This window comes from Micrasema longulum, unplaced genomic scaffold (genome assembly GCF_059751315.1).
Source record: "Micrasema longulum isolate JH-2025_06_02 unplaced genomic scaffold, ASM5975131v1 h1tg000065l, whole genome shotgun sequence".
Classification (NCBI taxonomy): Eukaryota; Metazoa; Arthropoda; class Insecta; order Trichoptera; family Brachycentridae; genus Micrasema; species Micrasema longulum.
Window position 1 is genome coordinate 78,445 of NW_028277272.1, and position 144,179 is coordinate 222,623.

The 144,179-nt window shown below is 32.7% G+C and overlaps 2 protein-coding genes across 2 annotated transcripts; one reads left to right on the forward strand and one right to left on the reverse strand.

Moving 5' to 3' along the window:
* Positions 1-39,810: 39,810 nt before the first annotated feature.
* On the forward strand, positions 39,811-70,851 carry LOC148285087 (phospholipid-transporting ATPase VD-like; the record flags this gene model as incomplete). The annotated part of the gene is made up of 13 exons (XM_088230406.1): positions 39,811-40,015; positions 52,120-52,312; positions 52,918-53,071; positions 55,376-55,535; positions 57,480-58,966; positions 59,057-59,294; positions 61,176-61,266; positions 62,148-62,299; positions 65,221-65,344; positions 66,406-66,668; positions 67,373-67,560; positions 69,061-69,204; positions 70,451-70,851. Coding segments are annotated over 13 exons (3,454 nt in total), but the record flags the coding sequence as incomplete, so codon positions are not given.
* A 12,809-nt stretch (positions 70,852-83,660) lies between these two features.
* On the reverse strand, positions 83,661-100,221 carry Syt12 (Synaptotagmin 12). Its single transcript, XM_088230419.1, has 10 exons — positions 100,100-100,221; positions 98,624-99,020; positions 98,308-98,525; positions 88,393-88,581; positions 88,158-88,318; positions 87,432-88,082; positions 86,802-86,931; positions 85,655-85,858; positions 84,194-84,319; positions 83,661-84,010 (listed from the first exon to the last, which is right to left on the reverse strand). Exons 4-10 carry the CDS (start codon positions 88,567-88,569, stop codon positions 83,693-83,695), a joined length of 1,767 nt encoding a protein of 588 aa, XP_088086545.1. The 5' UTR covers positions 88,570-88,581; positions 98,308-98,525; positions 98,624-99,020; positions 100,100-100,221; the 3' UTR covers positions 83,661-83,692.
* Positions 100,222-144,179: the final 43,958 nt, after the last annotated feature.

The window sequence follows — 144,179 nt, forward strand, 5'->3', positions numbered from 1 at the left end:
ACGCCCTTTGAAATAAATATTTCACATCAACCCTGTCGGGAATCGAACACGAGACCCCTTGCATGGTAGGCAAACGCGCTGACCATAACACCACGGGGCCGACATGAATGCCGAATTGCCGAACGAAATGCTGAACTTAATCACTTTGAATTTGACCAATTTAATGTATATGATTCGCTAGATCACTTTAACCGACCTAACTTTGGGTTATTATTAAAAAAGTAGGTAAACAATCGTCGGGTTTTTTTTTCATAAAATTTCTCAATAACAATACTTATTTGCAATGAAACAGACAATTTTTTTAAACAATAGAATCATTTATGACCCTATTTTATATCGTTTGCAGGTCAAGTCAGTTTCTTCGGAATATTGTAGGTATGTTCATACGAAATTTAACGAAAATCGTTTGTGTCAATTCGTCGCTTGGCGAATTGAATATTTGATGAACAAAATTTATTTCAGCAGTAATACGAGTATCAACGTATTGAGATACTAATGAATATGTTTTCTTCCGGTTATATGGTTATAATTTTTCTTCTACTTTCTACTACGTCACTCCTACATCATACGTTAGTGTTGCGTGATATTCACTACCTATGCATAATGTATCTCAGCGGTGCGGAGTAAGAAATGTTATTTTTATTAAAAATTATTTTATATTTAATTCTGTGTTTGGACGGAAGAATAAAGTTCTATGTGTAAAATTAACCAGAACCCTGGACGGTTACTTTCAAGTAAAAATCTTGAAGATAAAATCGAGTGTGTTCGCCTGCCATGCTTTGAGGCTCTGGGTTCTATTCCTGGCAGGGATAGTAAAACATTGGTAAAACCAATATTTAAAAATGCCGTTCTGGAATGAACATGCCAACAGAATGGCGGAAGACAGACTTACACGTATCGCGCTTCAAGCGAACTCCTAAGAAAGAAGACCCCAGGCAGACCCCTACTCGAAAAAGTGGCGCGATAGCTCAGTGGAAAGATGGCCAAGTATATGCCATTTTTTTTAATCAATTTTGAAGGAGAGTAATTTTTTTGGTGGGCTCTGAAAAATTTGAATTTTAGTTTACATGCCTTATTCTAGTGTATAGATAGATAGATAGATGAATTCAACATTTGTTTCTCCAGGATTGTTTTTAACATAGCGTGTTTACACAAAATGCTGAAAAATTTCTTTTTTTTGGCCTGACTTACCTGAAATATATCATTTAGTCATCTAGAACTAAGACGGCAAAATAAGATATGTTTGACATACCATATTTAGCCATCTTTCAACAGACATGACATACCATCTTTAGAAATACAGTAATGGTTGACAAAAAAAGATATGTTTGACTTATCATATTATGCTATTATGATCTGAAAAGAGGCCACAAGACCTTTGAAACAGATTCGGGTAAGTGGGTAAGGGCCTTCAATATCATATTATGTCATACAAAAGAAAGATAGCGAAACAAGATGTTTTTGACGTATCATAAATTGTTAACAACTAATCCATTTCTAAAGATGGTATGTCGCGCCTGTTGTAATGTAATATTTGTTGAAATTTGCTATCTTTGCAAATATAAAAATGGATATATTATTTTTCTCAATATATTCAATTAAGTGACACGGCCTTTAATTTCTAACCCTATTAATCGAAGACATATCATAATTTGCCGGATCGTAGATCTCATCGAGACAAATCCGGTAATATGTTATATTTGCCATCGTTTTATTTATTTATTTAAACACTTTATGTACATATACAGTTTATATTATATACATATCCATAAGGACGGGCATATTGCCCTAAGCCAAATTTCTGGAGAGAAGGAAAATCAGTTGTATATGAACATATTGTCGGTGTATTATAATATTTTCATCATAAAATAAAACATTAATGTAGGTACATATACAAATTTTTCAAGAAATATAAAAATTGACTAAATATCTACACTAAACTATGAGGAAAGGAGGTGGCAAAGAGGGAAGAAAAGAGAGAGGAGAAAGGAAAAACACAAATATTCAGGAATTGACCACGTGATTTGAATGTAAATAAACAAAGGGCGTCTCTGACATTGGTGGGTACATTATTCCACAACCGAGCAGCTACTACTGTGAAAAAGGAAGCAAAAAAATTAGAGTGGTGAATGGGTTCTCTCGTTACTAGAACGAAAAGATAGCCCATGCTGTAATAAAGGTTGATAAAGCCCCCTCAGATAAACAGGGGAAGTGGGATTATTTAAAATATTGTGAAGAAGTGATAGACTGTGAATGTTTTTTCTATGCCGTTACTTCTATATCGTTCCACTAAACTGGCAGTCGACGTCCCAAGAGGAAACAGCGACACGGACAGATCCGTAGCATATGATAAAGAAGAAGATGAATATTTAATATCGTTCTTCCCATGAATTGAACCCGGGACGTAAAACGTGTAACATCATGCGTTGGCCGACTGTTTCCTGTTAGTATTTCTAATTTTGGTGAAACGTGTACACATACACACACGCGTCATACCATTTACTGTATACGTACATGCTAGTAATAACACAACACCAACACACGCATGAATTATTTTTGTCCAGATTTCCTTTCATCGGATTAAAAAATAGCCACTTTTAGCGCTCACTAATACGACCGTATTATGTGTTCGCCGTAAAAGAAAGTAACAAGACCATTTTTTGCCATACACGTTTTTCAAATATGTGTATAATGGATAAAGTGTGTAGATTATTTTTGAAAAGACGTAAAAATAATTGGTAAAATATTATTTCTATAAAAATGGATGTTTTAAAAAATAAAATCTTCTGTAAAAATACAAACTTTCCAAAGATTTTTTGTTAAAGGTTTCGCCTACTTAAGAGAATAGGTGGTATCAGAGAAATTTGATGAATAGGCATTTGGGAAAAATACAACTGCGCGTCGTACTGATTATACCTAACTAAAACAAAAAAATCCAGGTTTCGTTTCCCCTTTTCCGTACCCCAAAACTGAACCGATTTTTTTTTTAAAGAAAGAATATAAGAATGAAATTTTCTGTGTCGGTACCTTTTCTGTTTTTCAAAATTAATTATTGCATTTCGACAGCAGATAAATCTGGGCACTTTTTTGGGTTTTTGAATAATCTTAGCTCCTGTAAGTAAAAATTATCAAAAAAAAAGATAGAGACACGCTAATAGAAAATATTTATAGTGTGTACTATAATTCAGGGAGAAAATACGGGAATACGTTTGTATATACTTAATTTAAAATTAATAGTTGAATTACCCCTCTATTATATTTAACCTTTTTTATTTTGTTAAAAATCACTCAAAACGTGTAAATCACAGAACATATATCCGTTCTGCTGTCAAAGGAATAGTGTTCCTAAACCGGTTGACATAATTGCATAAGTCGTGCAGATAGCAGCCAGCAATAGAAAAGTGAAACTGAGATAATAGCACTTATGTTAAAAATGACAAAATAATCAAACCTACACAAAAGTTGAAATGGTTTTTACTTCGACAAATGATAAATATTGCAAACTTTTGTTTTTTAGGACACAAAAATAATTGAATTTTGTATTTGACCAGTTTTAATGATTTTTAAAGTCTGGCTGACATCACAACCTAAAATATTAATTTCGCAGAAAACAGCAAGATTCAATTCAATTAATTTATTTTAAACATATATTCAATACCAACATATTATAAAACAGAAAAAAATACATGAAAGAGACTCATGTCAAAGTTGTAGGAGAATCCTGCTCCGGAAAACCCCTTCGGATACATGGAGCAGATCAATATTTAGATCGATGTTGTTCAGCATAGCGATAGCACTCCCAACAGGCATAACCATAGGCAGGTTGGTCCCGTATATTGGAATATGAAACAATCTATGCTGACGCTGTCTTGGGTAATTATCAGGAACATAAAAACCAATGCTCGTCATAATCTTAGAATTATCGATCATACCGCGCAGCAATCGATAAAAATATGTAGTAAAATACACATTTCTTCTAGTCTCTAAAATGTTGTTTCCAAGCATACCCTGGAGAAACTCGGTCGGGTAGAACCAAGGATAATACCCACACTCTCTCATGTAGAGATATCTCAGAAACTTCTTTTGGATTTTCTCTATCATAAGAGAGTACTTCAGTTCATGTGGCCCCCAAATCATCGAGCCACTTTCGAGTCTACTTCGCACAAAGGAGTTGTAAAGAATTCTCAGTACGCGGGTATTTTCGAAAACTCTGGCAGTGCGCAGAACAAATCCTAACATCTTCAATGCATTACCACCGATTGTCTCTATGCGTTCATGAAATGTCAGGGTGCTCACAAATCTAACGCCCAGATCCATTCGATGTTCGTATCATATTCTGGTCATTCATTTTGTAGCGAAAAAATAGAGTTTTGGGCCCTGGTGAAGGACGATTTATTTATTTATTTTTATTTAGGACGAAGAAAAATTTAAAATTGAATGCTATCTCATTCAAACTTTGAATGTATGAGGTGACATTATGCGTTAAAACAAATGTTTTTATCACAGGCATTTTTTAGTTAATGAATTAATAAAATTTAAATACTTACGTATTTATCAACTTAAATTTATTTAAGAGAACTAGACAAAAATCAGGTTATGGTTCTGTGGCTAGCCACAGATGTAGATTGTAGACACTAGTGTTTCGGACTCACGGATTAAAGGTCCGTGGTTCGAATCCCACTCTACCCCAACTTGATTCCAATTTTCTAATAGTGAGTTATTTTTAATTTATTTATTTACAATTTTAAAAAACCCGTTAGGGTTACATTAGAAATTTAATATTGTCAAGTCATTTTATGTCTCGTCTAGTCTAGTTAGTTCAGTCATCATGTGCTTTTTCAGATTGATTTTAAATTTGTCTCCAGTAAAAGTTTTCAAGTAGTAAGGTTGTAGTGTTTAAGTCCATTATGTAGTATTTTTGACTGTCCTGTGTTTGTCTTTGCTTTTTCAATATGATAGTGTTGTTGTTGTCTGGTGTTATATTTGTGTATGTCAGCATTTTTGACTAATATTATGTCGTCGTCTTGTATGTTTCCCAGTGTTATTTTGTGCACAATTTTTAAGGTCTCAATTTTAGTCAAGTAGTTTATGTCAAACTGGTGTGTTTTTTTGTACAGTTCAGTCGTAGAGGTCAGGTAGGGTAGGTTGTATGTTAGTTTAAGAATTTTATTTTGTTGTCTTTGTATTCTTGTTATGTCTGTCTTGTTGCCAGTTCCCCAGAAGGCGATCATGTAACTCAATTTTCTTTTGACGTAGGCTTCGTACATCATATTTTTTTCCTTTCTCGGCATAAAATCTTTAATTTTGTAGAAGAGGCTATGTAGTGATGCCATTACTTTAGTGAGTCCGTCTATGTGTTTTGTCCATTTTAATTGTCTGTCCATTGTGAGTCCTAGGTAAGTCACATGTTCTAGTTCTTTAAGAGTTTCGTTGTTTATTTTTATGTTCATGTTATGGTTCTTCTTTTGTGTTTCGAAATGTATTATATTGCATTTCTTGGCATTTAGTGTTAAGAAGTTTTTGTTTGTCCATTCTAATAGTTTTTGCACGTCGTCGTCGTCATTTACCTACAACTCGTTGAGATTGGCCCTCAAAATGAAATATTTGGGCAAATCATAAGAACGCAAATATTTCATTAAAAAAAAAGATTTATGGGGGCATTAATCTTCCCATCAGCATCTATACCGTAAGATTTTTCTGTAGAGAAAGTGATTAATACAGTTTTTGGTATAAACGCGGTCTGGCTGTTTTGGCAGAACAAAGAATTTACGTAACGGTACCGACAAAACCAATATCTCATTTTTTCAACAACACAAGTATGAACTGGCTTCTTTCTGCATACTACGTTTAATTGTTGGTTGGTTTTTATTATTTATTAATGAGGAAGTTCAGTGGTTTTTTTTATTTTTTATTTATTTGTTAATGGACTATTAAACTAAGCCAAATTTTTAAATATGGTATTATCAGCACTATGATTATTTAAAGTTTTGTATTTCTGAAATAACTCTGCGTGTGACGTCAGAGGTTCTCTTTCGCTTACTTTCGATCAGTTTTTCCCAACGGCCCCATTCACGGCAAACAAACCGGAAATCTTCCATAACTCTCTTATCATTGGTTGATACATATTTTGTTTAAAGTATTTTGTTTTTATTAAATATTTTTTTCGTACATTTTAAGGAAAATTTGCTGTACAATTTAATGCACAAATTTTTACCGCACGCAAGAAAACATTTATTGGGCCTAATTTCCCGTAGGACTGAAGTTGAAACTGAAAATTACAATTTTCATGCTTTAAATATAAAATTTAGATTTGAAAAAACTTTATATTCCTCGTCTTCCTGCCCTCAGTGAAGACCATTGGGTACCGTGTGTTGGTATTTGATATACCAATTTCGCAAACATTGCGTGGCTCTCAAAATTGAAAAAAGGAAATAGCAAATTACGGTATGGATGCGATCATTTATATGCGAAAAGATGAAATGAAAGTAACAATTTTAGAATTGAAATGCCGTCTATTACGCGCTTGTAACGTGTCTATTTAATTATAAGTCTATTTGTTTCCCTATTAGATGTCAAAAAGATAAAAATTGTGCTTTATGTATTGTAAAATATATTTTTAGAAGTTGTGATCATTAAATACATATTATATTAATCCAATTTGACTAAGGACTTATGAATTATAGGTATATACTTTCATTTACGCACATGCCTGCAAACGTGGCTTAAAATACTTAAACAATCTTAAAAAGAAAAATCAGCGTAGGTTAATTCTTATTTTATACACAAAACTGTATACATATTTTTTCTCATAATTACATTAAAAGTGTAATTAAAGGTTGTTTTTTACTTTTAAATTCTTTCGTGATTTTTTTTTAAACTTCTTCTTTCAGTAGAAATATTTAAGGTTATCAAAATGATTGATTATGAAAATTTCATATAATATAAACACAATCGTAAAATTAGTTAAACCATTGTTCGTTTAACATATTACAACAGATATGAAGAACATTTTAAAGAAGGCAATATAGTAGTCTAGGCATCTACAGGGCTTATGACCTGTCATTGGCTGGTTTATGTGGCTACTTTACAAACTGTAACATTCAATATATTATATGATATTCTATTATATATATATATATATATATATTCCCTTCTCTAAAATGTTCTTCATGTGTGTTGTAGCAGCTCTCTAGGGGGTTGAATCCAGTCCTTGTCTACAAAACTTTGGACAAACTCGAAATATTGTTGATGAATCCACCTGGTCCAAGAAGAAGTATAAAAATTGAAAAATATTTTCAGGCGTTGCCTAGTATGTAGGTGAAATAATTCAATCAGATGAATCTCACCCGCAACAAAAAAGATTTCAGCTCTGTAACTTAAAAAAAGTCAATAAGAGTCGAAGGGATATACATGTTCAAATACAGGCAGAATGGTGAATGTTACACAGTGTGTAAAGTGGCCACTTACACCAGCTAATGACAGGTCATGAGGTCATGACAGGCCCTATGGATGCTTGGACTTCTATATTCCCTTCTGTAAAATGTTCTGCATGTCTGTTTTTTTTTATTTAATTTTTTTTATAAAGGAGTTTTTATTATTTACCTTGCTTATAAAATATACAAGGTTTTTATTTCAAAAGTGGATTTTTCTGAAATTAAATTTCTTTAAATTTATCTAAACTGTTGGGATCAGGAGGGATATACTAATGTGGGCCAACCAGGAACTTCTCAGCATTTACTCATGTGGAGAGGAAACCACTTAAAACTCTTCAGGAGAAGCCGGCCTGTTGACAGTTGTCAACCGGCCTTCCGTTCTACTAGAAGATAGTTCGGCATTTTAATCCCAACTTTGGTTTATTTTACCAATTGCCTGCACTATATTGACCATGCATGGTACTACCTCTCGTGTGAGTTCTTTATTACCCATCACCGATGGGATGTCGCAAAGATTTTCACCCAGGCTTCTGCATCGCGCCTCCAGCTGCTGCTTTGAAAGCTGAAAAAGGGGCAATGAATCAACATGTCTGTTGTAATATGTTACTATTTTGTCATTTTTTACTACTAAAAGTGATGTTAATTTTTTCTTTAATATTACTTTTGTTGGTCTTGGGCAACAATTTTTTTGTCTAAAAATAAAAATTTGCGTTTTTATCGTTCAATTTTTAGGGCCATTTTCAACGAGTTGTCAATAACTCACTGTCGATATGTGAGTCAAGTTGTGGTAAAGCTGGGTGCAAACCTCGGGCCTTTTAATGGTTAGTTCATGACTGCCGCGGGACCACAACCCGATTTATTTGCCTTTAATGAAAGAGCTTACATATGTGTATATTGTATATCGCGTATAGAACCGCTAAAACTGGCCCGTACTCGCATGTAAAATGAACCTTTGGGCCGCACCACTTGTATATACTGTCCCGGTACACGTGTACGCCTGATAAAAGCTCAAATGGCATTGATTTAATGTTCGATTTTGTGTCTACGCTAACCTATCCGCGAAGAATAAATATTGACCATAGCATGTGTCTAGTTTCCTAACATAACATTATCGTATCACAAAATAGTCTTCTTATCAACCCATTCTACGTATTATATCGTAACCCAAAAATCGTCGATTTTGAATGTACAGGTAAACGTCGTTTTACGCCGAGGTTCAGTCCTGAAAAACACCAGCGTAAAAAAAATTGGCGTAAAATGAACACAAATATAATGGAAGATATTAGGTTAGGTTCCGTGTCAAAATTCTAAGAACAATCTATCATGTTTATTTAATACTATTCCTATATATATTTTAAATAAGTTATAAATGTATATAAAAAATATAGTTTAAATTCGTTTACAAAATAAATAATAATCTCTTGATATAAATAATGAATTTTTTTTAAAAAAATGCTAGCCCTCCAGTTCGTCGGTACTAAATTAAATTCTCACACTTTTTTGAAAAAAACATCTAATTTTATTTGCTTTAATTGTTGCTTCCTTTCTTGCAGAATTATAGCATAAACTACAAATATTTTAATATTATTTTAATGTTAATAATAATAAAATAAAAACATAATCAACCTTTTTATTTTTCTCAAAAACAAAACAAAAACTAACTCGGAAACAATTTAGCACACACAATTGGCTGCTCGCGTACACTGTAATAGAATAAAACAACGTGTAAAAGTGTGGGTGTTTTCACACTAGAATATTTCATAGTCCCTGGACTGGTACCTTAAGCGTAAGACTACTTATCTTATCTTTATGTAACAAAAATGATCGAGATACGCTGCGATTGGTATACCAATGCAGTGCCCTATGCACCATTATATGCGGAAAGGGGTTGATGATGAGTGCTTCTTACGATTTCCGCTTGCTTTCCAAATCATAGAATCACAATCGATTCTCAATTATTTAAAAAAACGTTATTTCAAACAAAATCTTAGTCATCACCCCGTGAATTCCTTTGCCACACAAACGGGGTTGTCGGTTACAATTCCTATTAAGTTTACAATAAATAAATACGATTTCCTTCGAGGCTGGGTTTTCTGTGGTAAAAGTCACTGCTGTTATTATACAGTTCCATGCATTTTTTATTCATATCATCTTCCGCTAAATTTTATTCATGTTTCAGTACACATTTGACACTGAAAGAATTTTCTTAATGTTTCTATTACTTCGGTCAATATCTACGGTATCTTATCAAAAAAAGATAATAAACCCAAATTGCAAACCAAAAAATATTTTTACTTGAAATATATGTCAAAATACTTTTTTAAAATAATTATTTTTTCAAACATATTAAAAAAAAAAAATGGCAATGATTTTGCGCAAATTTCCGAAAGCGGGGATTTAAAGTCTCCCACGCTGATAAACTTGATAGTTGCATTCAGTGTTAATATTTTTACTACTACTACCATCCCGCCATTTCCCCGTAGGATTTCATCATTCGTAAAACCCTGTCTTTCATTGATTTCCCACACATTCATCTGAAAAATCACATTTGGCCGTGTTCATTTGGCTTTCATCAATCCTCTGCCGGTTCCATGTTTTACTTCCATACATAAATGTTGGGACTAAAACTCCACTGTGCACTGCCACTTTAGTTTCGATTGACATATTTTTATTAGCAATTACTGTGCTTAGTGCGCCGTTCATTTTGTTGCCCGCGTTCACTTTCCTTTCAACGTCTTTTTCTACTCTTCCATTTCTCTAAAACATGCTTTCCAGATACACAAATTCTTCTACTTATCCAACTTGTTAATATTTGTAATTTATTTATTTATCTTGTTTTTACATAGACAATGTCAATTTTCTTTTAATTATTATTTTCCAAAGGTAACACTGGTGTTATTCCAGAGTCAATGCACTGATAAGGTAATCAATAAATAATCTTTTGACCATTATTTGTTCTTTGAAGTGCACTTAACTCGCACACTTGTTTTATTATCTTGACACTTACGGTGTTATGAAATGGCGTGCTTAATGCGATGAGTGATTAAGTTTTCATATGACAGTTCGATAAACAAAGAAACTTGTAAAAAAAAACTACTTACGCTTAAGTACTTTCAGGAAAAATATTATTTGCAATAGTAAATTTACTATTTGTCTTTTTCTTAACTCGTCGGCATTAACTTTTTTATGTTTTTAAAGAAACTAGATTATAAACAGACATTATTATAATAAAATTATTATTTTCATGTCGTACACGAGTATCTATCAATCAGCGTTAACAGTAATATAAAACTGCTGAATAAATGTCTTTATTATATTTTTTTTTTCTTTATTAAGGCCTTTTACCAAAACTTGATAACATCGGCCAAAAACGAGTTACATTAACTTACAATAAACATAAGAACAACATAAACAGAAAGAAATAACAATATAGATACAAACAATAGACAACAAAAATATAAGTACAAGAATAACATCAAAATATTAATTGTAATAATGGACAAATAACTTTCCTACTGCCGACAGAAATGCCTACAGAAATGTGCCTACTGCCGACTGCGACACGGTACAAATTACTAGTACATAAACATAATTATTCTTTCCTACAAAACTAGAAATGTGCCTACTGCTGACTGTGACACGGTACAAATTACTAGTACATAAACACATACATTTCTCTATAAAACACACATTTTCCCTGAAGATGGCTCCTGCAATGGTAGCCGAAACGTCGGATCAAATCCAACATACACGGTATCATCCAAAAAAGATACATACTATTGATAACAGTGACCGTGAAAACCTTCGCACCTATTTAGCTGAAAATTGGTCCCAAAATTGGAATCTTTGTGTATATCTTAATCTTGTAAATGGGGGTCAGTGCTGACAGATTCTCGTAAATTAGCTCTCGCCCTCCTAGCCTAGGCCTTTAAAGAGGAGGACGAGTGTTCTCATTTTGCTAAATTTCCTTCTCCAGGCCCAAATCCCTAAAAAAACGGGCTAATCCTTAAGATAGGAGGCGAGTGTTCTCACATCCTCTGGTTTAATCAATCATTGAGGATGCGTTTTTTTTTATATTAAGCATTGCATTTACATATTGAGTCATAATCGGCAGAACAACGTAAGCGATATTTTTGGCGAATTGCGTTTTTTACGGAAAAGTGTTCCTTATTGCCCTCTGCACAAGTGTTAAAAACATTATAGCTCTATAAAATTCACCTGCTAAATTTAAGGATATTTATTTTATTTATTAAAAGAAAACAAAAAAAAAATACAATATTTACAAATAAACCAACATTAACGTCCAATTCCAGTTTTCTATGTATTACTCCGCATCATTCCACTCTTGAAAAAAAAATATTCTGACATACCTATTATTTTTAAGCTAAGCAAAACAACGTAACCGATGACAATTTAGGGGGTTACTCTAGCTTACACCACTGTCAGAGTTATAGGCAAAACATCGTTACCGCCACTATCTTAAAAGCGAAAGGTATTTAAACAATTTGGCTGTCATTTCAGTATTGGCAGTAACCAACCATTATAAATCCTATTTACCGAATTATTATAAAAAATATACATGAAACAAAAAAAAAACCTTCTCTTTGTCGCTTACGTTGTTCTATCGATTATAGCTCGATATAATGTGTATAGGATTTGTGTATATTATTAAAATGCAAATATTGCTTAAAAATAACTTTGTATTTTTTACAGCAGGTATTGCTTTGTTGTTGTACTATTTATTGTATGATTTATGAGTGCCTTTATTTACTTGAAATTTATCAATGCACTCCGTGTAGTAAAGATAGTATAATTATTTTATCGTGACGGAATTATAACTTTTACAACTTTTGAACGTGTTGTAAACGCTAATCAAATCAAAACCATTTAATATTCTTCTTTTTTATTTTCACATAAATAACTTCACTTTGTTAAAAATATTTTGATTGTATTGTATGTCCAAATCTTCCAGAAATTAATGACGGGATTTTATCTTCTAGGGAGTTTCTCAAGATGCTCCTAGATTGCTGTTATATATATATTTATTTTATAAAAATTTGTTATTAGCATAGAATTGATAGTGCTGCGTTTAAAATCGATTCAAAAGGTTTTATTCTTTACACTTTTACGAAACGACGATATAATTTAGCTCTTAACACATCCATACTTAAATATTTAAGTTCATACTTAAACTATGCCAACTCAACTTTTTACCAGCGTTTTAAAGAGCTGATTATCTCTAGTTTTTTAGAAATTTAGTTCATAATGAATATGTATCGCCACCAAAGTACTATTTCGACGCCACCTAAGAAAACTATTTTACCAATGCTGATGGCAGTTTTTGTTACGAAGTATCTAAAAGTTTGTTATTTTATTTTTAATTGAATCGGCATTCACTTCGTAACACTTTATTTTAAATTATTATGAAAATGAAACTTTGTTATCAGTGTTACACAATTTTATTATTTTACAAGAACAGAACTATAGTTTCGGGAGAGCTCTCCTCCCATCGACGGGTGATATAAAACTAATATAATAAACACAAAATATTGTTCACAATGTCATCGAATCTAAACAAAAAATAAACAGATTAATCAGTGAAACTTAGAGCAGGGGGGTTTTATTCTTATCTAAGGTGTTGTCATATAAATGGATGGTTATCTTAAGTACAGATATGAAAACATGGACAGAACATTAAGTCGAATTTATTTCTTAAAATTTAGCACATAAGTGGAAGTTGCTATAAGTAAGTCTAAGATTTAATGTGTGGGAAGACATCGCTCGGCTAAGAGAGTGTTAACAGACGCGGGTCTAAGAGGTGAGTGCGGTGAGGGTGTTTGCAAAGGGAACATAGTCAATAAAGGCGAGGGGTGGTTGAATGTGTGATTATTAATTAGGTTGTTTTCAGATTTTAAATTTTTGTGAATTTCTATAATTTCTGAATTATTCATATTACTGCCTTTGTTATTTACTTGGTTCGGGAGTTTTAGGGTGTGATTATGAAATGAGTGGTTACTGTCTATTATATGATTCGCGAATTCCGAGAAATTATTATTGGTCAGGCAACGGCGGTGTTCGTTTAGCCTAGTTTTAATATTTCGCGCTGTTTGTCCAATATAGACTTTTTTGCATTCGCATGATATCTGGTAAATGCCACTCTTGTTTAGCAGCTCTGTTTTTGACTTAGAATTAAATAGTGATTTGGCAATATTATTATTAGTGTAAAAAGCGGGTTTTATAGCTGTGGGAAAGTGATTACTTATTTTTCTAGACAGAGGTCCAATGTATATAATTCTACGCCAGGTTGGTGGGTTGTTGTATATATCACCACCGCTAGAATATAAAAACGTTTGACTCAATTTGTTATTTTGTTTGCGTTTTAGCATTTTATCAATTATATTGGGGTCATACTGATTGTTATGGGCAATAAGTTTAATAACGTTTAGTTCAGTTTGGAAGTTGGAGGGACTCAGTGGGATATTGATCAAATTAAACTCAGCATGGTTCCCAGCACTACATACTACAAAAATGAATAGAAATGTGCCTACTGCCGACTGCGACACGGTACAAATTACTAGTACTCAAACACACACTTTCTTCTACAAAACACTCAGTTTACCCTGAAGATGACTCCTGCAACGGTAGTCGAAATGTCGGAACAAACCCAACACACATGGTATCACCCAAAAAAGAAACATATTGAGAATTTATTATTTTTACGCTTTTTTGTGAATTTTTAGAACTTAAAAACCGTGTCTCGTAGTTGATTATATATTAATGTAAATATTCGTCATAAATCAAGTGCTGTCGTATGTCAGACGTCAGCACAATATTGTGTACTACACGGGGCAGTAGGTATAACAGGCCAGTAGTCAGTACTAGATTTATTCCACCTCAATTAGTGTAATGGGTTTTGACTTAGAACTCGTGGTCCGACATTACGCTGACATTTCCAATAATTGCCCCAGAACTGATCGCCACAGCTAACCTATTAGTAATGATAATACTCACGTGATTTGGTCCCTTGTCCACGTGATACTGTGTGAGGTTTTTATTTTACCTAATAAGGGAGGAAATTCATTTTCAAAAAAATAAAAATGTACGGAAATTTCGATATTATACAACTATTTGAAATTGTTGAGCATATTTTTTATCCGCATGGAGAGTGAAGTAATGCGTTGTTTTAATATTTATTCTAATGTTTGTAAGTTTTGTTTGCGAATTAGTTTATAGCTGATTTAATGAACTTAAAAATTCAATATTGGTGTGTATAAAGCAAATATCGAATGCATATCAAAGTTTCTTTCGAATATTTTGTAAAAGTGATAACTCGTATAAATGTTTAAAAGTGTTTTGCCTCGTCACGTAAACCATCGCCGCCTTGGCCACATGTTTGTTTTATTAATCGTAGTTGTAATTTTCGTCGTAATTTTTACACCCCTCAATCAAATCTGTAATAGGGAAATATCACATACTACGAATACCGATAAAAAGTGAAAATAAAAATATGTAAAAAAAAATCATTGTGTTTTCAAAATCAATATGGATATTGTGGAAACATGTTTTCAATCATAATTTTTAAAATAAAGTTGTTAAAAAATGTGTCTCAACAAAAACACGGCATGTTTGGCCTTGACAGATGTGACGTCAAGATTCGTGACGACGTTCCGATTAAATTTAAACAGTCTCAAACAAAAGTAAAAATTTAACCGAAGCGTTTGAGCAGGAATTAAAAAATATTTTTTGCTACTTATAAAAAAAATTTTTTTTTGCTCAACAGTATTATTTATTTAAAATAGTAAAAAAAGTGATCTTTTCCTATTTTATATTAATCATTATAAATAAATATGTATTTTATCTATGTTTGAAAATATTTTGCTTTTTCATATTTATGTATATATTTAAAAAATATTTTTGGTTGCTTATGTGTATTTACTTGTTACGATTGTTATAGTTTAGCAATTTTATCATTTTTACCGTGCATTTTTTAAATTCATATTTATGTTCAATGTTTATTATGTTAAAAACAATTTATGCCATTTATGTAAAAATAAATAATAAATGTATTTAAATTTTTCAATGAATGTATTGAATTACTTTAAAGCGTTGATTATTCTATGAAAACAATAAATTATAACAGTTAACATTTTTGTTACCTTACCTTTCATTTGTAAAATTGTTGCTAACATAGTTTGTAGATTCTTTGATTTGAATATCATCGAATTATCTTTGTATCAAGTTGTATACTCTACCAATGTCTAATCAATTCAGTTTTTATAGTGTTTTTCTATCATTTTATTATCTTGTCTGATTTCGGGCTAACTACTGTAATTGGTTTCTTATAGCGACACGTTTTTATGGCCTTTAAACGCTCAATATAAAATTAAACGTGTTTTTAAAATTTATGCACATTTATTATTAATTTACGAAATTAAACCTCTGCTTGTTTTTTTATTTATGTATATATATATGTACACTATATTTAATAATAAAAATAATGTGACCTCCCTGGGGTTTCCCGTGCCGACGACACTTAACAATATACTTTTTTGAAATAACAATTGAAGATCAACAAAGAAGACTAACTTAAAAATCAAAGATAATTAACAAATATTCAGACAGTTTTAAAAACAAGGTATTTTATTATAGTTTATTTTATTTGGGAAATCAACAGTTCTCAATACATATTTATAGTAAACAAACAGATATAGTGTATAAACTCAGAACTAATAACAGATTTCCACAAAGAAAATATATTACATATTAAGTAAATACATATTAGTTTATACATATAAAAATGTTATTTTCATGTACTCGTAAATATTTTTCAACAATCGAAAAATTAAAAAATAACAGTAATTTCATTTAAATTATTTATTGACAATTCTTGATGGGATTCCATTGTAATGATGTAATAACTTATATTTACATATAAGTTATTAGTTTAATAGCCCATTAGAGGGTGAAATCGCCAATTGGTCAAAATAAATAAGTGGAAGTGTAACAAGTATTTTTTAAACTAATAACTTATATGTAAATATAAGTTATTACATCATTAAAAACAGTAAGTTATTATAAATTGGGCGGGATTAGGACAATGATGCTTGAAGAGAGAGAGATATAAAACAGTATTGACGTTCTTAATTTTTATCCACTCGAGAAATGGGAATCAAGTTGTGGTAGAGATGTGTTTGACCCTTAGACCTTTGATCTGCGAGTCCACAATACTACCTCGGGACCACAACCCGGATCGTTTTTAAATTAAATTTTGTGTTTTGACACTTATAGATTTCACAAACAGACAGGGTAAATGTGAGTTTTAATCGAGTTACTCACATCAAACCCATTCTGTACCACTAGATCTATCCTTCAACACATCAAGCTCTTCCTTAAAACTACATTTTTACAATATAATTACTTACTTTTTAAATATACTTTTAATTGAAACAAGTTTTTAGAACCACAGTACTTAGGTATAATGACAATATTACTTTGCAGTTCCTACTTGGAAGACTAGGAAATCCAAAATGATTTATCGTAGAAATAAACGAACAAATAATTTAATTTAGACATATGGTTTGCTATACGTGGTTCTTAAACATGTGTATTTTTATGTGTATACCAATGCAGTGTCCTATGCACCATTAGGTGCGAAGAGGGAAAAATGATGACGATGCTACGTGGTTCTGTTTGTGGAGATTGCAATCTGTTGAACTCTAAAAATAACAGAATTAAGAATAGTCCAGAAGGAGCGTAGATCATATTTGAATACATCGGACTGTGTCCTATAATCCCCCCACTATACCTCACTTTCGCCGCGCGCATTCGTGATGTCGCCGCGTAATGTTGCACGATGGGAAAAAATATAATTATAACACAAATGTAAGGTAAAAAATAGCAATCTGTTAATTTCTCTCAAATTTTATTGTGCTCGCGAAAATATTGATTAACACAACATAGTAGATAAGTAAAGGGTCATTTAATAAGAGTAATTAAATTAATGAACTTTAAACTTAAAATATGAAACAAATTTTATTTTACATTAAACGGATATTTTTATATCATGTTAAATAATATTTGATGTTTTAAAGATAATTTTGGTCTAATTTCCACGATAGAGATCCGAGATCCAATTTTCATTAGTTCTCTTTTTAGATGAGCAAAGTAGGGTAAAAAAAATTACTACCCTGGCAACACTAACGAAATGTTCATTTTGTTTCTTCGACAATCTGACAGATGGAAAAATAGATCAATTCTTAAGTAATGCATTTGCTACATACACATTCATTTGCTAATTACACATGAAATGTGATTGCATCTTGTTTCTTTAAGATCCTGGCAGTATTTCTTCACTTTAAAAGGACACAACACGGCATAGTTGAATTCAAATCAAGCGTTGCGTACTGAGCGACGTCTACAAAGAAACTATTGGATCAAAACGTAAACCTTCTAATTTATCAGTAGTTTAGTCGCCTTCTATTTGATGTGCGTATGCGGTTTTTGGACTATTCTTAATTCTATGAAAAATAACACGCACGCTTCATTAATGCATTACATTTACGTACTAAAATTTGTATATTTTTCTATCGCTTTTGGAGTATCTTGATTTACAATATAGGCGCTTCAAATTGCCAAAACAAAGCTGTAAATTTACATTATGCATTTCGAGTGATCAATTGCTTGTTACAACTTGCTCGTGAAAGTAATTATTACATAAAGCAGAAGTAACTGTACTTACAGCTGCTGTCGGCTGCAAATTATTGCTTGTATATAATTACATTACACACACTCGCTATGGGCCATCATACGTACAATATTAAATTTAGCCAAAAATGTAACTACACTACAATGTACCTACTGAAATGATTAATTCGGTAGTTTTAATTTTAGCTTGCGAAGCGAAATTTTACTAATAAATGTTAGTTAAATATCGTTTCTAACTGTATTTTTTCCAAAATTAAATAGTCTGTAGCTGACGCAACCGGATTAAAAAATCTGCTTTAACGCTTATAGACCGAATCCGCAATTAAGAAATATGACGAACTGTGGCACCGACGTTGTGCGATAGAGCAGGGCAAGAATAAGATTCTGGAGAGAGCATGTCAACATAATGGACAACTCCAGAATCCCTTACATTGCACCTAATGAAATACCACCGGTCATCGTCTTCCTGGAAGACCGCCCAAAAATGGAGGAACTGCTGCCCAAGAACAAATCTAGACGAAGAGGAAGGAATAACCTTTACAAAATTGAGGTCTAATCTATTCAGTTTCAATGTCAAGATAGAAATTTAAAAAAAGCAACTTGCTATAGTTGTAAAGTTTATAACTAAGATGATTTTTTAAATACCCTTTATATTTAATCATGAATTGTATTTTCAATCCGCCCGTTACGGAAAATCTTGACATTATTACAGTAAAATGCGAATTATTAACATGTTTCAGTACACGTTGTCGAACTTTTAAATACGGTTTTTCAGGGCCGGACCACGAAACTTCAAAGAAACCTTCCTCATGGTAAGCTTAAAAAATCCTAATAATTTTTTTCCAAAAGTCATTTAAAAAAAAATGTAATCGCAAAATATAGTAAATCCTTAATTTCTCTGACAAGCAGTCCCTCCACAAACCCCTACCCCTCTCCTACCCAGCCGCTTCCCTTTTCCGCGTCTGGTGCATATCGCTTCGTTGGTCGAATACGTTTTTATCGCAATTTTTTTTGTCGGGGAGGGGTAGGGGTTTGCGGAAGGGATGCCAGTCCGCAAAATTAAAGATTTACTCCATTTTAAGATCTTAAAATAATAAAAAATTGAAAAATAAAATTAGGATTTTTCAAAGCTTACCATGAGGAATGTTCCTCTGAAGTTTCGCGGTCTGGCCCTAAAATATCGTGTATAGGTAATAATATTAAATGTATACATATATAGTTTTCTATAAAATGTGTGTTTGAAGCACTAACTTTGTGGTTATTCATTATAATAAAATAAATATAAAACAACTTTGTTTTTAACCACTTATTTTCGATGCAATATTTAGTAGCTAATCACTGTTAAAATAAAATAGGATAGAATTCATTAGTTAATTATACATCTTGATAAAAAAAAACTTGTGTAGCTTTGAAACCGGTCTGTAGAAAAAAACTGAAAATAAGTGGTTAAAAATAAAGTTGTTTTATGATAATTTTATAAAAATTCAGGCTCGCGTCCCGTAGTTCTGAAATACAAACTGCCGACGAACGGTCAGCAGTGGACGTCCAGGACGTCGAGATCCTGATGCCTTGTAAAGTAGGCAAGTGTGGTTAAAGCTCTCAGGAGGCATCCGAGATTCTTCTGAGACACCTATTCCTTTCTGCCCTAGGGAGGTGCCACGATTCGCATCCGTAAAGGAGAATAGTGTGGTGCAGGCGTTGAATATCACGATACTGTCTTAAAACGTTTTTGATTCTGTAAAATCAAAAACAGTGAACAGTAGCGGTTTTGCATTTTTATCCCTCGTCATATGCTCCACAATACTCTACATCTAATTAAGATACGAGTGGAAATAAATTATTGGAAAAATCAGTGCTTTTGATCAATTAAATGTCAATATCATTCATGAATAATTCAATTAGAATTGTATTTTATACGCGATGCAAGGGCGATCGCAATATCATGATTTTCTTCAAGATCACGAGACGGTCTCCTAAAATGGTTTGACATGCACTTTACGACATCAAAGTATAATTTTGCTATTCGAAAATTATGTTGAAATTATTTAAGTATTCCTGGTATAGAAAAATGAAACAATTTACTGTAGGTGTGTTCATAAATACACATTATAATAAAAACAATCAAATAATGTGATCAAATAATACCTTTATTGAATTCAGGTGCCACAGCGAGCTGTCATATCAAATACAAAGAATATGTTTTACCGCCAATCTAACACACTTCCTAAAATAATTCGATTTTTTTTTTAAAAATTGAAATGAATTAATTTGTTTTTTTTTCTTTTTATGGTCATGTCATACCATATTTATTTGCCGTAAACTTTTTAATAATTAAAAAAGGAATGGCCCACGCCCAGGCACTGAAGTCTTTGTGGGCATTTTTTCCAATTTATGAATTAGCTTAATTTTAAGATGTATTTATCTAAAGTGTATTTTTGTAATTATATTTATATGTAAATAATATATGTAATGAAAAATAATAACAAAACAAAAACACCATTTCACATTTGACTCCACTTGATATCCTCTAACCAAATTTATCTACATTGACAGTATTTTTCTTTCTCGAAAGCATTTCAAAATCTGTTGAATTTGTCTGGCATTTAAACTGTTAAAATCGATCCCGAATGAGATCGGATACAAGTGGCGTACGGTTTAAACTGCCCGCCCATTGGCCCATTTTACACGTATCGTTCAAATCCACATGGCACGGTAAAATTCGGATGGGTCAACATCTATTCAAATCATTCGCATTTTTAAAAAAAATGTTCAGCGGCTACTTTCAGGTAAAAATCCAGCAAAAGAAAAATGAGATGAGATTAGTCCTCGTCATTTTGTACTATTGCGTTTGCCTGGCATAAAATATTATTTTTTTTGGGATTACAACGGTAATACGGCGAATATAGGTACATGATGTACAAACGAAACAACACAAAATGAAACCAATAACAGATACCCACAAAAATACTCAATACGAGAGGGGGTGGATGGGTGAGGGTCTGTGTGTGTATGAGAGGGTGTATTAGAGTGTGTGAAAGTGGGTAACGGTGTGTGTATAAGTAATAATTTTGTCTTTATAAATTGGAGTGCATAAGTTAGTATTTGGAAACATTATAAAATTGCAAAATTAAGACATCGTAAGAATATTTGTTAAATTGAGTAGTGTTCGCAAACGACCATAAACAATGTGAAATATTATCAAAGACCTAAAGACTTGCATTAAGTATTATTTTAAAGCTCGCGTTTTTAAACTCATTTAATTACAATCGAAAGGGTTAATAGAATGACCATTTTAATCTAGCGATACGCACAAGTGGAGAGTTCTGGGCGTTGTTTGTACGAACGGATGGTACATGGAATAAACAGTTAGATGTGTGACGAGTAAAAATAATACAGTAAATATAAATACGCACTATGTTATTTAATCGTGCAGTGTGCATTTTTACGATTGTATTAAGTGGGCCATTAGCCGGAGGAGTGTTCCAGATTCCGTGATGCAGCAGGACCAGTAGACCGGAATAACCCACTACACGCTCGATAAAAATAAAACAATATTGCACACTTGGAACATTAATACCCGAACATCGTGAACTTAAACACTTGAAAGTCCAACGAGGAAGTTCAGGCCTACGGGAAATTGCGTATAAAAAATGTATTCTTACGCGCGGTAAAAATTAAAGCATTCAATTTCACGGCGAAGTTTCTTGAATATTATTTATGTCCCGAATTGAGTTGTTGTAACTCCTGGGAATGTAATTCAACGTATTATACTTGTAAAATACTTTGTGTTATATGATTTATAAATAAAAAAAAATATAAAAAATCTTCTATAGGTCTCAGATCATAGATTAATTCACATGAACCAGTGACGTCATTCAAAGTACGTTTTTATTAAAATATTTTTAAATTATTTTTTCCGTACATTTTCAAGAAACAATTTGTTTCTTTAATTTTTACCCCGCGCAAGAAAACATTTTTTGTATCCAATTTCCCGTAGGGCTGAATTTCCACATTGTATTTTTGTAAAAGGCCTCATTAAAAAAATAAAAAATGTCTATCAAACACCGTTAAAAAAATAGTACGGCGGGTTATTCGTTATTGTTTTAGTTAGGTCAGTAAATAACACGAACGTGTGGAGTAATGTGTATGTTACTTATCTTGTTATTTTTTATCTTTCACTATCAACGAACACGTAATACGTGTCACTTGTATATTTTACGACTGCACTATATTACCTGTTTCCGCCATTTCTCCATACATGTTTACCCACTAAACTCACATACATCACCAACTTCATTTTTTCTGTTCATTGTCACTTTTAAATAAACATGTATTTCTGGGCTTAATTTTTTTTTTTTTTCATACATATACACATACAGGTAAACGTCGTTTTGCGCCGGTTCGATTTACGCCGATTTACAATTACGCCGGTTGGTGCCGGCGTGGGATTCCGCGGTTAGGCCGACTCCAGACGACAGTAGGTGCCGCGATTCTAATACCAGACACACTTTTACACGTTGTTTTATTATATTGTAATGGTCACCCTACCCTCCCCCTCCCTTTTTCCTCCTTTTCCGATTGTTAATCCTTTTGAAATATTAGCTTCATAAGTCATTAACCCTCGGTGGTGGCGTAGTGAAGCATGTGTCTAACCTGCATGTCGATTTTATATTTTTGCAAATCTACTATGGTGAAGGTGTGTAGTGGTATTTGCATGTTGGTGTAGTGTTGTCCTGATGAAGAGACGGGTTACGTCTCGAAACCGGTAGACAGATAAGTCGGTGAGTGGTTTTATACAAATTTTATTAACATAATATTAAAATGTTGGACAACAAAGTTGATGCTTTAAATATTAATAATATAAAATCATACATATTATTAAATTGTGTTACACCAAAAGGATGTGTTTTTGTATATTTGTATGAGAGTAAGTGTAGATGTGTGTTTATGTGTATTAATGTGGGAGTAAGTATTCAGGAGTGTGCATCATTAAATAGTAAGTGGAATCGTATCGCAGCCAGAAATAATGAGACTTCATTTATTTTCAAGTAAATTAAGGGGTATGTAAAATATTTATATTTAAAAAAACATTATAGTTAGAGCAAGAACGATAGAGGAAAGGGTGTTGTGTGTTAGTGCTACAGACTGGCTGATGAAATAAATACTTATTTCTTGTCACGCGAAAGAGGACATTAAGATTAATTTTGGAAAATAGGTTAAAAGAGTCTACTTTATTATTTAAATAGCATAATTCAGATACAGTGCGTCTATTTTCAAGGGTAAAAATTCAATTTTGTTTGGCAGATTGGCTGTAAGTACAAAGCGTTTTATTGTTTTTATAATCTAGGTATTTAAAAAAAATTCGTTGAACATTTTCAATCCTTTCTATGTTTGTTATGTATTGTGGGCTCCACACAACGGATGCAAACTCAAATTACTGCGTACAAAAGTTATGTATAAAGTTTTTAATGTATATGATTTTTTAAAAGCTTTGGAAATTCTTAAAATGAAGCCCAGCATTTGGTAAGCTTTTTCAACAATAGAATTTATATGAGACCCGAACAGCAATCTATTATCAAGAATAACTCCTAAGTCTCTAATCTCGCGACATCGTGATATGGAATTATCTTTGATCGAATAATTGTGCGTAAAAAAAATTGTACTTTTAGTAAATGTCATTGAATAACATTTTGCGGTTTTGCGGTACAATTGATTTTTATTACAGTAATCAAATAGATGATCAAGATCTTCTTGGATATTTACACAGTGAGATATATCATTGACAGTGGCAAAGATCTTGGCATCGTCGGCAAAAAAAACATCTGAACAACACGCTTAGTGGTATACAAATCTATGCAATATCTCGCAGCAGTCTCCTGCAATGTTCTCTTCCCTTAGACAAAATTCAAACTTGTACACTCTTTCTGAAAATGGCTTTCGTTTTAGAGAACTTTATATGTTCATCCGGGACATTGAACACTCTTGGGGCAACAAAAGAGAAATTCCTCTGAGCAAAAGTCGTACGTGTTTTTAGTTCAAATTAAAGGAAAACTTCGTATGAGCATTCTGTAGGGATCTACTCTTGTAATTGCTTGGTCAAAAATGTGTTCAACACTCTTTTTAAAAAAAGTTGTCTAATGTCCAGCAAGCAATGTAATTGAAAGCAAAAAACACCTTGTTTTTGTTAATTTATTGCGACAGAGAAGAAATTTTTTTTCGAGAAGTCTATGCATTTACAGGAGTTATGTACTGTCATTGACTGGCTTATGTTGCCAATTTACACACTGTGTAACATTCACCATTCTGCCTATGTTTAAACATTCACATTTCCTCAACTCTTCCACCTGTTGGCTTTTGTGAAGGAGCCTTTGTTGATTTGGATAAGATTCATCTTGCTGAAATATTTCACCTACTAAGCAACGCCGAAAATTATTTCAATTACCAAATTAAAATATAATTTTTAAATTCGACAAATCTTCATAATTTTTACAAAACGAAAAGGCCACTTTAACCAACCAATGACAGGTCATAAGCCCTGTAAATGCCTAGACTTCCATATTCCCGTCTCCATCTCTGTTGTAATTTGTCAAATGTTTAAACCCCTAAACTACTGATTGAATTATTATTGTTACTTCAAATTTTAAACCTCTTATTGTCAGTTGCACAAAAAAGGTAAATTTAAAAGTGTTTTATGATAAACAATTGTTGCGTTTTCGTTACAATAGACGAATAGACAATGCGACTTGTATGAAAAAAGTAGGATAAAATAACATTAAAAAAAAAAAATAACTAAAAGTTTTTTGTGCTGTAACTGAGCCGTAATGCCACATAAATATTTAAATTAACTGACTCAAAATAATGCAAAACAAATAGCCTTCATATGTGTATTGAAAAGTATAAGTATAATTACATAATGTATAATGCTGTCGAAATGCGATCCCACAGGCGAATGTGTTATAACGATGCATGATAGATGCACAAATGTCGAGATTCATGATCCGTGTAAGGCTGGGATATGCATTATCGACAGAATCAAGAAAGTGGTGCTGCGTTGGTTTGGACATGTAGAGCGAATGGACAGCGAAAGAACGGCTAAAAGGATCTACGATGCAAATGTTGATGGATGTAGAAAACGAGGAAGAACGAGAAAGACATGGCACGATCAAGCCCATCAAATACTTGAAGTTGGACATGTCAAAAGTAGAAAAAATCGGCGTGCGAGCATGAGAAGATGAAGCGAGGTATGTATGCAAAGATAGAGTGATATGGCGTTCTATCCTCTCTGCCCACCCCTACGGGGAAACGGCGTGATGGTTTGTTGTTGTTGTACTGTATATATTATGTTCACTATAGCCCTTACGGGGCACTGCAGATAAAACAAACACCTTGCTAGAATGAACCTTTCCGAAACTTCTAGATGTAGGTTCTGCTGTGCAGATGAGGAAACACCCATACACATTCTATGTGAATGTGATGCTTTACATCATAAAATAAGCCTTGTTCTCGGGGGACCACTGGTTAAACCTGAGGATGCTAAAGAGCTCAAATCGCCCGATACTTTACGGATCTGGGCTTGGAGGGGGAGATTTAGCAAAATGTAAACTTTCACCTTCCACACAGTAGTCAGGCCTTTTATAGACCTGGGCATGGAGGGCGAGAACTATTTACGGGGACCCGTCACAGATCTTTACAGGTCGCAGTGACGTCATGAGCTTGCATAGCACTGACCCCCACCACTAAGAATAAGAAAGTTCACTATTCGCATTAATAATAAATAATTATATGTGTCGAAAAGTAAAACGATTACTGTCAGTGAAAAATATTTTTTAAATTCAAATTTGGTAAAAAATGTAATTTTTATTACAATATTTGAGTTTGTCCAAATGTTTGTAGACAAAGACTGGATTTCACCCCCTCGGGAGTCATTAAGCCCTGTAAATGCCTAGACTTCCATATTCCCTTGTTTAAGGTATTCTCCATCCCTGTTGTAATTTGTTATTTTTTTTTTTTAATTATAATTTTAAAAAACCCTCGAGGATTATACAAACACATCAAGTCATGTCATGTCTCGTCTTGTTAGTGTAGTCATTATTATAATTATGGATAACTTATATAGCTACATTTTGGTAATATAATAATTTTGAATCGGGTTGTGGTCCCGTAGCTAGCTAGTGTTAAGGGACCCAAGGATCAAAGGTCCGAGGTTCGCACCCACTTAACCTCATCACGTTTCCCATCCTCTAATAGTGAGTTATTTACAACTCGTTGAAAATGGCCCCAGTATTGAAATATTTTGGTAAATCATTAGAACGGAAATATTTATTTTAAAAACCCCTCAAGGGCGCTGTGCAAGTGATTAATGAATGCCACAATGAATATTGTGTCCTTGCGGTGTTAGAGTACACATATCCTACAAAAATACAAGCATATAAACGATTTTCTTTAGGAACCTACCCTTACTAATTCAGTGTGTCCCATTTTTCAGAACAACCTTCCTTATACGAGTATTATAGTAAATAAGCCACGGCAAACAGTACAAACTATTCCGTCACATGTATTATTCAGGTTTGGTTTGTCAATGAACATGTCCGCCCGAATTTACCATCACGAAAGGATGAATAAATGATCTACCACCCCCTCTGTACCGCCCTCCCTTGTACCGCCGCCCCTTGTACCGCGATTCAGTGTCATACAACCTTATATCATTGTATTCCAAAATCACATACGAGTATCAAATGCTGGAATATAACGCTCAATAAAAAAATAAATGGGGACCTGTCTGTCTTTGACAAAAAATATCAATATTTAATGGAACAATCGGGTTATCTAAGGGTTATTTACTACATAACATATATATATGTTAAAAAACGATTTTTTTTTTACAAAAACATGCAGTCAACAATGATTAAATTACATAATAAATATATGGTTTAAAGGCAGACCCAGCGAAGTTTCTAAATAAAAATCATACATATATAATCATGGAACCTTTTTTAATGTGTGCGCGCGTATATATATGCAAAATGGTGTGTTTGTATGTATTTGTGTGAGAGTAAGTGTTAAGCCTGTAGTCTGGTAAAACGAACGCAAAATTAGGAAATCATACGATTTTGTCATTTGAAAACGATTTTTTTTTAATTGCGCAATAATAAAAAATAAAAAAAACATAAATTAGATAAAAACAATATTTTTAAAGGTATTTTTGTTAAAAAATATGCATGAAAGTTTTATGTAACTTAAATATAATTACTTTTAGACCGGCAGATTACGCCATTTCAAGTTTAGACTAAACTTATGTAGCTGGGATCTCAATAAAAACTTAGGTATTGAAAAAAAATTTTATTGTAATAATTTAAAGATAACAAGTTAAACATGAAAGTGGCTGAAGCCAAATTTTATTTTTTTAATTTTGAACAGACATACAAGCATTTTAAATCACATACATTTTTGTGAAATTTTATTTTATTTCCACGTAAAATTATGCCTTCGGTAATACTTAAAAAAAATAAATTATTGAAATATTTAGTAGAAACCTTTTTTTATAGAATTATATTCTCTTTTTTTTTTTTAAAGAAGATAATTCTAGTTTTAATATTTAATTTATAACAACATCTTATTTACGTTTTTATGACCTGCATACCTGCCTGCCTTTACCGAAAACGAAAACGTTCGTTTTACCAGACGACAGTATTAAGGGCCCTGAATTCAATGGGAAGTTAACATTTATCTTTAATTTTATCTACAAAGTAAAATTAAGTCTGTATGAAAATCAGAATATGCATACAAGTTTTTCTTTTAAACATGTTCAATTATAGGTTACCGACGAAGGTGCTTTAAATTTTCATGCAAATATACTTATTTTCGTACACACATATCGGTTTGTTCTTTATAGACAGTCGAAGATACTTCTGTTAACTTCCCATTGTAATCGAGGCTCAGGTGTATGTAAGCGGTTGCATCATCAAAAAGCAAGTGGAAGTGTATCGCAGCCAGATGAATGAGTTTCAATTTATGAATAATTTAAGGGCTTGTTAAATATATCAATAGATGAAAAAAAAAATTTTTGAAGAAGACCGATACAGGAAAGAGTGTTGTGCATGTGCAGTGCTATATACTGACAGATGGAATAAATGTTATTTGTTAATATTATCTTCGACATCAAGATATTTACTCAGGTTCATTTGACAACTAATAATTTTATAAATATTAAGTCTAAACATAAGTTGTGTCCGTTTTTTTATTTTATTTAATGAGCACCAAAATTAAAACAAAATGGTGAAGGTCATTTGAAAGAAAATTTTCACGTTTGCTTTTACGTTACATATTGTATTTTATTTGATTATAAGACTTCAAAATGGAATGTCAAGTAGACGGATGTAAACATTTTCAACACTTCTACACCCCCTTCTGTTTTCGTTCAATCAAAGTAGAAAACAGATAAGGAGAATAGATTATTGACTAATTAGTTGTAAAATAATAAAGGAGAATACATTATTGATTAATTTGTAGTAATTTATCATCTTGTTCTCTTTATTTGGATAAGAACGGACACAACTGAAATCCAGCCTGTTTACAAACATTTGGACATACTCAAAATATTGTTAATTAAACTAACTGGTATAAGAAGTTAAAAAATTGGAAAATTATTTTCAGGCGTTGCCTAGTAGGTGAATTGGTTCAGACGAATGAATCTCACCCACATTATAAAGGTTTCAGCTCTTTTACTTCACAGAAGTCAAAAGATGGAAAAGTTGAGGAAAGGTGGATGTTTAAACATGGGCAGAATGGTGAATGTTACTCTTTGTTGCAATAAATTAAGACTAATATTAACACCGATATTTAATGATTTAGATTAAATTATCACTAAAGCTTCTTGGTTTACTTAAACTTTGATTTAATTTGGACCGACGAGCGCCAGTTGTAATCATATTTATGTTGTCTGTCCCTTAATAAAATACTTTTGTTATCTTCTTATACTCAAACCTTGTAACAAAAACAAATATTATATAAGTTTAAAATGTTCTAAACAATTTACCAGTCCTGAAGATGCCTTCATGGCGTAATGGTCAGTGCGTTTGCCTACCGTGTGAGAGGTCTCGGGTTCGATTCCCGACATGGTTGATAAAATATTTATTTTAAAGGGTGTTTTCACACTAGAATACTTCATAGTACCTGGACTGGTACCAGAAGCGTAAGACTGATCATCTTACCTCGATGTAACCAAAATGATCAAGATTCGCTGCGATTGGTGTACCAATGCAGTGCCCTTTGCACCATTAGGTGGGGAAAAGGATTGATGATGATGATGAATATGCCTTCTTAGGCGAAAACGCTCGAAAAAGCAAACACAATATCAATTTTTTCGAAGCGATTGAAAGATAAAATGTATATATTTTTCATACATAGATAACGTCCGGTTTAAAGAATTACCTGTGATAATCCAGTGTTAACGATACTTAATTCTCAGCGAATTATTCTTATTTTTTTCGTTGTGATTAATTACGTTTTATTGTAAAATCGTATTTTGTATTCTGTTTTTTTTTTGCGTATTTTATAAATGTGGTGTTCTAATATAATTGTGGATATGAAAAAATATATATAAATAATATGTTTTCTTCTATTTTTTTTTCAAATCAATGTTTGATTTAGAACATTTTTTAAAGATATTAAAAGGAGATATAGGATAGTCCTTTAAAAAACGTATAGAAATTGTAAAACGTAGGAAAACATCCATAAATATACAAAAACAACAACAACATACCATCACGCCGTATCTCCGTAAGGGTAGGCAGAGATGATAGAACGCAATATCGCTCTGTCTTTGCATACATATCTCGCTTTTTCTACATTCATACATCTTCTCATGCACGCGCGCCGATTATTCCGACTTAAGACATGTCCAATTGTCCATCTTCAAATATTTGTTGGATTCGGTCATGCCTTGTCTTTCTCGGTCCCTAATATCTGCATCCATTGACATTCGCATCGTATATATTTTTAGCCGCTCTTTCACTGTCCATTCGCTCTACATGTCCTAACCAACGCAGTGCACCTTTCTTGATTTTGTCAATATTGCTTATCTCAGCCTTCCATAATTTACGGGTCTAGACATTATTTATAATTAATTAATTTTATGGTGTAAAAATACTAACATCGCTGTTTTTTCTTTAACCATACACGGTGAATTTGTTGTTTTTTTATTTTATTATTTTTATTGCACCACAACAGGCCAGGAGGTCCAATTACAGTGGTAAATTACATTACAGAACAACCAGGCTTGAGAAAAATCACATTTCAATTTTTCTGTTCTCACCGGGAATCGAACCCGGAACCTTCCGTGCGTGAGTCTAGCGTCTTGACCACTACACCACGGAGGCCGCCGTATCACGTATCAATCGATCTTGTTTAAACTCATTAAACTGTTTTTTTGGTGTTGTTATTGACTTCGAAAGGGTTCTCGGTGATTTGTAGGGTTTTTAAATTGTGTAACAAGGGCGGGGGTGGCTTCCGTTTAGGTCAATTGGTTTTTTTGCCTTGGCCCACTTACCTACGCAGGTATTTTTATTATGTATTCACACAAAAGTATCAATCACAGAGTGAAAAATAATGAAAGCGTGAAAGTGGTGAATGATAAATAGGTTTATAACATACTAGTAACTTGTTTGCGTTATTTTCTACTATGTCAGGTCTATACATAGATGATTCGTTGTAGAATTATTTAAAGAAAAATAAATAATAACTTATTAGCGCATATGCCAAAATTATTATTTTTTATTATGTATACGGCCTAAGCCAATTTTACCAGTTTCACGAAGAAACATAAATACAAGAAACTGAACAAAAAGAACATAAAACTATGTAGCAAAGACAAAAAAGGGCGAAACAATAATGGTTTTTAATTTAATTTAATTTTGTTTATTTAGAAAAACAACAGCTACACAAAAAAATATACACAACATTATAAAAAAAAATAATAATAAAGCCACATCAGTTTTCCACATAAATACAATTATACGAATCCAGTCCGGTTAGATATTAAAATATCAATACGCGTAGAAGTGCATGTGCGCGAGTTTTTGTGTGTGAGGATGCGTGGGTAAGTGAGTGGAGTGTGGTTTTGGTAGGTATGTGAATAGGTATGTGTGCAAATATGGTATTACAGTATATTCATAAAAACGAAAGACATATAAGACTTCAAGCTTACTCATGCTAATCCATCTCCATCGCACACTGTTTTAGTGGCGAAGAGATCTACGAAAAGCCGGAAGATCTATCCCAAAGAATTCCAAGTCGTGTGACGAATTGACTTATCTACACATTCTGGACATTGGGGCATAAAAACAAAAAAAATTATAAAGCTTATACAAACACAGCGTTATTTCCACTGTGGCATCTTTCAAATCGGCTTGAGCTATTTTAGTTAAATATTTACCACTCGCCGAATTTCCCTCTTCTGAGAAGCGACTTGTTTATTTACCAATCGCGTTATGAACTTTTCAATTGAGCTCTTTCGTATATCAACCAACAGGGTGACGTATGAATTATGTATGTGCGGAGGCCTGTGTACTGTTATTGGTGAAGTTTGGATTTCGCCAATAGAAGATAAACTAATATTGATTGAGCGGAGGCCCGCCGCGGGCAGATCTAATAACGAAGCACTACGTCCGAAATGCTAAGTGCCAATCTAATATCAATTTTAAATAGACGTCCCATGTACCCAACTGAAGTGATACTTGATGTAACAAAGTATTATTTGCCTTCAAAACGTTTATTTGAAAACGCATCATCATCATCATCATTCCCTTTCCGCACCTAATGGTGCAAAGGGCACAGCATTGGTACACCAATCGCAGCGTATCTTGATCATTTTTGTAACATAATGGTTAGATTATTAGTCTTGCCCTTCAGGTACCAGTCCAGGGACTGTGAAATGTTCTGGTGTGAAAAAACACCCTTTTAAATAAATATTTAGTATCAACTATCAACCATGTCGGGAATCGAACCCGAGACCTCTTGAATGGTAGGCATACGCGCTGACCACTACACCACGAGGCCGGCAAAATTGAATTTTTGATTGAAATTAAACTGTTTTTTTCGTGCTTTTTATACCAACATGCTAAATTAAAAATTATTTGCAAAAAAAAATTGGCATGGCTATATAACGTTAAATTCTAATAAATATTTAGCATGTTGTGTAAAAATAAGTAAGAATTAAATTTGTTGCAATAGAGAGGGAAAACATTTTTGAGAAGGGAAAAAAGGAGTCTAGGCATTTACAGGGCTTGTGACCTGTCATTGTCTGGTTGAAGTGGCCACTTTACACACTGTGTAACATTCACCATTCTGCCTATGTTTGAACTTCCACATTTCCTCAACTCTTCCATCTGTTGATTTTTGTGAAGTAAAAGAGCTGAAACCTGAAATTTAAATATGAACAACTCCCTAGGGAGAAAATTCAGCCAGTCTGCAAGCATTTGGACATACTCAAAACATTTTTGAAGATTTATTAATTTTATTAGGATATTAAAAACTTATTTTAAAGAAAACTTTATCCTAGGATAGATCAATCTTAAAAATCGACGCCCTTTCGCAATATCAAACGAGTGTTTCAAGTTTCAGGTACCCAAGCTGTTATATTATGTATATAATTTTGAATCGAGTTGTGGTCCCGTGGCTAGTGTTGCGGACTCACAGATCAGATTTCCGAGGTTCGAGCCCCACTCTACCATAACTCTGTTCCCATTTTCTAATAGTGAATTATTCACAACTCCTTGGAAATGGCCTCACTAAATTGAAATATTTGAGCAAAAATGTATTTTTTTTACAGAAAAGGGTATACACACTTCTTTGTTAAAAATATATTTATTTAATGAAAATATCATCAATAAGCTTAGTGACGAATGGGAGGATGGCATTGAACTTTTTTTATTAAAAAAAATATAAGGAAACATTTTCCCCGAAATACAACCTGAGGAATTTTCAGCAATACATTTGTATTATTGTTATAATTATTATATTGTCATTGACGTAATAAACATTGTTTTTTTTCATAGATAATAACAATCAATCAATAATATATAATTACCATAAGAATGAGCAAGCAAACAATACTAATTCGTTTTTTGTTTATTCAAATGTTTTTCTCTTTGTTCGTAAAATTAGTAATTGAATATCGCGTAATGCGCTTATTGCAAACGTCAGTATGATTCCAACAAAAAAATAAAAATACTAATTTAATTAGTGTTATTGCAATTCTGGATTCTAAGGCCCAGGCTCGAATTTTTCGACTTCCACTACCGAAATAAAATAATAATTATAAAAACCAGTATGCTATTAGGCAGTCAAAATAAAACACCCACTTTTCACATCAATAATTCAACTAATGTAATTATCACGCTTTGGCTAAATATGATGTCCTTTCCACTAAGGGAAAATGTCAAGAGTTTATTGACAATATCATCAGATATTTTCATTAAAAATAAAGACAATTTGAACAAGCTGTGTGACATCTACAACAAAATCTAATAATATAAAAATCAAGGTTCTGTTGATTGTGCCTTTGAATCTTTTTTTCTGTTTTTTGTATAATATTATCCAATAAAAATCTATGCATTGAAAGCCTCCACCAGGGGCAAACCGTGTATAGAAGTGATTATGCGCAGCTTACCATTATATTTGACTAACCATAATAATGTTTTACTGTGACTTTATTTAAAGAAAAACAAATAAATAATTACTATTTATTTTAAATCATTTCCACCATTTGTATTTTATCTTAATATAAATATTAATAAAGCGGTGCGGTGAGCCAAGAAACTAGCCGATTATTCCAGCTCATTTTTTCATACAAATAACTATACTTTATTTTGAATGCCCTATGCTAGGGTTTCCTAGGACAGCGGTGCCCGTATCTTAACGGCCGTAGTGAACGGTGATGCGACGGCTGTCCACCGCATCACCGTTTACTACGGCCGTTAAGATACGGGCACCGCTGTCCTAGGAAACCCTAGCTTTAACCCCAGTGTGGGTTTTTTCTCCTAGATTAAACTTGCGGATTACACAAATTATTTGAAGATTCTTGATTTGGAAAACAGTATTTCGATCATTTTTTCTTAGGGGGTATTTATCTTTGGGGTGGTACTTTTGACATAAGACTATAATTACTTTCAGGCATCATATTGCAGGACATATGGCGCTTGAAGCGGCCGTTTTTAGCACTATTAATTTCTAGAACAATTCGGCCAGTTGACATTTCAATTGAATACCTAATATCAACTGAATTCATAGTGCTATTTTTTTAATTATTTTTTTAATGAGTTATGTATTAAAGTAACGGATAATATATCTATGTTATATAATATATCATGAAGTTACGTCGTTTGAGTTGATTTAACGGATGAGAGTTGTTGTATCACACAGAACCACAGAAAAATATCAATTTATCGTATATATTATGTACCTTCTATGTAGGTACAAATATATGATATTTTTTATAGCTTACCTGCAAATAAAATCACCATTCGCCACTGGCCTCCACCCACTTACCCGGATCCGGTTTAGAAGTCTTGAGGCCTCTTTTCAGATTCGCACATTACAAAAACATTTTTTTAAAATTAATGTTCTTTGTTTAAAAAAGATTTGCGTTTTCTTATCATTTACATTTACCATTTATATTACCGTCAGGGTATCTCAGAATATATAATTAGTTTGCCTGTCACCCTCAATCTTATTTTTAGTTAGTTATCCCAAGCTAATGTTAGTTCATTAGCTTGTTAGTAAACCGGAAGAAACAATTCCGACTGGGAGAACCAGAGCCGTCACCACCTCCCTCCGGCCATTCTGTAACGGTTCGTATAGAGCAACCTTTTCACATTATTTTGCCTGATTCAAAGACAACCTGATTTAGACTTCAATCAGGGTCAAAAGCAAAAACGCCAAAGATTATTGACTACCCTATAATATAGTTACAGAACAGGTTCTCAGCCGGGGTGGGGTTTATTATCGATTTATTAAAGGAAATATATGATGGACTATTTTTTTATAGTCGTGCTTCATGACACAACTATGGTCCAAAGTAAAAAAAATATATTTATAAGTTACGCACGGATTAACAAAACTCTTTAAAATCAATTTTCGGTTATCCAGCGTGTAATATCAGCAAAACATAATCTTTGTAAATACTTTATTTTAGACGCTGTAACAAAATCTCAATAAAGTAGCGTACTTTTGGGCCATAGTTGTGTGAAATTACGTCTTCTAAAATATAAAGTTTTCCTAAAAACAGCAGTCACGGACAGTGGTGTTTTGCTTCTAACCCTCCTTACATCATCTTTCTCTTCGTCGAGCAAATACGGAGAAGTTCCTATAAAGGGCCTCATCCGAAATTCCCCCTCCTTTCCCAATACTACTCAGATAAAGATAGCCAGGAAACAAAATCCACTTGCGATATATAAACCTTGTAAATTATAAGCAATATTTTCTTACTTGAATATTTTTTTTTTTTTTTAAACCATATTATTTGTTTTTGTTGAGTTTTTTTTCTGTCTTCTTAATAATACTTTTCAAAGCATCAAAAACAAAATAATATATGTTCATTATTTTATACGTATACCCTTTTATTTGATTATTAATTGAAACTAATGTCTGAGCACCCGATGACATACTATTATTTTATATGAACATATTACAACAGAGATGAAGAACACCTTAGAGAAGGTAATATAGAAGTCTAGGCATCTACAGGGCTTCTGACCTGTCAATGGCCACTTTACACACTGTGTAGCATTCACCATTCTAATTTGGTAATGTATCCAAAATTAAACAAGTTTATTGGATTGTAATTCTACTTTATTTTTTTATAAAATATACAAAGGGTATATTGTGACGCGTTTCGTCTTGTCAGGACATTTTCAAACAAACTAACTTAAATATTTACAAAGTTTCCTTATATACTAAAAATAATTGCTATTTTATGTTTGTGGATTTTTATACAAACCAAAATAAGTAGAGTAATTAAAATTCAATTAGGGTATACTGAGTATATTAGAGGAATATTTTGGTTATATTGGGGAAAAACCTTCCATTATTTAGAAACATTTGTAAGGGTATGACTTTAAAATTAATGTGATAATTATAAAAATATTGATTTCATTTATACAGATTTATTTTGAAAATTATTGTTGAAATTCTACATTGGTGTTTTACACAGGTTTCATTCATGTTTAATGTCAACTAAGGTAAAATACATTAAGATTTTATAATATTATTTTATTTATATAATATTATTTTAAAAACATTCACCATTCTGCCCATATTTTAACATTAAAATTCCTTCAATTCTCTCATCTGTTGATGTTTGTGAAGTTGAAGAGCTGAAACCTTTATATATGCTTATTATTTATATTATTATTTTATAGTCTATCGAAACAAAATATGTTTTAATACTTTGTTTTCTTTATAATGTATTAATATTGTAATAATGTGTGTAATTTATTGAATAAAGACTATGAAAAAAAAATGTTTCATTAAACTGCAACTCCCATTTAAAAAATATAAAAAATGAAAACGTATTGCTCAGAATAGAGAAATACGAATGATTCTGTATACGTACTCGTATGCACCGCATAGTTATTATGGTGAACATTTTTGTAATGGTTTAGCTAGATTTTAGTTAATATTTTATATAAATATTTCAGACTTCTTGGGCAGTAATTTTAATCCATGTAGTAAATATTTTATTCACTATCGTATAAAGGTCATCTAACACAAAATACCCAGAAATCTTTACGTTCAAATATTGCCGATAATGACTTATGAATCGACGATAAATAATAATAGTCATTTTAGTTTCCCCCCAAATTCTCCCCAGAAAAATTATTTCGATAATGGAAGCCCCGTTTACAGTCAATATTGGAATTATCAAGCTTTGAATTCTTGATTTTGTTACGATTAATGGAAAAGTTACAAACAAACAAACAAACCATCACGCCGTTTCCCCGTGAGGGTAGGCAGAGAGGATAGAACACCACAACACTCTATCTTTGCATACAGATCTCGCTTCCTCTACATTCATACATCTTCTCATGCACGCGCGCCGATTATTCCGACTTTTGACATGTCCATCTTTAAGTATTTGTTGGATTTGGTCATGCCATGTCTTTCTCGGTCTTCCTCTATTTCTGCATCCATCAACATTCGCATTGTAAATATTCTTAGCCGTTCTCTCGCTGTCCATTCGTTCTATGAACCAGCGCAGAGCTCCTTTCTTGATTTTGTCGATAATGCTTGTCTCAGCCTTACATAATGTACGGATCTCAACATTTGTGCATCTATCGTACATAGTTTTACCACACATTCGCCTGAGAGATCGCATTTCGAGAGCATTCAGCCTACTTTCATCCCTGTTTTTCCAAGTCCATACTTCGCTCCCATACATCAGGGACGGGACCAGAACTCCGTTGTGAACTCAATTTTGCCTCTTGTGACAAGCATTTATTTGCCAAGGTCGATTTAAGTGCACCGTTCACTCTGTTCCCGGCACTCACCCTCCTTTCAATATCTTTCTCAGTCATTCCATCCCTAGTGAACATACTTCCCAACTTTTCCATACTTTGCTGTACTTTTTTTAAATTTTTTGTTTTTTTATTGAATTTTTTTTTTATTTTTACAAAATACATTTTTGAAATACAAAATAGGTAAATATACAGAACATCTTATATATAACGTTTCTACCTCTCTAATAAAGTAGATACTTGTGTTTAGAGAGGGAGTTCGTTTCACATTTTTTTATATTTTTTTATAAACAAAGTAAATTAAAACAAAGTAAATTAAAATTAAAATTAAAAATAAACAAGGTAAATTAAAAAAAAAAAAATAAACATTCTTTGGTATGGAGTCTAGGAAGGGGTGAGTCTTAAATGTTTTTTAATTTTAGTTTTAAAAGTTTGATAATACTTACTTACTTTTGTTTTGTAAATGACCCCGAGATAGTTACCCCTATAGTTTTGAAATATTATTTAAGAACGCCCTATCCATATGACCAACAACTGCTTTAGATTTTATTAATTTAGTTTTTATTTCTTTTTATCATATGCATACTGTCATAAATTTATTATTGTTTTTTGCTGCCAATTTTATTAGATTGTGTTTGGTATAAATCAATTTTACATGTAATAAAATATATTGATACGTACGAGACAGTTGATTTTTGTGGTTGATAGAGTTTTTTTTCTTTCAAAGCTTATTTAATAAGTACTGTTCAAGAAATATACATAAAATATATATGATAAATGTAGATGAGTATTATCGTGTATTTATATTTTCGTTTCATAAATATTTAAATTTATTAATATTTAGCGTATTTTATCCGATACGAAACTTCAGCTAGAGTTATCACACTTAACTCTTAAAAGACTGTGGTAAATAATCCCTTTGCGCACGGTGATGTAACATTGTGTTACCACTAGTAACGACGGAATATTCTCAAGTTCAGACATTTGAAAAAAAAACAAGGAGTCATACTGTTTAATAATTCATTTTCCATCATTTATGCGAATAAACATATAATTTAGTACTGTTATAGCAAAACAAATTAAAAATCACAAATACGCCGCTCATGTTACGCGCGTGCGTCCCCCATCACTGTCATCAACTGACTGAAGACTGAATCTGTACTAGACAACACCCGCCGCAGAACAGCGTCTCTGTCTTCCTTGTTCTGATTTCTATCTTCGTGCTCTCTCTCATATAAGGTATCTGTATAGATGTGTTGCTGAATTAGCGGACATTCATTCTTTGCGTAGCAAGGATAAATATTTTTTGTATTAACATCCAGCATAGTTATACAAATTTTACTTTCCAAATCCGGTGTGAAAATGTCCATTTGAAGATTACTAAAAATACGAATTTATCATTTAAAAAAATAAGAGAGATATATCAGGTCTTGTGTCCTATGTCGACTAGCGTGACATCACAGCCACACAACAGTTAAAACGGTGTTTTATTATGTGTACAATACAAAACAATGTATATATATTTGATTGAAGTTGCATTTATAACATTCATTCAATGCGGACTACAGCTTATCTTAAAATAGTTTTACTGAAATTATTCATACAATGAACAATATTAATAATAATAAACGTAACCAACTAGATATTTACTTTCACCTAATTCAAGCAATTTTATACAAAGTTCTTTAAGGTTAGTGAAACTGCGAAGTAGCCCCGATCATAGTTTTCACGGTCTGATGCTGTGCAGGTCTTACACATCCGACATCATCGGTTTATTCGATGACGCAGTATTTACCAAAAAATAGAGAGCTAAATGGTTATTTTATGGACTATGACGTCATATGCATAAGAAAATTTATCGAGTGTAATAAAAAATCTTAAATGATCTACTTAATTGATTATGACCTCTATAAAGTTTCAGCTACAAAAAATAGGTACATTTTTTATCGAGAAATAACAGGTTATTTCTCTATACTCCCTGAAAATGTCCGGATTTCCAAAGCTTTCTTCAAAAAATATAGTTTTCCGTTAAAATATTGTCATCTTTCTTGATAAAATTTCTTGAGAGCTGATGAATCCAGTAATTTTCTGCATAGTTTTGGCCATCTCAAAATGTTGTTGACGAAAAGTAATTATTTACATATATATTTTTTTCTTTACAGCTCAATAGACCGGTATAAGAAGGTTCTGTGGAAGGAAGTGCGCGTGGGAGATCTCGTCCACCTTTCCAACAATGAAGTGGTTCCTGCAGACCTCGTGTTACTGCGTTCCTCGGACCCCTCGGGACTGTGCTACTTGGACACTTGCAACTTGGATGGAGAGTCCAACCTTAAGCCTCGCCAGGTCGTCACCGGCTTCCAGGATAAGGTAGAGATCTATTAAGTGTAATTATAAATATGTTGAGTTGCTTTGGAGTACTTTTTCCAACGAACCCAATAAAAACAAAAATGAAAAGGTCAAGATTTCAAAATTGTATTATTTGGCGAATTAAATGATAAGGAATGGAATTATTTTGCGAATTAAATGATGACAAGGAATGGAATTATTTTGGGAATTAAATGATGACAAGGAATGAAATTATTTAACACGGACACAGTAATGGAGTTGTATGGGAAGTAAAGGTTAGGGGATTCGTGGAAAGATATTTAATAATGTTGCAGACCATAGAATTATAATAGTCTAGATATCGCGTTCGCACACAACTTAGTTGTTTTACATTTTGTCCATTTATTAAAATTGTAGATGTCGTTTAGTACGCAACTGCCGATTTAAATTCAACTTCGCCGTGTTTTGTTGTTTTTAAGTGTCAAAATACTGCTGGGATTAAAAGAGAATAGGGTGGGATCACATTTCACGTGTAAGTAGCGAATTCACAAATAATGTTATTTAAGAATTCGATTATTTTACCGTCTGTCAGATTATTAAATAAAACAAGGCGGACATTTTGTTAGTATTGCTAGGGTTATCGAATTGTTACTGGCTTTCTTAATTAATTACTTAATTACTAAAAGCTTATTTAATGTTTTTTTAACGTTTGCCTAGTAAAAAACACGTACTCTTACTAGGCTAACGTTAAAAAACGTTACTTAACTAATCCTACTTAATCCACTAGTTTTTTTTCCGTGTTCATTGCAATTTACTTCGCGACTCTCCTATTGATTTAAGTAAATTAAATTCCTCGTTGCATTCATTCCGCGTGTCTGCTATGGCTGGATTGTTATCGTCAAAACTGAAACTGACCCAGGGTCTCACGTTCTTTGGCGAGGTTTCATTATTTAGCCGAACCATGCGGCGGCGTCCTTGTTGCACGGTGGTCAGTAACTACTAGATCATCAGCAGCACGAACTGTCCAGCTGCCTCATTCTGGACAGATTCGATTGTTTTATACTGTATTCACAGTTCACATACCACCTTTATGATTTATTGCACGACACCGGAATAGCGCAGCGCACCAACCTTCGTGATTTCAGTTTTGTTCTTTTATACTGCTCCCGTTTGGCCGAGTGACAGTATGTATGCATATCAGCGGTTCCTAAAAGGTGCTCCGCGGAACCCCGGGAGAGTTAGGGCTTATTGTCGTAGAAAACAGGCAGTCGATGTCGGGTTAAAAAATTCCGCCCGCACGTACAGAATCCATCGAAAATCAGACCTAACCCAGTGGCTTATTGAATTAGGAAGAAAAGAAACTGAAAGCTTATTAAACTACATTGCAAGGTAAGTTATATTAATAGGAATGTTATCAGCCTTCTATAACGAGCGTCTTGAGGATGCGGCGGTGGACCTGGCTTGGACACGTGCTGCGCATGCCTCAGGAGAACCTAAACCCAAGTTGCCTCTTCTTTAAACCTGCGGGCTCACGCCGTCCTGGAAGGCCGTCAATGACGATCTTTAGACTTTATTCGTCGGAGTTAAGGGGCGCTGGATTGACGTGGGAAGAGGCAAAAATGCTGGCTGGCGATAGGGTCTCCTGGAGGCAACTGGTGATGTCCACATGCTCCACTTAGGAGCGGATGTGGAAAAGAAGAATATTATCCACAACAATTTAAACACTCTACAATACAATACAAGAAGGATAAAATTTATATATACATGTGTATGAAAGGGTGTGTATGTTTATGTGTATGTATATGTATGAATATATATATGTATACATACATATATGTATGTATATATGCGTGTGTATGTAGGTGTAATGTATGAATGTGTATGAATGTTTATTTGCACACGTGTGTGTGTATATGCATGGAGATATATAAATAAACATATATGTTAGTCTGCCTTAGCACGGATCTTTTCCTACTAGGCATTACTTTATAATATATATATTTTTTAATATATTTAAAAATTAAAAAAAAACTGTGTCTGAGTATGAGAATTTGATTGATATTGAGAGTTCATCCTCTCTAAAACTTCGAATCAGCTTATTCAAACTGGAATGAATTTTAGGCTGGACTTAAAGATGAATACCCCGCAGTCGTTGAGAAGGCTATCATGGTTCTGATTCCGTTTGTATTGACTTTCCGATGAGAGACTAGCTTTTCAGCTACACTACACTAAAAACAAGTTCAGAACTAGACTGGATGCCGCTCCAGATCTCCGTATTCAGTATTCAATTGTCGGACTTTAAACCTAATTCTAGTGCTATTATAAGTAAAACTTTGAAAATAATCACTCGAATCACATAAAATACGTGCAGTAAAGATTTTTAATTCAAAATGGGTCTTAAAAATATATATTTTTCCAATTTCGTTTTTACTGTCAATATGGGGTTCCGCCAAAAAAGGTAGATCAATTAGGGTTCCACAGCCAAAAAAATTTAAGAACCGCTGATGTATACTATACTTCAGTTCAATTGTTGGACAAGTTTTTATAATGATGTAACTAAAGTACGATTCGTGCGGCTTTAAATTTTTGTATTTATATTTATCAGGTCGCCATTTTTTCCCTAAAATAAGAAATTATCCACATTTATTTTGCTGTGTGAAAATTCATTTCGCGTTTACTAGATAGCCCTTTTATAATAAACATACATTGGGTTCAGCATTTATCAAACACCTAGCCGTTTAATAGTACTTGAGATTCCGATTACATCTAATATTAATGTCTTATAAAACGAAACAATACGGACCAAAATGGACACCAAGTAGTTGGAATAATAGGCATCATCCCTCTGTAACTACACTCGTGCATCTACTATCTTCCAGGAATTATCAAGAAGCCAGTAGGCCGCATGGCGGCGGTATCTACCTACTATCTACAAATGCTACTCTTCGTACATCTTCCTTGTTACAACAGTACTTTATATATTTCGTTTTTTATTGTTTACTTCTTGGCATGAACACTTGACAAATTTACTAATGTTTACGTTTATTTTCGTAAATTTATTGATATCGTTTTAAGTTGCTAAAATTCCACTCGTCCATGAGCTTTGTAGTTGCACGACGATTTGTAAACTAGCTTCTACATGTAAATATTATCAACTATAAAACATCTAAGTTTTGTGAATGGGATTTCGAATTCCAACCGTCCATACGCTTAGTATAATTCGCTTTAAAAATAAACCCAAGATCTTTAATTTGGTAATTGCGTGGTAAAACTACATTGTTCATGTTGTACGGAAATAATACCGTTACATCCTTGTCGGTTTGATTAAAAGCATCCACAACATAGCCGAATCCGTTTTAAAGACTAAATGTCTTTCTTCGTATTCTCTCATACAAGCATTCATTTTATTTTCATTACGAATTGATTTTATTTCTTCCTCTTTTAACCAAATTCAGTAAGGAAAGCCGCGTACAAATATTTACATTCACAACTTTCAGTGTTTCTTTTGACTGTCGCCGTAAACACCTTCATCGTCTTCATGGTAAGGACAAGGGATCACCCAGTTCAAACCCCTTATATGTCGACAGCGATAGGAAATGTTAGTATCTACTCTTTGGAGCAACAGAACGCCCCACATGGCCGGTCACCGGCGGCGCACCCAAAAGCAGCAGACTTACCCGAATACTACTGTCTGCAAACCAACTTTTGCCACCACTCATGCCTACTCAAACTGTGATTATTGAAGAATTTTCTTGTTATACCATGTATATTTTCGATTACATCGAAATAATTTCAGCACAAATATTATTTTATGTAGAATTATATGAAATTATAGCTTGTCAAGAGTTTTTTTTTTAAAGAAATATTTGCGTTCTTATGATTTACCCAAATATTTAATTTTGAGGGCCATTTTCAACGAGTTGTAAATAACTCACTATTGGAAAATAGGAATCAAGTTGGGGTAGAGTAGGATTCGAACCACGGACCTTTGGTCCGTGAGTCCGAGACACTAGCCACAGGACCACAACCCGATAAGTTAATGAAAACATTTCAATTGAAGGTTTCCGACGAAGATACTTAAAGTTTCTAATAAATGTTCGTTTAAGTACTACGTAAACTTACGTAAACCTTGACAAAGAAGCTTGTTTGCTTTGAAACCGGTCGGTGAAAAAAAAAATTAGTGGTTAAAAACAAAGTTGTTTTATTTATTTTATTATAATGAATAACCACAAAGTTAGTGCTTCAAATATAAACTTTATAGAAGATAAATCTGTTAACTTCCTAATGTAATCGGGCATCATATTTACTATCCAAGGTAACATGTTATATTTTTTTTCCTGAAAAATTAAATAGAACTATGTTGTCAACGGTAGATTTATTAGGTTTGAGCAGATTGGCCGCATCGCGTTGTGTTAAGGGGGGTTGAGGCTATCGGATTCCGTGACCGTGCGATATTTCAGGGGCCCACGTGTTGATCGCACGTGGCGGCCCTTACAGTCAGCCGTGAATAATGGAGGCCCCGGTAATTGGCTATCGAATGTGGGTTTTACTAAATCGGGGGCGAGTCACGCGATAGGACTGGCTGTGGGCGGAGGGCGTTTATCTGCACGGGGCAAGTTATTGCACATTTTATTACCCCGCATTTTGTAAATCACCCCCCAATAATACAATTCGTATAAATACACATGTTTTTTCATGTTTACTTAGCTTACTTAATCCATGCCCAATCCCTAGGTGGAGCATATGGTATCTACGGAATCTCTCGAGGCCTTTCGGTCTGTGGCCAACTCCCGTGTTCGCGCCCCGTTGTTCAGACGTGAACTACCTCTTTCGGGAGGCATCCGTAATATATGGCCTAGCCAGCCGTATCGCCTCCGCTTGATGAGGTTGCTGCGTCCGTTGTTTTATTTCCACATTCCTTACGCACATTCAATCTTCCTCCGAGGCACCTTTTCTCCAAAACTCGATAGTTTGCTGTTTTGGGCTCTAGTGAGGTGCCACGATTCGCATCCGTAGAGAAAACGACCAGAAGCTACGCAGGCATTGTATAGGCGATATTTAGTTTTCACCGAATAAATTTTTAGTCTCCAGACAGCTTTCGTACTGTTAAATATTGTTGAGTACCTTCGGCACGGCAACCCCAGTGAGATTATTTATTATTTATTTACTAAAAGAAAGCAACATCAATTATAACAAATAATCTAAAATTTTAGGCCAATTATAGTTTTCTATACACTAAATTCAATGATAAAAAATAATAATAAAAGAAAATGTTTTTTGTGTTTTCGGACTTTAAAATCCTTTCGCCGGCGGCTCCATTCGGAGTAACCCCAGATCAGCTTTCCCTCCTTTCTTCTTTCGAACAAGAGAAAATAATTACAATATTTAAAAAAAAGAACTGAAGAAATATCTTCTAGATACTTTATAGTGCCTGTTTATAAATAAATCTGTAAAATATAAATAAACCTGTCATAAAAAAAAAACGTGTCCCACCGAAAAGTCTTTAGACTTAGTGGGTAACAAATTCTTATATGTATTTTTAAATTATAAAATAAACACTGCTCTGCAGCACTGAAACTGAAGTGTACAAAAAAAATAAATATTAGGTAGGTACAGTTAGATTAAATTATAATTTATATTTTTAATTGAGGTTCTAGCATTTTCTTTAAATTTGTTTAGAGAGAGGAAATATATATCTTTTTATATATCTATTTTAGTAAAAAATGTGTTGTAATTATTTAGAATTCTGGGAAAAGATGCATTCTTATTATTATTCGTGCTTGAAATACCAACATGAAACGATTGTTTATAATGTGAAAAAATGCATTAATGCGGCGCCTGCTAATCCTGGCCGCATTTCCATCTCTTTTTGAATGTTGTCGTTTTCCGTTACGTGCACTCCCAACTATTTAAAACTCTCGACCCCTTCGACGACTTGGCCTGACAATGCCGAGGATGTTGATTCATGTTTACTAATGTATAATTTCTGAAAACCAGATAATCATATTAGCAGTGGGGTCATTTGGTATTTGCTGCTGAAACAAATATGCTCACTGTGACTAAACACAAATTTGTTTGAGTCTGTCATGAATTGTTTACCATGTGCATTATTATGTAACCACAACTCACGAATTCCGTTTAGTTGTTATTTTTTCTTATACCATACATAATTATTACAAAATGAAGTTGATCAATAGTAATACAATAATAATCACTGTATTTTTTTCCAACGATTGAAGACAAAATTTAAATAATTTAAAATGCTCGTGTTTGTTCAATTTATTATTTATTTATTTATTTACGGACATTGTCCATTTATTCAATTCAATTTGACATGTTATTCTTTAAAACCAAGTCTTTATTTATTTATTTGACACTTTATATACATATACAATAAATATATTATTTTGACATGTTATCCTTTAAAACTAAGTCTTTATTTATTTATTTGACACTTTATATACATATACAATAAATATACATATAAGGGCGGGCATATTGCCTAAAGGCAATTTCTTCCTACCTACCCAAAATACATGAGAATCAATAATTATAATTAAGTAATTATATTTTATCAACAATATTTTGGGTTTGTTTTGTTTTTAGACATGGACTGGATTCAACTCCTTATGAAGCTGTTAATTAATATCAACATATTACAACAGAGATGAAGAACATTTTAGAGAAGGTAATATAGAAGTCTAGGCATCTTCGAAGCTTATGACCTGTCATTGGCTGGTTTAAGTGGCCACTTTACACACCGTGTAACATTCACCTTTCTGCCCATATTTGAACATCTGTATTCCTGCAATTCTTTCATCTGTTCATGTTTTTGAAGTTAAAGAGCCGAAATCTTTATTTATTTATGTTGATAAATCCACCTGGTCCATGAAGAAGTATAAAAATTAAAAAATACAAATTTCAGGCGTTGCCTAGTATGTCGGTGATATAATTCAATCAGATGGATCTCACCCGCACAAATAAAAGTTTCGGTTCAAACTTCAAAAAATCAACAGATGAAATAATTGCAGGATTATAGATGTTCAAATATGGGCAGCGTGCTGAATGTTACACAGTGTGTAAAGTGGCAACTTAAATCAGCCATTGACTGACAGGTCATAGGCCCTGTAGATTCCTAGATTTCTATATTACCCTCTCTAAAATGTTCTTCATCTTTGTTCTAATATGTTAATTATATTTTAGTTGTATAAAACTTTTGAGTATATTTTTCAATATAAATACCTATTTTTTCAATAAATAATATTGTTTTTATCTAATGCATGATTACCTATTTTTTTTAATTGCGCAATTTGAAAGAAAAAAACGCGTTCTGAAATGGCTAAATCGTTTGATTTCTTATGGATGAGACTTATGGACTTAAGTATGAAAATTGCATAAGAGGTAAAAATAAAAGATATTTTTCCCGAGTTTTTATGTCGTCTAGATATGGTTCATTATTCCTGTTGACGTTTCGGACAGCATTGCAACATTGCCGATGTTAATAATTAAAAACAAAAAAAAAGTATTTTCTTAGTCGAATTAAACCCTGTTTTAGAATGAAACACATTTTCTAAATGCGAAAATATCTCAATCTCCATCTTCATTTGTAATTATTTATTTTTTATCAATATTCCTACAGAGATGAGGTAGAATTTTTTTCAAATTCAGGATTATCGATATTCGAGCGTTTACAGGGCTTACGACCTGTCATTGGCTGGGTTGAGTGGCCACTTTACGTTTTTTAACAACATTCCCCATTCCGCTTATTAGCGAATATCGACATTGGCATCATTTTGATTCCTGTATATATCCTATTAAATGAGAAAGCATTCACTAGCGTGTTGGAGCACCATCTATGTATTGATATTGAAGTTAAGTATTTTTAATTAGCATATTACGATTTTAATTAGCGTAATATGCTAATTAAAAATACTTAACTTCAATATCAATACATATATGGTGCTCCAACACGCTAGTGAATGCTTTCTCATTTAATAGGATATATACAGGAATCAAAATGATGCCAATGTCGATATTCGCTAATAAGCGGAATGGGGAATGTTGTTAAAAAACGTAAAGTGGCCACTCAACCCAGCCAATGACAGGTCGTAAGCCCTGTAAACGCTCGAATATCGATAATCCTGAATTTGAAAAAAATTCTACCTCATCTCTGTAGGAATATTGATAAAAAATATATACCTACTCCCCCTCGGGAGAAATCCAGATTTGTGTATGTACAAAAAAATACACATACCAAAAAATAATGTAATTATTTATTTTAATTTTTTTGTGATAAGTGATAAAACAGAGTATTAAAAAAATAAAGCATAATTACATAGCAATGGAATAAATATTAAAAGTAAAAATAGTAAACAAAAAATCCCACAAAGGCATGGCCTGTTCGTGGGTATACAAGAAAATGTTAATGAATTTTTGCTCCTATAATAAATAATGGACAGTTATAATATTTTTGTGTAACATAAGAAAGAAAAAATAAAATATTCTGTAAAATATAATTTGGTATTTTTTATTATTATTAAAGGGCAACAAAATAAATCATAGAAAAAAAGAGTTCATATCTTTAGTTTGAATCCAGGATAGTGCATGTTTTTTAAAAGAAGGAACATTTTGAAAGTTTGTAATCAATGTAATAATGTAATAAATGTTTGTAATATCAGTAAAAAAAGAATTTAAAAATTCAAAAGACTTTTACGATACGAAACATCTAGAATTTCCTTTCTACTAATAAAGTAACAAAGGCTTCTCGTACATTCATTTGTGACGTGCGCCATTATCATTTGATTACTCCATCAGCCAAATATATTTATTTTCGGACTCCGAATATATTACTTTACCCTGGACCAGACAGATTTCCTTTAGCTGGACCGGATATTCAAATTACCCTGTTTCTCTCAGATTTTGTCGGAAACAGGCGAAATGCCCATCTTCCTCTTTAGACCCCCGCTGATTTCGTTCAGTTGCCAATCCTGCGTTTAAATAAGAGACACTGTCATGCTAATTCTCCGTTTTATGTTAAACTGAAGTTTATTGGTCAAATGTGAAAATACCGTAAAAATATCAATCCCGATTGTGATAAAGGTCATACATAAATCCTTCTTTATCTTTCATTTGTAAATACCCCTTAAATCTAACCGAATTGATATATAATATTATATGTTTGTCATTATTCAAATGTCACTGGTTTTTTTGCTTTTACAAATAAAGGGCACATGATATAAAGGATGAATGTCAAAAAGGAAGTTTTGAGATTGAACGTTTTTTAGTTTTCAAGCACCTCGGATATTAAAATAAACGTATTAATATATTGGAACCTGTTAAAACCTGTCGGCCTCGTGGTGTAGTGGTCAGCGCGTTTGCCTACCACGCAAGAGGTCTCGGGTTCGATTTCCGACATGGTTGACATGAAATATTTATTTAAAAATGTGTTTTTACACTTGAATATTTCATAGTACCTGGTACCTGAAACGTAAAACTGATCATCTTACTTTCATGTAACAAAATGATTAAGATATACTGTGATTGGTTCACCAATGCTGTGTCCTATGTACCGTTAGGTGCGGAAAGGAAATGATTATGATGACGTTTAAAGTATTAAAAATAGCCTGTAATGTTTTATATCATCGAAAATGGTTTTTATTGATATTTAATCGATTTATTTCCAGTATTTAGACATCCACCCTTTAATGAGGAAGTTCAGTGTCTTTTTAATTTTTTTTTATTTGTTAAAAGACTATTAAACTAAGCCAAATTTAAAAAAAAATACTTATCGTAATATCAGCGCTATGTTTTTTTTAAGATTTGTATTTCTGAAATAACTCCGCGTGTGACGTCAGAGGTTGTTCTCTGTTAGTTCTTCCCATTGGTTCGTTTACGGTAAGCCAACCGGACATCCTTCCCAACTCTCGCATCATTAGTTGGTTCGTATGAACCAGTGGCGTCAATCAAAGTAGTGCGTTTTTATTAAAATATTTTTTATTATTTTTTCGTACATTTTCAAGAAACTTTAGCGTACAATTTAATGCTCTAATTTTTACCGCGCGCAAGAAAACATTTTTTGTATCCAATTTCCCGTAGGGCTGAAGTTCCTCATTATCTTGGAAAGTAGAGTGAAATTTGATTGAACTGAAATGTAGATCAAGTGAACGGCCGTCAGATGCCATCATTGCTTTAAAACACGTAAAAATTGTCATCCATTCTTTAAATCCTGCTCCCTTCAAATATAAAATCCCCTCAAAGCGTACGAGGGTACATAATATACATTATTAGCTTTTTCTACATTTAAACATCTTGTCATACATGCCCTACGGTTGTGTCTGCTTTTGGAATGACCAGACTTAAGATTTTGGTTTATTTGATAATGCCACGTCTTTCACGGTCGCCCTCGGCCTACTTTACCATTCATTCTCGCTATCCATATATATCTGTTTTACCATTCTTTCGTCATCCACCCGTTCTGCATGACCAAACCACCTCAGTGACCGTCTCTTAATCTTATCAGTTACACCTGTCTCAGATTTGCACTCTGCCTGATTTCATCTTTCGTAACCCTGTCATAGATAGATCACCAACTCATTCGTCGCAAGAGATCGCGTTTTGCATTTTGGCCTCGCTCACTCGCTTTCATCCTTCCTCTGTCAGTTCCATGTTTCACTTCCATGCTGTTGAATTGGGACTAAAACCTCGCTGCGCTCTGCCAGTCTATTGTAGCTTCGATCAACACATTTTTATTAGCTCTGAGCTCGCTTCATAAATATTTTTTCATATTTTTTTTAATTGATCGCTTTCGGAAGTTTGTATTCACAAAACATTAAAGAACTTTGAAATAAATTAGAAATGTAAACTCTTTCATGGATGTGTTTATTGTTTACTGAATTTCCGAACGTGTTTAACAGGTCGTTATTGAATATAGAGGTTTTTTAACGTTTATTTTTAATATAAACAGACGCTCTGCGAAATTGAATGGTTCTCAACAAAATGTTGGTTGTAATTTTTTAATGACGATAATTCTGTTTCGGTGGTAGGTAATATAAAATACAATTATCTTCCCACGATCGAGGGTATCAAATTTTTATTATTCTCATTCTACGCAGTTACTCTTCTGTACGGGAGTTCAGTGCTACGAAAAATTGGACATTAATAATGTTTTTTTACATGCGGTAAAAATTGGAGCATTTAATTGTACGGCAAAGCAAAAGTCTCTAAAATGTACGGAAAAAAACATTTAAATGAACTACTTTAAATGACGTCACATCATCATCATTACCTTTCCGCACCTAATGGTGCATAGGGCACTGCATTAGTAAACCAATTGCAGCGTATCTTGATCATTTTTGTTACATGAAGGTAAGATGATCAGTATTACGCTTCAGGTACCAGTCCAGGGACTATTAAATATTCTAATGTAAAAACACATTTTAAATAAATATTTCATATCAACCATGAGGGGAATCGAATCCGAGACCTCTTGCATGGTAGGCAAACCCGCTGTCCATTACACGGCGAGGCCGACGTGATGACGTCATAACGTCGCAAGTTCGGCGGCCTCCGTGGTGTAGTGGTCAAGACGCTTGACTCACGCACGGAAGGTTCCGGGTTCGATTCCCGGTGAGAACACAAAAATTAAAAATGTAATTTTTCTCAAGCCTGGTTGTTCTGTGATGTAATTCACCACTGTAATTGGGCCTCCTGGCCTGTTGTGGTGCAAAAAAAATAATGAAATGAAATGAAATGAAAAAGTTCTTCTAAATCAATTGAGGGAGTGTTGTGATAGATTTCCAATTTCCGGGTAGCTGACTCACCAATCAGGACAACTCACCGAAGAGAACTAGTGACGTCACGCGCGGAGTAATAAAAAAATTATAAAATTTTAAACAATCTTAGCGATGATCATACTATACACAAAAATAAATGTCTAAATGTTGATAGTCTATTAAAAAATATATAATTTTGTTTTCGACATTGAACTTCTGCATTAGACCCACGTAAAACACGCTTTTTCTATTTTCTATGTTTGATGAGTGTGAAGATGTCGGTCACGGTGAAATCCAGCCACTCATGAAAATTCTGAATGAAAAGTGGTTGAAACCAACAAACATGCTTAACTTATGATTACATATTTTTTTTAGCAATCGACTTTCACCGCTGGCAAGTTCGTCAGTGTTGTGGAGGTGGACGCTCCTTCCACCAAGATATACCGCTTCCATGGAGCAGTCCTTCACCCCGAGGGGCGTAGAGTTCCCTTGTCCTCGGACAACCTCCTGCTAAGGGAGTGCCGAGTCAAGAACACCGACTATGTTGAAGGAATCGTGGTTTACGCAGGTAAATATTGTTTTTTTTAATGAAATTTTCGATTGCTTTATTTGATACGTTTATGTACATTAGAAAATATATATTTCAAGGCATATATAAAACGAGAAAAATTAACAATGGACTTTGAGGGGTACAACCACGAATAGTATCAGTACTCTTAAAGATACCTCAGAAATTTCTTCTAAACCATCTCCAGCATTAGAAGAAAAGAAAAGAAAGATGCATTGCTAGTTCGCGAGGCTTTCTTAAATGAATATTTTTTAAATCAATTAATAATAATAGTGCCTTGATATTTAAAACAAACAGAAAAATAATTTTGGTGTGCGTTGGTTTGATTTTGTAGGAAACAAAGAAAAAAAAATGAACCGAAACTTCCAGTAACAACCGTCATCAAATGGAGGTGATATGGTTGATTGGGTATAATATACTGTGGATGCCTTCTAAGACCCTTAAACACTCGTGCCCACTTTACAAGGCATCAAATTCTCGACCTCGTTTACTTGTAAAACGACAACAATAAAACATTTAGCCGAAAGAAACGAAGAATTTAGAAACGAAAATACATTTAACAAGATCACATTATCTTTTCATTGATACTTACAAATATTTTTTAGGACACGAAACAAAAGCGATGCTCAATAACGGTGGTCCTCGCTACAAACGATCTCGGTTGGAGAGGCAGATGAACACCGACGTTATATGGTGTGTCCTGATGCTGCTAGTGATGTGCTGTGCTGGGGCAGTTGGCTGCAAGTTGTGGCTTGACAGGTTTGTCTTACATTGGAAATTCTGCATAGAACCATAAGTGCTTTTTTTATCCCGATAGAACTTTCAATTGATAATACTGGGTTTCGTCAAACTAATGGTGACACTTTTTTTTTTCGCATTTGTTTTCTGTAACAATACTCAAATTAATAATGGAACGCTTTACACTCGAACACCACTCGCAAATTGTGTATATTTACTTTAACAATCAACGTATGCGTCTTTGTGAGACCCTGAACTTATTGTGTGACAAGTTTGGTGACAACATAATTACCAGGAATGGTCCTGTTAATTGGCCTCCATGATCCTGTGATTTGGCGCCATAGGATTATGTCCTATGGGGCTAAGTTTAGTCCACGGTCTTTGAAACGAATCAACAACTCTTGAAGCCAATATGGATATAACGTAAAAAGTGGAAAAAAATTGCGCCAAGAGAATGTGCTATGTAACTTCTAGTCGTTGAGAACATTCCTCTGATAGATTATCAAAAAATAAATGCGTATTTTAAATATTTTTTGCTTGTTGTATTACGCTTAAAAAAACACCTGATGTAAAAAATAAATATAGAAAGTATGGTGTATGTACCGTAAAATTCTAACTATCCGGATTAATGAGTTCTGGACGTTATCTGGATAATTTGATTAACCATTCAATTAAAGCAATGTTTTTAAAGAAAACACTATCTCACTTTTATTGCTTTTGAAATAATATACAGGGAATTGGAATTACATTAAAAACACACTTAAATATGCCCAGCAAAGTTAATTGTCCTTTTTTGTTTGTTATTTTAACATCTCCATTATTTTTTTATTTCCTGATAACCATCTGGATATTTAGCAATTGACTGGAGTTTGGATAAACGGAGTTCTGCTGTATATAGTTTCAAGTAGAATGGTTTTCCCATACGCGTTTAACATGGATTCCATCCAGTATTATTTTTTACACAATATATATTATAAATATCGGAACACAATGGGAATAAATATATATTATTTGATTTTCATTACATCATATTTTTCAAGTAAAGTGAACATTATTTAGTACACAATTCGTTTTCATAAAATATTTTTAAAAGTAGTGGTTAGCATGTTTTGCAAATTTATGCTAATATATATTTCAATAGAGATAGATAATCTGTTTGTGAAGAGGAGAATACGGAAGTCTAGGTAATTACAGGGTTTATTTATTTCTCAACGGAGACAGTCCAATTCTACATAAAATAGTAAAACATAAATTAGAACAAAAAAAAATAGCAAAGATATGTATGCAAGACAAAACATAACTAATAAATATATGGTAGGTAACATATTTATTTTATTTTATAAAAAAATATGATGTATTTCAAATTTATTTTTCAAATACTGTCTACCTCAGAACAGGTATTTACTATACCTAGTGAGAACAGACAGTGCCCAATATGTTTGCCTATTTAATTTTATTTTTATTTAGCTTATTGGTATGTTTTTAACCTTCTTTACTGTTTTGCAAACATATCATAATAATACAATGCTTTACAATAAACACCGATTTATTAGGCACTGAACTGAACTGAACTGACAAACATATGCATAAGGGCGGGCACATAGACTTAAGGAAATTTCTTCGTGTCGTCCAATTTATTATAGTCTTGCATTCAAATCGTCGTAATATTTAAATAAAATAATAAATGCTTAGCAAACTAGTTGTAAATATTTATATTTTCTGTCCCCTGTTAAAATACTTATTTGATCTTCTTATCTCCAAAATATGTTAAGAATAGTATAAAAGCTGTAAACGTTGTAAACAATTCACCAGTCTTGAAGATGCCTACTTAGGCGAAAGCACTCGTTGGTCAAAATAATAAAAAAGTAAAACTAAACCAGAAGTTTCATTAATAACTTCATTTATTATTGTATCAAAATCATATTTAAATGCATCATAATTCCTGACTCGTCCATTTGTAGCATTCATAGAGGAAGACACAAATATGTGTTTTAGTGTTTAATTAAAACATGATGATTTTGAAGTTACCTAGTTGTAGTATTATAATAGTCACAATATTATAATAGAGCAGAAATTAACACGACGTTAATTATGATCTGTCATTGGTTGGTTTAAGTGATCACTTTACACACAGTAACATTCACCTTTCTGCCTATATTTCTTCAATTCTAAAATCGAAATTTGTCCCGTGTTTCAGCTTCATTGTCAATCTAATAGTACATTTTTTTCCCCTAGAAACATGAATAAATTTTTAGTCATCAGAATAGTTCACCGAAACTTTCAACATTTACAGTATATTTATAATATGCCTATTGTTGATTCCAGGCAAGCTCCGGCACCTCCCAGCGCAACACAACAAGGGCCCCGCGCTGCCCTAGGGCTCCCACAGTCCCCCCGCCGCCCGCTTCCCCCCTACATCCCCTATGCCTGGGATCCTGCCTATGAAGGACTGCTTAGTTTCTGGACCTTCATCATTATCCTTCAGGTACGTTACTCACTTGTCATATTTGTGCTATTGCCCTTTTTAAGATGCAAATTTATAAAGTTAAGTGGCACCCCTTTAGTGCGATGGTCAGGATACTTGATTTTCGGAGGGGGTTCTGGGTTTGATTCCCGGAAATGCAACAAGTATCAAATGTGATTTTTCTCAAATTGAGTGTCCTGTAATGTAATTCTCACTTGTATCGGGCTTCTTGGGCTGCAATTACATACGCTATCTTCGTCAGTACATACGGAGACAGCATGTATAACTTTCCTGCTATCTCTACCTACCTCAGTATGCTCTACCGACCCGTCGATACGTGTTTTTATTTTGCCATCTCAAACGTCATATGATCAACCATCCAACCAATTCAACCAATAAGTGTCGCCGAAACTTTGCTCTGTTTTCAATGCTTAATTAAAATAAAAGTATTTCTCTTTCATATTTTAAATAGGCTTTTGTGGTAAAAAGTAGCCACTTCAAAACAATGAAAAAATGTAATAAATCGCAATTAAAGCAAAAAGTGCTTTTGACAGTTACTAAGACGGTATAGTCAACTTTTGTACTATCTCTATCTACCTACGTATTACAAAGCCGGTTTTATCGATATCTCGATACATGCTCTCAGGGAGATAGGAAAAACGTGGAAAAAATATAATAATTTTATTTATTTTTCATACTGGCAATATTTTTACCAAATCTCAAAGTCATGTGGTCTCAAACGCATGCGCTATAATTACTTCGAGTTTTCGAACTGAATTTCTAGATGCTACTGTATGTTAATACACCAGTACCTAGCCGTTTGGTTTGAAATCTGACATTTATGCCAGAATTAATTTGCCCTTTAAAATTTAGTGTATCTCCGTGATCGCTCGGGAGAATTTATCTTTAACTACGGCATCATAATTTTATTTTATTTATTTTATTTTATTTATTTGAATAACCAACAGCTATAATTATATCATATTTATATAACAAAACTAATAACAAATAAGCCAATTACAGGTTTTCACAAGTAGCATCACAGTAATTTAAAAAAGATTCTCGAACATAAAATGAATAGTAATTAAATGTAAATTTAAAAGAAAAGAAAAAAAATACTACGATAATGAAGGTGTTACTTTAGTGCGTAAATATGTGTTCCGTGGCGTATGCGTCCCCATGGTACATACTGATGTACCTATCTAAACCTTGAAGATAGAGGGTCGGTAGTGTATCTTCGTAATCGCTTGGGAGAATTTATTTACATTTTTTTTTTCGCACCACAACAGGCCAGGAGGCCTAATTACAGTGGTGAATTACATCACAGAGCACCCAGGCTTGAGAAAAATCACATTTTAATTTTTGTGTTCTCACCGGGAATCGAACCCGGAACCTTCCGTGCGTGAATCAAGCGCCTTGACCACTACACCACGGAGGCCGCCTATCTTCAACTATGCCTGGAGGTTAAGGTATGACGTTCTTAACTTTCGATTTTAAATATTAAAATATACATCATGATGAAACCCCCGAACAGTTAAATCCTAGTTCTTATCTGGAACCCTGGGCTAGTGTTTTCGACTCGATGTCAGTTTTTAGGTAAAAATCCTAATTAAAGAAATCGAGTGATGATAAGTCCGCCTCGTTGTGTAGTGGTTGACGCGTTCGCCTACTATTCTTAAATACGTGGGTTCGATTCCTGGCAGGGTGGACGGGAAATATTGATTTCAAAGGCTGTTTGGACTGCAATATTTCATTGTTTCTTTGTTCCTGAAGCTTAAGATTAATCACTTTGCTTTTGTGTGACAAATAATGACTTATCTGCAAAAATTTTGACATATTCAAAATGCCGCTGACTAAAACTGTGTATAATGTTAACAAATCTTGTAGTTTCCTTGTTACCCTATCATTATTTATCATCATTAATGAAGCAATAACTGATTAATCTACTGTTATTCAAATTTCCAGGTCATGATACCGCTATCTCTCTATGTCACTATAGAGATGACTAAAATAGTGCAAATATACCACATACACAACAATGTCGATCTTTATGACCCGACTACCGACAAGAGGATAGAATGTCGAGCTCTGAACATCACAGAGGAGCTTGGACAAATAGAATATATTTTCAGTGATAAAACGGGGACATTGACTGAAAACAAAATGGTGTTTAGGAGATGCGCTATTAATGGAGTCGATTATAATCATTCTTCTCCGGAAAGAACACAACACCCGATGGGGTCTCCGGTTAACGCTTCGGAGCCTGCTACTCCCATCACTGCTAACCCTCAACTGGCGGAGGAGCTCGCCACGGAAAATGTCACCGATGGTAGTCACGCTCAACGAGTTCGCGAGTTTCTCCAAGTTCTGGCAGTGTGTAACACTGTGGTAGTCAGTCACAAACCGCATCATGACAACATGGATGCCAGTGGAGTTGTAGAGACACCCCCCAATACTCGCGTACCTAAGTTCATAGTGAATGGCACCAAGATAAAAAATAAACAAACCCCATTAAGCACTGAGAAATATTCGAGACTCGCGGAGTCGAGATCTGTTACTCCATCCCCTCCTCCGTCTACTCTTCCTTCTCCCCGTTCCCAATCCGCTCTTCCTCCGATCCCGCATTCCCCTCCCGATAGACCGAGATTTCTTCAAATTCCTTCCTTGCAAATATTCAATCGCGATAGGAATGCGGAAAACGGTAAAAGCTCTCTCAATTCTTCCGTTATCTCTGACTTCACGCCAGAATCGAAGCCAATTTTCGAAGCTGAAAGTCCGGATGAGTTGGCTCTTGTGGAGGCGGCTTGCGCTTACGGCTGCAGATTAGAAAAAAGATCTCCTCGCGAAGTTATCATCAGTCTGAATCACGAGTTCATGTCTATTCCCATTTTAAATATCCTCTCGTTCGACGCCACGAGAAAATGTATGTCCATCGTATTGAGAATGCCGAATTCCTCTCAAGTGACAATTTATTGCAAAGGAGCCGATTCGACATTACTGGACGCTCTCGCTCCTTCTCCGGAAGGTTCTGCCGAGAGAGCGGCACTCATGAGAACGCAGCAGCAGCTGGACGCTTACGGAAGACAAGGTCTTCGTACGTTGGTCATCGCCAAGCGAGTAATATCCATAGAAGAATACGACGAGTGGGCGGAAGAGTTGAGAAATGCGGAACTCAGTGTTGAAAATCGCGAAAAAAAAATTAGGGAGTGTTACGGAAAACTAGAAAATAATTTTATCTTATTGGGTGCTACCGGGATCGAGGATCGCCTGCAAGAGGGAGTGCCGCAAACCATCGCTGCACTTATAGAGGCTGGTATTGTCGTCTGGGTGCTGACTGGAGACAAACCGGAGACAGCAATCAATGTGGCGTACTCCGCCAAGCTTTTTCCACCTCAAGTAGAATTATTGAAACTGATGGCGAGGAGTAAATCTCAAGCCGAGTCTACCATTAAGTTAGTATTTTTCTTTGGGTTTCATATTTTCTTTCATAGAAATGGGTTTGTTGGCTGTGTGTCGTACTTATTACATGTCTTTTCTTCTAGATGTTATTTAGACAGCATGGACAACATTGGCGTGAGTGAAGATGGCAACAGTATAGTGATAAGTCCCATACCCTCCAGGTCTAGCAAAGGACGTGCGCTAGTCGTGGATGGGAAAACATTGACTTTTATATTAGACAAGAGGTCCAACCTTACGGGACCTTTCCTAGAACTGACTCGGCGGTGTATATCTGTACTTTGCTGCAGAGCAACTCCACTGCAGAAGGCTTATATTGTCAAGGTAATTGACATAATATATATATAAATAAAAAATAATGTTTAGTTTTATTTATTTATTTTTATTTATTTATTATCATTATATTACATACACAAAATTATAATTTTTGTAAAGTTGCTTTGACTGTCTAACTAGGGCTATTTACCCCGTTCTAAAACAGTCAAAAAAATATAAAAAACAGTAATCAATTTATAGAAACAGTTATAAAGATACAGGACAAAGTGAAAAACAAAGTAAAAAATGGAGTAAAAACATGGTAAAAATTGTAGTAAAAACATAGTAAAATTGTAGTAAAAACATAGTAAAATTGTAGTAAAAACATAGTAAAAATGTAGTAAAAACAAAGTAAAAAATGTAGTAAAAAAAAACGTAGCAAAAAAAATAAATTATAAAAACAAAGTAATAAATGCAGTGAAAACATAAAAACAGAATACATAGTAAGAAACATATTTAAAGTCATAATAAAAAAATGAATGTATGTTGTATAGCAAAAAGCATATTTAAAGAAAGAAAAAAAAAACAGGATATTAAAAAATAAAGTAAAAGATGTAATAAAAATTTAAAAAAATAAATACATAGTTAAAACAAGTTAAAAAGTCATGAGGATCTTAAAAATTAAATCAGTAAAAAAAATCAGTATAATACCACATTTGTAGCTCAGTGTTTATTTCTTCCCGTAGTATTTATGTTCAATATATTATTCAATTAAGACAATGATTGTCTCGATCATTAATCAAAGCATTTATCATATAAGCAAAGACAAACACAGGACAGTCAAAAATACTACATAATGGACTTAAACACTACAACGACCTACCTTACTACTTGAAAACTTTTAATGGAGACAAATTTAAAATCAATCTGAAAAAGCACATGATGACTGAACTAACTAGACTAGACGAGACATAAAATGACTAGACAATATTAAATTTCTAATGTAACCCTAACGGGTTTTTTAAAATTGTAAATAAATAAAAAAAAAAAAAAATAAGAAATATTGTTATTAGACCTTGTTATGTCAAAACTTTTAATACTCGATTATGTTTATTAAGTAATATTCATTCTGGGCAATCAAGGAACTGAATCATATTTAATACACTTATATATAAATATTTATTTGTAATATATCACCTTTTCAAAAAATAATTTCCCTGGCTGTCAATTTATACTATTTTGATTAATGATTCAACAGGAAAAATGAACATTTTATCCCTTCTGCTATAATGTAATTGGATATTCTATTTTTTTTTTTATTAATAAATTTCATAAAAGGTAGATGTTTTCTTAAAATTCTATACATATCTACTTTTACACATCTAGTAAATGTTATCACTGTAACTCTCCAAAAAAAGAGACTAACTCTTGTGCTCGGAGAGTGACTTGCACTGTTGTAGTTGTTTATTTATATGAATTTATATAATTTTAAATACGAGTACATGAGAAATAAAAAACATAGGATGTATAAAGAAAAAACATAAAAGAATAATACATTCATACTAATTAAAATTTAATGTAGTTTTTACATGTGTTCAAAAAATTTCTTTAGATTTACTTTAAATTTATTTATTGAAATATTATTTTTAATAGTTTTTAGTTCATTGGGAAGATTATTATAATTTTGTACACCTTTGAAGACAAAGCTATTTTGACCATGACTTGTGTGGAATTTAGGAATTTTAATATTATTTGGTTTGGAATAATTCTTCTAATGACTTAAGCTAAACTTCAAAATAAAGTCACATCCGATTTTTATTTGTATAATGAGTGTGACATATTTAGATAAAAAAAGTTATTTGCTGTGGTTCGACTTAAAAAATAATAGGTTTGATTTTATACTAAAAATTAGAATGGCCATTAAATTTATATTGTTTTCAATGTTTATAGGTTGTGAAAGAAGAAATGGGTGTTACTACTTTAGCTATAGGAGATGGTGCTAACGACGTATCCATGATACAGACAGCGGATGTTGGAATAGGTGATTATTTATCAATGATTTTTATTGTACAAATAGTTTTAAAAATAAATATATACTACATATTATTTCATGCATTGTATAATTTAAATTGTATAGACCGCTGAGTGCAATTAATTTTGCGAACACTTCTGGCAGTGAGTGACATGGTTTCGAGACCGTACGTTGTTACTGGCAGAACACAAGACTTTGCCCTTCAGATTGTTTGGGATTTCCTTATTTCCAAAAGCTGCTCGACTTAACTTGATTTGTCTAAGCAGTTCCGCAGATTGATTTCATTTTTCCAATTCGATTTTGTGCCCATGGTAAGTGTACTCGTCAACAGCACCGCGGTCTATGGAATGAGGAGATAAGACGCCGTACAAAGGTGACTGATATCGCAGAAAGAGTGGGAAGACAAAAATGGCAGTGGGCGGGTCATGTGGCGAGACAAGAAGTTGATAGGTGGACCCCCAGAATACTAAATTGGAGATTTTAGGACGAGTAGGGATACCACAGAGGAGATGGACTGAAGACATCGTCGAACTAGAAGAAGAAGAAGTGGCTAGTGTTGCGGACTCACGGATCAGAGGTCAGAGGTTCGAACCCCACTCTACCCCAACTTGATTTCCATTTTGTAAAAGTGAGTTATTTACAACTCGTTGAAAATGGCCACCAAAAACGAAATATTTGGGTTAACTATAAGATCAGATTTCTAATATTTCTTAAAAAAAAAATATGTCTAAAAAAAACTTGTTTTCTGTAATATATTTGTATTTGTAAAATTCCTTTTCGCTGTGCATTATGTTTTTAATGTGTTTTTATGATAATAAATAAGTTAATAATTCATGTTTATAAGAGAATAATATCTTCACTCACATTATAATATTAATTTTATTTCTCAGGCATATCCGGAATGGAAGGAATGCAGGCGGTAATGGCGTCAGATTTTGCCATCTCCAGATTTAAATATCTGGAGAGATTCCTTCTCGTCCATGGCCATTGGTGCTATAATCGTTTGGCCAGGATGATCCTCTACTTTTTCTACAAAAATGCTGTAAGTCAACTCCACACAAAATAATTATACCCGTTGAACTTCAATACTTTCAAAGATTGAATTAAAATTTGAATCGTGAGAAATAACGTTTTTTTTCTTAAAAAACCACAATATTCTTTAACAGGTTTTCCTTATCATGCTTTTATTCTAAGGAATTTTGAGGTGTATAGATACAAAAATAATACATTTGTGTTTTGTATCAACCTACACACCTTTTTAAAATTTGAATAATAATTTTGATATAAAGTATCAAACTTCTTTATATCAAAATTAGTCCGAGAAATTAAAACAAACATTAGTTGAGTTTTACCTATTTCTTTGTTGCCTAATGTGCCCTTTCACCTAAGTTGGCATATTCAATTCTAGATTAAGATTCATAGTCCTAACGCTCCTATATACCTGCGTGAAAAATTTCAACGCTTATCAGTTCATGGTTTACCTCTTCGTTCTAATTCTCAAGGCACTCTCTTAATACCCATCCACAATTCCTCTTTCTTCTCTAACTCATATGGTCCATGCGGCTCGACTGTGGAATCATCTCCCATCCACCATCAAAGATGTTACTACATTATCTCTGTTTAAATCACGTCTGAAGAAACATCTCCTTTCTCTTCCTTGATCTCTCCTCCTTTCCTTTTTCCTCTTTCCTCTTTTTCCTTTTTCCCATTAAGTAATAGTTTCGATTTAAGGTAGTTTATAAACAAATACGTTTATTTCTATTTTTATATATCTTTAGCTTTTTAATTATTTTTTTTCTATTGAATATGTTCTGTGACTTGAATTATAAAAATAAAACTTTTATTTTATTGTTTGGTTGGAAGAAATTGCCATTTGGCAATAAGCCCGCCAATGTACAAATAACATTACGTACAAAAGTTAAATAAATAAATAAGACAAAAATTATTTACCATGGAGTTTTATCAAGAATTTAAATAAATAATCTAGCATTGAAGTAAAATAATCTTCAGAAAACATAAATATTACCGTATTTTTCAGACCATACATCCAGATGCACTTTTTAACTCTGAAAATTTAACTTAAAATTAGGGTGCGTCTCATGGTTCGATGTGTCTTATCGTCCAGAACATTTTTTTTTTCTAAAAATTGATCGATAATTTTTGGGCCGCGTTTTATGATCCGATGCGTCTTATCGTCCGCAAAATACGGTAATTTGAAAAATGTTGTTTTGTTAGCTGTTTGTCTCAAAATCTTGAGGTTAGCACTTTTGGCCCATCGCGCATAACGCCTCGGGTTTGATTTCCAGCGATGATGACACAAAATATTGCAACAAAAAAAATACACTCAAAATTTGTACCTCAATATTTCATAGTCTAAGCATGAGACTGATTGGTTTACCGATGTAGTGATGTATGAACTATTAAGTGCGGGGAGAGATCGAGTGAATGCGGGAAAATTTTTCTTACTTTTTGACCACTGTGCACCCCCAGACGTTCACTGTCGTATGTCTAAATCGGCCATTTTGCCGGAGAGCAAAAACAAAATTCAACATTTATTATTGCTCGTAACTTAATTACATTGTTCAGTATTTTTTTTTTGTATTTGCTTATTCGACTGTTAAAATGTGAGAAGAATACTGAGCATCGCAATGAGGATGTTCAGCGCTACTGGAAATTAGATATAAAAAATGTTTTCTTATGTGTGGCAAAAAATAGAGCATTTGATTGTACTGCAGAGTTTCACAAAAATGTAGGAAAAAATTAATAAAAATGGTTTTAATAAAAATGTACTATTCTGAAGTACATCAAATTTGTGACGTCGCTGCGGAGTAATTTCAAAATTGCAAAACTTAATGATGATAATACGATGCATAAAAAAAATTTAAAACAATCTTGGCAATAATTTTAATTTAATTAAATTTTTGTTTATTCAGAAAAACAACAGCAATACAAAAAAATATACACAACATTATAAAAAAAAACATAAAATAAATCCCAATCAGTTTTCCACATAAATACAATTATTAAAATCCAGTTCAGTTAGATATTAATTCATAGAAGTGCATGTGTGCGAGTTTTTTGTGTGAGGATGCGTGTGTAAGTGAGTGGAGTGTGGTTTTGGTAGGTATGTGAATATGTGTGTGAGTGTATATGGGTGTGAGGGTGGGTTTATGGGCAGGGTGAGTGTGTGTTTGATATGAGTGAATAGAAACAACTTAAATTTATAATGTAAAAATATTTTTTTTTTATAAAGAATCATAATTTTTTTCATATAATAGTTTTTTAATTTTTGTTTTAAAAGTGAGTTTACTACAGTTAAATATGTCTATGTTATTATAATTACGCGCCAAGCGAATCAGAGGAGAGTACTGTGCATAGTTGGTGCGATCTGTTGGTGAATAATGTCCTGTTCCTTGATCGGCACAGCACAAACTATGGCTTGCATGCACCAATGTCCCGATTGTGTCGCATTGTAAACTCAAGACAGGATCTGGACTTTTTTGGTGTAAGTCTTTCTAGATTTAAACAGTTACTAAGATAGACCAGATCTTGTCGTGGGGTAGTAATTATTATTACATTTTTTATCCTAGCTTTAATTTTCTTTATTTGTATTTTATTCAATGTGTCTGTATGTATTATAAAGATTTGTGTTTGCCATTTTTTGAATGGACTAAGTCCGTTAATAAATAAATAAATACATTTTTTAAAAACCACTGAACTTCCTCATTACGCAGTGTTCGTTTTGATGTTTCACTCAACTGATTAAAAAAAATACTGAAGTATATATCTCGCTCAAAAAAAAAGTAAAGATACGTTAGTGTTCTCGTAAGATAAAAGTAATGTGGTTAAACTGCTAAATTTAGGCTTACAACAGTGTTTTTCTAGGCGTGTGATGTGTAGCCTTTACTATTATTTTATTCTTTGAACGCCTGTTAAGTTATCGTAATGTGTTTGTGCTTCCAGACGTTTGTGTTCCTCGTGTTCTGGTTCCAACTGTTCTGTGGCTGGTCGGCCTGCGTTATGGTGGATCAGATGTTCCTCATGATGTACAACCTCTTCTTCACTTCCCTACCGCCACTTGCCATTGGTAAATATATTTTGTTTCTTATGATAACGATGACTTCTTGGGGAATTTATTATTTATTTATTTATTGCTACTGCCGCAACTCCATTTCCCCGTAGGATGAAACAGAGAGGATGAAACGCCACATCCTTCCATAAATTCTTAATTTCCACCACATCATACATACTTGTCCTTAAGTTTTCTGCTTTTGAAATGATCAATTTTTTTTACTATATTTAATGTTGTGGTCTAGTGCCTACTACATTTGCCTATCATACATAAGGTCCCGGGTTCGATTCTTGGTACGGTTGATTAAAAAAAAGTGCTTTTACATTTAAATATTTCAGCCCGTGGATTGGCACCTGAAGTATAAGACTGATCATCTTACCTTTATGTTACAAATGATTGAAACATGATGCGATTGGAGTACTAATACAGTACCTTATGCACCATTAAGTGTGGATATTTATAGTAATTAGTTAATGCTTTTGTCCTATGCAATAGAGCCAAATAGCATCTCAACAGCTGAGTCCCAGGCCTCGATTACGATGGGAAGTTAACATTTATCTTAAATTTTAGCTACAAAGTAAAGTTAAGTTTTCTATATGAAAATCAGAATATGCATACGACTTTTCTTCTAAACATGTTCAATTATAGGTTACCGACAAAGATACTTTAGATGTTCATCCAAATATAAGAAGTCGAATACAGTCGAAGATAACTCTGTTAACTCCCCACTGTAATCGGGGCCCTGTAGCACATTATTACTCTGAGACAATAACCAATCAGTTATAGCGTTGTCATGTTGTGGCAACCGGCAACAGATTTCCGGATTCCGCCGTAGCCATGTTTTTTGACATTTAGCGTGTTTTGTGGTTTACTGCTTACAAATAATTTGTTTTTAGAATTGTACTGGGCTTAACTTTTAAATGTCAGAAACATTCACCAACTTGAACTCGAGATGTCACGGGCGGTGCAATTTTAAGATTTCGATCAGGATTTTTAAAATTACAAAACTCAAAAAATCCTAGCGATGATAATCACTGTTGCTTGTATAAAATTGATAACATGTTATTTCTCTTCAGGGGTGTACGACCGTGTGGCACCCGAGGCTCTCCTTCTTGAGCGTCCGGGGCTGTATGCCGCGTGCCGCCTTAGCACGGCGTACCGTCCGCGCTCCTACTGGCTTGCCATGGCCGATGCGCTGTACCAGAGTGTAGCGCTCTTCTTCACGGCGCTGCACGCCTTCTGGGACAGCCCCGTGGACCTGTACCTCTTCGGGGCTAGCATCTCCAGCTCCTGCATCGTCATCATGCTGTGCCATGTCGCCATCGAAACCAGGAGTTGGGTCAGTCTTACATTTTTATCTATTATGGTTTCAATTGCACTTTGGATGATGTGATAGTAAATGAATACCGAATGCAGTTCTGTGTGTAAAATAGAACCAGAATCCTGGACGAGTTTCGACTCGATGGCTACCCTTTGTAGTATCCATCATTGTTCTTTTTAGGTATGCTTGGTACCACAAGGCCAGAAGGAGCCATTGCCTTGCTTGTGATGACCTTTAAACTTCTGAACTGGTTAATTTATTATCCCAACGTTTTGGAGCGCGTGAAATTATTCTACTTGAGAGCTAGGCAACACAGGCCATGTTTTCTTCCTGAGTGGGGGATGATTGGTCTGTTGAACAGCCTACCAAGTGAGGTGGATCTTTTCCATGCTAGGATTACCCGTTTTAGACTGTCCCTCTATAACTATGTATCGTGATGTGTAATGGTGATTTAGTTGTCTTTGTTTTTATGGATTATTTGGTGATGGAGACAAATTATGGAAGATGTTATCGGAGCATACTCCATAGGAGTGAGCAGAAATATGATACGGGCTATTGCTTCTCTGTATAAAGACAGCACAGCATGTGTTAGGGTAAATGAGGATTCCTAAAGGAGTCAAACAGGGATGTGTGATGTAACCATGGCTCATGGCTTAACATATATAATCAACAAATAATAGAATCACTCTCTAAACAGTCAAACTTTTTATCTATTTCCCCAGACCATTCTCCACGTGTTATCGCTGTTGGGTTCCCTGTTTGCCTTCTACGGCTTCTCCTTGATCTACAGCGCTATATGTGTCCAGTGCATGGGACTCCCTTCCAACTACTGGGTTATGGAGACTGCCATGGCCACGCCCGAGTATTGGCTGGTCATGGTGCTGAGTGTGGTTATCGCCCTGACTCCAAGGTAAAACTAGCATTTTATTTCAGTCATAAACCTAGTTAATGTCTACACTTCACGTTTCTCTGTTAAGATTCCAATCTACCAGCGGTGTTATTCCGAACCGCTTTCATGGCCGTAGAATACACTTTTATCTCGCATATTTTGTATGTAAATACGCGAGATAAAAGCTTTTTCTACGCCGCGAGAGCGTTTGGAATATCACCCCAGGTTTGATAAAAAAATACATCAAATATTTATTTATTTTTATTTATTTTATTTAAATCTTAAAGTAGGGCACACATATCATACATATTGTTATGTGTGTTCTAATAATAACATTGCAAATATATTTAATTTATAAATTGTTTATCACATATGTCTTGACCATTATTTTAAATTTTGATATGTTTTTTTCTTCATAAATATTTTTTTCCATTTCGTAATACTTTTTAATTGCTTTAAATAAAATTGAATTTTGTGACTTTGCCTTTTTCCTAAATGGAAGTCTAATTTTGTTCTTTTCTCTAGTATTGTGATCGTGTTCATGCTGGTTCCGATCAATTTTTTTCCAAAATTCTGTTTTTTTATTAGAGTTTATAATTTTATGAACAAATATCATTGTATTGTAAAATATTCTTTGTTTATATGTTAATAATTTCATTTCATTTACCATCGACTTTACCCTCGTTTATCTGTTTTTTTTCAAAATGATTCTAAAGGCTTTATTTTGTAATACAGTTAGTTTATCTATGTTTTCTTTGTTTGATAAAAATAAAATGCTACTACAGTAGTTAACGTGTGGTTAACGTTTGAATTTTGAATTTAAATACGTAATTGTAAGAGACGATTTTTTTCTTCTTGATTGATACAAATGTTTATAATTAATCTGTCAATTTTTAGCCATTGTGAATATGTAATTGTTTTTTGACAGACAAACCAGTATGACCCATTTTGGTGTGATCGGCAAATTTTCTAGATTGTTCCAGAGCAAAATTTATCGAGCGAAGTTGTTTTGTGTTAAAAATAAAATAAGATGGAGTGCCTTTGAGATTTTAGTTAAAGACCGCTTATGGGGAGTCTGCTATGAAAAAAAAACAAACATTTATGATAGGTATGAACATTTCGAAGAGGGTCGTGAAGATGTTGAAGATGACGAGAGGCGTAGAGCCTGATGACGCCGAGAACATCCACTAATGATGACATCATCAAAATCAATCAAATTGTGCTTGCCAATCGCCCAATCACTATTAAAAGACTATTGGTAGAGGAAGTTGGTGTCTCATACGGATCGTACGAATCAAACAAAAAGTCATTAAGAAGAGTAAACAGAAAAGTTTGACTAGGTTCTAAGCTTATAATTTTGTTAAATTTTCCTCAAATTAATTGATTGACAAATTCTAAAGACACATTCACATTTCAATCTCATACATATTTCTGGCCGAGTTTCTAAATTTACCAGCAATAAATATGAAGCAGGATGTTTTGAAAACCCCAGTCCCATGGAACCAACACTTCTGTTCTCAGACTGGTGTGGCGATCATTAAGTGCTTCCCTCTGGCCGGGTGCCCTAGGCCGAGCTGTGTTGCAGAGAAGGAGAGACAGGAAAGCGGCCCGCCTTCCCCTCACTGCTATCTACCACAATGCTTCTCACTCCACGCATATATACAGGTATATTTACCATGCTCGTTTTCAATATATAGCACATGTACACATTTTTATTTATTTATTAAATTTTTTGTACATATTGTTAATTATTGTACACTAGTGCCGAATGGCAGTTTCTTCCAACCAACCAATAAAATAAAAGTTTTGTTTTTATAATTAAAGTTGCAAAACACATTTAAAAGAAAATAAAAATAAAAAAGCCAAGGATATACAAAAATATAAATAATTGTATTTGTACATAAATTATCTTAAATCAATACTATAACACAATGGGAAAAATTAATAAAGAGGAAAGAAAAGGGGGAGAGATTAAGGAAGAGAAAGGAGATGTTTCTTCAGACGTGATTTAAACAGGGATACTGTCGTAACATTTTTGATCACCATTGGTATAGTGGATGGGATATGATTCCACAGTCGAGCCGCATGGCCACTATATGAGTTAGAGAAGAAAGAGGAATTGTGGATGGGTATTAAGAGGGTGCTTTGAGAACTAGATAGAAGAGGTAAACCATGAATTGATAAGCGTTGAAATTTTTCACGCAGGTATATAGGAGCGTTAGGACTGTGAAGTATAGTAAACAGAAGTGAGAGGGAGTGATAGTCTCTCCGCTGTCTAATTTTGTGCCATTTCAGTTGCCTACGATGTATTCTGAATTCGTTAAAGTATATTGAGTTGCTCACAGCTTAAATCAGTCCTGGAAACATCTGCATAATCTAGAATAGGTAGTGGTAATGCTTGTACGAGTGAGCATTTAATATTAATTGGTAAAAAAAATTGCATTCGTATTTTTCCTATGGTGAGATCACAACGATGAAATATGATTTTTCTCAAGCCTGGCTATTTTGTGTTGTAATGAGGAAGTTCAATGCTATGGGAAATTGGATGTAAAAAATGTTTTCTTACACGCGGTAAAAATTAGAGCATTTCTTTGTACGGCGAAGTTTCTCAAAAACATAATAAAAATAACATCACAAATTCTTAAAAATCAATCAATGATAGAGTGTTGCGGTAGATTTCCGGTTTCCGGGAAGCCAACTCACCAATCAGTAGAACTCTCCGACTGGAACTTCAGGTGGACCAATTAAAAAATTACGAAACTTTAAAAAATCATTGCGCTGATAATATGATACATAAAAATAAAATAAAATCTGTAATGTGTGTGTGGCTTAAGATTAAATTGTAAAATTTTCTGTTAACTTTCCAATAAAAAAAGTGTTATGGTATTGATTTAAAACAATATTTTTCCAGACCAACAGCGGAAGATACAACAAGAAAGCGCCCAACTCTAACAGCGATAGGATAGCAGAACTACTCCACGCAATGGTGCGGTTATAAAGGTTACTTATCCCCTCGGGATCTGCTCGAGACACGATAAACGCGTAGTTTCCGCGACTGTTGCGTGAGAACCTGCATAGTGACTTGTGATGGAGGGGCTTTGTTCCCCGGAGTCAATTTCTAGAAAGTTATTTGGACGAACCTCCGGTGTTATTCTGAGGCCATGAAGTGTGAGACGCGACTGTTGTAAATATGCAAGGCACGATAATACCAAATACCGTGCCGTGTAACATACCTCGACCCGATTCAAAACGGCTGTGATCTCTGTCCTAGGATTATTAGTTAGTTTTTTTTTACAAATGAATACGAAAAAAGTGTAATTTATTTACAAGTTGTGTAGAGATAGTAATAAGAACATTGTTAACATTAGTTGATTGCGAGTTGATTGTGTAGAGGAACTCTCTTTGATGATGCAGTAGTCAGCGGGAGGGACCAATCTTATTATATCGAATCAATGTGTATTTAATAGTAAATAATCTATTTTTCTAATGCGTATTTTGAAATGAAGTATTTTGATGATGTTGTTTTTACTACGCTAAATATGTAGTTAATCAATGGAGTAAACACAAGACTGCTTCAATTCCTAAACAAATCGTAATTTGAATAAGAATTCAGCATTGGTTTAAAAAACTCCCAAATTTTAATTTCTATTGTTTTATCTACTTATTCGTTAATTTGATTTTTTTTAACACATTCCACTGTGTTTGGTTACCAACTGCCATTAAGTTTTTTTTTTAGTTTAAATTAATATAAATTATACTTTTATAAGCTAAGAGGACAAGTAACCTTACTTGTAAAGTTTATTGGTCTTGACAATACATTAGTATCTGTAGTCGCCTTCATGATTCTGTTGTTCTAAGAACCAGATGCTTCCTAGTTTTATGAAGTTTTTATTTTAAATGAATACTATTTTTGTATTATATCGAGTTAATTCTCATTACAAATTCATGACATCTTGAAAAGATCTATTTCTCAATTACATAGTATTTTGTGAATCTTTATTTGATCATTTTCTTTAATTCTTTCAAAGAGATAAATAAATAAAAATATGTTTTTTTTTTTCAATTGCTCATTTTCTCAATTTGTGTATTATTAAAATGCTAGTTTTTTTATCGAATTATTTATTAAATTATTTTGAATCAGTTTTGCGAATGTGATTTAATTATAATTATTTTTAAAATTCAATATTTCACAATTCGGTATCAGAATTGTAAAACTATTATTAAATTTGTTATGTTACGTCTTAAGGAAGTGCTCCTTTCATTATTGAAAAATGCAATGATGATTTTATTTTTATGTTTTGACTTTTTGTTTTCCTAAAGATATTAATAAAAAATATATTTGATTTTCTTTAGTTATATTTTCTTACAAAATCTCAAATTGTTTCCGACAGCACACATTGGACACAAGTAAGTTGGTATAGTATGCAGGGTCAAGCTTTTCATTAAATTACTAAGCCATGAAATTGTATAGTCAACCCTCTTAAAATGTGATTAATTCGTACCGCGTTTTATGGAACCGCTATTAAAAACTCCGAATTAATACTAATGAGATTATTCATATTATTCAGATTATTCGACAGGCGTCGTGGCGCAGTTGGTTAGACGGCCGACTGTGAAACTGGCGTCGCGGGTTCGATTCCCGTCAGTTGTAAGAAAAAAATCCATGAAAGATTTTCTTCTCAATTGGTCTGGGTGTTGTGGTGAATTTTTCACTACCTCCTTTCATATCACCTCTTTCCTACCTGCTGACAAGCCTCTAAAATAGAGGCTTAGCGGGTTATTCCCTTTTTAAAAAAAAAAATAAAAAATCGCGTTATATGGAAATCACGCTAAGCAAATTTTAGAAATAATGAAATTGTACATAAATAAGACCGATTTTTGTATTACATACATATAAAATTTTACTCTCCTTGAGGGATACATCTAATAAATAAAATTTTATACAAATATAATACAAATGGCAATGAATGTTTGTTGTAATTTTACATAAATATTTGAGTGTACGTTTATTAAATATGATACAGTAAAACCTCGTTTTTACGTCCCTCAATTTTACGTTTTTCCGCTTTTTACGCCGAAATATTTAGGTCCCAATTTTTTCCATACATTCTCATTCAAATATCCCCCCAATAAATGTTTTTTACGTTCATAACCCCAGTTTACGTTTAAAAAAATTTGAAACTCTTTCGATCTGTCAAAAGACACTGAGCCGCGCGCCGCCGTGTTTGCCCAAAATGGTGAATATAATCACGATAAATAAAAAAATGGTGTAAATTGTTGTCTCAAACTAAATTCAAAGTAGATTCAGTTTAACTGACCATTTTGTGCAAGTGTCTATTTTGACATTTTACTAAATTGTGACATGCGGTTGACGCATGTTTAGGAAGAAAAAAGTCTTTACATCAATAATTACGATGCAGAAAGTTTAAAAACTTGGCAATAGAAATATTATTTGAAGTTATAAACATAATTTGGAAAGAAGATTATTTAAACAGTTATCATTAAAGTGTGAAACAGTTTTGTCGCGATGTAAATGACAGTTGAAATTCTGTGGTGCCATACTAAAAAAGTGATTCAAAATTTCACAATATTTAGGGAAAAAATCATTGTATATATTTTATGCAAATTCAAATTTTTATTTTCGTGTTTTTGAGTTAAGTACCTATGTAAAATAATTTAAACATGTTTTGTTAAATTCAATTTAAAAAACACATTCTAGTATTGATTGAAAAATGCAAAATATTTTTAATGAAATCATAAGTAAATATTAATAATCCCCCCCAATTATGACCGCTTTTACAATTTTTCTGCAGTTTTTTATTTCCTCACTTTAGCGTTTTCCTCAGTTCAACACTTTTTTTGCTGTTCCCTTGAAAAACGTAAAACAGAGGTTTTACTGTACATACATATTTCATATAATACAATTATAAAGTAAAAAAATTGTTTCCTACAAAAAAACTTAATTTAATACATGTCATTATTACTGTGATATATTATCGGCCTAACCCTTTTTTTTCTAACTGGCCTAAAATCCTATTCACTTTCCAAATTTTTATCTTGTTTTTCAAAAGTAGTTGTATTTTGTAATTCTGCTAAAACCTCTTTATATGAAGCAATAGATAAAATTTTCAAGTCGTTATGTTGTTAGAATGTTGGTTGTACAAAAAATGCGTTATATGTATACCCTATTAAAGGAGGGTTGTTTGCAATTTTCATTTTGCATTATATGGAAACCGCGTTATAGGAGGGTTGACTGTGCTTTCCTTACATTAATAATAAGAAGTTGCCTAGTTGAATTGAATTTTATCTAAAGTTATAATATTATAAGGAGAGTGAATTATACATTATAAATTAAAATGTTGAGAATTACTACTTGTTTTTTTTTATTTTACCATAGGTGTCCCACTAAAAATTACTGTGCCCTAGATGTAATACATTTTTCCCTTTTTTTTACAGAAAGTAAGTTTTTTGAGAGAAAAAAAAATGCTTCAAAATGATTGCCGATCTTTTGAACTTGTTCGTGGTGAGGCCTGGAATAGCAGTCAAAATTGTGTCTCTCATTTAGGAAATGACAGTTCAGGGCAAAAGACATTGGTAGTGAAAAAACGGCTTAAGCCAACGTGAAACTGAAGTACTTATATGGTAGGTGATCGCGCCACTTGCCCGTTAGCAGATGAACACTCGAAATGGTCTGGTTCGCCAAATGTGTTATCCTTTATTTGCTTTGTTACTGAACCCTAAATACAATTACCTACCTTGTACTGGATTCTGGCACCTTTATTGTCTGGATCTTCTGTCGCGGCAGCCAGGATCAGATCAGATCTTGTGGTCAGGAAGAAGGGGCACTTGACAATTACACGACACAGTGGATTTTTTTTTTTTTTTTTTTTTTTTTTTTTTTTTTTTTTTTTTTTTTTTTTTTTTAGAGTCTTTATTCAATAAAATATACATATTATTACATTATAATACATTATGAAGAAAACAAAGTATTAAGATATATTTTGTCCCGATAAACTATTCAATAATAGTTTGTCATCGGGTGCTCAGACATTAGTTTTAATTAATAATCAAATAAGAAGAGTACAGACATAATACTGTATACGTATAAAATAATAAACATAAAAATAGTTTAAAGATTTTTTTTTTTTTTTTTTTAAGTAAGAAAATAGAGTAAAATAATACAATTAAAATTAAAGAATAGTAATTTACTTAAATATATTTTAAATATAAGAAAGAAAAAAAAATAATAGACACATATATAAATAGTGTGTGCTCATAAATGTAATCAAAACAAGATAAGAAAATAAATTAAACAAGGTAAAGTAAATCTAGAATTTCAATTCATATCTACAGAAAAAAAATATAAAAAAATAGTAAGAAAATTAAAAGTACATATTAAAATTAAGATCTAACATTTTACATTTGTAAATGAAATAAGAAAGTAAGAAAGTAATAAAAGAAAAGAAAAGGTTAACCCAAGAAAATAACAAAAATGTAATTAATGAGGGATAAAATTTTTTTTTTTTTCAAAAAATGTATATATGTAAAAAAAATAATAATAAGTAAAGAATATTAAAAAATGTATTACATAAATACTACATAAATAATAAATCAATATAGGAACGTTTTATCTACTAACCACTTACGTAATAGAAACTTAATTTTATTTTTACTATGACATGTTTTCATGTCAAGTGGCAACAAATTAAATACTTTTGGAACAATATAATCCAACGTACGTTGTCCATATTTATTTTTAAATTTTGGTACTACTAGGCCATCAACAGATGTAAATCTTGTTAGATAGCTGTGTTCTAATTTATTTTTATATATCGAGCTGAACATCTGTTGAATAATAATTTTGCTCCATAAAATACCCTTAACTGGTAAAACATTTAATTTATCATACATAAATGGGGTATTATTCCTCTGATTGTATACATAATTGGGTGCAATCAATTTGACAAGTGCATTTTGAACATTTTGTACATATTTAATGTTTGTTGAACAAGAATGTCCCCAAGCAGTGATCCCATATCTTATTATAGATTCTCCCAGAGACAAATATACTAATCTTAGTGTGGAGAGAGGAACTAAAAACTTTAATTTGTGTAGTTGACTAACTACAGATCTTAACCGTTTGCATGTTTTCATAACATGAATATTCCACTTAAAAAAGTTATCAATAGTTAAACCTAAATAAACATATTCATTCACAATTTTTAATTTATCGCATAAGCAAGCTCTATCAAAGGTAGAGTTATGAAGGCATTCAAAATTATGAGTTTTTACAATAGGTAACATATTTGTTTTGGCGTGTGGCGATCTAACATGCATTAATTGACTTTTTTTGGCATTTATTAAAAGACCCGCATCATGACACCAAATTTGTAAAATATTAAAGTCATCCTGCAACATTTCAGTACATTTATTAATATCCCTATGCGAAACAACTAGAGCAGTATCGTCTGCATAAACAAAGTGTTTAACATGTGAAAAAATATTTTTAATGAATGATACATATATTATATACAATATGGGTCCTAATATGGAACCCTGGGGGACACCTGCTTTGATATTTCTATTACTGCTTTGTGCACTATCGATACTTACGGACATTGTTCTATTAGTTAGGTAGTTTTTGAAGAGGTTAAGTAATGGTCCTCTTATTCCGATTATATTTAAACATTTTAATAGTTTACAATGATCTATAGTATCAAAAGCCTTAGAAAAATCAATAAATAATATTAATACATGTTTTCTATTATTTAGTTCATTATTAACATAATTAGCAAAACTTTGGAGAAGAGTTTCAGTACTCTTCTTTTTTTGAAAACCGTGTTGGTTAATATCAATTATTCCAAAAAGTTCGAGATATTTTGTTAATTTTAATAATACATATTTTTCAAAGATCTTTTCAAGAGCAGGTAGAATACTAATAGGTCTATAATTTCCTAATAATGAATGATCACCTCCTTTGTATATTGGTCTAATTATACTGCATTTTAATTTCAATGGAATTTCGCCCTGAGATATAATTTTATTTATTAAATGCGTTACAATCGGTCCTAGAATATCAATATGTTTTTTAATATCAACCATTCTGATTAAATGAGTTATTGATCGCAAAATAACTTATTCGCAATCGTGGTGAGAATATCAAAAGCACATGCACACACGATCAGTTCAGTTGTTATTATGGGGCCGGGACAATAATTGGTACCCACAGTAGGCATTGCAACATCTTAACCAGGGCCCAGTAGGTAGCAAATAAATTTGAACGCCTCATCCTAGTACATATGCTATGTATACATGTATGTACACATAGAGTAAATATGGCATAACCAGTAGGAGGAAATATTGTGTTCCTATAAAAAACAGTCTGCAACGTAAGTGTCACCACGCAATTTTACACATCACTTCAAATCATCAACTACGGTCTGGTCTAATCGGAAGGAAATATTTAAAAAATAAGAATGTTCTGATATGTGTTTTTGTGGATCGTATGTGAAAAAAGTGTTTGCAAAACTTTTAAATAAAACATTTGATTTTTAAAAGTTTTATTGTCACTAATTGTTATTATACACAGGGGAAATGATTTCCGGGTCTAAGAACATAAAATTTATAATGCGTCAAATAAAATTTTAAAATTAAATTTGTTATACAATTTTGATGATGGTAGATCAGTAACAGAATACATTTAATATTTTAGTTAATGAGTATATTTTGTCTACATAATACATTTGATTATAATCACAGTCTAGAAAAGGTCTTATGAAAGTTATAAGAAACAGGCGTAATTTTTATTATGAAAAAAGACAGTAACAGGGTGAATAACATATTCAAAACAATTGCTTTTATTTTTGCGTAAAACTCAAATCAATAATTATTTTTTGTTTATTTTTAATCATATTTAATCCTTTCATCATTTTACTTTGGTATGTATGACTGTGAGGAATGAAGTAATAAGAGAACGGACGTAGCAAACTCCGGTGACAACTGTCATCAAGCGGAGGCGATATGGTCGGCTGAACCGTATACTGTGGTTGCCTTCTGAGAGCGGCATCCTGGACGTCCACTGTTGACTGTTCTGAATGATGATGATGTTATAAAAGTTATATTAGCATTGTTTTCTCCCTGGATCTAAATATATTTATGTTGGTAGAATCGGTTACTATCGATTAGGATACTATGTTTCAAAGCACAATCAACTAAGAGTGTCAGATAAATGAACACCAGCTTTTGTACAAATCAACCAAATTTTGATTAAGAAGACCCAAAGATGGCCACTAGTGGTCAGATGATAATAAGTTAAGTATTATTTAACTTTCTTCATGTTTATAATCACTTTTATGATTTTTTAAAAATATTCGATTGGATTTATATTATGTACACAATATAGAATTACTGACAATGGTAATAATATTTTACAATCTAGAAAAGAGGGTTGTAAATTTAAGGAAGACTGGAGTTACAAATGGGTAGGCAAAGGGGATAGAACGCCATTTTTATCTGTCTTGCATACAGACCTCGCTTTCTCTACATTCATATATCTTCTTATGCACGGATGACAATTATTCAGATTTTTAGCATGTCCATCTTCAAGTATTTTTCGAATTTGGTCATGCCATGTCTTTCTGGGTCTTCCTTGTTTTCTGCATCCGTCAACATTCGCATCATTAATAATTTTAGCTGTTTTTTCACTGTCCAATAATTCTACATGCACTTCTCTCATAACTTTGTCAATATTGCTGGTCTCATTCTTACATAATGCACGGGTCTTGACATTTGCGGACTTATTGTGCTCAGTTTTACCACACATTCGCCTGAGAGATCGCATTTTGACAGCATTTAGCCTACTTTCATTAATGTTTTTACGATTCCATATTTAACTTCCGTACTTAAGGGTCGGCACCTGGACGCCACTGTGAAATGATAATTTTGCCTCCTGCGACGAACATTTACATTACCAAGGTTGATTTAAGCGCACCATTCGCCCTGTTCCCGGTGCTCACCCTCCTCTCAATATCTTTCTCAGTTTTTATTTTTACCATCCCCAGTAAACATACTTCCCCGGATACACAAATTCTTCTATCTGTTTCAGAATATCTCCGTTCACAATGATCTCATATTTAGTCTTACTTTCATTCTTTTCAAAAACGATCACTATCAATTTATCCACATATTTCACAGATTATAAAAATAATCTATCAATAATTAAAACATTAAAATTATGACAATAATGATGAAACACTGGCAAGTAAAACTATAATTTGAAAAATTGGATCATTCTAAACAGAAAAAAAAAATTGAAAATACATTATGACGGATGCAATAGCATGAATTAATTTCTAACATTCCAGACACATAGTTCCAATTAGATAACTTATCCATTATTTAAGTTCATATTTATCGTTATGTGTATGATTACAAATTTAAATAAAAACAAGTGTAGAAAGGCAATCAATGATTCAATTGTCAGATTGACCATGACACAAATAGTAAAAGTGTTAAAATTCCTTTACATTAAAAATTACCTAATAAAAAATGCTAGTATAATTCCTTTCAAAAGTTGTCATGTACAAAATTTTTACATAATGGACCATCGGAGAAAATGAGTTGGATTCAAGATTAATATTTTAAAATGAGTATTTAAACTATGATTTATTTGTCCATCAGGTGTTTGCGTAATGCTTAGCTAGAATTGCTAATCTTCCTTTTCAATAATTTATTCAGAATATAAGATTAAAAAGTTCCGCTCAAGTTGAATCATCTTCAGTAATGTTTTAAGTTAATAGTATCAAGAGAGTGTAAATTTTTCAATATTTTAAGGCTTTACACATAATTTAAAAGAGCAAGTAAGAAAGTTGAGTATATATTTTTAAGAATACTTATTCAGTAAAAGATTGATTCCCAATAAATTACCCATCTTAATAAATAATTAATTCAATATTTTAGTTGATAAATATTGGTCATATTGGGAATCATATTAATAATAGAGGCAAACATTTCAGTACTGAAACATTTTTTTAAAAGTGTATAAGAACATTGGATATGATTTGGCTGTATTTAAATTTTACAATCAAAATAAATATAGGTAAATATTAGCCAGGTATATCTAACGCAACATAAGTTGAGGTGAACGGATACATAGAAAAATGTGCATATCGCACATATACTTCTGTATAGGTTTCCAAAGAACACAATGAAGCATGCATTCGCATTCATCGGACATGAACATACAGGTATAATATTAGAATGTCTAATGCAGTTATAGGGTGATCTTTTAATTTATTTTAAATACATTTAATTTATTTTTCTTTCTCTCATTTAGTGCGAAATACAAATTTAAATATTATACTTTTTTTTAAATCGTGTAAATACAGGTAAATTCCAGTGCTGAGTCATGGTAAATTTAATACACTAAGTATTTTTTATTTAATGCAAAAATATTCTAAATAGAATACATCTTAAAAATAAAACTGGATTGATGAGACAAAATAATTATTTAAGCTAAAGGTTGCTGTCTCTTCTGTAAGGCAATTATTATAATGAGGAATTTCAGTGCTATGGCAAATTGGATATAAAAACTGTTTTCTTACATACGTTAAATATTAGAGCATTAAATTGTAAGGCGAAATTTATCTTAAATGTATAAAAAAATGTATAAAAATGAACTAATTTGAAACGTCACCGGTTCTAGTGAAGAATAACCAATCAATCATAGCGTTTTCGGGTAGCCATTTTTTCAATGTTTAGTGTATTTTAACTGCTACACGGGGTTATACTTTTAAATAGCAGCACATATTACCAACAACAACTTGTGACGTCATATGCGGAGTCATTTCAAAATTAAAAACCAAAAAATATAGCAATGATAATCTACATAAAAATATTTATCAAAAAAAGTTTTCCTTTGTTTGATAGTCTATTAACAGATAAATATATACAAAAAAACACTGATCTTCCTCAATGTGCCATTTAAATAAAATAAAACATCAACTAATTATAATAACAAATTATGTAAATTACAATATAATGTATTTATGGACTGAAAAGAAATGCACCATATAAAAGCTATTTGTGTTCACCTCAACTAAGTTTGTGTTACTTATACTAAATTAATTCCATCAGGTACACTATTCAAATGATCTTACAAATATGCATGTAGTTTGTGTAATATGTACATATATGTTTTGGCCTTTATTTAGATTGTAGAATACGTGTTAGTATATTACAGACAGTTGATAGTTAACCTTTATAAAGTGAAGGAATTCAATAAGATAGTTAATCCATTTCTCTATGCAAAATGCAGGTTTTCCAAAATGTTGGAATCATTTTATTTAATTAAGTACATGTATTTTTTGTATTTAATATTATTACTTAAATTTTACATAGAAAGTATGCTTTTTTAAAATTCTTTATCATCTTTAAATTTATTCAGGGTAAACTAAAGGTACGTGGTGTGTCCGGAAAGTAATGTCAGTGATTTTTTTTGACTGACTCGACTTTTGTTGGGAATGGTGGTCAGCTGACGAACGCTGGGTCTCAGTCTTCTCCGGCTATCCGGAGAGTGAGGACGGGCGTTTCCGCAGATGTTGTTTTGGGACCTTGTACAAGTCAAAATCCATCGCTCGGTAGAGCAAAGGGTGGCGATCAAGTTTTGCATCAAATTTGGGAAGACTGCAACGGAAACTGTTTAAATGATCAAGACAGCCTTTAAATAAGATTATCTGTCCGATCGGCAAAAAGTCGGCGTCCCCTCACCCGGAGAAGGCCAGGATGAGCAGATCCGAAATCAAGATGATGCTCATTTAATTTTTTTATATCATCACGAGTTCGTACCACCTGGTACAACTGTGAACTCTAAATTTTATGTTGAAGTGCTAAAAAAATGAAACACAGGATTCAACGCGTCCAGCCGGACATCGCAGACAACTGAACTTCCTCGTCACCAACTACATGGCCAAAGCAGGGGTTCCAATGATTCCTTAGCCCCCCTACAGTTTGGACCTGGCTCCCACCGACTCCTGGTTTCCACGCCTAAAAGGACCCGTGAAAGGAAAGCATTTCAAGTGGATTCAAGCAGCTTGTACTGCGGTCCTAAGTAGAATTTTGAAAAAGTTCAATAAATTATTTGCAATCGACTCACTGACATTACTTTCCGGATATACCATGAATGTATATAAGTTTATGTATAAGGAAAATGATTATGAAGACATCAATATTAATAAAACTATTAATTCACTTTATGTGTAAAAAAGACAATATTCCTGTATATTGCTATTGATATACAATATTACACTAGATGCGGCTCTAAGTACCCGTCTTGTATTCCAGTGGGAAACAATGTTCTACGCGCAGTGGTCAGTAAATGTGAAGTAGCGTAGAAGGGCGCGACATATAGCTTCGAATTCACAGTAAACTGGCAGAGACAGTTAGCATTTTTACTCTACTATGCGTTTTGCACAGCAATGTTGATGCACCATGACCCAGCAATGCATATTTTAGGACCTAATTTGATCTCATCGATCTATGAAGCATCATCTCTTTTTAATTATACTTCAGTGTATATTGCAAACACTAAACTCAGGAATTTGCAAAGAATACATCTGTAAATTTGAAATAGAAATTTTTCTGTGTTGTGTTTCTCACTCAAATCGGGTGATATTATTGGAAGGATAAAAATCCTCCGAATATGTACACAACCATTAGAATACATAAATGACAACATTGCAGATTTAATAACCACGTTTTCTCAAGCTCATGTTTTGTTGTAAATTTTATAGAAAAAAACCCCAGTCCCTGTTTTATGCAATTCCTCCTAATATATCGAATCTGCAATGCTCTCCATAACTATATACAGTAAAACATAATAAATATTACTTAGGAACAACATGAATGAATGAAAAATTAGTAGATATTATAATGTTACAGTCTTATGATGCCTGATGAAACTTATGTTAATTTTGATCACGATTTGACTAAGAATATCTATTCTAATAACAGTTTATCACGAGTTGACTAGGATAATATCTATGCTAGTATATAATATGATATCTATGCTTATAACAGTTTTAAATATTTTAGTTGACCGGCAACTTCAATAAAAATGATCAACATTTTATCAACACTCAACACACTATAAAGGTTGGTATACATACAAAAATATACCTATACATTTGGAGAGGCAACTAGAATAAGGTCTGAAGCTTTACAGATTATTTGCACTATTTACAGACATGGAAATAGCATCCAAGAGCCACAATATGTTCTGGCTTTGAATTTAGAATTTAAGTTTTTCGGTAGTCAGTTTTCTTAATTTAAATATACACAGGATAATGACATCTCATAACAAAGGCACTTGAATAAGTTCTTGCTGTTTCCTGACAGTTGGTGTTATCTTAACATTTTTACATCGGCAATACTACAGCCAACTCCATCATGAAGCTCACGATTATGTTTGAAATGACAGTACCTATATGTTCTACCGCTGAAGGGTAAACAACATATTTTACCAACGAAACCATTACGGGAGATCGCAATCGAATACAATTGATGCGTTTGAGCCTAGCGTTGAAGGAAAAACGACCGCAATACAAGGAGAGACATGACAAAGTAATTTTGCAGCATCACAGCGCTCGGCCACATGTTGCGAGGCCAGTCAAAATAAACTTGGGAATGCTCAAATGGGAAGTCTACCCCACCGGTCGTAATCATCAGACATTGCTCCTTCTGATTTTGTTCCGATCGATGACTCGTGGCCTGGCTGAGCAGTTTTTCCGTTCTTATGAAGATGTCAAAAATAGCTTGATTCATGAATAACCTTATGAGATGAGTCGTTCTTTCGAGATGGTATTCGAATGCTGTTTAGAAAGATGGGATAAAGTAGTCGCTAGTGATGGATGATACTTTCAATGACATGTTCTTTAAAGCATTAATTTTCATAAAAAACAGCGAGAATTTATTCAAGTCCCCAATATTTTTACCAGTGATTAATTGTAATTCAATAATATTTATCTATAGATACAAGTACATACTTCTGTCAACATTTTCACCGACCAATTGTTTAAACATACATACATACATACATGAGCATTGAGATAGATATTATTTTTAAATTTTTATATTTAAATGATATCAACTTCTCCTTTCATTCATGTTGTCTCCTTAAAGCATGCCACATGGTTATTGGTTTCCTCACCGAAGTAACCATTTGGTTCCAATGATTACCCGCCTTACCAAATGCTTCTCGACTTAAAATAATATGGCCGATTTTCCGGTGTTGATTAATATCGATAAATTCCACTCCAATAGGAAAGTAAACAAGAGTAACTCTCAGCTCTACGGATGATAGAAGATGAGGAGGCACACTGAATATGAAAGCTTCATTGAAAGCTGGGCTCATTTCACTGCGTTTTATTGAAGATCGCTTCTTTGCAACCTTCTTACCATTTTTCTGTAAGTATACCTAAGAACAAGTGAAAATTCATTGACTTTCGTTAATAAAAATTAAATGTACTTTTCTTCTAATTTAAAGATTTATTTGACTTCATTAATTAATTGTTATTTCTAATCGTATAAAATAAAAAAAAGTTTGTTGGTAAAAACAAAACTACATATTCACTTATAATAAAAACTGTGTGGAAATTACCTTGACATAAATATTGAAGCCGATAGGATTAGGCAGTCTACGCGCTCTTGTTAAAATGAGAGTTAACCTCTCCGCTGTTGGTAGATACGATGTCGAAAGCATCAACTCTCCATATTTTATTTCTCCCTAAGACAAAGAAACATTATAGTAGAATAATGGTCAACCTTAATATTGTTAAAACTATCAGTAAATTGACTCATCTTCATTAGTTAAAGTGTTAACACAATAAAGAATATCTGCCATTATGCAAATTATGATAATTATTTTATTTTATTAGGTAAACAAACAGTACATACAAAACATATTGTAATTTTTTGTATTATCATTAAAATTTGTAAGACACCCATGCACACACCAAAAAAATTGTTTTCACCGAAGACATAGTAATTCAAATTATGTTAAATAAGACAAATGTAGAAAATCAGAAATGAAATATATATCATAACAATAATTCAATAAGTATAATATGCATCTCTTAATATTTCCATGACTCTTAACTTAAATTTACTTTCATTGGCATGAAATATATCAACCTCGGTAAATCTATAGTTATATTCCTCTCATATTCTAGGTATTTTTTATATTTAGATTGAAATAATTAGTTAATGTGTAAAACAGAAGATTTTGTCTTGTCGGTCTAGATGGCATATGAAATGGAAGTCTTTGAAGTAGATCAGGGGAATCAATTTGATTGTTTATAAGTTTGTACAAAAATAGTTGGTCTAACATTATTCTTCGATTTTGAAGAGAGTTAATTCTATGGTACTGCATACTTTCAGCATAGTTAAAGAAGTAAAGGCTTAACCGGTAATCCCCCTGTTTAAATATTTTTTTTGAACCTTTTCTAATCTATAAATACTAACATTTTAGTTAGGTGACCAAATAGGACTGCAGTATTCTAGCTGGGGACGAATAAATATTTTATAAAGGTTTTCATATGTCTCTGCGTGTTTAAATGGTTTCGATACCTGCATGATAAGCCCGACCATTTTATATGTTTTCAATATAAAAGTTAAACATTAATTTAGAATCAATCTTAACACTTATGTCGCGAATTCAACTAACAGTATAGAAATAGGGGTGTTACAGAGAATGAGTAACTATTACTGACCGTCGTTTTTTTGCGCAAAATGCAAAATGAGTAACATTTATTCGTATTTCGTGCCAGTAAATTTTACTTGCAATAGTGAAAAGGTCTGTTGATTTGTATTTTTGCGCAGTCTGTATGAGATTGAATAAAAGCAAAAATTTTCTTATCATCAGCAAAGGAGATGATATTAAACATTTGTTTATGTCATAAGCATATGTATCAAAGAGTAAAGGGCATAGGTGAGATCCCTGTGGTACACCAGAAGGTATGGTCATATAGTGTGATTTAAAGCCTTTAATAATTAATTTAACAACAAAATAGATATTTCAAGAATATAACCAAGAAACAATTTTAAAATGTAAATTTTCTACCTGTTCAGTATCAGTAAGAGTCAACCACGTAGTAACAGGTTGCTTATATGTGTTGGCATCTTGTAAAGACAGTTCAGCCTCTCCTATAAGAGTGCATGCATCTTTTTCTGTTGCATAAATGTGGAATTTTAATTTTCTGTTTGACTTTCCGATATCAACAAGAAATGTTTCATTGTAGCTGGGGCAATTTGTTCCTCGGCACACCTAAAACAAATATTATGAAGATTTAATAATACTGATATCATCGTCTCCCTATTCGCACCCTGCGGATTCCAGTTGCAACATATCTTGATAATTTTTGTTACATGCAAGGTAAGGTGATCAGTCTTACACTTCATTCATATTGCACCCAAAGGCCATAAACTTGACAAATTAGAAATTCTCGAAATTAATAGATTAAAAAATAAACCCGACGTAGAATTACTTAATGAACAGATAACACATGTGCATTCTCCATTACTTTACCCATTGTAATATAATTTTACTAATGACTTTTTACCCTTTGTTTTTCAGAAATTATTATTTACAAAACCACACTCACGAAGGATGGGACACCAACAATAAAATAAAATACTTAAACTCATTAAAATAACATTATATCCATTCATTAGTTAACCCATAGAAAATTTGTCGATAATGATCCTTAAGATAAAAATAACTTTATTTAATTTACTTACATATAACTTTGAATTATGTATCCTTACCTCTGTTCTGTATAAATACATTTAACTTTTTAATAAAGATACCAGTCTCGAAGATGTCGCGAAAGCGATGAAACCGGTCACTGGATATTCCAAATTTGTGGATTAAAGTATCACTCGTGTTTTATTTATATAATAAATTACACTTCAGGTGCCTGTCTTTTAACAATAAAAAAAGCAGTGTAAAACCACCTTTGAAATGAATATTTTACAACCACGCTGCCAGCAATCCAACCTAGGTAGGCGAACGGCGTCAACCACTACACAACGAGGCGGATTTATCTCCACTAGATGTTCTTTTTCAGGATTTTTACTTGAAAGAAAAAAAGTTGAAAACACTCATCCAGGGTTTTGGTTCTATTTCATACTCAGAATTTCACCAATCTTCAACTGCCCAGAAATATTGTTATAGAAAATGAAAAAAATATTTATTCGTTTTACTTTACCTTGGATTTAAAATGTCCTCCTTGGTGATCTGGAGAAAGGAATATACCAACATATGTGTCAGGAGATTCTCCGGCCAAATTCCTTGCTTCGATAACATTCACAGCCAATAAAGAGTCATTAGAATTTATCCTGAAATTCAGTGTCATTTTATTATAGGTGAACTGTTTAATTCCATAGTTAATGAATATGTAGGACTCACCCGGAAATGAATGTCTACTGTCATCTGACCTACTATTGTCTTAAGGACAGGGCAGAAAGTAAAAAATACATTTTCTGTATGTGAAAAATAGACTGTCAAAACATGCAAGTTACTGATGAAAAATTGCTGACAGTCATGGAAATAGTACTCGACTTCAAGATCCCACTAGGAAATAAAGTAAACACTGGACAATTACTATATGTAAGTAGTAGCATCCTTAGTTAAATAGTCAATAGTCAGCAAGTCAGCCAGTCAATCAGTACTCAATCAGTTACCCAAGTAAATATCAGTCACTCTGTTATTACATGTAATATATCACACATCGAAGCAAACCATCGTTTTCTTCTGTCACATCCAACTAGATAGGAACTCCCATGCACCTACACACATAATTCCTATAACAATATATCATCAGTCAACAAAAAAGTACCTGTAGCATCTTAAAGACAAGCACAGCTGGCCAGTCACGGTAGGTATTGGAGACTCCAAGGGCCCCAAAGAAGTATCTGAACTCACTGATTCACAAGATATTGCTCTCCTAAAAGACCCAGTACCGTTAGTTGTAGAGTCCTCATTCTGGCTATCACTTTCAAAACTGTTTTTCCTCGAGTAAGTGAATCGTTTAAAGTAATGCACTGTTTTTGGTTTGATGTCGTTATCCCCCGTAAGCTCGTTGGATTGAGATGAACTGTCATCTGATACTTCAGAGAAACTAGTTTGTAAGTATGCATTATCAAAAAATGGATTAAATTGACAGTTTATTTCATTCCCGTTTGTAAGAAACGGATTTGTACTAATGTATTCAGGTTTTTTGTAAATATTTAAATTTTTTCGTGTATTCCAGTCATTTTGGTCATTGTCCTCGGTGTTCAATGCCTTTTCAATCTTTTCAAGAGGACTGAATATAGGCGGTGGCTGTTCACCGGTATCACATTTGAGTTCTTTGGTGGTTTCAGATGATATTAGAGATCGCGTCAAGGCGGTGCTAATATTGTAGTGATAAAATGAATCCGCCTTCTCTTGGAAAATATCCTCAGTACTAGCGGTCGTTTCATCAAATGAGTTTGGTGAGCGCGGTTCTCTAAAATAAAATTATTTAATGAGTCGAACACTCGAATGACTAATTCATAGTATTACAGAAATAAAGTATATTTACTGCGGTAAAATGTTGGGTGCCGGACGTAAAGGCTGTGGGGGGATACTTGGAACACTTTCGCTCACTGGAAATATTGTCATGGCAGTCATAGAATATTCCGAGTCCACAGAATCAAATCGATGAAAGTTTTCCCCTCCAAATTCGTCAGGATCTATTTTCACCTGTAACAGAAACCTCATTAAATCCGATGCTTCAAAGAGTGAAGATGAAAGACTGAATAAAAATCCAAACTTACCAAGTAACCATTGGCATTGTATATCCCACACCGTGTGAGGTTAGCTTTTTCTTCTCGAGTGGATTTAAGCAATCTCCAGCACACGGCGTGAGGCCATCGCGACAGTACACGAACGACAGCGCAGACTAATGCTAGAGCCACAGCGACCCAGCAAAGTAAACCCACCAACCAATGCATGTTGATGCTGTTCTAAAAATTAAATATAACCTGGTACTGTTAATACAACAAAACATGTTATTCTGGAAGACATTTGCCGGATCAGTATTTTGATGGTGAATAGTTAGATCAACAGATAATTTTTCTAGCTGAGAAAACCGATAATCCCTGAGAAAACTGATTCCTATTTAGCTAAATAAAAACATTTTATTTGTGTTATGTAAATAAGTTATGAACTACATATTTTCAATATAAAATATAAAAGAAACCTGTTGACTATTATTATTAGATAACACAAAAATTATAAAGATTTAAAATGAAATAATAATTTAGACAAATATATGGTATTTTATGATAGAATTAGTAATGTAATTATAAAAAATGTCTTACCGCTGTTTCATTCAACAGAATGCACAAAACATTTGGGTCAGTTCAACCATGTATTCGCATATCACTAACACCGCTATACAAATACCAACATTTTCTCCAGATTGTAGTATTTTGAGAGAAATAAAATACGAATTGAAGGGGTTTTCTAGAATATTACCCTGTTTTAGGGGATTTAAAGCGGTAATTTATGCAACAGTAGTTACATTGTGCAAACTGGGTCTGTTTTTGTACGAAAGTCTGGCTTTCTCCTTCCTCAAAATATTCTCCCTCTACTAATATTTGCGGTGAATGCCTCGCGGTGCTACTGCGATTATTAATGTTAATAAAATTAAAAAGTTTTAAATAATTATTTTATAAAACCTCACACCTGGTTGTATGCAATTCGACTAACATGATGTTAATAATATAAACGTTTCTTACGAAGGTCTGGCTACGGGACGCACTTGCTCAGTAATATAATGCACACCAGTAAAGTGTTACCTTTAGTTGTCAAATAACGTGTATCGCGTCGAAATGATTTTCTCTTCTCAAAATCTTTATTCGCGTAAAAATAAATAAAACATGGATTTTAAAGCTTAGACCAACTGAAATTTAGTGTGAGTGAGTGGTTTACAATTATTTCAATAATAATTAAATCAGCAAGCGTTAGCACATACAAGAGTACAAAAGTGATCGTATTCAGTCGACACGAAAACGAAGCGAAACGAAACGAAAACTAAACGAAAACGAAAACGAAACGAAGCGAAGAACTTCAGCCCAGCGGAGAATTGGATACAAAAAATGTTTTCTTACGCGCGGTAAAAATTATATCATTAAATTGTACGGCAAAGTTTTTTAAAAATGCATGAAAAAAAATATTTTTTTAACAAAAACGAACTACTTTGATGGACGTCATTAGTTCATATAAATCGACCAATGATAAGGGAGTTGTGAAAGATTTCCGGTTTACGGTATGTTAAAGGACCAGTCGGCAGAACTGACCGAGAAGACGCGGACTCTTCCTAACTTTTCGCGGAAGCGGAAGTTCTCTAACTTGAGACGTTACGCGCGGAGTGATTTCAGAATGACAAAACATCAAAAAATCATAGCGCTGATAACATAACACGATAAGGTCAAAGTGCCGATAGTGGAACACCCTTTTTTGGAGGGCTGTAATTTTGTAATGGTTTGAACGCAAAAGCTAAAAATAGCTTAATTGTGGTGTTTTCGGACTGAATTGTATTTTCCAGATTATAAATGAACGCACCACGTGTACGCAGTATCACAGCTACCAGCCGGCTAGTGGTGATGTGTTCGATCTATGAGATCCTTTTTCTGCGAGGAAGATTAAATGGTAGTGCTTTTCCTTTTTTTTACATACAGGGTACTTAATTCATTGTACCCACCTGGGCCACTGCCAAACATGAACATTTGAATCGGCTTGTGGTCCAGTGACTAGCGTCTCGGACTCACGGATCTAAAGTCCGTGGTTTGAATCCCACTCTACACCAAACTGATTCCCATTTTCTAATAGTGAGTTATTTACAACTTGTTGAAAATGGCCCTAAAAATGAAATATTTGGGTAAATCATAAAAACTCAAATATTTATTTTATCAAAAAAAATATGAAAAAGTACGCGTAGTACGGAAGACAGCGAAGACGACACTGGAATGAACACGTCAACAGAATGCTGGAAAATATGCTTCCACGTATCGCGCTTCAAGGAATCCCGGAAGGTTGAAGACCTCCAGGTAGACCACTGAAAATATGGGGGGATAACTAACAGTCGACTTCACGTGAGACCAGTGCAGCGGCACAAACAGATTCTTCAGATCTAATAAAGGAAGAAGAAGGTTAATACCTTACCAAAATCGGCATTATTGACAATATTTTTTTAATAAAAATATTTAATGAATTAAACATGAAATTGAAGCTTTGTATTAAGCTCGCGAGCTTGTTCAATGGCGCCTAATCGATCAGCGCCTGCGCCCTCTCGTTATCTGCAGCCTTCTCTATAAGTCTCCTTCCCCGCTCCCAACCACTACCTCCCACCTCCGTCTACTCATCAACCCTGATTCTGCACGTTTCTATCTCAAGCAGTGTATATGCACAATGGCTGCTGTACCTGTGTCCAATATTGCCCTTAATTAATTCAGGACGCCTGTTGTGAAGGAAGCTTAGAGATAGCTGCCCGAAATTGGATTTAAAAATTGTTTTATTGGACATACTCCCAATACATAAATTTGAATATAGGAAGGAAATACGTAATTGAAATGTAATAAAAAACTGTAATAGTTATTTGAAATTGAACACATTTCTATTGCACGTTTCAGAGCGTTGTATTTATAGTTATCTAAACATAAATACACGAAACGATTCGTCGTTTATTATTATTTCGATAATCGTACGGGCCAATCTCCGCGGCGCGGCGTGAGGATTCGCAGGTCACACTTGTAGCTTTATTATTCTTCGTACCGAATCTCAGCGCAAATTTTAAAATCGTATCATCTTCAAAATAACAAAAGATGGAAAAATCTTTTGCGTTAACAATGTTTTGAGTTTGAGTTAAACAAAACGCTTGTAGACAGGCTGAATAAAGATTTTATTTGTTTTTAATATTTTTAAAAAAATCTTAAAATATGTGTGCTTTAATAATAAAAATGTACATATATTTAATTTACAAGTTATTAAACACATATTTCTTAACCTTCTGCTTGAATTTTGATATTTTTTCCCATTTCATAATATTTTTTTACAGCCTTATATAAAATTGAATTTGGTGACTGCCTTTTTTCTAAATGGGAGTCTGATTTTTTTCTTTTCTCTTGTATTGTGATTATTTTCATGTTGGCTTGGATGATTTTTTTTCTAAATTCTGTGTTTCTTTTAAAATTAATAATAGTACAAACAAACACCATCGTATTGTAAAATATCCTTTGCTTATATGTTAATAACAATATTTTGAGTTCGTCCAAATTTTTGTTGACAAGGAGTGGATTCAACTCTCTGGAGAGCTGTTAACATTAACATATTACAACAGACATGAAGAACATTTTAGAGAAGGTAATATATAGGTAGTTCTTCATCTCTGTTGTAATATGTTAATGTTAACAGCTCCTCAGAGAGTTGAATCCAGTCCTTGTCTACAAAAATTTGGACAAACTCAAAATATTGTTAATAAATCTACCTGATCCATGAAGAAGTATAGAAATTGAAAAAAAATAAAATTTTCAGGCGTTGCCTAGTGTGTAGGTAAAATAATTCTATTAGATGAATCTCACCCGCATAAATAAAGGTTTAAGCTCTTTAACTTCACAAACATTAACAGATGAAATAATTGAAGGAATGTAAATGTTCAAATATGGGCAGAATGGTGAATGTTACACAGTGTGTAAAGTGGCAACTTAAACCAGCCAACGACAGGTCATAAGCCCTGTAGATGCCTAGACTTCTGTATTACCTTCTCTAAAATGTTCTTCATCTCTGTTGTGATTAATTCATTTAACATAAAATTTACACTTTTGTACCTGTTTTTTTTCAAAATCATTCGTATACTCGTGGCTTTGTTTAGTAATATGGTTAGTTTGTTTAAATTTTCTTGGTTTGATAAAAATAATATGCCACTACAGTAGTTAATGTGTGGTTCAATAATTGTGTCATAAATAATTTTCCATGAATACTTATCAACAAATCTTCTAATTCTTCCCAAAATTGAATTTTTTTGCAATCTTTTTCATTACCATCTTAGTATTTTGATGAAATGTAAGTTTGGAATCCACCATTACATCAAAATATTTAATTTTAATAAGTTCAGTCAGTTTTTCATTATCTACTACTGACTAATTGATGTTTTAGCTCATTTACTTCTCAAAAGTCAACATACGGAAGAGTTGACGAAATGTGAATGTTACACAATGTGTAAAGTGGCCACGTAAACCAGCCAATGACACGTTATGTGCCCTGCCTAGACTTCTGTATTCCCTTCTCTAAAATGTTTTCCCTCTCTGTTGCGACAAATTTAGATCTGAATAACTCCCTGGGAAGAAATCTAGTCTGTCTACAAGTGTTTGGACATACTCAAAACATTGTTGACTAAACTAACTAGTGTGAAAAGAAGCATAAAAATTAAAATGATATTTTTTGGAGTTGCCTAGTAGGTGAATTGGATCAGCCGGATAAATCTCTCTCACACGATAAAAATAAATATTTAAGCTGTTTTACTTCACAACAGTCAACAGATGGAAAAGTTGAGGAAATATGGCTGTTTAAACATAGGCAGAATGGTGAATGTTACACAGTGTGTAAAGTGGCCACATAAATCAGCCAATGACTAGATTTCTATATTCCTTCTCAAAAATGTTTGCCCTCTCTGTTTCAACAAATTCAAATCTTTTGGGTTAGTTAAATTGTTTTGCATCTACTCAGTCTATGTCTGGGTGGATGAGGAATACAGTACTGTTTGTGCAATAGAACCAAAATCCTGGACGAGTGTTTTCGACTCGATGGCTACTCTCAGGTTGAAATCCCGGAAAAAGAAATCGAATGCGGATAAGTCCGCCTCGTGGCGCAGTCGTTGGGCCGTTCGCGTACCATCCTGAGGTCCTGGGTTCGATTCCTGAGAGAGTCAACATTAAATATTAAATTAGTTTATAAGGTGGTTTTACACTGCGATATTGTGACTGCACTGACCCTGGACTAGTACCTGGAGCGTAAGAATGATCACCTTATCTTCCTGCAACAAACGATCGAGATACGCTGCATTTACTTAACAAATGCAAGGTCCTGTGTACCATCAGATGTGAATAAAGGTTTGATATTGAGGGTGACAATTATCTATATAATATGTCGTCTTTTCGGTAAATTATAAGAACACTAATATTTCTAAAATATTTTTATTATTGATTTTGAAAATATTTTTATAAGTACTTTTTATTACTGTGATATTTGAAACAGCGACGAAAATTAATTTTATAATTTATTACATCCTACAGTATTTTGTAAAACTTCTTTGTTTGTAAATGTGATATTCAAATTATAAAATATTTTGAAACTTTACGGGTCCGCAATTATTAATAATAATTTCAACTCAAAGGCAAAAGGTTTGTTATCTCTCCACTGAAATGTAACTTAGGATCACTCCGAATTTTATTAGGAGTAATAATATATTTCAACTGTAAAAAAGTCAAGCTAAAATTAAGTTATAATTAAATACCGCTTTTCTCAGAATTTGAAGCTACGTCGAATGATGTAAAATATTAGGATGTCGGATGTAAATTTTGGCATTTACATCAAAAACCTTCTTGTACGACGTTCATTTATGAATCAAATGGTTGATTAAAATCAACGGATTTATATCACACAAAATTGGACTTTTTTGGTGTCGTTTAGGTTTACATGAAAATTGGTTTATGTCTTTTACCCTATATAGCCCTAAACTATCGTTTACATGTGGACAATACTCTAGAACAGTTAATGGTTTACGTCTTTGTTCTAATTCTCAAAGCACCTTCTTAATACCCACCCACAATTCCTCTTTCTTCTCTAACTCATATAGTGGCCATGCCGCTTGACTCAGGACACTGAAATCATCTCCCATCCACCATCAAAGATGTTACTACAGTATTTTTGTTGAAATCACGTCTGAAGAAACATATCCCTCTCTTCTTTAATCTCTTCTCCTTTCCCCTTTCCTTTTTATTCCCTTATCCAATTGCGTAATAGTATTTATTTAATTAATGTATGTACAAATGCAATTATTTCTATTTTCAGATACATCTTTAGGTTTTTTTTATCTTTATTTTCTATTGAATATGTTTTAACTTGAATTATAAAAAAAAAACTTTAATTTTATTGATTGGCTGGATGAAATTGCCATTCGGCAATGAGCTCGCCAATGTACAATTTGCATTATGTACAAAAAATTAAATAAATAAATATAATAAAGACGTAGCGGTTTATTCCTTTTAATAAAAAAATAAAATGAAGAAGGAATCAACCAATGACAGTGTTGTGATATATTTCCGGTTTTCGAGACGTCAACTCAGTCTGCAGAACTCACCGACCTGAACTTATGACGTCACTGGTGGAGTAGTCGCAAAATTACAAAACTTAAAAAAAAAATCATAGCGCCGCTAATACGATACACAATAATATTTTTTTAATTGGCTTAGTTTGATAGTCTTTTAACAAATCAAAAAACCCACAAACCTTTTGATCAATAAAACGAAAGAATAAATAAATTAAAAATATCATGTCGCGGTAAGGGATTGAGCCTTAAATTTTCTTAAGTTGGATTTTATTCAAAACGTTGGAAAGTAACACTTCAAAATTGAATGCCAAAGAAATTTCACGAATCCCATCAAGTACCATCCACATATCTGAAACGGGAAGTCCGATATTATTTATCCTGTTCTGTTTTCCTGGGGTCCAAGGTCACACATAAAAAGTAGGTAGCCTATTTCCGGTTTGTGGGTTCCGGGGCCGGTGCAGGTCATGGTCCAGGTCGCAGCCTCCTGTAGAGCCTTCCGTAATGTATTAAATAGGTCGAGTTCCTTGAAAGCTAAATAACAACCCCTGTCGACAGATGGCAGGAAATAAAGGAAATGACGAAATAAAGCCAAATGAAACTCTTCTTTCATTTCCGGTTGCGTTGATTTAACTTGTTTTGATTTGTAAGACTCAGTTTTTTTCTAAAGAGACAAGTTAGTAAAACATGCATTATGTAGAGACAAGATTAAAGCAAACACAAATGACTAGTCTACACATAAAATACGGTATGTGGAATCAATAAATGAATGTTGAAAAAATAAATAAATACAATATAAAGAAATAAAAGATAGAACAATGCTTAGAATTATAGTTGGTATAAAAAAGATGAGTGTATAAACAACATAACTTTAAAAAAATATATTTACATCGAAATAAACGATGGAACATTGTTTAGAAGTATAGTTGGTAAATAAAAAATAAATTTAAAAATTCAAAAAATTATGCTATTATTATGCTTTTTGCTATTATTTAATAATGTACATGCTTCCATTTTGTATTATGTTATATCCCAACTCAACACAGGGCTCTCGGGCTAATATAGTTTGAAATATTTTTTTTTTGTAATATTTATGTATTTGTATGAATAAATAAAATGAAATTGAGACATGTTCGTTTATTTAAAAACCGAATAAGGGTTTGTAATTATAAATGAACACAAAAATTAATATACTAAATTACGGTTTATGACCCACTACTTTTAATTTATTTATTATGTATGCCTGGAGAGCGAATTGGCGATGAACGAAAGTAAGTAAAAAGTGATGGTATTTGAAAGGGATAGTGAGGTTACTGACTGCATAATAAATGTAAACAACGAATGTCTCAAGCAAGTAGAAGAATTTGTGTATCTGAAAAGCATGTTTTCAATAGATGGAAGAGTAGAAAACGATGTTGAAAGAAGAGTGAATGCCGGCAACAAAATGAACGGAGCACTAAGCACAGTAATTTCTAATAAAAATATATCAATCGAAGCTAAACTGGCAGTGCACAACTGAGTTTTAGTCAAAACACTTATGTATGGAAGTGAAACATGGAACTGGCAGAGGAAGGATGAAAGCCGAGTGAAAGCGGTTGAAATGCGATCTCTTAGACGAATGTGTGGGAAATCAATTTATGACAGGGTTACAAATGATGAAATCAGGCAAGATTGTAAATCTGAGTCAAGTATAATTGATAAGATTAAGAAAGGGTCTCTGAGATGGTTTGGTCACGTAGAACGAATGGACGACGAAAGGATGGTAAAACAAGTATATATGGCGAAAATGAACGGCAACGTGAGACGAGGACGACCAAGGAAGACGTGGCATGATCAGATAAACCAAAATCTTAAGTCTGGTCACGTCAAAAGCGACAGAACCGAAGGGCATGTATGACAAGATGTATGAATGTGGAAGAATCTAGGAATGTATGCCAGGATAGACGATTGTGGCGGTCCATTCTCTCTGCCTACCCCTACGGGGAAATGGCGTGATGGTAGTAGTAAACGTCCGAAGGGCTTTTACAAGTATGGTATATAGATAATATATATAAAGTAAGAAATAAAATAAACGGAAGCAGAAAACTTTGGTGACAACTGTCGTCAAGCGAAGGTGATACGGTTGGCTAGGCTATATACTGCGGATGCCTTCTGAGAGCCTTAACCACGCTTGCCTACATTACCAGGCATCAGGTTCTCGACGTCCTGGACGTCCACTGCCGACTGTTCGTCGGCAGTTTGTTTAAGAACTTCGGGACGAGAACCTGTCTCGAGAGGACGCGAAGGGGTTGGCCGCCGATAGAGATGCACGGAGGCTCTTTGTGGATGCCATATGCTCCAACTTTTTATTATTAATATTTAAAGCATTAACTTTGTGCTCAAACGTTTTACTACATGTTATTAAATATTTGTACCGACTATTCTATAAAAATAAAAAAAATATAATTTCAAACCTGCTTTTATACAAATAACAATATTGGTATTTACCAATATTTTACTTTATTATTAAGCAATAATTTTATTGCTTAATAATAAAGATAAAAATTGTTTATTAAATAATTTAGGTGTTCACCAATTAAAATGCAATTCTCTTCCTTCAGCTTACGTTGGAAGAACATCAAGAAATTTTGATATTCCTGTTTAAAGAACATATTAAGTGTCGTAACAATAATAATTTCTCCGGATTCGCAAATCACCTAATCAATTAAATTATGACTTTAATAAAAATACCGGAGTTAAAATCTATCTATAATATTTAATCAGTGCATGTTTGTCCTTATCAGTGCATGTGCTTATTAAAATGCATGACGTGTTGGTTTTATATTTTTGTGCAACAACTATGGTGAAGGTGCATAGTGGGTTTTGCATGTTAATTTAATTGGTATCCTGACGAGGAGACGGGTACGTTTCGAAACCGGTAGACACAGAAAAGTCGGTAAGTGGTTATATACAAACTCGTTTAAATATTTAGGTACTGAAATGACCAATCAAAACAATTATAGTACCGAGATTAGAGCACGGTTATCGGCAGCAAACAGATGTTATTATGGCTTGTTTAAACATCTGGGATCCAAGTTGCTCACTAGAAAAACTAAGACCATTATTTTCAAAACTCTCCTCAGACCGGTCATTGTATATGGTGCCGAATGCTGGGTTATGACCAAAAGAGATGAAAATATGATATGAGTATTTGAAAGAAAAAAATAAGGAAGATATTTGGTGCTGTCAACCATTACAGAGTGTGGAGGAGACGGCTTAATCACAAATTAGAGGCACTGTATGGCGAACCCAACATTGCACAATTCATCAAAATAAGAATATTACAATGCTAGGGCCATGTGCACAGAATGAATGATAACCGTACCTTAAAAAATATTATTTATACCACTCCGGAAGGCAGACGAAGCAGAGGCAGACCAAAATTAAGATGGCTGGATCATATGGAAAGTGGCATTAGAGCAATTAGCCTGACGAACTGGAGAAGAGCCGCAGGGTGCAGGGACGCATGGAAACAAATTCTGGATGAGTCCAGGGCCCACAACGTGCTGTAGCGCCACTGATGTTGATGATGATGATGATTATCTACAAATATTTTATTACATTTAGTAAAGTTTTTTGTTTAAAATAAATTAAATACGAGTAATTAATTTAAGTCAATTTTAAAATCTACGAGTATTAACCTGTATCAAGTAAATTTATCGCGAATTTGTGTATTTGCATGTATCGTATATAAATCTACTGTGCTCGAGCGCCGAACTGAATTTTTGTTTTATAGTTTTGTAGCACCTAAATATGAATTTTAATGCACAGTTTTCGTGCCACAATTTGTTTATTTTTTCAATATATTAACAAAACAATTTTAGGTGATTCGCGTAAGTTGGATTCGTTCCGGCTACCATTGCAGGATCCATCTTCAGGGTAAACTGTGTGTTTTCACAAAATACAACTATGTTTATCCGTGAAATTGTTGTGTTGGCTTTGTTATTGTTAAATATATATACGTTTTTCCAAGAAAATAAAATAAATAAATGAACAATTCAAGGGTGAAATAGGAAAACTCAATACTCGCGCTTAAATCTGAAATGAAACACTTGTTTTGGTAAACAAAATTGTTTACAAATGTTGTATTCATGATATGTGTAAGTCTCAGGAAAATATCAAAAGATCCTTTTAGTGTTTACTGAAAGACACTCGTTTGATCTAGTGAGGGTGTAAAACTCACTAAAGCCGGAGGTGGCAATAATATGTTTTTCCTATTTCAGTAAAGCGAAATGTAGGGTGTATTACGGCAGCTGGGGTAGAAGAAAGATATAGCAAAATAAAAAGGCCAGGGATGGTATTCTGATCGCAAAAGCGCGCGTAGAAAATGCTTTTTTAACGTGTATTTATCTCGAGCGATCTCTTCTCGCGCAATAGGGAAATATCACATACTACGAATACCGATAAAAATATATGAAATATATTTAGAATAATCAATTGTATTTTCGAAATCAATGTGGATATTGTGGAGAAATGTTTTCATGCATAAGTTAAATTTTTTTTTTTTAAATACGTCACTAGAAAAACACGACATGTTTGGCCTGATAGTTGTAACGTCAAGATTCGTGACAATATTCTAAAAAAAAATAATTGGTCAGGAACAGATAAACATGAATCGTGACGTATTAGGGGCCTGGCCAATGGACCGAGAATTCAAAATTACAAATTTAAAATATTTTTTTATTCTACTTACTCGTATAAGTAACAAATTTTTGATTTTTACTGGAAAGTATTTTGTAGGCCTTTATTTAATTATTGACTATTTTATTATTTATATTACTTTGAAAATGTAAAAAACAATTTCCCTATTCCGTTTAGAATACCAGCCCAGGGTCATTTGGAATGAAGCCGTAATTGGGTCCACAGAAGAGGCGTCCATTTAATATTCAATTATGTCGGTGATTTTGTTAAACCACAGAGTAATTATAGTTAAATTACTCTCGTCCGTCAATATTATTTCAACAGTATTTATTCAGGATTCGAGTTATCCAATATATCTAAAGGATATTAAGAAATACAAGTTTGAATCGGCCTTGACTCAGAAAATAAATATTCGCTTAAATGTATTTAATAAATATTAGCAAATATTTGTAATCTGTTTGATGTTTATTTATTACATGGCGAATAAATAATGAATTATGTCGGGCGAGTGTTACGGCGATTATGTGTTAAATTAACTGCACTTGAATTATGAACTATGTGACTGCGTTGAACTGGACTGACTGAACTGAACTGCGGTGGGCGTTGACTGCGCCATGTGGACTCTTTATAGACAGCATTCCTTTGTTGTTCGTATCTCAATGGTAGGGGACGGTGTTAATGTACTGCAGAACGATGCTCTCGTCTTTCTTTGCAATACTGTTAGAGTTGCATAATTTGTTGTATTGGATTCTTTAGAAAACGATGACATTGCTTCCATCGTCATCGCACTATCTCAGGCGAAGTGTTTTAGCACGTGTGTCATCGATTATGGACTCTGAACCCCACAAATATTTGTAAGATGTTACACAATGTGTAAAGTTGCCACTTAAGCCAGCTAATGACAGGTCATAAACCCTGTAAATGCTTAGACTTCCATATTCTATTTTCAAAAATGTCTCCCTCTCTGTTGCAACAAATTTAGATGTAAATAACTTCTAGGAAGGAAATGCAGCCAGTCTGCAAACATTTGCACATACTCAAAGCATTTAATTAGTAAAATAAAAATTCCACTTTTATTTAAAATATTATGGCTTTTGAAAGAACTAATAACCAGCGGCCCATGTTATATTTGTAATAAAGTATAAATACATTTAATTCAAATACATTTTCATTATACAATTTCATTAAATTATGTATTTCACATCTGTTTTTATAACATACATTCAAACAAAACTTAAATTCATACAATTGTCATAACTATATACCTAAATTATTTTATTTTATTTATTCCCATAATTATATGAAATCATGATATACAACCCCGGCTTGCATTTGTATTTATTTATTTATTTATTTAAAATTACAAAATTAAATATTTATAAACTTATTAAGGCTTTTTAGGCTATGCCCGTGTCTGGCCACAATAAATAACAATAAAAACACATAGTAAAATTAATTAGATCAAATTATAATGACATAGAATCACAATCTAGAAAAAAAGGTAAATGTATTAAATAATCAAATTCCAAAGAATACAATGCCAAAAAGATAATCAGAAATAATTTTTAAAATATAAATTATACAAATTAAGAATCACACATAATCAAACATACAAAATAGTGGTATCATTAAAATCAACAAAATAATAGTAAAATATAGTAGTATTAAAAAAAATTAACACAAAATAAGCATAATTGAAAAATTGAAATATATAAAAGCATAATTGAAATGATAATTGAGTTATGTTTCTAGAAATTCACTCAATTATAGTAAGAAATATAAGGAATAGGAGCAATAAATCATATGCTAAATAATAGTACGTACTAAATTAAATTATACAAAAATACATAATAAGAAAAACATAAAAATTATCAATATACTCGTATATAAAAAGCAAATAAAAGTAAAAGAGTATGGAAGGAAAGCAGATTTGTAAATTTTTGCTAATTTCGTACTTTAAAAAAATTGACAACCTCGTCCCTATCGATGCGTAGCAACCAATTGCAAACATTTTCCTTAAATACATTGGCACTTGTAGAGTTTTGGCACTTGTGTATATAACAGACATTTGAGTCTTCCGCCAGTCTGACGATATCGGTCACGACGAAACCCTGTCACTGGTAAAAATTATAAATAATATATAAAGTATATACGTATACTATTTATTATTACAATTAAAAGTATTTTTTAAATGTTCTACAGAATTTTGATTATAGAGCTTTTTGAACATTATAAAGCGATAAAGGGTAATTAAATTAATAATACGGGTTCTTACAAAATGAGTAGCTGAAACACGTATTATTTTCTACCTCATATTGTAAATATTAGATTATATATACAAGTTTGCCCTCCATTGAGCTTACTGCATAACTTGATTAAGTCATTTGATTCATATTTTTGTTAATATTTTATAAAATTTTAGATTTCGTCTTAAAGAAGTACAAACATAAGTCATAAAGTAATTTTATAAAATATAATATTCAATGAGAAAAAGGAAAATATAAACTGTTAGATCTTAACATAAGTTAAAAAAGGGAGCATAAAAATGTCAAACAAAATAGTAAAGGTTTACGTCATTCGAAAGAGCCTTGGAAGGTCAGTTAAAACATACTGGGACGCTCAAATGTGAAGTCCTACCCCACCCGCCGTATTCACCGGACACTGCTCCTTCCGATTACCACTTTTCAGGACCCCGCTGAGCAGCAATTCTATTATTATGGAAATGGCAAAATATGGCTCGATTCGTAGGTAACCTCAAAATATGAGCCGTCATTTCGAGGTGGTATTGCATGCTGCCAGAAAGATAAGAGAAAGTAGTCGCTAGCGCTGAACAAAGCTTTTTTTAAAGAAAAGCGTTAATTTTCACGAATAAACAGCGAGAACTTGTATAGGTCCACATTACGTTTTTTTTTTAATGTAGCTCGGCTTACCGCAGGTATCGCGTCCGCGTGATGGCAGATTACTGTCATTATTACATAAAGAATTTCCGCTTTTTTTTATTTCTTTATTTCTTACAATGAAAAAAAAGCAAATGCGGAATATTGTCGATAGCTATAGTTGTACGTATAAAATATGACTTGGTAATTTCTCGCGGTATACTTACGATTCTATTTCGATGATAATTCCTGGGTCGGGGTGTGTAGTCAGATAAGTCAATAAGTAAATATTAAAAATTAAATTTAAACGCGACTTGACTAGATTTTTTTTATCTTTCGATGTGAGTAGTCCGTTAAATCCACAAGTTAATATTCTGAAAAAGAAACGCGGTCTGACATTTCTTCATACAAACGCATTCCCGCATTTTCCTCTGAAGTATGGTAAAGGATATTAATTTGCGAGTGTGGATTATAATGATTTTCACGGATTAGATTTGAAATATTTTTTACTAAAAGTTACACACTATATCACCATATAATTTATGTACCTTAAAGCTGAAATGCTGGAAGTCGCATTTGGTAAATTGTTCAGGAGAGCGGTTTGAAGTTGTAAAACAGTTTCAAATGTATCTCTCGAATTAAAAACACAATGTATTGCTGTTTTTTTGGATTTATAGGCCTTTGATAAGAATATTTAAGAAAAAAACGTTAAGGACTATCAAATAACTATGGGTCTTTAATGTTTTTTGTTCTAACCGCCCGGCCCGCGCCCTGATTCTTCCTCGGGCTTCAGTATAAAAAGTCACGTAGAATATTGAATGAAATACAATGTATTTTTAAAACTTTCTTTAAACAAAAACATTAAACTACACGCCATTAATTAAAACATTAGTTATTTATAAAAATAACATCATCATCAGTGGCGCTACAGCCCGTTGTGGGCTCTGGCCCCCTCCAGAATCTGTCTTCATTCCTCCCTGCACTCTGCGGCTCTTCTCCAGTTCGTCAGGCCAATTGCTCTAATGTCACTTTTCACATTATCCAGCCATCTTTATTTTGATCGGCATCTGCTTCGTCTGCTGTTATAAAAATAACAGGTAAACATAAATTTATTGACCCGATACTAATAGCAAAGAACAGATATTGAAAGTAAATAGTATGTGAAAGAAAGCAAAGTAAAATAATGAAATTAACGGCAAAAAAAATTACACAATGGTTAAGTATGGTTGATTATGACAATAAAACTTAATCTGCTGCGTCAGAGGTAGTTTGTTATAAAAATAGTGAGTTTATTCGGTATTCACTGCTTTAATACAAGCAAACCTTTGGTTTTTGTTGAAAGCACGAGTTTTATTACTACACTACTGGTGTTTTAAAACAAACTATTTCAGTTGTGGTATACCGGAGGACTCCAATATTTTTAGCATTTATAGAATCTGAATATATAATGAAAATGACATTCATAACTGAAATTTTACAAAAGATTTGACGTAAAGCCTTTCAGATTTGAGGTACAGATTTCATCAAAAGGAATTCACAATATATTTAAAACTAGCCAAGGATTTTGCGTAGAGAGGAGACGAAAGATCGAGAAGAAATACAGGGAGCAATGTCCTTTCCTGTGCCATATAGAGTGAAATTAGGTTCGTTAGCAGGCCGGGTGAATCTCACCCACATGATAAAGGTTTCAGCCCTTTTACTTCTCAAAAGTAAACAGAGGAAATGTGGATGTTTAAACTTAGGCAAAATGGTAAATGTCGCAAAGTGTGTAAAGTGGCCACTCAATATAGATAATGTTTTAGCAAAAGTTAAAAAACTTGAATATATATTTATTACCGTAAGAAACATTCTTGATAAAAAACTTTAAATCATGTATACTACTTAATGTGTCAAACCATTCTGAATAACGAAATAATGGCATGGAGTGGAGCCAGCAAAAGTGCTAACATACCTTGGTATTTCCATACCAGTAAATACTTTTGTGCTATTGCACAAAAGTATTTACTCAAGGCTCTACTCGGGGTCCTTATCAGAACACCCACAGCGGAGGTGTTTGAACAAGTAGGTGTTCTAGAAGTCAGGCAACTGTACGCTAGGGCACTTCTCGTTCACACACATAAAAATGGTGGCAGTAAATATAATACAATCTACGAAACAAGATAAAAAAAGATACAACTATTTGTGCCATCTAAAATGTCAACATGGTTTGGTAAGAGGAGTCGTACCTACCTTGCTCACAAAATTTACAACACTATACCTCTTGATTTAAAATTAAACACAAATAAACAGAAATTCAAACTATTTGTTCAAAAATGGCTTCTGGATTTGGGATTCGAGAACTGCCTCAAGATGGTCACCCCACCAAAACAAAATTAAAGTTTTATAGTGAGAAGATCTTTTAATATAATTATGTATCCCCGTACTGCGGGCCAACTGTTTGTGACTCCTGATTTTTATAATCCGAATCATTTCTATCAAACTTATATGTTATTCTTATTTATATATTATGTAGGTGCATATAATATGCATTTGTCTGTTCATTTTGAATCAACGTTCGCGTATTGTCAAACCTTATTTTATTGTTGTCATTATTTCGTATTTACTGCATTTTGTGGTTACCTACCGTATTGTATAGGACTCGTCGCACATTATTCATTCGATGTGTATCAATTAAATTTTAAAATAAAATGATTTTTTTTTTCAGAATACGGTTTTGAAATTTAACATACTTTAACTCGGAATTATTGTTGCATATCTGCTATTTATAATTTATGTTTATATCCATATAGTGTTATTAATTATATTATTTTTATTTATTATGTACTAGAAATAATGTAAATGAATGCCTCGACACGGGTTATGCCCAGTGAGGTGTTCATATAGAAAAGAAAGAAAGAAAAAGATTTATGTGAAGTAAATAAACCAGCCAATGACACGTCATAAGCTCTGTAAATGCCAAGACTTCCATATTACCTTCTCAAAATGTTCCAGTAATATAAATCGTTATTTGTATGACATGATCAAACATAATTTTAAAACATTTAAGCTTGTAAGTGAAAATTCTTGATGGAAGTTCATTGTAATTTATTGTAGAAATAAAAGACGAGTGATACTTAATCCACAAATTTGGAATATCCAGTGACCAGTTTCATCGCTTTTTTCATGGTAGCCTTTTACACTAGTAATTCCTTAGCTAATTTGTTAGTTAATAATAAAAAAAGACAAAAAAGGTAAGTTTTCCAACTCAGGACCTTACCTTCTTAATTGTAATGACTGTAAAAATACATGCTACGTAGGCCAAATGGGTAGAGCCTTTAAAACACTCATAAATTAGTGTAATTTTGAATAAATAAATAAAAATATAACAATTAAAAGTACGTAAATACAATCGTAGTCTAATAATAAAGATAATTAAAATTTTGCCAATCATTTCATAGAAAATAAACATTCATTTGATTTAAAAAATAATTCATATTGCACCTCTTTTATGGCCTTTGCCATAAACTTGACAAACTAGAAATTCTTGAAATAAATAGATAAAAAAATAAACCCGACGTAGAATTACTTCATGAACAGATAACACACGTGCATTCCCCAACCATAGTAAAACCCATTGTAATATCTTTACTAATGTCATTTATCCCTTTATTTTCCAGAAATAATAATTGACAGCAATAATAATTGACACTCACGAAGGATGGGACACAACATATATACAATACTCATTAAAATAGCATTATATCAACTCATTAGTTAACCCTAAAAATTTCGTTAAAGATCTTTAAGACAAAAATAATTTTATTTAATTTTCTTTCATAAAATTTTTGAATCTCTATCCTTACCTATGTTTTGTATAAATACATTGAGGCTCTTAATACCAGTCTCGAAAGCGATGAAACCGGTCACTGGATATTCCAAATTTGAGGATTAAAGTATCACTCGTCTTTTATTTCTATAATAAAACATAATTGCTTTGTCTTCAAAGGTGTCAAAAATAACGATAATCTTCCCAATAAGCTAAAACCATTAAAACTAATATTTCAATAAATAAATTCAAAGTAAATTTAAAGAAATTTTTGGACACGTGTAAAAACTGCTTTCAATTTTAATTAGTATTAATGTATTATTGATTTCTGTTTTTCTTTTTATGTCGTACAAGTTTTTTTTTCTCATTTACTCGCATATTCATAAACATATAAAATAACTATAATATTGTAAGTCACTCTCCAAGCACGAGAGTTAGTTTCATTTTTTGGTGAGTTGTAGTTATTTATTTATTTATTTTGTTCATCAACGCCCAAAAGGCAATTACAAAAAATAAAAATTAAATACATGCTAACATACTAAATAATAAACAGAATATACAGAAAAAAATTGTGAAATTAGTTAAAAAGGATACGATAAAAAGTTTTACAAAGTAAAAAAAAAAACAATAATAACAAAGGTATGCAAGAAAAAACAGCAAGCATATAAACAAAACATGCAAAGATATAAGCTTATGAAATAAATTCTGTAAAGCAAACAATAAATAAAGTGTTATGGTAAGCAAGAAAGACATTTTTAAGTTAAGTTAATAAACAAGCAAGCATATATTATCACGAAAAAATAAGAAATAAAAATATGTATCTATGAAATGCGTATTTGCCAATACTACAATGCAATTTGATATAATAGTAAAACATTAAAAACAAGTATAAGGTAATAAAAATAAACAAGTAAGTTTTTTTTTAAATTTATGAAATTGAATTGTCAATATTAGTTTGACTAGCAGCTACAAATAAACTTGATATTGTGGACTTATAAGATGGTAAAGAATTGGACAGAATGTCTGCAGCCGTTCCATAAGTTTTACCTAACCTATGCAGTCTCGGTATCAATGAATAGTTTTGTTGGTTGGAAGAAGTACTGGAGCAATGAAACAATAAAATACTCCTAGTGTTGACAGCAGGTACTCTAAAATTAATCAATTCAAGGATTTTTGGTGCGTCAAAAAGAGAGTTGACAATTTTATACAGTACAATGAGATCATTAATAGTTCTTCTTTCAGAAAGTGTTGTTAGGTTAAGCAGTGTAAATAAATAGTCATAATTCACATTTTGGATTGGAATGTTTAGTTTGTAGTTTATATATCGTAGAAATTTATGTTGAATGTTTTCTGTATTATAAACATTAACATTATAGATGAACATTATAACATTTACTAGATGTATAAAAGTAGATTAGTATATATTTGAAAAACCATGTACCATTTATGAAATATATTGATTAATAAAAAAAATGATTAGATGAATGTGGGAAATAAAAAAAAATGTGTTGTATCTCAAAATGTAAATTTTGGACTTAACTGGGCATACTCCTCGGCCTGGGAATTATTTCCGGTCACACAGGAATGTTTTGTAAGTCCAACCTTTAGAAATGTAAGTGACATTGACGAGAATCGATATTTTATTATCGCACATAATAATAATATATGTAGGGGTGGAGCTCGGGGGTTGGGAGGTGAACAACAATCTATGGGGGGTGTATGGTGGCCTATGTACGTAAATTCTTTATGAAACTTTGTATTTGGCAGCTGTCACTTTCCGGCCGTTCCTGCTTCAATTGTTACTATACTCTGGGAAGGAATAGAAGTGGTTACCTTTCTAAGGATATCTATTTACCAGGTAAAACTAATTAAAGAAAATTACTAAGCTTAAGCTTTCGTTGCTTTCATCGAGAGTAAATTTATTCTTTTAAACAAATTAATTAGTATAGAAATTCGATGTTAAGGCCAACACTTGATTTGATTTATTTTTTAATTGAACGTAGTTATGCAGAAAGCAGCCGGTCCACAATAAAAAAATGAGATATTGGTGTAATCGGGTGCAGTAAGATCAATTCTATGTTCTGCTAAAAACAGCCAGACCGCTTCCACACAAAAAGTTGTAATAATTACCTTCTGAAAATAGTGTCGATCACAAAAACGGCATTTTTCAATTTGCAGAAAACACCCACAGCACTAGAAAAATCTTACAGTACTTTAAAGATCATTAAAACTGGTCAAATACATAATTAGATTCTAGTTTGTAATATAAAACAAAACTAATGTATTCATTTTTTATTATTTTTCAAAGTCAAAAGCATTCTAACTGTTGTGTAGATTTGATTATTGACTCTTTCCATAAAAGTGCTATTATGTCAGTTTCATTTTTCTATGGCTGGCTGCTTTCTGCATAACTACGTTCAATTGAATTTCAGAGATCTTTCTTATGTAAAAAAAGGTTTATGTCACCACCTTTTTCTAAAAGGTTTGTTTTTCTATGATTGTTTTTGATTACTATTTTTATATTTTGACTGTCTGAAAATATTAAAAAAAAGTTTAAAAGTTATTTACCCTAGTTAGACGGTAAGCCAACTTTATATGAATATGTCAAATAACATGAATAATAAAGAAAAAAAAATATTGACAACGACAACAACATACCATCACGCCGTTTCCCCGTAAGGGTAGACAGAAAGGATAGAACGCCACATCACTCTTTGCATAAAGATCTCGCTTCCTCTACATTCATACATCTTCTCATGCAAGCGCGCTGATTATTCCGACTTTTGACATGTCCATCTTCAAGCATTTGTTGGATTTGGTCATGCCACGTCTTTCGCGGTCTTCCTCTATTTCTGCATCCATCAATATTCGCACTGTAAATATTTTAGCCGTTCATCCGCTGTCCATTCGCTCAACATGTCCAAACCAGCGCAGAGCTCCTTTCTTGGTTTGGTCGACAATGCTTGTCTCAGCCTTACACAATGTACGGATCTCAACATTTGCGCATCTATCGAAGATAGTTTTACCACAAATTCGAAAAATTGAGATCATTTGTATTTTTATCTTACGATTTCGAGAAACTTTAATTGAAATATATTAAATGCTAGAATTTTCACAGAGTTTAAGAAAACATTTTTAAATCCAATTTCCAGTAGCATTCAACTTTCTGATTTCAATGTTAATATTATATATTAGTGATACAATATTCGGATATAAATTTTTATAGCGGCGTTGTAAAACAATCTCTATTTAAAAAAATATATGTAAAACGCTTTAATTGTAATTTTGGCCCTGCCATGTAAAAGTCTTCTAGGCGTATATAATAAATATAAACAATAAAATAAATAAGGTCTACATAAGTTTAGTTGCGAGTTAAAAACAAAACTGTACATTTATAATATTTTTTTACAAAATTGCCTAAAATACTTGAATATCCTAAAATACATTTATTTGAATATCTTTATAAATTTTAACTAAATCATAATTATATATTACTTACTGTGTATGCAGATAAATGGTAGAATTCCATAATGAAATTTGGTAGGGTATCCAAAATAAAACATTTTTATTGGATTTAATTTAACTTTTTTTTAAATACGTGCGACGCGTTTCGTCTTGTAAAGACATTATCAAACTCAACTTTGATCAAGTTTGATAATGTCTTTACAAGACGAAACGCGTCGCATATAAAAAAAAAGTAGAATTAAATCCAATAAAAGTAATTTATTTTGGATACTTTACAAATTTTCATAATTTTATTCTTTATTAAAATTTTGAAATCAACAATTCTGGATAGTGGCCGGATAAAATAATTCCGTGGAATCTTACCCATTTCAAAAAATGTTTAAGCTCTTTTACTTACGTTACAAAATCAACATTTAAAACACTCTCATCACATATCTATTACCGTTTTAAAGACCAAGGGTCTTTTATCTATCAGTTTCACTTATTTAAAACTTGTTTTTTTAATATAGAATTAAGGGTTGAAAAATAAAATGATTTAGGATTTTACAAATATCGTTGCTTGAACATAGGGAAAATGGTAAATATTAAACGGTATGAGAGGTGAATACACCTAAAAATAGGCTGTTTAGCTCGATAAATACGCAGACTTCCACATTCCTTTCTTGAGATATCTTATCTCACTATATATTTGTTAGTGATACCTACCTCATGATAAATAAAAACACGGACGTTTGTTGTAATAAATATACAAATAATCATGAAATGAAATCCGACTAAGTTAGAAGTGATTTACACTCGCCGTCAAAGTAATAAAGAGTGAAGCCTGTCCTAGGTTATTACCGGAAATTGTGCCGCGTGACGGAGGCAGCGCTGCTGGCGGCGTCGGCGTCGTTACCGTGGCAACCTCCTGAACGCAGCGCCGCGACGCTTCTCCGCCAGACGTATCCACACCGACAGCTGTTCTCATTCAATCCTCTTTATTTCTGATCTGTCGGTTTTAAAAACTAAACCAAAAAAATCAAGTGACAAATAATACTATCAAGTGTGCCTCGAACTGTTTTCAAAAGGATTCATCCATCTTGGAACAAACTACATCCAGATTTGGATACGTCAAGGTTTGATTTTTTAAACATATGTTTTGTTTACCACGGTGTTTTGTTTGTAATTTGAATAAATGATAATCAGTTGATATTGTTTTACATTTTTGTTTACTAAACAGTTTTGTTATTGGAAAATAACGCATTTTTTGTGTTTATTTTAACGTAAAACCATTTAAAACGCTTCAATATTGTCGGCTAAAATTGTAGGTTAAATTAAACGTATTTTTTTTTTGAAATCATAATGGACTTTAAAAGTTAGAGTACACGTGTGTACAAAATGAATATATATTTAATTGACAAGCAAAAAACAAAAGGAAACATATTCCATTAAATGATATTTATAGTCATATTACATAATTTAAGAAGCAGCAATAAATGATTTTTTCCATGAGTTTCTTACATTTTTAAAGTTTATGAAAATAATGTTAAACATTTTTTAAGATTAATTTTGGTGATTTTCATGTTTTGTTTTATATATATTGGCAACATATTGATTTATTTATGTTTTTTTTTTGTTTGGATTATAGATTCATCTAAAAATATTTAAATTATTTTTTTTTTATTTATTTTTAAATTGAAATACCTGGTATTCAACAATAAAATCAGTTCCATATTGTATAATTTGCTATCAACAACCAAAACGCCTTTTTCATTAATCCTCCTTGTGCCTACGCACTACTGCCTCGATTTAATTGAGAGATTTTGATTATTATTAGATAAAAGGAAACATTCTATAGACATCGGTAGTGAAGAAAAAGGAATGCTCTGACCCCTTTCTCCAAAATAATGCATTTGAATTTGTAACTCGTTGTACATTTCTTTATAAAACTAATAATTTTGTGATCAAGCATTTATCGAACATTTAAGTGTCTTTATTGACTACCATTTCAAGACTTCATCTTGACTCCATCTTCAAGACTGATTTAATAGATGGTCCAATAAGGCAGAAACGCTCGTTCGTCAATAAAGTAATAAGATAAAGTAAATCAAAGCTTATTGTTCTTTTTTTAAAATGAATAAACCGCAAACCCTCTACTTTGAGGCTTGTCAGTAGGTGGGATAGAGGGGATATGGAAGGACGTAATGGAAAATACACCACAACACCCATACCCATTGAGCATTTTTTTTGTTGGATTTTCTTCTTGCAACCGGTGGGAATCGAACCCGCGACGCCAGTTTCACAGTTGTACGTCTAACCAACTGCACCACGGCACCTGTCGATTCAATTCAACTTCATTAAAATAACATGTATGGGTATTTCTAAATAATTCAATGCATTTAATAATTTTGTCAATACTGAAAAACGTTGTTGCGCCGGCAATATCTTTTAAGTATTAAAAAAAAAAAAAAAACAATGTACCTTCAGATGATGGATTCTATTTACAATTTTTTATTGACAACAAAAAGGAAAAATACGTAAATTTGTTTGGAAAAAACATTTGAGTATGTTTTGTTGGAACAAAATTGTGTAACTTTATGAGAAATTAAAATACTTTAAAAGAAGAAAAATAAAATCCTTTTTTTTATTTATTCACAATATATTCATTTAACATTTATTGTGACACAAATCCCGACTTCATGCGACTAAAGTCCTGTATTGAGTTGAGATGTATATATATATATATATATATCTTTAACAACAAGATGTACATTCAGCAACTATCCCAAATAATCGACCCCATGAAGAAATTTTCTGTACAAATGCAACGTGCAGTTAAAAATGTCTACATCAATACTGAGTTCGTTATAATTTCTACAGGTGCGTCTAATGAATGAATTCGAGGTATAATTGTTTTTACAAGTTGGTACATAAAAAAGGGAATTTAATCTAGTATAGCGAAGAGGACAACGGAAACCAATATTTTGTAAAAGATACGGCGAATCAACTATGTTATTGAGAATTTTGAAAAGAAAAATTAAATCATATCTAAGGCGCCTTTTTTGTAGTGATTCTATATTAAAATTGATCAAAGATGCGCTGTAATCATTTTCAATGTTACCAAAACGATATTCCAGGCTCCTTATAAATTTCTTTTGAATGTTTTCAATTTGATTAATATATACATTATATTGAGGGGACCATACTAATGAAGCGAATTCGAGTTGACTTCGCACATAAGTATAGTAAAGAAGTTTTAATGTATTTGGTGATGAGAATGGCTATGCATATGTGCCGCATGTAATGTATATGTTTGTATATGTTTTATATGTGCGTTCATGTGTGTGCGTGGATGGCTCGGAGTGTACATTCGGTATTTTTATTTATTTTAATTTATTACCTCCATGGAAAACGCAAATGTCAACAATTATCTTTTTTTCACTTAAAATTCTTATTTATTTTTTATTTTTTGTCACATTTAATGTTTATATCTTTTTAATTTATGAAAACTTAATTGGTCTTTTTATGTTAAAAAATTGTTGTTTTTAATACTGATTTTGTATGACTGTATGTTTTCTAAATAAAATAAAATAAATAAATAAATAAATAAACATACATATCAAAATTCACAGATTAATACTTCGCTGAAGCTATTGCATACAATGAAAGCATCCACCCCTTTCCCGAAACTGTTCATAAAGACTTGAGTCTTTCTTCAGTTTCGCATATCAATATCAATTTTTTTTTTTTTTAAACTAATTAAGCGAAAATTTAATATTTCTTTACAATCAAACCGCGAAAATAACAAAACAAATAAACTTTAAAAACTTTCATTGTACCCCTCACTGCAGTTTTGTCAGTTTGTGATCAATCAAATACACATGGTCAGCACAATCACCCTTTTCTAATTTCCCAGTATTACAGTGGAGGAATACAGTGTTAGTTCTAAATTGAGACCGCGGCCGTACTCTCCAGATCCCGCATCGGAAAGGAAGAAGAACGTAGTAATACAAACAAATCAATCAAACGACACGAAACCCAAATACATATAGGAAACATTAGAATAATTTGCCCTATACAACATGCACTCAATCAACAGAAGAAAAACAATACGTATCTATAACAAATCACAGTGGAACATCAAATCATCAAGACACTACCGGCAAAATCCTAACACAGATCCTAACATGATCCCTATCGAACTCAGGAGAAATTACTTTTCTTCATAGTACTGAATTCCTCGCAAGAAGCTATTGCATAGAACAAAAGCGTTCAAAATTTTTGGTTTGGTTTTTAGTTTAACAACAAACGTGTAACGGACGGTTTCGACGGTCGAGTACCTACGACCCGTTGTATTGCTGTAAACTGTAGCTAACTTCGTGGTTGATAATCATAGAATAGTTTTTGTCCATATGGGTGACTATTAGCCAAACACATCATTAAAAAATACATCGCAAATCGACATATAAAAGAGCAAACAAAATTGCCGGCGCAGCGTCCATAAATTGAATAAAAAATATTTGCACGAAACAGGTGAATTTTATTTATTTTGCAATACAATTTTTTTGACGACTGCAGTTTTACTGCATTTTCAGATCTGCCACACGCGACATAATATTTCGCTTATTTTGTCCCGCACTATGCAGACTATCTAGATCATCTGTTATCTAAAGCAAAATTGATCACTTAGCAGTCTCTCGCTTTAGGTGTCAATCCAGGGACAGTAAAATATTTCAATGTTAATCAACGTTTTAACAAATATTTTATGTTGATCTTTCCAGAAATGGAATCCGGAATCCCGAGCATGAAAAATTATTATCTTTGCAAAATTGTGTATTTTCACCGCCGTGATATCCTTTGATATTATCATATTATTAACTTTCAGCGAAACAGCCATTATTTTGGTTCATAAAATAGACATTATACAAGTTTATGACGCCCGGGAATGAACAATAAAGGTAGTTCAAATGATCTGAAATATATTTATGCTGTTTATATCCATTAAAGCTTTGTACGAGTCCCCGGCGCAGAATATTAATTATAAATAATTCAAACTATACATTTAATATTCTACCTGGGATACATGGTGTTTCAGGGCCAGACCACAAAACTTCGGAGAAATATTTGAACTATAAAAAAAATATTTTTTTCATAAAAAGTAAATAAATTATTACAAATGAAAATGGAGACAATCCTTAATCCCTTACACAACCTCTATTCCTCCCTTACCAAACTCCTTCCCTATTCCGCATCCGGTGCTTATTGCTTCGTTGGTCAAATATATTTCAAACCTAAATGTAAAAAAATAATTAAAAAGTGGAAATTTTCAAAATGTATTTTTGGAAGTAGGGGAAGGGTGTACAAAATGACATAGGCGGGTAAAATGATACAGTAATCATATCTCAGAAACCAAACTCTTGGTCATGTTTGAACCTGCACAAGAATGAGCACTGGTACGACACATAAATACTCACCAATATTTAGGACGATTATGGCGACCGCCCGAGAAGGACATGTTGCGGGTTACTTTGTGAAATAAAAAAATATTTTTGATGCGCGGACACCGATGGTAATATTATTATTTTATTTGTATTATTTTACAAAACAAACTTAAAGGATATGTTGTGTCATTGTTAATCTTCATGAAAAACTATAATTTTGTTAAAATTTACCAAGTGCAATGTGATATTTTTTAATGTTTTTAAAAACTCACGCAGTGGGGCAAAACGACATATGTACCGGTAGGGTAAAATGACATACTATGTAATTTTTCCCCCACTTAATACTTTTATTTCTTTAGAAGAATAATAATGCTTCGCAATTATGTGCATAAAACATGACATTTTAATACAACTCCAAATATATCAGAGGCTAAAGCTAAAGGTTCCAAAAAACATATCCTGGAAAAGTGTAAACAAGGTATCTGTAAAAAAATGATTATTGATTCAGACACTGAAGACATTCTACTTACAGACGATGAAGATGACAGCTCATGCATTTATTGTAATGAGTTATATACGAGATTAAAGCCAGGTGAAACATGGTTAAAATGCATAAAGTGTGGAAACTGGGTTCATGCAGAATGTGCTGGTTTAAATAAAAAAAAACAAGATTTTTGTTTGTGAAGTGTGCATTTAATATTTCAATTCTTTAATATACATAAAAAAACATATCAATTCTGTTTTTAAAAAGTGTTGAATAATCATCCCATCTAAATTTATATCGTATGTCATTTTGTACACCCGGTGGGGCAAAACGGTTTTTCGCAGTATGTTTTTATTTTTGTATTTTTATTTGATAGATTTGTGTTTTTTCCTACAACAGTGCTAAGATGTTAAAAAATAGTGTACATTTTGAACCAAAGAGATTTTTTATTAAATATGTTACCAATGATTTTTTTTTTCATTTTACAAAAAATCTATGTCATTTTGTACACCCTTCCCCTACATTATGAAGAATGTTCCTCTGAAGTTTCGCGGTAAGGGTCTGAAAAACGGAGAGCACGTGTAAAAAAGAACCAGCATTCGGGAAAAGCATTTTTGAATCAAAACACTGAAATTAAAAAAATATATACAAATTAAAATATTTTTTTCAGGTAAAAATACTAAAAAAGAAAAGTGAGTTGAGATTAGTCCGCCTCGTGGCTTACAAGTTAAAGCTTTTTTCTATCATGCTAAGCTCCCCTTTTCGATTCCCGGAATGGTCGAAATAATTCACATAAATAGTGATCTTTATTTAATATTATCGTCTCTAAACGATCTGAAGCCTAAGAGGAAACGCGGTGTGACTTTTCTTTATTCAAATGTATTTCCGTATTTTCTCGATGAATTGTGGCACAAGAGCCACGATTTCTTTCCACGATATGGATATGTACCATAGGCGTGTCTATAGTTTTGCTTTTCTGATAAATTTATTAATTTAAGCGCCTTGCTTAGATGTTTTATGTACTCGTATATATAGACAGACGTGTATTTTACACAAAAGGAGCAAAAAATAAAAATGAGTTAAGAAGAATATTAAAAAATGTTATATAATATTTTAAAAAAACATATTCATATACACGGTTTTTCAGGACCAGACCGCGAAACTTCAAAGGAACATTCCTCATGGTAAGCTTTAAAAAAATTCCAAATATTTTTTTTCCAAAAAGTCATTTAAAAAAAAAATTTTAGATCTCAAAATTCAGTAAATCTTTAATTTCTCGATCTAGCGTCCCTTTCGCAAACACCTACCTCTCCTCGAAAAATGCGATAAAAACGTATTTGATACGCACCAGACGCGGACAAGGGAAGCGGCTGGGTAGGAGAGGGGTAGGAGTTGTGAAGAGACTGGTTGTCCGAGAAATTAAAGATTTACTACATTTTGACGTTACAATTTATTTTGAGATCTAATTTTTTTTTTTTAAATGTCTTTTTTGAAAAATCTTATAATAATTTTTGTTAAAGCTTACCATGAGGAATGTTCCTCTGAAATTTCGCGACAAAAATGCACCACTTAAGCGGATAGGGAAATAATTAACTCAACATCGGTCAAAAAAAAATATCATGGGCAAATTTATAATCAACATAAAAAGCACACGACTATTGAGCACACGAGACATAATATACTTCTTCTTCTTCTTGCGGTGGCTTGTCAGGTCCCCGATCACAACAGCAAAAGCATCTCGGTGCTGCGCTACAATTATATCCCGCAGCCAGGACAACTGCATATTGAATGTACTCGCCATGGTAATTCCTAGAAAAAGATGACCAGAGTGGTTTCACGTTGTCTTCTCTGTTGGATTTTTCCGTCGGGGTTAATTTCCCTTAGCTGTGTGGTTCTGGTTTTGGGGCGCCAGAAACTTGCCTTTAATCCTCTTGTTATCTGCTGTGATCACACCGTTATAAGCGTAATCCCATTGCCCAGGATCGCGACGTGGACGCTCATGAATTGGACCAGAATGGACTAGAATGCAACTTGGCGTTCGCAGCATTTTTTACGATCACACCTTCCAGCAAGATGGGACTCACTGCGACCCTACTGACAGTTCGAACCCCATTATATGTTTGACTTTACCCAATAATATGTTTTTATTATAAGTCAAAGACGAAATATCTATTCCTCCTTCCAAAAACTCTGCAAACTAAAGCATGCCGAAGATGCGGTTATAATTGACGATTCAGTCACGGGTCAACAGGTCACTGAAGATAGCTTAAATAAGTTCTAAAAATCCCCTGACTGTCAAAACCAAATCGTCGAAAGGGTCGAGGGTTTCAAATACCTGGGAGTTTATGTTACGGAAAATGGCAGCTTTTTAAAAAAAAGAGTGCGGCTAGGAGTAGCAGGCGCCACATTCAACAGTATGAAGGCTGTCTGGAGATCAGATATTTACTCAGTGAAAACCAAATGCCGCCTATATAACGCCTGCATAACACCTATTCTCCTCTATGGATGCGAATCGTGGCACCTCACTAGGTCCCAAAACAGGAAAATAATAAGTTTTGAGAACAGGTGTCTCAGAAGAATCTTGGGTGTGCGGTGGTTTTTGACTTTGTGCGGAATGAAGTAATAAAAGAACGGGCTCAGCAAACTCTGGTGGCAACTGTCATCAAGCAGTTAGCTTGGCCATGTACGGCGGATGCCTCCTAAGAGCCCTAACCACGCTTGCCTACTTTACACGGCATCAGGCTTTCGACGTCCTGGACGTCCACTGCTGACTGTTCGTCAGCAGTTCATATCAGAACTCCGAGACGCGAACCCATCTCAAAAGCCCATCCTTGGGAGGATGCACAGGAGCTGGCAGCTGACAGAGATGCCTGGAGGATCTTCGTGGATACTATATGCTCCAACTTGGGAACGGACATGGAATGATGATAAGCTAAACGGTTTATAAATTGTAAATAAAGTGATATTTAAAAAACACATCTCAAAAGTTCTATGAAGTTTGAGCTTCTATCCAAAAATAAATTTGTCAACCTTTTCCGGCTAAAGAACGTTAAGTTGTTTTTTGCAATACCGGCATTATTTACTGCTCTTTGCTTAATCCACCCCTGAGAGAGTACTTACATAAAGCACAGTATGCACATATGTATCTACACATTACACATACCTAATGTAAATAATATGACGTCATGTAGGTTCAAATACATAAAAGCTATATTATACGGATCAGAAAGCTGGTTAGAAGAAAACTTTTTTTAAGATTCTGATTCAGAAATTATTACGTATACACATTTTTTTTTATCGGCCTCGTGGTGTAATGGTCAGCTCGTTTGCCTACCATGCAAGGGGTCTCGGGTTCAATTCCCGACATAGTTGATATTCAATATTTATTTAAAAGGGAGTTTTCACACCAGAGTATTTTATAGTCCCTGGACTGGTACCTGAAGCGTAAGACTGATCACCTTAACTCTGATCGGGATATGGTGCGATTGGTGTACCAATCCAGTGCCCTATGCACCATTAGGTGCGGAATGGGAATGATGATGACGATACACACATTGGCTGAAAGTTTGTATGCAAACGCCGAATTTTAAAACACTTAATTTTGATCGATTTTTTTTATTAAATTAAGTACTTGCAAACAAATGTAAAAATTCGAAATACGGCCGCCAGTTATTTATTTGAAAAATAAAACAATTTAAAATAAATTAACACTAGATTTTTTTCTTGGGAGATATTAAATTTCTTTACGTAATAAATTCATTATGTATGTACATACAAAATATCACAACGATAATATAACAAAATTTGAGTTTGTCGAAATGTTTGTTGACAAAAGCTGGATTTCACCCCCTCAGGAGTCATTAAGATTAACAAATTACAACAGGGATGCAGAATACCTTAAATAAGTGAATATGAAAGTCTAGGCATTTACAGGGCTTAACTTATCATTGAATGGTTTAAGTGGCCACTTTACACACTGTAACATTCACCATTTTGCCTATGTTTAAACATTCAATTCAATTTATTTCCTCCATTTCTTGATTAAAGTTAAGTTAAAGAGCTAAAACGTTTATTGTTGTTAAGAGATTCATCTGACTGAATTATTTCACATACTAGGCAATGCCTGAAAAAAAAATTCAAAATGGCAACATAGGCAAAATGGTGAATGTTACATAGTGTGTAAAAAGGCCACTTAAACCAGCCAATGACAGGTCATAAGCCCTGTAAATGCCTACACTTCCATATTGCCTTATTTAAGGTATTCTCCATCCCTGTTGTAATTTGTTAACAATAAGATTGTATTAAAACCTTGTAGGTACATATGTATTTATATTATAAACTTTTCTTTAAATATGTTTTTTTTACTAAAAAAAAATATTATACAAATTAAAACAAAATAAAAAAATATTCTAATGGAGCAGAGAATTCAAATTAAGTTTAAACAATTGACAGAATCCCAATTACTTTAATCTGCATGAATTTCTTTTTTTATGGAATTTTAAACATTTTATGGTGACTTATTTTCTTTGTGGAAATTTAAAGAACGTTTGCATAATACATTAAACGCAAAGTCTCTTCAACAGAAAGTAGAATAAGTTTGTATTTCTTTGCGTCGTCTTTGAATCGAGGATCTTGTGATTCATTAAGTTTTTAAGACAGTGGAATCCATCCATTTACTGAATTGAGATTCCTTGTTTTTATATTTAGAACCTGCACACACGAACGCCCAGCATTTTGTGCATTAATAGGTTTCCAGAAAATTAACCGTGTCATTCATGAAGTTAAAATATGGAAAATTTAAATTCAAGATTTCTTGCTCAGAATAGGGTACTGTCACAAGTCGGAAATAACGATGTAAAATGTTGAATAATTTCATTAGAGTTTTACGGTTCTAATGCTATAACCATAGAATTAAGAACAGTCCAGAAACCGCATACGCGCATCAAACTGCAGGCGACTAAACTACCCATGAATGGGTAGTTTTACGTTTTGCCAATTAGTTTCTTTGTAGACGTCGCGCGTTGCTCAGTACGCAACTGCCGATTTGAATACAACCATGCCGTGTTGTGTTGTTTTAAAGTGTAGAAATACTGCCGGGATCTTAATGAAACAAGATAGGATCACATTTTATGTGTAAGTTATAAATTCATAAATCACATGACTTAAGAATTTAATTAGTTTGCCATCTGTCAGATTATAAAGAAAACAAAATGGAAGTTTTGTTTGTGTTGCCAGGGTAATCGAAATTTTTACGCTACTTTCCTCATATAATGAGAGTACTTACGAAAATTGGACCTCTCTGATTAAACAACGCTGTGGTGGACATTTAACCAACATTGTCTTTAAAACATAATGGCATCAAATATTATGTAACATGACATAAAAATATCTGCCTTATGTAATTTAAGCTTAAAGTTTAATTACTCTTATTAAATGACCCTTTACTTATCTACTCTGTTGTGTCAATCAATGATTCCGCGAGCACAATATAATTTTAGAGAAATTAACAAATTGCTTTTTTTAAAATATAATTATCTTACATGTATATTATGATAGTATTGTTCGCGATCTGACAACATTACTCGGTGACTTCACGCACGCGCGTGGTGAAAATGGGGCAAAGTGGGGGTTTTTCAGATTGTATTCAAATATGATTCTACGCTCCTTCTGGACTATTCTTAATTCCATGGATATAACTATAAATGTATAAAAAACATTTTTTCATTTATAATTTTTAGGTTTAAAAACAATCACATACAAAACGATTCGAGTGCGCTTCTAACAAACATCGCTTACAAGAACGACGCGATAACGCTAGAATTAATTACAGTTTGTTCCATGGAGTGCGAAACGTTCCGTTTTTGGGTAATTAAAAATATACATATTTTAAACCACGGCAGAAAGCTTATCTGACGTCATGCAGAAAAAAATAATAGTACCGTTACCATCGCATTTTTTTTATTATTTACAATAATAAAAAACGTAAAGACTTTATTTATTGTTCACTTTGAAATGTTGAAATGCTTCTCTACGAATGAGGTTAATAAAATCCGCGTCACTAATGTAAATGGCATGTACTGTGTAATACAAGAGACTGTGATAACTTTTTACCGTAATATTATCGTATAAACATGTAAAAACTTAATATGCCTTTTTATTTAATCCGTTAGAATAACTTTTAAATTCTGATTCGTTATCAAATTAATTTGGTATTTTTTAGGAAGGTTAACAGACCTTTAGGTTTTTAATTAAAACTTATATTTGAGTTTTGAAATGTCTAATTACAAGCACTCTGTGATTATTGAATATATTATTCAAATAATGAAGTTCAGAGGTTAAATTTTTTTATACATGGTAGTCCTATCGCTATGATTTCGTAAAGTTTTGTAATTTTGAAAATACCCACTAGAACTTCGAAATTACACCGTGTGCGACCTCATCAGTTCTGGTCGGCGAGTGATCAAAACACACATCAGAAAGGTGAAACATAACTGACAAGAAGTAAAGAAAACGTGGATTTAACTAATTTTTATTGTTAATTTGCGGGCATTCTACGACATCGTTTGACATAATCGGACCAGTTTGTCGGAACGAGAAATAGCTTTGTTCGGACCAAATTCATATCTACCTACCTGTCCCTTCTGGCGCACTCCATGTAACAATAATACGACGTGTGAGTGCCGGTAACAACATTAAAAATCAGTACAAAATCTAACGTTAACGAGTGAAGTGCTTTACTAATATTTTTACAAGCGAGCTGTGCCTGCGTCATCCATCCATCCAGACAAGCTGTGCCAGCGTCTTCCGACCTCAGCGTTCCAGCACTCGTCACGCCCGATCCACCAGCAGGTTATTGGAGTTGCGCAATCTTTCTTCCCCAACCACACCGTCCACTCTAAATTTTCCACAGGTATTCTTCACACCTCGTCCACTCCTCAAGTTTGTTTTTGTTTCTGAAATTGAAAAGTTGAACCTCGTATAATTTGTACCCCAAACACGTTAAACGTCGATATCTGTTGCTGGTTGCAATTATGATCGCCCATCGTTGCTACAGCATAACAACGCTATAATTTATTGGCTATTGCAAACACGTGGTCTCGTAAACCTGTGACGTTGCAAAGTAGTTAATTTTTATTAAAAACGTTTATATGCATTTTCGAAAAACTTCGCTGTACAAATGTTCTTATTTTCACCATGTGATAGAAAATATTTTTTTTTATATCCAATTTCTCGTAGCACCAAACTTCCTTATCGTCGATTAAAATCAAATTAGCTACCTAACTACTTTAATGTGAATACTAAAAGTAGTCGTAAAATTTAATTTAAAAAAAAATCAGGTCTTGAAATATTCCATGTACGATCCCGAAATGGTCCAATAATAATATATGGCATACAAAATGCCTTTTTTTGGCTGCCCATCCTGTGCATCCTCTAAATGAGGTCGGTCGTATGTAGTTGATGCATTAAAAATGTATCAAATTATCAGCGCTATGATTTTTTAAAGTTTTGCAATTTTGAAATTACTCCGACTGTGACGTCACGAGTTCTCTACAGTGAGTTCGGCTAATTGGTGAATTGACTTCCCGTAAGCCAGAAATCTATCACAGCACTCTATCGTTGGTTCATTACAAGAACTCGTTACGTCATTCATAGTAGTTCATTTTGATTATTTTTTTCATAAATTTTCGAGAAACGCTCTGCACAATGAAATGCTCTAATTTTTGCCACTTTATATCCAATTCTTCGTAGCACTGAACATTCTTATTCATTTGTATGAAACGCTTATTTCTTTAATTCAATCATTTGCTATAATGAACCGAAAAAATACGATTGTCAATGATTTTTTAGTGTAAAAAACTAATATTTTAAGAAGCTTTCAACCTGAAACCCAGCAATTCAAATATTTAAAACAATTCAATTAGATTTTCTGATTCATGTGCTAATGAAGTAATATATTTCAATAACCTTTTTAAAATTAAAAAAATAAAAGACGAGTGATACTTTAAATCCACAAACTTGGAATATCCAGTGACCGGTTTCATCGCTTTCGCGACATCTTTGAAACTGGTATCTTTATTAAGCAGTTCAATGTATTTATACAAAACAGAGGTAAGAAAAGATAATTCAAAATTACATGAGAGTAAATTAAATAAAGTTATATCAATTTTTGTAAATTTTTTTGTAAAAATATTTAAGTAAAAATAAAATACTTAAACTTATTAAAATATTATTATATCAACTCATTAGTTAACCCAAATAAATAATTGATAATGATCCTGAAGATAAAAATAACTTTATTTTATTTACTTTCATATAATTTTGAATTATCTCTCCTTACCTCTGTTTTGTATAAATACATTGAACTCCTTAATAAAGATACCAGTTTCGAAGATGTCGCGAAAGCGATGAAACCGGTCGCTGGATATTCCAAATTTGTGGATTAAAGTATCACTCGTCTTTTATTTATATAATAAATTACAATGAATTTCCATCAAGAATTTTCACTTACAAACTTAAATATTTCAATTACTATTATGTATATAAAAAATGTACTTACAAGTAAATAATAAAAATAGTCACGTCCCTCCAGCTAATGGTCGCCATTTCAAGATGGAAGCACTGTACAACACGGGTTTAAATATCATACATAATGTATTTATATAAAAAGAACTTCCCTTTGAAATTCGCGAGTAATAGAACACATGTTGACAGGAAAACATCACATGTCGTAAACACATTAAGGCATTAAAAATACGACGAAAGTATAACGTTAGGAGGAAAAATTTATAAACAATATATTTAAATTTGTTACCACAGAGAGGGAAAACATTTTTGAGAAGGGAATATGGAAGTCGAGGTATTTACAAAACCCACTTGTTCTCTAAATCATTTGAATAAATCCTTAGCATGTGGTGACAAAGTACATTGTTTTTCTTACATTAAAAAAGTTAAAATTAAATATATATTAACAAATTACAACAGGGATGGAGAATACCTTAAAGAAGGTAATATGGAAGTCTAGGCATTAACAGACATTTACAGGTATTTACAGCATTTACAGCATTAACATTTACATTTTGTTTACAAACATTTAGAAAAACTCATATATTGTTTAAAAAAAATCTTTAAAATATAGTTCTCTAATATTTTATCGATTCTGGACCGATCACCTATCCTCCAAAACTCTGTTGTGCACTGTGTTTAATAGGCAAATACTCTTGCTATTGGAGAGTATTATAGTTTGGTGATGTCAAATATTTACTCAAGGTCTCCTGGTTTGATATGTTGTCCCAATATAAAGCCTTGAATATTTTGTTGTTTGATAAAAAATAAATGAATAAATTCGAATACGTAGGCAATGCGCGAATATTGAACAGGTGAGCAGATCTACCCTCCTATCCTGTTAGAACAGCGAAGGACAAATAAAAAAAAATACTAAACACAATAATACTTTTAATTATACACGTGTACGTACATCACATAGATAATTAACCATCTACATATCCAGTAATTATTTATTTTCAATAGTAGTAATTCTATGTAATTATTAATGTGTCCTACACAAAATTCGATTGCATAATTATTCAACCTTCACAAATTTCCTAAAATTACCCAAGTTACCATAATTTTAGGTTTATCGGTTCTCCCCACTAGAGCTGTGTAAGACTGTCACTGAGATGATACGTATCACTTGATATGTATCACCGAAATGATCGGATCTTTTACGTAGTTCAATTGAACGAATATATCACTAGCTCATTCGGTTCATTTAGGTCATCATATCTCCGCAACTTTCACATCTTCATATTGTTTGTATCTTCGTATATTTCGTATAATTTGTATCTTTTGTATCTTCGTGTCATTCGTGTCTCTAGTTCATTTAGTTTTTTTGTTTACTTGAGCGGAATGTGTACAAACAAATAATTAAAAAAGTTTGGCTGGTTTAATAAAACCATTTTATCTTGTTGATTTCGCAATAACGTTCTGCACACATTATAATGCACACATGCACACCTGTAGAACGCAGAGAAATGATTTAATTTACAAAAATAACTTTATCACTACGAGACATTTTTTATGGAATAAATTAGTTTAGAAATTATATTTCAAGCAAGGCTTACTTATATTACACAAACTACTTTTATAATCAATTTTTTATTTTTAAAATAAATATTTTAAATGCCATTAGTGAGTTTAAATAATTTAAAAGTAGGGTTTTTAAGTTGTGAACATTTATAAGTTGTGAATATACGCAATGTATAAAAAAAAGAATTGCAAATGGGAAACAACATATAAATATAAAAAAAACAATAGTGGGCCTTTAATTCAAAATGAATAAATGGCCTATTGAGTTATTTTACAATAAATAAAAGTGTTTCTTTAAATTTCGATATTGAACCGCAAAAAATGTAATATCTAATAAATTATATCGAAGAAACTATCCTCTTGTTTATATTTGAGGGGATTAATAAAATATGAATAGAAACTTAATGTTAACGTCTCAATTTAAATAAAAATCAATATGGTTGATCAATAGGTCTAAATTTTTTTAGAAAACAACGTGTAACAAAAAAACCAAATAGAAATCTTCCAATGCTTCGTTGTAAGCTTTTGCCTTTACGATTGAATCGTATTCCCAATTATCTGAATGGTTGGAATCAAGTAATCTATCATAGAACTATGGCAATGACAATTTATGTTTAAATTGTGTTAACCATTCTTGATTGGTGACACTATCTTATTGGAGCTGCATTTGGGAACTTTTTGCAAATAAGTGTATCCAAAATACAAGTTCTTTTACTTGGCTAACTAAAAAATGAACCAAAAATATTGACAAGAACAAAAAACTAGTCACATTGAATGATATTTTTGACTGCTTGAGAAATAACAAGATTGAGGACGTGAGCATAGCAATCAATGAATAAGCTATGTGGATATACGGATTTTATTCGTGCTTGCAAACCATTTACTTCATCAGCCATAACAGCAGCTCCATAATATAATAATAATGATAAATAACATAACAAAGAAATATAAGTTTGAATTTTATATACACATCTATAAAATGGTTTTAAACAACAATAAATAGAGTTTTATATCAATCTTATATTGTCAAATGATATAAAAAGACATTTAATCAAAATTTATCACACGGGTTATTATCTAACGAGGTTCTACATGTGTGTGTTAATTCTTCGTTGCATTATTAGGGCGTTCGTGAGTAGGCACTATTATACTCCTGAAGCAATGCGAAGTTTGCTTACACTGTTCGGTAATTAGCTGACGGAGATCCTAACTACGCTGAATAATGTTTTTTTTAAATAGTTTGACGAATTAGTTTGCTGTATAGGTTCGTAGTACAATCGATTTTCAAATAATTTTATAAGCAAGCAATGCCTATATTGCTTCTATATGAAGATAAGAACGCAGTCATAACCAACGAATAAACTTAATGAACTAGAGATGCAAAAGAGGCGAAGATACGAAAGACAGAAATATGCATTAATTTAGTTCGGCACTTTTCTCGTTTGCAAACTAGATGACCGAGATGTAAAAAACGCATCGCTAGTTCAATGTTTCCGACCTTGCCAGTATAACCTGTTCGCGAAGTACTCAACTCTACTCTCCATCCCTCCCTACCCTCCATCGATCACGAACTTTACTCAGTAAAAAGTTTTATATCTTCGACATGTGTCGTGTAATAGGGAAATATTACATACTACGAATACCGATAAAAATTTATAAATGGATTTAGAATAATTAATTGTATTTTCAAAATCAATCAGGGGTTGCGTCGATATTATGTACTTATATATTTTTATTTATAATTTTATATATATTTATATTACATAAATAGAACAATAATATTCTCACCTGCACTTGTATCTATCCCGCCCAGTAGTTTAGTTAAGAATTGACCACCGAGTCGTCTTGATTACCGCCGCTTACCGCTCCGCACCGCGTAACCGCTCCCGCTACCGCATTTCGCAAAACCAACGAATTAAGTGAGCAGTGAAGTGTCCCAAAGCCATCACCAGCCTCCAGTTAAAGCATCAAGATAGATCCGGAAGGTAGGAGATTCAATTAACTTTCTGCTGGGATCCAAACCCGTATCCTTAGTTCCTCTCACCGCACCGCTCCGCAAGACCACAAGGCGTCTGCAATATGGATATTGTGGAGAAATGTTTTCATGCATAAATGTGAAAATAAAATTTTAAAAAAATACGTAGCTAGAAAAATGCGACGTGGTTGATGTGACGTCAAGATTCGTGATATTGTTCGAAACAAATTTCAATGGCCAGGAACAAATAAACATGAATCCTGACGGGGGGTGGCCAAGGAATGACCGTTTTCGCGAGAATTCAAAATTGCACATTGAAAAGTATTTTTTATGCTACTGATATTTTTTTTTTTACTAGACAGTATTTCATAGGCCTTTATTACTTTGAAAATGTAAAAAAGGGATGTTTCCCTATTAACTTCAGATTGGTAACAACTGCACGTGCAGGGGGAACGGGGGAACGGGATAATAAGTATATAATTAAAGTAGCGGTGACAAGATGGCGATGGTCCACAACTCACGATACATTTTAATATTATTTATTACTACTACTACTGCTACCATCACGCCATTTCCTTGTAGGGATAGAGATAGAGAGAATGGACCGCCACATAAGTCTATCCTGGCATATATTCCTAGCTTCTTCCACATTATACATCTTGTCATATATGCCATTCGGTTCTGTCTGCTTTTAACATGAACAGACTTAAGATTTTGGTTTATCTGATCTTGCTACGTCTTTCTTGGTCGTCGTCGTCTCACGTTACCGTTCGTTTTTGCCATATCTACCATTCTTTCGTCGTCCATTCGTTTCTACATGCCAACACAATTACCGAGACCCTTTCTTAATCTTATCAATTATTCTCATTTTTACACTCTCGACTGATTTCATCATTCGTAACCCTGTCATACATTGATTTCCCACACATTCGTCTAAGAGATCGCATTTCAACCGCGTTCCTTCGGCTTTCATTCTTCCTCCGCCAGTTCCATGTTTCACTTGCAAACACAAGAGTCGGAACTAAAACTCCGTTGTGCACTGCCAGTTTAGCTTCGATTGATATATTTTTATTAGCAATTACTGTGCTTAGTGCGCCTTTTATTTTGTTGCCCGCATTCACTCTCCTTTCAACATCGTTTTCTACTCTTCCATCTCTTGAAAACATGCTTCCCAGATACACAAGTCCTTCTACTTGTTTGAGACATTCGTTGTTTACATTTATTATGCAGTCAGTAACCTCACTTCCCTTTTCAAATACCATCACTTTTGACTTACTTTCATTCATCGCCAATTCGGTCTCCAGGCATACATCATACATTCTAGAGACAATTTTTTGCAAATCCTCGTTGCTGGAACAGAACAAGAAGAGAACTGCATCATCAGCTAACAACAAGCAGCTTACTAAAAAAATATCCATTTTTGTTTCTATACCCATACACTCTATTTATTTTATACAGTTTTCCATGTATAGTTTAAACATTTTTTTAAATTTTTTTATATACGCCTCCACTCGTTGGCGAGTGATTTTGGCTCTTAGAAACAAGAATTAGAAATTTAAAGAATATACGCTTCAGTGAACGACAAAAAAAACCCATACCCACGAAAAAATATAATATAATTTGAGGTAGTTAAAATCAGTATGAAAGAGTTATGTGACAATAAAATATTATTACCGTCTAAATTAAACGTAAACATAACATGAAATTTTGGGCCAAAAGTAAAGAGGGACATTCAATTAAACTTATTGTTCAAATTTGGCAAATAATATTTTACAAATTCAAATATTTTTATTATTTGTCCGTCAGAAGTAAATAAGTATCCAAATCATTCTGGGCGAGTAAAAGTTTTACTTTAAGAGGGAACGTATTATATTCTTCACAAATATTTTGAAGGAATTCGCTTCTTTCGTAGAGGGGACAGTAAAAAAAACAGATGATCTAATGTCTCATCGTCATTTTCACAAAGACACATTGCCGAAGTAAAGACACCTTTTCACAATGCGAGGCAACGAGACAATGTCCTATTCTCATACTTGATATTAAAGAGATGTTCAATTTTGATTGCTTTTCGATTTCAAACCATGGTGTAATGGGGATGGAGCATTGAATACACTTATAAAACAACCCAGTCGAGGAATTCTGCCAGAAAATTGTCCACTCAGATCTGATTTTATTAATTATAGTTGGTACACAATCATCAGTAGGACGACTAAAGGAGTGAGGGATGCTTCCATGAAGGCATGCTTTTAAACATTACGTTTAGATAAAATATGATTTATTAATCAGATATATGTCAATATTTTGAGTACGTCCTAATCTTTGTATACTTTTACAGGAATTTGAGCATCTTAATTTGAAATATTGTCAATTATACCCATTGAAAAAAGTGTTTTAATTTAGTTTTAGTGCCGAAGTACAGCTTTTATAGGCAAAAAAATGGTACAAATAATTAAAGGGCTTTTTGATCGAATCAAGTCAAGTCAAGTTTAGTGATTATTCAGGACAAGGGACAAAAAACTTTCACAAAGTTTTTTGTTTTGGGATTCTATAAAAAGCCCTTTAATTTTTTGTGCGTAATTTATCATGTTATATGTACTGAGACAGTTTTTTGTTTTTCCTGAAAAATTATAAATTTAACAAATGAGATTCTATCGAAAACCCCCTCAATTTGTTTACAATACAAAATACTAATGTACATATAAAATTTTAAAAAGTGCTTATAGTAAAAATGCTAAAAGTTGGTAGTTAAGAAAAAGATTGTTAAGATTGTCATTATTATTACATTTTTTAAAATTATTTTTTTTTTGCGACAAAAGAATTTATTGTATTTAATATACTTATATTTTGTACCTTTTAAAGAAAAATATATGTAAATTATTTTCCTTTTAAAATTTTATTTGCACACATTGTTTAATTTTTTTTTTATATCTAAATATGTTTTTTATACAAAACTGCTATGTTATTATATATAGTATTGATGTAAAATAATACTTTTTTATTTAATTTTTAAGTTTTTCACATCACATTATTGAAATGTTTATATTATTTTTAATATGTATCTTTTTAAGGTTAAAGGCACGGTGTGCCGTGTATGTTAATAAATAAATAAATAAAAAAACAATTTGAAGTGTAAAATTGCAAGGAAATACGTATTCATAGCAGCTTTGCTAGGTTCGAAAATACTTGTTCCAAAGCTACAAACCGGTATGATATAGAAATGTGAATTTGTAATAATAAATAATGAAGGCAATACAAACACAGTACATTTAAAATATTTAGTTAAGTTTAAAAAAATTATCAAAAAAATAGCCTGAATAGGTACTCCGCGTGTATGGGTTTAAAAATAAATATTGCAAAAACCCATGTACTGTGTAACTCTTCACGCCTAGATGCCCAACATCCCCTGACTTTGTCAAACCAAGCCATCGAAAGGGCCGAGTGTTTCATATACCTGGGAGTATATGTTACGGAAAATGACAGCTTTCAAAAAGGACTGGGAGTGCGGCTAGGAATAACAGAAGCCACATCAAACACTATGAAGGCTGTCTGGAGATCGGATATTTACTCAGTAAAAAACCAAATACCGCCTACATAATGCCTGCATAACACCTTTTCTCCCCTACGGATCCAAATCGTGACACCTCACCAGGGCCCAAAACAGCAAAATTCTGAGTTTCGAGAATAGATGTCTTAGAAGAATCTCGGGTGTTACTTTGTAAGAATGAAGTAATAAGAGAACGGACACAGCAAACTTCGGTGACAACTGTCATTACGGTTGGCTTGGCCATGTACTGCGGATGCCTTCTAAGAGCTTTAACCACGTTTGCTTACTTTACTAGGGCATCAGGTTCTCGACTTCCTGGACGTCCACTGCTAACTGTACGTCGGCAGTTCATGTCAGAATTAAGGGACGTGAACCCGATTCGGGAAGATGCACAGGAGCTGAGAGCCAACAGAGACGCTTCTGGATCTTTGAGAACTAGGGAGCGAAGATGGAATGATGATGTACTATAATGATTTCAATAAGAAACTCCAAACAAGGCACAGAAAAACGTATCTTAATATTATTTAATAATGGTATTTCAACTTGCCGACTTTTCTATGTCTACCGGTTCGAGACGCGCCTGTCTCTTCTTCAGGATACCAATTAAACCAACATGCGAAACCCACAACATCTACACCTTCACTATAATTGTTGCACAATAATATAAAAACAACATGCCGTGCGTTTTAGTAGACAACCCGTAAGGGTGGATGTAAATCAACTGGTTAGGTTATGAAAATGTATGATGTTGTGAGAGAAATAGTTGAAAACAGAGAAAGGGGGTGAAGGGAGGGGTGAGTTTAATAACTATAGAATTGACCATTACAATGGTACATAGCATAATGGGATATTCAGTATTGAAAGATATTTTTAAAGCCTTCCAAATGCGAAATATTCCATATTATTTACTTTAAATACTTTTTTATTTGTATGTAATTTCTTATATAAATAAAAGACGAGTGCTAGTTAAATACACAAATTTGGAATATCTAGTGACCGGTTTCATCTTCGAAGATGTCGCGAAAGCGATGAAACCGGTGAAAGTTTCTATAATAAATTATAATCATCAAGAATTTTTACTTACTAACTTAAATGATTTGTATGTAAGATTATAATTCCGGTTTATTTATTAAAGACATTATGAAAATTGATTAGAAGATTTGCGAATTCGGAGAAAACATTCTATTTTGAAGACACCTCATGTGTTTTTAACATGAATATCAAATTTTCTTGATGTTCTTTTAACGTAAACTGAAAGACAAGAATTTTGTTTTTATTGGTTAACACCTTAATTAATTAATAAACTATTTTTATCTTCATAACTAAGCAATCATTTACCAATATTGCTAAAATATAAAGCAAATAAGAAGCAGGTTTGACATTATTTGGTAAAATTTGTTCCATACATTTAGATACAAACTTACCCTTTTAACCCATATGCATGCATGTATTTTTCATAACTTAGAAATATAAATAGGTTATACTAAAGAGTCATGCCTCTTACCTAAAAATATAAATTGACAAAAGATCTTCATATTATTATTATATTAGATTGTCAAAATACCAGCGCTCGAAAAGTAATATTTCATATGATATAATGAAATATTTTTGCATACAATCTATTATGATTGTAATTTCTAACTTAAGAAAGGTTACTGATATCTTTGACAAGAAACGTATGGCTTGTAAATAGGTTTGTCGTTTGTTGATATTTATTTTTGCTAGTCTTGTAATAAAAGTATTTATATTATTTTTATTTCAATTCATATTCTTTCCATAAAGAAAACCGAATGAAAAATAATTTGATCGGATGAATCTCTTCACAAAAATAAAGGCTTCATTTCTTAACTTCACTTAAATCAACAAATGGAAAAATCGAGGAAATACGGATGTTCAAACATAGACAACATGTGAAGTGGCCACTTAAACCATCCGATGACAGGTCGTAAGCCCTGTAAATGCCTAGACTTCCATATTCCCTTCTCTAAAATGTTCTCCATCCCTGTTGTTATTTGTTAATCTAATCACTCCCTAACAACAACAACAACGAACCATCACGCCATTTCCCCGTAGGGGTAGGCAGAGAGGATAGAACGCCATAACACTCTATTTTGGCATACAGACCTCGCTTCCTCTACATGCACGCACGCCGATTATTCCTACTTTTGACATGTCCATCTTCAAGTATTTGATGGACTTGATCGTGCCATGTCTTTCTCGGTCTTCCTCGTTTTCTGCATCCATCAATTTTTGCATCGTAGATCCTTTTAGCCGTTCTTTCGCTGTCCATTCGCTCTACATGTCCAAACCAACGCAGCACCCCTTTCTTGATTCTGTCAATAATGCATGTCTCAGCCTTACACACTTCACGGATCTCGACATTTGTGCACCTATCATACATCGTTTTACCACACATTCGCCTGAGGGATCGCATTTCAACAGCATTCAACCTACTTTCATCATTATTTTTCCAATTCCATACTTCGCTCCCATACATTAGAGTTGGGTTATGGGCAATTACTCCCCTGGGGGTAAAAATCAGTTTTTTGTCTACAAACATTTTAACAAACTTAAAATATTGTAATAATATTGCATTTGAATAAGTTTGAAAACTCGGCGCTACGTGTTTAAAAATGATATATTTAAACTAACTAAATTATCTAAACTTTACTAAATTTTATGAAAACATTCTGGTATAAAAATGGCATATTATAAAATATGACGTACCATGTCCATAGAATGAATAAAATAAATCTTATTTAAGAAGCAGTTAAAAAGTTTCGTCAGGTCGTGACTCGAATCGAACTGGGAATACCTTCAATGTAAATTTGGTTTTTATTAAATTTATTATGACTACCTGGCGATTCTCAGCTGTTCGCAGAATCAGATGAATTTTTAAGAATTCTATTTAAGTCGTTTGTACTATGGAAAATACGCAAATGATATACACCTTCTTTTAATGCAACGCTTCATTGAAACTCAGATAAGTTGAAGCGCCCACAGACGACTAAAACTATGTTAAAAATATTTTTGAATGACTTTAATTTAAATTTTAACACCAGATACAAAGTTGTTTTTTATCCAGTTTTATTCAGTTCAATATATAAAAAAAATGACCTCCTCAAAGCTGTTTCCCGCGATACGCTAAATAAATTATAGAAAACAAATATTTTTTAAACACACAGAGAAGTTTTGAAACATGTTCATTTTTTTACTGCTGGCAGCAGTTATAAAATATGCTAATTATGCTTCTTTTATTTAAAAAAAAGACAATGTATTTGATTCATTACGTCAACTAGAACACCCAGTGCATTTATTATACCAATTGTTTCTAAACATTGCAGTGAATCAACAATATTTTTAGTTTGTCTATATTTATTTATTTATACTTTTACATTGTTTGTATTCTTTTTACAGAATAATGTTCTCTCACTAGGGTGTCCCGTGCCGAGGGACACATTTTACAAAATGTGAAACATGCCCTAAATTAGTTGTTTAACAAAGTTAAACATAATAATAATTTTGAAAGTAACTAATCTAATTAACCTAATTATCATTAACATAAAGTAGACTCTTTTAACCTACTCTCCAAAATTAATCTTAATGTCCCTTTTCGCGTGACAAGAAATAAGTATTTATTCCATCTGCTGTCTGTAGCACTAACTATGCACAACGCTCTTTCCTCTATCAGTCTTGCTCTAACTATAATGTTTTTTTTCATCTATTGGTATATTTTACATACCCCTTAATTTATTCAAAAAAAAAAAAGACTCATTATTTCTGGTTGCGATACGATCCCACTTACTATTTAATGATGTACCCTCCTGAACACTTACTCCCACACTAATACACATAAACACACATTTAACTTACAAATACACATAAACACATCCTTTTGTTGTAACACAATTTAATAATATGTATGATTTTTATTTATAAACATTGCTGGTTTAAAAAAAATGTTATTATATCATTGTCGACTGTTTGTTTCTTTAAAATAAATAAACAATATAAACTAAAATAATCATAAAAAACAATATAAACTAAAATTATCATAAAAAAACGTAACCAATTTATGTATACCAAATTTCATAAACAGTACACACATTTTATCTATTTCGTTTGATCCAGTCATCGATACGTAATTGTTTGTATACAATGACTGGCTTTTAGATCCCAGGGAGTTAAGATTGCATTCTTCTATAGTGAAACTGTTTTCGTATAAATAATTATTATACGGAATTTCGACACACCCGAAAGTTTTCTTGTACGGGATGAGTGTGTACAAATGAATGATTTTATTTACATTGTAACGTTGTAAAAAACAAGTCCAACGTACCCCGTTTTTGAATACATTTTAGTACTCGAATATAATTTTATGTTGCCTGATTTAGCGCCATCTGACGGCCGCGGTAGTAACTCATCCATATGAAGCCCGTGCTCTAGAAATAATTTATTTTCCATTCAAAACTCGGGACGAGCAGTCCAGTTGTCGCGGAAGAATTCTAAGGGCAGGCAACCACACATTTCAAAAATGTTGTCCTTCAAGAAAGGGAACGTTCGACGTAACGAAGGCCTATTTGTTTTTAATTTATTAGCGCACTTCTTGTACAGAGAGATATTATATTCTAATGATATTGTATTTTATATAGGTTCCCTTCTCTCCCTTCTTCCCTATTCTTTTTCTCCCTTTTTTATTTTTCCTACACCTTTTATCTACTTTATCCTATGAGAAAGATTTTACAATATGCTATACTTACTCCATGATTTTTATGAATGAGAAAAAACGTCTACAACAGAAAATATGTAAATATGACCAGATTTGGATCTAGGAAAAGGTCCCACCAAATCGATCGAGATACAAGACGTAGGTTGATCTATCCTTTTCGGATTTGTCATTAATCCTAAGGGCGCTTGTTGACAGTGCTTATATGCTTTGCATATTTCACATTTGTTTATAAAATATTTTACACTAGCAAATAATGTCGCCCAACTGGGACTCAATAATTTACTGCAACCTTTTATAACTTCTTACCGTTGCAACATATTTAAGTGGAGTTTCTTATTAACGCAATTGACTAACACAATGAAAAAATGTAATAAAATGAATGCCGACAATATGAACTGAACCTAACCGTGATATAAGTTCATTTAGGTTAATGTTGAAAGTCATTAACTATGTCGTGTCGGAACAACCGAAACCAGCGCAGTACAAAGAGAGTCTGAATTTAGTTTTGTAGCTGAAGGTGACGTGTTGCGTTGCTGCGTTATGCAGGCCTGGCACCTGGTGTTGCAATTGTTGCAAGTATTGCACGTGCCTAAACTTCTACATTTTCTTATTTAAAATGTTCTGAATCTCTGTTATATTATGTAAATCTTAATAACGAAAATGCTTTAGATTAAAGAAGTATAAAAAAAGGAAAATGTCTTCAGGCGTTGCCTAGTAGGTGACATAATTCAACCAGATGAATCCACCAACAATAATATAGGTTCAGATCCAGGTCAGCTCCGTATCTTTACAAAAATCAACAGATGGAAGAAGTAGATATGGGTGTTCATGTTTAAAATGGTAAATGTTATACTGAGTGTAAAATAGCCACTTGAACCAGCCAATGACAGGTTGTAAGCCCTGAAAATGCCTAGACTTTCATATTTTCTACTATGAAATGCTATGTATCTGTTGTAATATATTAATTTCAGTGTATGATTGCTGATTTTCAAAATGTTAAATATACACTGAATTTTAGTCTTAGGCTTCATCGTTAGACATACGAAATAATACATTTTAAAAGTATAAATATTAGGACGCACAAATAATTTGTAGGTTACAGCCAAAAAAAAAGGCAACCAATCACCGATAAGTAAATGCACTGTATTAAGCAAACCGAACATTTTCAATTAACTTCTGTTAAAATTTCGTAAACATCGTCTGACTCGAATCAACATTTTATTCAGTCAATAAACAAAAAATATTTTAAGAAACTGTAGGGTCTATTTTCCGCAAAAATATTTATTTTGGGTAATAGCACAATCCAAAAATAATTGACTCGAGAACCAACTCAAACGAAGTAAGCTTACAACAATATTTGCGGAATTTTCAAGTATGGAACCCCCTCCCCTCTCTCTTTTTATTGCCTCCAGCGGACCTGAGTAGGTATCCTCGATTACAAATATTTTTTCAGGAAATAATGTGACTTTGAGTAGACTTTTTTAAACTGCTTTCCATAGATGCTCGTAATATAATGGATTGATGGCGATGGTGTGTTTTGCGCCACAGACACGTATTTTATTATTTTCCCGGGTTTTTGCGCAACATGGCGGAGCTTTGGCAGAAAGCGATCACGGAAGTTGATTGTGAGTCGTAATTGAATTTTTAATTGAGTATCCTCTCAAGCGGCTCTTGTAGGGCTGTAACATTATTTATTAAATTAGATTCACGAACACAAAATGATAATGTCACAACACATAATATGTTTATTGCTTGATGCTAAAAAAAAAATGCTTCCTCTAAAAGAACCCGTCGATGTACAACCTATTTTTTCAGATATTTACTAAACTATTACTATTCCATTAAATCATTACAAATAAACGATATTTATAAATTTTAATGGCGAGTTTCATAAGTTCACGAAACTTGAAATTTCACCCAGGACCTCAAGATGGTAGGCAAACACGTGATCATTATACTATTAGTCGGGTACTTATCCACTCGATTTCCCATTCCAGGATGTTGACCTGAGAGTAGCCATCGAGTCGAAAACACTACTTCTGGTTTATTTCCACACCTACAATTATTTTCCTCATCCACCCGGACACAGGAAAACAACTTATATTTACGGTGATCAACGAAAACTGAACCCGGAACCTCCGTACTTCCGAGAAGTGTCTTAGCTATTACACCATATGGGAAACTAATTCGGATAATTAAATATTATGATCACTTTTATTTAACTTTTTCCGAAAAAAAAAATTACTTATATATTGGGATTTTTATTTCAAATTTATGAAATGCAGATAAAAATGGTGTTTTTTACAACCCTACTTAAGGGTTTTGTACAAGAGACGCTCTCAGATAAAGGATATTGAGGGTATTCTGTTTTTCTTGTAGACAACTCGCGAAGTGGAAAACTAAAGGACATAATTATGTTGACTTCAGTTTTTTCTGTCGTGAAATTAATATTTGATCTACTAGTAGCTTGAATCGCCGTTTCATTATTTATGAATGTAATTGATTTTACTTTATGTTTATCGAGTTGGAAACGAGCGAATTCTCAAACCCATCCCATATTAAAAATAAAAAAGAAAAATAAAAAAGTTAATTAACATGTTTATAATATAGTAGAACTCCAATTATCCGAACTCCGACGATCAAACTCTAAATTTCAAAAACAAAAAATAAGACGGAAACGTACTGTGATTCGCAAAATAACAACTCGGCTGCCTGAAAACGGATGATGACAGTCAAACAGCTTACTTTGACTGATATGTTCAGCAAGCAATGACTTTCATTTACAATACGGTACGTACATACTGCACATGTACAGTACTTGTAACTACGCTTAACATGTAAAAGAGTTGACTTTTCATTAAATTAATTAAAAGCTCTTTTTCTCAAAAAATAGTTTTTTCTTCTATTTTTAACATACATACAGTAATTCATTAAAATAGACCTTTTTTTCGGAAAAAATCTAACTATTCGAATTTTTGATTATCCAAATGGGTTCCGGTCCCAATTGATAAGGATAATTGGAGTTCTACTTTACATATTTTTTTAAATAATCATGTAAATACAGTATTATTTTGCATCAAAATATGTTTTAAAGACAATATTTTGAATTTGTCCAAATTTTTGTAGACAAGGACTGGATTCAACTCCCTGGGGAGCTGTTTATATTAACATATTACAACAGAGACGATGAACAGTTAAGAGAAGGTAATAAAGAAGTCTAGGCATTTACAGGGCTTATGACCTGTCAATGGCTGGTTTAAGTGGCCACTTTACACACTGTGATACCTAGACTTTATATTACCTTCTCTTAAATGTTCTTCATCTCTGTTGTAATACGTTAATGTTTTAAAGAACCTAAATATTACACAATATTTGTCCCTTTAACGATCAACTAATGTTTTGTAAGCTTATTGATAAATTAAAATAATTATCTGTGCGACCGAGTGTACATTTATTTTCTTATTTTTAACAATAAAAGTACGTTATATTTACATATTATTAATATTATGAGTTTTGTACATAAGTTATTTTCCATTAGGTGATATGTATTACGCTCGGGTAATTATTTATGTTACCAATTACGGGGAAGTCTCTATTTATTTATTCAACTTTTTGTAAATAATGTTATTTGTACATTAGCGGGCTTATTGCCAAATGGCAATATCTTCCAATTAAACAGTAAAATAATAGTTTTATTTTTATAATTCAAGTTACAGAACATATTCAATAGAAAATAAAGATTAAAAAGCTAAAGATATAAGAAAATAGAAATACACGTATTTGTTAATAAATTACCTCAAATCAAAACCATTACTCAATGGGAAAAAGGAAAAAGAGAAAAGAGGAAAGGAGAATTGATTAAGGAAAAGAAAGGAGATGTTTCTTCAGGCGTGATTTAAACAGAGATAATTTCGATTTTATGTTAATAAAATTTGTATAAAACCACTCACCGACTTATCTGTCTACCGGTTTCGAGACGTAACCCGTCTCTTCGCCAGTAAACCATGAACTGATAAGCGTTGAAATTTTTCACGCTGGTATATATGAGCGTTAGGACTATGAAGTACATTGAACAGAAGTGAGAGGGAGTGATAGTCTCTCCGCCGTCTAATTTTGAGCCATGTCAGTTGCCTACGATAATCAGAAATGTAGTAATATTTCCTAAATTATTTAAACCTTCTAAAATGTCTGAATGTTTGCAGACAGGCTGGATTTCCTCCCTAGGGAGTAATTCAGATCTACATTTGTAGCAACAGGGAGGGAAAACATTTTTGAGAAGAGAATATGGATGTCTAGGCATTTACACGGCTTATGACCAGTCATTAGCTGGTTTAAGTAGCTACTTTACTCACTGTGTAACATTCACCATTCTGCCCATGTTTAAACATCCACATTTCCTCATCTCTTCCGTCCAGCTCTTTTACTTCACAAAAGTCAACAGATGGAAGAGTTGAGGAAATGTGGACGTTTAAACAAAGGCAGGTAAATATCTTTACTGTGTAAAAAAATCACGGCTCTAGTCTCATAATCCAGGGATAAAATACAGGAATACGTTTCTACGAAAAAAAGTCAGACCGCGTTTCCTCTTAATACAAGCAGTGTTCACTTTAATAAGACAAACTTTGTAAAGAAATGTTATTTTACAGAATGTTTCAAGATTCGCGTGTATTAGAAGCTTTATTTTACACAATAAAAAGGAGACGCTGGCTGACAATATCAGGTTCACAGAAAGATAACGGATGTAAATATTTTTTAATTTTAACATTCCAAGGATTCTATAACTTGATTCTTATTTATGGAATGTCAAAGAGATTTCAATCATTGTTTCAGTTAGAATTTCGCTTATTTATTTAAGCACATGTGGTTTTCACAAACCCATTTAAATTATTTATTTATTCAAAATTACACTCGTTTAAATATAAGTGAACTCATAAAGGCTTTTTAGTTTGTGCCAGTGTCAAGCCATAATAAATAACAATAAAAAATATAAAGTAAAGTTAATTAGATTAAAATAAAATAACTGAATGAATTTTATTTAAATGCAAGTTAAAAAACATGAGTGTATCAGACAAGTAAGCTCTTAAAAAGTAATCGTATTTGAGTTAGCTTTGAAGAAGTTTTTTGCGGGTTTTCCAAAATTATGAGTTAATGTTTTTTTTTAACGAAAATCATTGTATTGAAGGTTTTTCTTCGTTTACAATCAGTACTTAAGTACTTTAATTAAGTAATTTTGCATCGACTACCCTTCTGTATTTTTTCTCGGTATTATTCTTGGAGCTTTGTTTTGTAGTATGGTGATTTTTTTTCAAATTTGTCGTGGTTTGATAGGATAATGTGCTGCTGCGGTAATTGGCGCGTGATTTAGGGATTGTGTTGTAGTTGATTTTACATGAACCCATATTAACAAATCTTCTGATTCTTCCTAAAATTTGAAATTAAAAATGTTTTGCTCTCTGAAATATTTTTTGTTATAGCTTTCAAGTGTACGTTTATTGTTTAGAAATGTTAATAATTAGTGTATATATTAAAATGAATATTGGATAAAAAATAATATTAGGACATTCATGTATTATTGATCGCGGCACCTGATCGTTAGCAGATGAACGCTCGAAATGCTGGTTCACGGAATGCGTTATCCTTTATTTGCTTTGCCACGGAACCTTAAATACAATGAATGCAATTACCTACCTGAATCTGGGTTCTGGTATCTTTATTGTCTGGAACTTCTGTCGTGGCAGTCAGGATCAGATCAGATCTTGTGATCAGGAAGATGGGGCACTTGACGATTACATGACACAGTGAATTCAATGAGTTATTGATCGCAAAAATAACTTAAATGCGATCGCGGTGAGAATATAAAAGGCACATACACACACAATCAGTTCAGTTGTTGTTTTGGGACAGGGACAGTAATTGGTACCCACGGTAGGCAATTGCAATATCTTAACCAGGGTCCAGTAGGTAGCAAATAAATCTGAACGCCTCACCCTAGTAAATATGCTATGTGTATATGTGTGTACACATAGAGTAAATGTGGCGTAACCAATTATTTTTGTACTATTTTAAGACTAAATAAAAAAAATCTTTTACGAAACCTTCATTCATTTTCTTTTATATAGATAGAGTTTTTCTATAAAAGTAAAAGGTTTTAAACTGATTTAAAAGGTGGATGTTTTTTTCTTGCATATTTCGCGGTTAAAACTTTGAGAGTCACTAGCCTCGTAGGATCTTAATAATACAGTAATATACAAAGTCCGCCAGGATGAGAGACGCTTTCTCGGGTTACTGGCCTCTCTATTCAGGCTGTACTAAACGGAAAATCCTTCCCTATAATCTCCACAAAACATATTTTTTATTAAGGGTCTTAAAGGAAGGGAACCTAATTAAATGTTTAAGTACCTACAAAGCTTATGCTATTTTATAAATATTATAATTTTTAATTAAAATACGTTTCACATTTTTTATTCGATTATGTCAGAATAAAATATGTGAATGCTGTATTTTACTGAGGAGTAACCAAATCATTATAATCGGGTTGTGGTCCTGTGGCTAGTGTCTGGGACTCACGGACCAATTGTCCGTGGTTCGAATCCCACTGTACTCCAAATTTATTTCCATTTTCTAATAGTGAGTTATTTACAACTCGTTGAAAATGGCCATAAAAATTTAATATTTGGGTAAATCATAAGAACGCAAATATTAATTTTTCTAAAAAAAAAAAATTGATTGTATGACCAAGGTTCGTATTTCAATGAAATAAATAACAGAGTTATGTTAAATTGTCCATAAAATAAAATCGAATTTTCAATATGAAAAATGTAATGTAAAGAGGATATGCAGAGAAATAAAATGAATAGGTATTTGAACATAGTTTTTCGGTCATTTTCTTGCATATGCCTCCTCGATAATTCGAAAAAAAGACAACTGAACATCGGACTGATGATGCCTAACTAAAATCGACAAAATAGAGCGTACCCTGAAATCCAACTGATTTTTTTTTAGTATCAGAATGATATTCTCAGTGTCGGTATTCTGTTTTTCAAAAATTAACTATTAATTAAATACCGTATGCACGAAGACGGCAGATGAAACTAGACACTTTCAAGGGTTTTTGGATGGCCCTAGCTCCCATAAGAAACAATTTACCAAAAATAATGGAGACACGCCAATAGAAATATCTAAAGTGCCTAAAAAAACTCTTCTAGTGCCATAATCCAGGGAAAAAATACGAAAATACGTTTGTATGAAGAAAAATCAGACCACGTTTCCTCGTAGGTGTTCTTTTACGCTAATATTAATGTTTCTTTTTGATGTATTTTTTCATGTCAAATTACTGGTTATCGATAAAGGTTTATTGTGTTTGCAGACAATTGGTAGAATTCCATATTTAATTTACTAATGTATAATAATAAAACAAGTTTATTGGATTATAATTCTATTTTATTTTTTATAAAATATGCAAAGGGTATATTGTGACGCGTTTCGTCTTGTTAGTACATTTTCAAACAAACCGTCTTGTAGGGAAATTTTCAAACAAACACAGTTTGTTTGAAAATTTCCTAACAAGACGAAACGCGTCACAATACTGACACAAACTGTGTTTGTTTGAAAATTTCCCTACAAGACGGTTTGTTTGAAAATGTACTAACAAGACGAAACGCGTCACAATATACCCTTTGTATATTTTATAAAAAATAAAATAGAATTATAATCCAATAAACTTGTTTTATTTTGGATACATTACCAAATCAAATCGATAAAGGTGCTTAAAATTTAGATAGAAATGCGCCAATTTTTGTACGGATTTTTTTTTTTTAAAACATTCAGTGACCGCTTTCATCGTTTTCGCGACATCTTCGAGACTGGTATTTTTATAAACGAATTTATAGTATTTATACAAAACAGAGGTAAGGATATAGGATTCAAAATTATATGAAAGTAAAATAAATAAAATTATTTTTGTCTTAAGGATCATTAACAAAGTGTTAAGTAATGAGATGATATAATGCTATTTTAATGAGTTTAAGTATTGTACATACATTATTTTTAATTTACCCATCCTTTGTAAGTTTCATTTCTGTCAAATAAGTGCGAAGATTTTCACGGTCACTGTTATCAATATGTTTGATAACAGTGACTATTGCAGGAGCCATCTTCAGGGTAAAATGAACA

Excerpts from the sequence above, each read along its gene's own strand:
- Syt12 (XM_088230419.1), bottom strand. The coding sequence starts at position 88,569 with ATGCATTGGTTGGTGGGTTTACTTTGCTGGGTCGCTGTGGCTCTAGCA. Across the intron at positions 85,859-86,801 it reads GAGGACATTTTAAATCCAAG|GTGTGCCGAGGAACAAATTG; the intron begins GTAAAGTAAAAC and ends TATTTGTTTTAG. Across the intron at positions 84,320-85,654 it reads CTCTTACTGATACTGAACAG|GGAGAAATAAAATATGGAGA; the intron begins GTAGAAAATTTA and ends TCTTTGTCTTAG.